At 33.3% G+C, this 113,909-nt stretch overlaps 5 protein-coding genes and 2 pseudogenes across 5 annotated transcripts; 2 read left to right on the top strand and 5 right to left on the bottom strand.

Annotated features, from left to right (window-relative positions):
- The first annotated feature begins 379 nt into the window (after window positions 1-379).
- Window positions 380-34,828, top strand: LOC114719648 (uncharacterized). The gene is given in 4 exon segments (XM_028905165.1): window positions 380-516; window positions 34,406-34,506; window positions 34,577-34,673; window positions 34,765-34,828. Coding segments are annotated over 4 exon segments (399 nt in total).
- A 2,256-nt stretch (window positions 34,829-37,084) lies between these two features.
- Window positions 37,085-45,362, bottom strand: LOC114719655 (uncharacterized). The gene is made up of 7 exons (XM_028905170.1): window positions 45,297-45,362; window positions 44,729-44,950; window positions 42,906-43,628; window positions 41,593-42,114; window positions 38,856-39,560; window positions 37,268-38,080; window positions 37,085-37,111 (listed from the first exon to the last, which is right to left on the bottom strand). Exons 1-7 carry the CDS (start codon window positions 45,360-45,362, stop codon window positions 37,085-37,087), a joined length of 3,078 nt encoding a protein of 1,025 aa, XP_028761003.1.
- Window positions 45,363-46,616: 1,254 nt separating this feature from the next.
- LOC114719654 (probable disease resistance protein At4g27220) lies at window positions 46,617-48,808 on the bottom strand. The gene is made up of 2 exons (XM_028905169.1): window positions 46,741-48,808; window positions 46,617-46,645 (listed from the first exon to the last, which is right to left on the bottom strand). The coding sequence occupies exons 1-2, from the start codon at window positions 48,806-48,808 to the stop codon at window positions 46,617-46,619; spliced, it is 2,097 nt and encodes a 698-aa protein (XP_028761002.1).
- Window positions 48,809-70,709: 21,901 nt separating this feature from the next.
- LOC114719653 (uncharacterized) lies at window positions 70,710-82,026 on the bottom strand. Its single transcript, XM_028905167.1, has 7 exons — window positions 81,719-82,026; window positions 81,537-81,604; window positions 76,639-79,101; window positions 75,276-76,025; window positions 73,492-74,190; window positions 72,223-72,924; window positions 70,710-71,525 (listed from the first exon to the last, which is right to left on the bottom strand). The coding sequence occupies exons 3-7, from the start codon at window positions 79,087-79,089 to the stop codon at window positions 70,710-70,712; spliced, it is 5,418 nt and encodes a 1,805-aa protein (XP_028761000.1). The 5' UTR covers window positions 79,090-79,101; window positions 81,537-81,604; window positions 81,719-82,026.
- An 11,409-nt stretch (window positions 82,027-93,435) lies between these two features.
- LOC114719652 (1-aminocyclopropane-1-carboxylate oxidase homolog) lies at window positions 93,436-93,897 on the top strand. Its single transcript, XM_028905166.1, has one exon. The coding sequence runs from the start codon at window positions 93,436-93,438 to the stop codon at window positions 93,895-93,897; it is 462 nt and encodes a 153-aa protein (XP_028760999.1).
- A 10,809-nt stretch (window positions 93,898-104,706) lies between these two features.
- LOC114719649 (receptor-like protein 51) lies at window positions 104,707-105,932 on the bottom strand (annotated as a pseudogene).
- A 3,286-nt stretch (window positions 105,933-109,218) lies between these two features.
- LOC114719650 (cellulose synthase A catalytic subunit 8 [UDP-forming]-like) lies at window positions 109,219-113,903 on the bottom strand (annotated as a pseudogene).
- Between the last annotated feature and the right edge of the window lie 6 nt (window positions 113,904-113,909).

The following is a 113,909-nucleotide window of genomic DNA, read 5'->3' as shown; positions in this document are numbered from 1 at the left end:
TTATAGAGTGGGTCATTAATCACTATTGCTACAGAATTTGCACTAACATAAATTAACTTTCTAGAACATGGTTTTGTACGTGATTTGCCACATGGAGAATTATCAGGATGTGTTCAACACTCTTCAGTTTTCTGAGCCATCTCATACTATGCAAGTTGATGCTATGGCCTGATCAGATGGTGTAGAAAGCACAAATTTGCAGATCTATTGGATAGATTTCTCCTACCACTGTCCAAAATTAAATACTCTGAAGACCTACAAGTAAATTCCTTTCGAATTTTAGGGTTTATTATTCTTTTTTGACTGTTTCTGTTGATTTATTTTTGCTGATATGACTCCTCTTTCGCATGTCTTCTAATTGCCACAAATAGAGGCAGATATGAGACGTCAAAGTGACAGGAAAGAGCAAGAGGAGAAGAAAGCACGGAAAGTTGAATTTGCCTCTGGGGGAGCACAACCAGGAATTGTAACTGGTGTTCCAAGGATCAATGTACCCATTGCAGGCTATAAAGCAACCTAGTTCACCTATGGTATAGCAAAGGTCATTCTTACTGTAGGGTTTCAGTCAGCTAAATGGTTGGTTTTATTTTGGTTAGAATTGTCATTACAAAATGCACCACCAAATGGCGTTATACTGGTATATCTATGAGCTTTTTTTTTTTTTTGGGGATAATTCTTAATGCATGCGAGAGAGTAGACAAGTGATGTTTTGCGTTTTTATTGGATCCAGAAAGCATGCTCTTCTCTCGCTGTTGTCAGTGTGAATGGTGCCAATGGCATAGGCAAGTAAACCGAAAGATAAAATAAAGGGCATCAAGAGTAATTTTGTTAACTGATATCAAGAAAGTAAAATATAGTGAATGTAAATGTTAGGTATTTCATTCATTCTAACTAACAGTTTAATATTTGACCTAATAAAATTTTCTTCATTATTGCTTACCATTATCTTTTGAAATTCGGACCGTAATAGATAGATTGGCATGATTTAAATCTTATTTCTAAATTGGGGTGAAAAAATAACTTATCTCTTATCTAGCCTGCTCACAGTTTAAGTCCCAATCAATTACACAACGTAAATGATAGATATAAACCTTATATTTAATTTCATTTATTGTTTTTTGTGCCAAATGAATGGTTTCAAACAATTCTCAAGAACTTCATGGTCAATTGTGACCAATCTCATTGAACTAATTAATAATCTAAATAACACAATTAAGCGCACCACACTGATGTTGAATGAAAGCTTTATAATCACAACACACCAATTTTTGAGTCTTTAGCACATTAATGAAAACAAACCACACTTTGGGCAGAGTTTTGTCATGCATCACCCAGTTGTTTATGATAAAAACAGAGTCTCATTTATCAAATGATTGAGAATTCAATAAAAGCATCACAGCACAAACATCTGTCCATATTCATCAGCTTCTAGTCAATGATTTTGTAGTCCACACCTCGGATTAGCCACCTGCATTAATCAAGCGAGGAAACGAAAAATACTATTGAGTGTATTCTACAAATATTCATGTTATCAAATATAAATCATTTTGTAGTTAATGCGTCAAAAACCCTTATTTGTTTTCTTACTTTGAAAACTGTTTTTTGTTTTTAAAATTAAAAAAAAATAACAAGGCTTGTTTTGTAATTTGTTGTTAATTAAGTGTTTTTAAAAACCAAAAAACAGATATTTGTAAAAACTCAAAAACGAAAACAACTTTTAATTATTTTCTTGTTTTTCTTTTCACATTTCCTTTTTTTTTGTTTGGAAAAATGGGAAAACCTTTTTTTTCTCTATTTAAAAACTTGAGTTCTCATTGAAACTTCACTTTCCAGTCTCAATATATTTATTTTCAAATGTAGATTCTTGAAACAATTAACCGAGCAGATTTTCCGAAACAATATTTGTTAGTGTGGGTATGTCATACCTTTACTGAGGATAGCATTTCTATTGTTTTGTTAAGGTCCCCTTTATCCTTCCATTTCATCTCATGCTCTTCTATTTTTACTCCAGACAACTCTGGTGTTTCCAATACTCCTGGACAAAACATCTTCATTTCAAGACATCCAATTAGTTCTATCACTTCCAATTTAGGGAATTCAAATGTCTGACTCTGTGAAGAGAACATCTTCAAGCTTGGCATATTAGTAAGTTTGATCTCTCGCAATTGATTGAATGTGATTCCACCTTCTACACCTTCATTGTTCTCATTCAATACAATTTCCTCCATCTTTTTGCAATCATTTATCTCCAACCCTACGAGACTCACCAAGCTTTTGGCAGTTGAACTTGTCACCAAATAGACGAGTTGATGACATCCAGATATAGACAGCTTCCACAAATTTTGAAATGAAGCAGAGGATGGTGCCAACTTGACCAAGCTATGACAACTTTCGACTTCCAGCCATTGTATTAGGTCTTGATGAATTGGTGGTAGCTGAGAATCATCCTTCCATATGCTCTTGAGTTGATCCAAATAGGCAATGTGTAATTCTTCAACTGGTGGGATTTTTCCCATAAAATCAAGAATCTCATCCTGTGAGGGGAATATCTGCTCAAAAGAACTATGTTCCACATAAAGCTCATCCAACTTCGGAAATCTTTCAAGAAAGCTATAGGGAAAAGTTACCCCTTCATCGTTGAAGCTTTCTACATAAAGAGTTCTCACTTCAGGAAAGACATCCCTTATCATTGTGATATTCTTCGCATTTAAAGCCATGCTTTCGGTTGTGGAAATTACCTGTAAAATCATAATCAGTAAAACAATTACCATAATGAGTAGGCGGTTTAGTAAATTACATCAAGATATTGTTTTCAAGAATTAAAACTTTTCAATGGATCACTCGTCTTTTGCTAATATCAAAAATTTTCATAATTTCACCATGAAATAACATCCACACCTTAAAATTTAAAAAATCCTTTAAATTAACTTCACAGCCCCTTTCCTTCATCTAAGTTAAATTGAAAAAAAAATTCCATAATTTCCTTGGAATTCACATCTAGGGCTGGCCTTTTTTTACTATGAAAATAACCTGTTCAAAGATTATTGGTAAAATTAATATTATAAGAAGGTAGTTTAATAAATCAGGTCAGAATATTTTTTAAAATAATAATTTCTTAATTTATTGTAGATAAAATCTTTCTTAATTGACTGGTTATCTTTTTCTAGTACTTATATTTTTCATCATTAATCCCCCCAAAAAAATCACGTTAAAAAAAAATTCTTTGAATCAGTTTATAGGCCCATTTCTTTCCAGTCAGAGATCTACAAATATTATCACACTATTACAGTAGTTTGCCACATCCATTAATCATCATTTGCTTATCAGATTTCGTGTGAAATCAGAGTCTTGTAATTTGATGAAAAGTTTATAATTTTTGGGTAGACGACAGAATGTCCAAACTTGAATATTTATATTGATATTTATCTGATCCTAAATTTTGTAGATGATGAGGAATTATCTAAAAAATGAAAAATAAGAATATCAGTATGTTGGACTAACCTCTTGAATAGTAAACCGGTGTTGGATGGTGGCATTAAGATCAGTCATCCAAATATCTATGTTAGATTCTCCATATTCACTCGTCACTCGAACATTTTGAAGCTGTGGGGCATGAATGGCTCCGGAACAGAATGTCGTGAGTTGAGGGCACTCTGTTATGGTTACAGATTGTAATAATGGAAACTTGAAAGTATAATTTTGGCTGCAAAATCTCTTCAATCTTGGTAATCCATGAAGTTTCAAAAGCTCCAATTTGCTGAAAATGATATCTGTGTCCTCATTGTCCTCTTCCTGTCTCGGTATAATTTCTTCAATTTGATTTTGACAGCATATGGATGGTGCCAACACATTCTTCAATTTTGGCAAACAGATTAACCTTAACTCTTTCAGTGGCACAGCCATCGATGATGACACAATCTCTTTATAATCATTTAAATCTTCAAAATAAAACACCGTCTCCAACATGCGACAAAACTTGACTTCCAGTTCTTCCAAGTTGTTTAAATATTTCAGCACATGAAGGGGCACCAATTTCACAATGTCACAACGACTCACACAAAATGTTTTCAAGTTGCCAAATGAGTTGGGTGAAGGTTTGTCATCCCATATCGGCGGAACCAGACTGTTTAAAGAGTGTAATTCTAATATCTCTAACTTTGGGAATGACACCTGTTGAAAGAAAATATAATTAAACGAAAATCTTTTAGCAAAAAATGAAAACGAAGTTACTGTTGATTTGCGAGGCTTAGTGTTCATGAAAGATTGTTTAAATGTGTAAGTTTAGATCTCGTGTACCGCAATATTCTTCAAGAGATTGATAAAAGTTCAGCTTCAAATTTCAAGTTCACCAAACAGAAATAACTAACTAAAAAACGAGAGAATTATAAAATGCTACAATAGCTAGCTTAATGCCAAAGTAAGTAATTTAAGTGAAATAATTTTTGTAGAAATATTGAGACAAGGAAAAATAGAACATATTTGTACTGAACAGAGTAAATAATTCCAGTGAAATTAATTTTCACAACGTAAGTTTGAAATTAAGAAGTTAATAAGATAAGAAAATCTTGGTAAGGAAAAAATATACAAGATAAGAAAAAAATAAATTAATTTTTTGTCCCGAAAAAACAATAATAAATTGATTAGTAAAATATTCTGGCCTCCTTTGCATTGAAAATAAGTAATTTAGTGAGTGGAAATTTGGTTAATTCTTTAAATAAATATATAATTGACTAAATAAGTTATAAATATTTCTCATTTGCTTAAAAAATTTAAAATTTAAATTTAAATAATTTCTATAATCTATCAGACTTAGATAATCTATATTATATGATGAAAAGAATATGTATTCAACATATTTTTTAGCCATTTAAAGAAACCTAAATAAATTAATTTCAATGTGCGTGACAAACAATTAAAATTATAAAATTTTATAATAGAATTAAAATTAAAACATTTTATTACATTTCAAAAAGTCTGAAAATACATGTATTAAAATTATGTTTTGTGGTATTAAAAATTATTTTTTAAAAAATGAATGTTTAAATAACTTTTACTTGAAGAAGCAGTATTTTGGTCAAAATAACAGTTTATAGGTCAAACTTAATGGTCACCTTACAGTTGGATAGATAGAAATAGAATCTCAAATCAAATATACAAAGAGAGGTTTGAACAACATATATTTTAATTTTACTGTAGTTATACATATACATATATATATAACTAATTTGACAGCCCTTATCCTTTTATCAAATTTGGAATCAGGTTCCTGTAGTCTTTTTTTAAAATTTTATTAGATCCTTGTTATTTGCTCAGTTAGTAACTAAGGTCCTTCCGTTTATAATTGCCGTTACTTTAAGTTAACAACAGTGATGTGGCATGACTAGGCACCATCTTACTTACCTCATCTGGAACACTTCCTCCCTCATTCTCTCTCTTCCTCCTCCAGTCGGTTTCCTTTTTACAGTAAAAAGCTTCATTCAGTTTCCTTCCAAACCAACACCATCATCTCTCTCTCTCAACTCATGCACTCTCTCTCTTCCCACCATCGTTTTTACTTGCTCTTGTAGAAGCTTCATCCTGTTTCGAATTCCTTCTCAGACGGCGATGCAGATCTAGGTGATGATAGTTGACTAAAAAGAGGACCACGATGTTGTGAGATTCATCGGATTCATCGTCTTCATCCTTGAAATTTTTTTTTTTGGAAAAATTAGCCCATTTGAATAGACGATTAAGTACAATAGTGAAATGTGGAAGAGGTTCTACTACTCTTTGGCCCACAAAAATAAATTAATAACCAGAGAGAGAATCTGATGATTTTGAAACAGGGAGTGAAACTTTTACAAGAAGAGATAAGGATAACGTAACGATAGTGGCAGGGAGAGAGAGAATATGAAGTGTGTGAGAGAGAGGATGACGTTAGTTTGGAAGAGAACTGAGTGGAGGCGGGGGAGAGAGAAGATGAAGGCGTAGGAGTTACAGGTGAAATGAAGAACATGATGCTAGTCAAATCTTGAACAGTGCCACGTCAGTGTTGTCATCTTAAAGTAACGGCAATCATAACGGGAGCAAAAAATAAAGATGTAATAAATAGGGAAAAAAATTATAAAGACCTGATAATTTTCCCCTTTTAAAATAAAGGAAAGATTTCTATAACTTTGATAAAACACATGGCTAGTTAGTATATTTTACTATAAATTGATTTGAACATACCTTATGATTATTTGTTGCTGGGTCTTCAATGTTGAAATCCGTTTTATGCTCTTCCGCTTTCAATCTTGGTAGACTACTGAGTTCTAATCTTCTCAACGCGCTGAATGCGACTCCACCTTCCACATTGTCATTATTCTCATTTTTTACAATTTTCTCCATCTTTTTGCAATCATCTATTTCCAACGTTTCAAGATTCACCAAACTTTTGGCTGCTGAATTTGTCATTAAATAGATGAGCCGATGACATCGGGACACCTTCAGCACTGTCAAATTATGAAGTTGTTGAATTTGATGAACAACAGGTGATGGGAATATCTCCTCGAAAGAGCTATCCTTAACACGAAGCTTAGTCAGCCGCGGAAATCTTTCAAGCATTGTATACGGAAATGTTGCCCCTTCATCATCAAATCCTTCTATGTGAAGAATTTCCACTTGAGCAAGACAGTCCGCTGGAAATTGGTCATTCCTTATCATGCTAACATCATTCTCATCTAACACCATCTCTCTTGATGCCACAAATCTCTGTAAAACAGATATTGAGTCAGAAGCACAGTAATATTAATTTATTAATTATGTCGCAACTTCTAATTGAATTAGTAATATTATTTTGTTTTTTATTGTGTCCCAAGATCAAATACGCTCACTAGAAGTGCGAAACATTTTGATTTCATTTATTTTTCATAATTAATCTTGGAAAAGAAATAATTATATCAGCCACGACAAAAAACAATAATGCCGACACATTTCACTGTGTATCGCATTAATCATTAAATTAGGACATAATTGTTTGGGATATTTTATAATTAAAGTTATGTAATTAAAAAATGATAACTGCTCCCTCCAGTTCTTTTATAAAAATTTGAAATTTGAATGGTCTTAGTTTTTTTTATAAGAGCTAACTTGGATTTGTCTGAACATTCAATGTGTTTTTATCTTTTTTGTCTCTAATTAATTTTATACATTGCATTAATTAAAAGGCTGACAACTTGCTATATTATCTTTTCTTTCATTTTTTTTCTCATTACTCTATTTTCTCTCTTATTTTCCCCTATAACTAAGGGTATATGTGGGAAAAAAATTCATTTCTTATTGAAACATTTCGCTGTGTATCCCATTAATTAATTAATTATGATGGAATTGTTTGGGATGTTTTGCAATTAAAAAATGATAACTAAAATTTTAGTAGAAACTTCAAAACCGAAACATGTATAGGTATATTTATATTAAATATCATAACAATGGAACCTTTATAGATTCATATTTTTGTAAAAGCTGGAAATAGGAAGAATGGAGCATTCTAGACGTACCTGTTGGTAGAATGTTTTGTTAAGATTGGTGTCCCAAATTTCATGATGTTCTCCATACCCATCTTGTGACAGTAGAACGCTTTTAAGAGATGGTGTGTCAATGAGTCCTGGAGAGAATACTTTGAATTTCGGACATACTGTTATGATCACCTGTTCCAATAACGGAAATCTGAAAGTGTAATTGTAGCGGCAAAATCTCTTCAATTCTGGTAACCGTTCAACTTTCAAATGCTGCAACTTGCGGAAAACGACTTCCTCATCGTCATCATCCTCTCCTTCCTGCTTCCATATAATTTCCTTTATGTTAGAGCACCAACTAATTGAGAGACTTGTGAGATGGACCAAGCTTCGAGCAACTGATGACGTCATCAAAGTGGTCAACTTATCACAAGATTTCACGTGGAGATGTGTGAGATTTGGTGAAGAAACTAAGAGTGGTGCCAAGCTCGTGATTTTGAAAATACTGGAAAGAGTCAATTTTATTGGAAGAGGAACATCATCCCCTCCAGAAGCCTTCTTAATGCGACCCCACAGTGTCAGCTCCTCTAAATTTGGGAAGCTCTTCAACAGCAATTTGTATGAAATAGTCGTTGCTTTATCATAACCAACATCTAGATGAAGCAGTTTTACTTTGGGGAAGTGGTACATTGAAAGCTGGCCACTCCCTATTATCTCAGCTCCTTTACCCTCTAATGTCAACTCCTCCAAATTATGAGTGACCTGCACAATACATAAATCATAACTGAATGTAACAACTAATCAATGCGTCAAAATCCAGCCGTGTGCATTTTTTTAGGAGGATATCTTCAAATTTAAATTTGATGCATCCACAATTTTGACGTACGTGTATTTTGTAACTACAGATAATAATTATGATACATTAAAATGAATATAAATTTCTAGACTGGAGTTTCTATCTTTGATTATGACATACAAACGTTATTTCTTCCTTCGTTAGTTTTTTAAAAAAATTATCAAATTAAAGCTAATAATGGCTTGAAAAAAGAAAAAAAAAATCCCCTCCCTTCATTCAATGACACACCTCTTTTCGGTGAAGATGTAAAGCCGAGAATTGGAGTCCCACTTTTTTTCAAAAAGAAAAAATAGAAAATTATTTAATTAATTTATAATATCTATTATTAATTAAAATAATTATTATGATCATTCTTTTTTACCTTTTTAAGTGAATCGTCAAATTAATCCTACACTACATTATATTCTAATAAATGGTTTAGCAACAGGAATAATTCACATATCTAGTATTCAAAAATGTCAAATTCATTCACCAAAAAAAAAATGTCAAATTCAAATGTGCTCTTGGACTGTGAAACAAAATATATTTCATTATTTATTTTAATGCTTAAAGTTATTTTCTGCTCTTTTATTAGATTGTTTTTAAAATAAATAACACATGAATAGCCAATTTAGAGATGTACCTTGGCATGGGACAGTAGAGGATATTTTGAGTCTAATGAGCTCCCTTCCTCATGTATTTCTAATGAACTTGAGACTTCCTTTTCAAATATCTCCAATTCATCACAACCTTTAATAGATAATCGATAAAGATGTGGCCATTCTAATGTGTGTCTCTGTGGATAGAAATTCCTCAAATTTCTAAGCGAAGAAAGCTCAAGGAAAGTCAACCTGGGAAACTCTAACAGAGGAGCAACAGATTCTGAAACTGGATCTTTTGCAACAATCACCTCTATACCACAACAACTTATTCGAAGATATTCAAGATCACGAAGCATGCCTTTGGCTATAGATGCAGGAAACAGACTAGTGAGGCTTTCACAACAGGAAACATGCACGCTCCTTAGACTTGGGAAGGAGATGTCTCCTTTATAGTGATTGCTCCACACATTCTTCAATTTTTGCAATTTATAAAGCGTTAACCTTTTCAGTGGCACAATCACTAATGATGACTCCGCCTCTTTATAATCATTCAAGTCTTCAAAATCAAACACCAACTCCAACGTGTCACACTCCCTAACTTCTAGTTCTTCCAAGTTGTTTAAAGATTTCAGCACACGAAGGGGCACCAATTTCACAAAGCCACAACTTTTCACAAACAATGTTTTCAAGTTCCTAAATGAGTTGTGTGAAAGTTGGTCCTCCCATATCAATGGAATCAAACCAATTGAATTAGATAATCGCAATATCTCTAATTTTGGAACCAACACCTACAATTCACAGAAAATATGATTAAATGAAAATCACTTTTAGTTCGTAGGCTTACTTTTCATGAAAGATTGTTTAAAAGTCTAGATAAAACTCTCAACCACCACAATATAATTCAAGAGATTGCTGAAAGTTCAATCTGAAAATTCAAGATAAAAAAATAAAGTAATTGAAAAATAAAAAAAACTGTAAAATGCTATTGCCAAAATTAAGAACAAAATAAGAAAAAAACATTTGAAAAATGCCATAATAGACTGGTAGCAAAGTAAATAATTATAGTAAAAATTACTTTTTGCAGGTAACTATGTTTGAAGTTTTGTCGAAAAGTTAAAACAAACAAAAAATAAGAATAGCTAAAACAATATGAAAATACCATATTGTTGAAAAGGGATTCCAAAGTTTTATTACAATGATTAGTTATGAAAACCACGAACCACATTCTTAGATATTTTAGTGATGGGGACAATTTTCAAAAATATCAAATTAACGTGATTTTAGGTTGACGAATAATTTGAGGTTTCATTATTTATTTTAATAGTTGGAGTTAGTTTTTCTCTTTCATTAGCTAATTTTAAGTCATTAAAAAAAAAATAGAAAACTACAACCTTTCATAATAGCCTAACAGCAAAGCAAGTAATTCTGGTGAAAATGATTTTTGCATATAAGTTTGAAGCCAAGTTTTTTAGGAAGATAAAATAAGAAAAAATGGTGAATAAAATAATCTGAACATACCTTGTTCAAAAGTGACTCAGACATTTTATTGGATTTGTTGTTTGTTGCTGCTTCATGATGTGCTGAGTTCAAAACAATGGATCGAATAGTATCGTTACTTTCAATCTGAAGATGCCTTAAATGCGGAAATGATCTTCCATCATGACCGTGTAGAAAATCTTCAAGCCCATTAGATCCATATAAACACAAATCTTCAGCTCCTTTCATCAACTTTCGGACCCCAGGGTCCAAATGGATATTACTTTCAAGCTCAAGTTTCAATACCTTTGAACTTTCATAGCTGACTGTCCACCATTCCCAGTGCTTCCCAATGAGTATTTTGTATCTCTTCAAATTCATATCTAAGAACAAAGTCTCTGGCAACATGGAGACATTAGGAATATGAACATCGAGAGAAGAGATGGGCAAATCCTTTAACTCATCAAGACTTGCATTTTCATTAGCTTCACTAGATCCTTCAATTTTCCACTGGTTAAAGCTGTTTCTCATGTACAACACTTCCAATTTTTTCAAGCTACGTAGAAGTTTCGGGGGAATCACTTTGAGCTTGGAGCAATGGGTCAAATTCAACATTTGTAAAGAAGTCAATTCTGCTAATTGAACTGGCAGCAATTCAATATTAGAGTAAGCAAAACTTAGGACTTTTAGATTCTTCAAGCTTCTAACCTCACTTATATCTTCTAACAAACATGAGTGCAAACAAAATGTTTTTAGTTTTATCAAAAAACTAAGCGATGGTAGTGACGCAAAATGCACATTTCTAAACGCCAATAGTTTCAGCTCCTTGGAAGATTTGAAAAACATGCTAGGTATGGTCAAATCATGTTTTGTGCTATGAAGCAAAAAGAATTCTAATCTTGGACAATACAACTCTTCTGGAAGTTCACTAATTTCACTTGGTCGTAAGCAAATTCCTTTATAGCCTTCTTGCATATTTTTGTCCGGCCATTCTGTCAACTTTCCATGCGTCACAATGAATGCATGTAATTCATCGGATGCAATTGATAATGCAAAATCTCGAAAGACGTCATGTATTGTAAAACAATGACTAGAAAAGCTATCAAGAAATAAGTTTGATGATTTTAGCTTGCTTACAATAGCACAGATTCCATTGTGGGCTTCCTCCATGTCTTGTGTGTGTTTAAGAAAACCTAACCCCATAGAGTGCATGAGAAGGTCTTCGATTGAGGGATCATGGGACAACATGGCACCGAGCAAGAAAATATGCTTGTACTCTGATGAGCTTAAACGATCGTAGCTCGATATCAAAATAGTATCTACCATTCTAATTCCTGTGATGTTTCTCCTTAAAGGATTATTCAATCGGGCAAGGTAATCTTTCCAGTCATCTGGATTTTTTCCTAGCAATTCTTTGGCAGCTGTAGCAATTGCTAGTGGCAAGCCTTCACACTTTTGAACAATCGCATTGGCTATAGATATCAGGTCAGGACTACTTGAGTCAACAGACAATTCAGCAATCCTCTTGAACAACTCCCATGCTTCATCCTCTGACAAAATACCCACTTTGATAGTGTTTTGACATTTCATGCAGTTTGACAGTAGCGTTTTGTTCCTTGAAGTTAGTAAAATTTTGCAGCCTTCATTCTTTTTGTTATAATTCTCAACATCAAAAAAGGGAATTCCAATTTTGCCCAAATCAAGTTCCTCCCAAAGATCATCCAATATTAGGAGCATATTCTTCTCTTGCTTCAACCTCTCACACAGACGACGAGCTCTTACTCCTTCAGATTTTTCATTAAGTTGCAAACCCAGGTTCTCTGCAATCTCACCTTGAATCTTCTCAATGTTCAATTCTTCAGAAACAGTTGGCATGATCACCTTTTCAAACATGTTTTGACTTTTTGCTACCTCTTTAACTATAGTGGTCTTGCCAACACCACCAAGCCCGCACAATCCAATCATATTAACACTTGGATTCCGTAATTCCTCTATAATTTGATTCACAATTTGCACTCTTGAACCAATCCCTGCATTGCTTTCTCTGTTGAATAATTCCGGCTTGGGCGGTGGAGGAACGCGATATGAAACCGTATTGAAGTTTCCCTTTCCACAAATTTCAACAACTTCTTGTGCCATTGCCTTTGCTCTTTTGCTTAGTTTATAGCGTAGCCATGGGTTGGGACATGAAGTTACGCTACACTCTGTTTTTGCCTGACTCTCTTCTTCATGAAAGTTTTGAATTTTCTCTGAAATCTCATCCAGTTTGCGCAACCAATGAAGAACCTTGTCTTCAATTTGTTTTGCATTGTTTGTAGCCTCATCTATTTGATGTTGTATGGAGCTTCTATCATCGATGAGTTCCACAAGTCGTTCATTGAGCTGCTTGATATTTTTGTGATAGTGAAACAGATGATGAAACTGCTCGCAAGTTGGGTCCAGCACTAGGTCCCAGAACTTGTCAACAAAACTGCTCAATGTTCCGCAAGTAATATCCATCTAATTTGTGCTCTGTTAAAAGGATATAGCCAAAACTCAATTAATCTTGTGTTGTTCATGCAGAAGTATTGGAATAAATATGTATATTTTGAACTAACAATAAACAATGTGAAATTTTGCAATCTGAATGTCTATAAACCTCCGATATACAACAGTAATAAGCTTTCCCTAGTGTTCCAATACAAAAACAACAAGTTGAGAAATCAAGAAACACAGAAGAAGTAAGGAATGCTGTGAAATTATGAAAGAAGCTAAGACAACGAGAACACATGAAAATAAAGTAGATATTAATAAAAAGTGCCAATAAAAGGAGTAATGAGTTCAGTAAAGTCATTTTTTCAAAGATTGATTTGAAGCACAAGACAGTGGCCAGTTGCTTGAGGATTTAAACACAAAGCATATCAGTAACCCGCCTCCACGAGGTTGCCTCAAACACTAGGGGTCAGGACTTCATTGTTATTCCCTTCGTTTAGCCCCCCCCCCCCCCTTTAAGGAGAAACATAGAAAAGAATGGATAAAATCACAAATTGTTGCTTCGCTACGATCTTTTTAAGATAATTCACATGGAATAAAAAGATTAGGCGAGTTGGTTACATGTAAAGAAATGCGTGCTAATTTTCTTAAAATATAATTCATTTTAATTATTTATATCTCGTACAATAATGGCATAAAAAATTATTTTAAGATACAATAAAAAAAATACTCTAGACATTGATTGCAACTTATGCTTAAGTGATCGTACTTTTTACTTGGTACTTTAGGTGGGAAAAACTGGGCCAAAAAGTTGGACGATCCAATCTATTTTCTGATCTCAAAACGTCGAGGAAGAAAAATGATAAATCTAAAAGTAGTACTAGCTACTCCTTTTAGCTAAAGCACAGGCATCCATCTATTAGAGGTAAAAATAGACACCTCTTTTAATAAGAATTTAAACATTAATTCATCACATTCTGAGGGGCTAATCTCTTTCACTCACTAGACCCAGGTTTTTTGGGTTTGAGCTTAACTATTTGTAAGCATTAAACCCCGCTTTTCTGTATCCCTTATCCTTGTCTCTCGTTATCTTAAATTTTTTTCCCCCAGTTTATCTCTTGATCTTCTTTTCCGCTCTCTCCGTTCTAATCTCTCAACTTCCCCTGCCATAACCTCAAGTCCTCATTTTAAAATTTTAAATTTTAAATTCTCTCTCTCATTTATTTCATCATTTCATCAAGTTTCATCAGAATTTCATGAAATCCATTTTACGCTCTCAATTCATATAACATTTCAAGGATTTTGTTGAAACTGTTAAAAACAATCCTGATTTAAGTTTGAGATGATGTATTTATAACTTGCAATTAATATATTGTTTTCTTAAGTCCAATTCATTATAGCGATAGCAATAAAAGTTTATTCTCAATACTTCATTTCAAATATCAGCACATGGCAATTTAATCAGACGCGAACGGGAAACAAACTTACGAAAGTATTAAAGGAAGGGTAAAATATACTTTTTTAAAAAAAATAATAATTAATTAGTCTCTGTATATATACTATCTCATATTCTAATTATAAAATGCCGTTGATAGATTATAAATGAGGAACTAAGACAGAAGGTAGTATTTAGAAGGAAACCTTATATATATCTTTTGTTGGAAAAATCCTTATATTTTACTTAAAAAAATACGAGAGGGTATCTTCGAAACCAACAGAATGTAAAGCTGAGGAAGCCACGCATATATTGAAATGAGAGCTTTAAAGAAAATATTCAAATATTAAAATAAGACAGCCAAACCTAAGTATCTGCACTATGGCTAGAATAAGTTTCTTCTTCTTCTTCTTGGTTGCTCTCTATATTCAGAAACACAAAGATATGCTGCAAAAGTTGAAACACAAACTGCACTTTGTAAGTACAGATAAACTAAACACAGACTGACTTTGGCATAAATCTATATTTTCGAACTTACAGTAGTGGCTGATGTGAAACTTTGCAATTTCAAAGCATCTAAACCTCAGATCTCCCAACAGTAATCAGCTTTCCTCAGTGTTCCAACACAGATCAAACTGTGAGAGACCTCTTTTTTATGGTGTTTTGAACAACTTCTAGACGAAGCAGATGCTTCACAAGAATTGAAGACAACTATAAAATCTGAAAGTTTTCGAAGAAAGATGATGAATGTTTGAAGCCAAACAGGAAAAACAACATCAACTAAACTAGTCTCTTTTTTTTTTTCTTTTTGGGAGATATACGACCGTCACAGGTTGAAAGAGCAGGTTTTGTTTTTTAATTATTTTTGGGATTTTTTCTTCTTGAAAATAAATAAAGTTAAAAATGATCAGAGATTGGTGAGAAAACAGAAATCAGGAATTCAAGCAACATAAAGCGCCACGTTAAAGAACAAGCTGAGAAATTAAGCAATAACAAAGAAGGAACTAGCAGGGAGTGATATGAAAAGTGAAACTATGAAAGAAGACTTGAGTGCAAGCGAAAGTTGCAAAAGCAGTAAATTCAGGATTTTTTTTTTGCTCTGTTGTTTTTTTTTTTTGGTCGGGTAAAGAGAAAGGAGAAAGGAGAAAGAAAATCAGAAAGTGGAAATATATAGCACAAAGGAAACTGCAGAGATGATGAAGTGAAAGAAGAAGCTGAGGAACCAGTAGAAATTGGTAGAAGGGAGAAAGTAGAAAATTTGTGAAACTATAGAGAAGAAGAAGCAGAGCTGAAGCTTTTAGCTGGGAGGAGGGTCTACAAAGTGGCGTCAAGTGAATGCCGTTTGGTTCAGACACTGTGCGGTTCAGAGTATTATCATTATTAGGAGGGAGGAACACGTCGTACGGTTGAGGAGAATTATTTGCGTGTCATGTTTTCTAAAGAGTGTTGAAACTGTTTTTTAAACTATTGACTTAATTAACTAATAAAAATTATTTAATTACCCGCGTTCTGGTCTGAGTAACCAATAAAATGGGCTTCTGCATTATTCAAAAAAAAATTACTATACATATTATTAGATTATGTACAATTTTATAAGCTAAAAAAATTAACTCGTTTCTGAATTACATATATATATATGTTTTCCTAATTTAATTTTTTTGGCCAGTTTTCTTGATTTAATTTTATTTCTCATATTTTAATAGTAATTGAGAAAACCGTATTGAAGGAATGAAGGTAACTATACTTTCTCTTGATTTTTAATTTAGTATCTATGTATTTTTTCCTTAATTAAATCTTTTAATTTTTTTAACAATATTAGCTTTGTGACTTTGTTCTGTTAGTATTTTTAGTCTCTATGCAAGAGTTAACGATATTAACATAGCAAAGTTAAATATTTAATTGAGAAGAAAAAAACTAAGAAACAAAAAATCAGATCGGACACTAAATCAATTAAAGTAATAGTTCAATAGTCAGTAGGTCAGACTGGTGTTAACTTGGGATCAAACCAATCATATTAAAATAATATAATTTAAATAAAAATAACAAAATATAAGAACATTAATAATTACTAATAACAAAATATAATAAAATAAAATAATAATTTGATTGTAACAATAACAAAATACAACAACATTGAGAATTTTGACATTAATGATTTCTCAATAACTAAAATTAATAATTGTTGATACCAAAATCATTATTAAAATTCATTCAAATCCATAATGACCGAGATACTATGTGCTAAATGAGAAAAAATATGACCTATAATAGTATAATCATCTAAACTAGTTCATTACTAGTTTATACCTGTTTTTACCGATTCACCATGATTTGATGGGGTTAATACTGGTTTGATTTCTGGCTGTTCAACACTCAAACAAGACCAAACCACTATCGACGGATTTAGTCTAGATTTTTTCTCTGAAAAAACATGTAAGTACCAAATTAAAAATAGAAAAAAAGATACAGGTACCTTCAAAATGATTTTCCCATAATAATTTTATAAAGTAATAAATCCAAATGATTTAAATTGAAGGGAAAATTGGTGATATATCTCTTATTAGAAAATTAACTGCAAATAGTACATGGAATGATGAGTTGCACAAAAGAAGATAAATTACATATGAGATAAGTTGAAGTGCACACAAGAAAGATGGTTTATTATTTTCGTAAATTCTTTCTCCCATGTAGGATTATGATATTTTTACTGTTCATAGCAGTTCGGTAAATTTGCCAACTAAACAGTGATATTACCTTTAGTTCTTAATATTAGATAAAGTTAACTAATTTAAACAGATTAAGAAAGTTATTAAATCACTTAATAATAGAATACCTTATGTCATCTTTCTAAAATGGTTATACGGATCATTAAATTATATATCAGTTTCTAAGTAAAGCAAACCAATTTAGAAAAAACGATAAATATAAATACTTTAAAATAAATTAGTAACTTAAATTAATTAATCGGGTTTTATATTAAGGACCGAAGGTAGTATTTTCAAGTGAATTTTAAGAAGCATTTATGATGTTTATGACTTGAAAAAATAATGAGAAAATCCTTTTACAAATACTTTTGCTTGTCTTGTTTTAATGTGATATCAATGTATTGTTCTTTTAATTAAATTATTTAATTTTATTTATTAGAATTATTAACTCCTGAAATTTGCTCTATTTGAAATGTTAGTCATGGTAACAGAATAAAGTTAAAGATTTAATTAAAAGATAAAAATACTAGGTATGAAATTAAAAATTGAATGAGAAAGAACAAGTATTTTCAAAATAATTTTCTTAAGAAACAACAAAATCACAATAAATAAATTTGACGACAATAAAAACAAACGGGACTATTTATGGAGACCACACTAGGCTATCAACTCTAAGTTACATGTCTTTCACATGATAATCTTATGGGAGAATTATAATCAAGTTTCACAAAAATAAAAAAATTAGAAAACAAGTCTCAAAAATTGTTATTCTCCATTACAGGACTTGTCATTATAGGCTGCTCAAATTGTTATTAGAACTTTTTAGTAATTATTTTTCTTTTGTGGGACTTGATTATAATTCTCCTAATCTTATCCATTATAATTTGGAGATTTTGGTTTATTGGGCCTTGCACCAACTCGAATTAACAATATTAAGATCAGCTAGAGCAAATTTATGGTAATATATACCAGTTATCATACTAAATTCCTTCCATTATTATTTTTATAGGGTTAAAGATGATTTTTGTCCGTAGAAGTATTTTTGCCGCAAAGACAAGGGGTGAAGCCTTCATTGTTCTTACAAGGTCCAAGAAAGAGGAGACGCCATTGCTTTTTATTGTTATCCCCTTTGTTTCAATTTGGCTTTTTGAGAGATATAGAAAGAATGGCTCTGTGCTTTGTGGGGTCCGAAAGTCACAAAAGGAGAGTGTGGGTCCGCCAATGCCAAACACTGGGCAAAGAACGAGAGAAGACTTCCTGTCGCCTGGCTTGGGTTTGGGAGATCATCCAATTTCCAGAAATCAAATGTCTCTGCGATAATGATTTATTTTAAGATTATTTTTTCCTAAACTGTTTTATGATTTGATTTCTGGAGTTCATGTCTCTGCTAGATAACTCGTATCACGAAAGCATTACATCCCGGTTTGAATGAAGCACCCATAAAAGCAGCGTATTGCGCAGTGGTACAAGAATGTTACTAGCTCATATATTTAATATAAAAATTAGGTAACTAATTTAAAAAGATTAAAAAAATTACTTTGTAACAAATGTGTGTTATCTTTTTTAAACTTTTCTACTTAACTATGTGCATTGATAATACGAGTATCTTTTTATTAAAACCTTTTATAACCAATCGGGATATTTTAGATAAAATATAACAAATTTATAAGACAAAATAAATTGAGATTTTATATTTAGAATTAGATCTAACATTCTAACTAATTTTTATATTAATAACTAAAAGTTGCAGTATATAATCACTTTATAAAATCCATCCCCCTGCTTATTTTCCAATTCAATCCTCACTCCTCGCCTCTTACATAAGATGTTTCTTAATTTTGATTATTTCTAAAATTGTTGCTTTAAATAAACTCATTTATTATTGAATATCTGTGTTTTCCTATCAAATTCAGGAAATATTTGGATAGAAACCAAACTATAATTTTAAAAGTATTTTTACGATTTACAAAATAAATATATAGAAGAATTTGTCTCGCCTTACATAAAAATGCTTCTACTCTTTAAGGTTGTCAAACACCCTCAGTTACACTCACATGTGAGGGATGACTGTGGTGTTCGTGATACGAGGCGTCCGTTTTGTGTTGCGTTTCATTCTGTTCCAATAGTGTGATCGAGACAGGACATCATTTAAATTTTTTGAATTGCTTAATTTAAAAAATAATTATACATCAAATATAAAAATTCATAATAAAAACTAAAAAATTGATAAAATTAGTAAAAAAAAATTAACAGTAATTAAAAGTTGGCAAACAAGAAAATATTTTTTTTAATTCTGAGAAATAAAAAATAAAAAAACTTAAATGTTCTTTGAAAAGAAATCTTGTAACCCATACAGAACAACTTTTAAACAAACAATCAAAATAACAATTAATTAAAATTATTACCATAATACTGTTGTACTGATAAATTAAATATATTCTTTGGGTTCTAAATATAAAACCTTTATACTAATGTGTATAAAAGTTTTATATTTAGAATTAAAAAAATATTTATAAAAATTAAAAAGAAAGATAATATGTTAAGACGGGATGGACACCCTTGTTTTGTGTCCAGTTTCGTCCTGAAATAATTGTCTTGTGTGGTTTTCGTGTTCTCAAAATCACGATGTATATGATGTAGACATCCATTTATTTTTTTTAATTCAAAAAATAAAGTAAAAAGATAAAGTGGTTCATAAATCATGGGAGAGTGGGGCGGTCAGGGTTGCCTTCATTTGGTCAGCGTCGTTAGTGGCAGGAGAGACGTGTGAGGAGAGCATAGCAGTCAGAGTGGGGAAGCAGTGAAGCTAAAGAGGGAAAATGGTAAAGGCGCCTCTCCATTGTCCACATTGGAGAGACGCGAGCGAGCCCCTGTGTACGTACATGCACTGTGGCGCTGATGGAGAACTTTGAATTTTCTCCCCAAGAAAATTATTTTAGTGTGCTAAAAAAAAAAGGGAATATTGAGATTGAATGAAATAAGGAACAGATTTATAACGTTGGCCAAAAAAAAAAAAAAGAACAGATTTATGGTTATTTGTTGGGCTGATCCCATTAGGTTATTTTCCCCATCCATCACCACATTTTCAAGTTGTAATTTCTTGGATGATCAGCTTCTTTGTGTTGATTATAAACAAAACTCCCATCAAACATGTACCTCGTATTTTATAAATTATTATTGAAAAAATACTTTTGAAATCTCCTGCTATCATTTCAAACAGGTTTATATGAATTAATTTTTGTGGAAGGGATCATGAATTGTCATTCATATATAAATATGTATACATATACATTGTAAAATAATTTTAATACATAAAAAAAAAAGGTCCTATAGCAAATTTTTTACAATTTCAATACTTAAAAAAAATATAAAATTTATGACTTGATAAAAAAAATAAAAAATTATGGCTTGATAATTTGATTATATGTTTTTTGATTGCATTTATAAAGTTTGAAAAAAGTATAATCTATCATAAATTTTATATTTTAACTTGATTAATTATTTTGAATGGTGATAATTTGATCAAATATAATTTTTTAATTGTAACAATTTGATTATGTTTTACATATTAATTATTTAGTTTATTTTTGTTTAAGTGTTGAAATTGTAAGAAGTTATTGTAAATGACATTAATGAAATAGTGAGACTTAGTAAACATGTTGTTAATGCCATTAATAGTGTTGATTAAAGTTATGATCAAAATAGTGAGCCAGGAACATTTTTACACCAGATTTAACAAATTATATCCATTTCATATGAAAGCATTTTTATTGAGGTAGATGTTAAAAAACTGAATGAACGTTGATACTTAGCGTGTTTGTTTCTTTCAAATGCTGCAATAAGAGTGGCAGTAGCTATATACTTAGCAATGCCTGTAGCAGTAGGGCGTTTTGCTACCAGTTCCCCACCAGGTGATACTCTTGTTCTCAGAGCATCAAGCGCTGCAGATAAAACATAATTTTATGCCTTTGCCGGCATTGCATCTTGCAACGGAAGATGAAGAGGTTTGAAGATGGTTCCGACGATATTCACGTCTGAATGTACGGAGCTAGGAATACGAGGCAGCGGGATAGAGAAGAGAAGAGGAGCAGTGCAAGGAAGAGGAGAGGGGGGGAAAAAACAGAAAAAGCTCAGGTGGGGTCACCTAAATTAATCGACGTCGTTTTTATAGAAAAGCTTTAGGTGCCCATGGTCACGGGTGCGGGTTTAGGGCTGCCTTCATTTTGTCACTGTCCTTGGTGGCAGCCCGCCACGAGAGACATGTGAGAGCAGTCAAAACTGGGAAGCAGTGAAGGTAAATAGTTATAATTCATAGATGCCAGAAGAGATGGCCTTTTTTGAGAGAGAGGGCTGAAAAAGAATGACGGATGGGGTCCGTCCAAAAGTGTCAAAAGCGGGTATGCCTTATTTCTCAATTTTGATTATTCCTCAATTTGATTCTTTAGATAAATATATCTATTATCGAATGTTTTTGTTTTTCTATCAAATTAGGATGTACTACCTTCTCTTTTTAATATAAAAACTAATTTAATTTTTAATTTATTTTTAAATAAAAGATTTTAATTTATTTTTTTCATATTTATTATTTTAAAAAATAATTCTTATAATAGTTACATATGTTAAAGTTTCTATCAAGTGATAATTCTAATTAATGGATATGATTAATAAATGTATTTTAGGAAAGATAGCTATTATTTATTACAAATAACTAATTTAACAAATATTTTTAATTTATTCAAATTAGTTAACCAACTCTTATATTAAGAACTGAAGATAATACTTTTGTTTTGGATGGACTAGATTGAGGAATGTCAATATCCTAAAAATCTAATTTAGCAGCAACAAAATTGAGAATTGCCTTATTTGTGAAGTTCCAAGCAAGGAAGGCAGTCTTTAAGGGCTAAAAATTTTGTTAGTTTGGTCCCTAAGCATGACCTCCCATGTAATCTATGGGTCAGCAAATCTTTTCAACTTTTTAACATTAGCGGCCTGAATACTTCATGTGTGATAACAACTTAATGTAGACCCCAAGATAATACGAACATAAGTATATTATGTAACGTCCGGCTTTGCAATAAATGCTAGACGCGTGATTAAAAGTTAACTAAGCGTTAATTAAATTAGCAGACATGCCAATGGAACGTTGGATAATCACCGTTCCGAGTTGGGGGGAAACATAATTTTTTATTGCTGGTTAATTATAGGAAAATCCTCAGAGAGAATAATTACCCAAATTATGTTACTTTTGATTCTAATTATAAGATTTCATTTATAGTACTAATTATAAGATTTTATTTGTAATCTACAAACGAGATTTTATAATTAGAACAGGAGATAGTGTTTGAGATATTGCTGTATGCTTTATTTCAAAACAATATTTTTCTTAAACTGTTTTATGATTGGTGATTCCTGGAGTTCATGCTTCTGCTGGTCCCTACGATAACCCAATGCATGAAAGTGCTACATCCCGTTTCAGGTGAACCACCCCATATTGGCACATTGCACACTGGTACTAGATTATTATCACCTATTATCTTTAATATAAAAAAGTTAGATAACTAATTTAATAAAATTAAAAAGTTTAACTAAATTAATTATATATAACATATGTGTTTTATTTGTCTAAACTGTTCTATTTACTCGTATGTATTGGCTTTTTCCCTTCGTTAAAACTCTGTTAGAAAAAATATTATAAATTTAAGAGATAATAAATTAAAATTTTATATTTATAGCTAAATCTAATCCTCCAAATTAACTTTTATATTGATTACTGGAGGTAGTATTACATAATCACTTTGTAAAATTCACCTCCCTGCTTATTTTACAATTCATCAGTCCTCACTCCTCACCTATCGTATAAGTTGTTTCTCAATTTTGATTATTTCTAAAATTGTTTCTTTAAATAAATCCATTTATGATCGAATATCTCTGTTTGCCTGTCAAGTTCAGTTGTACTCGCGCGGGGGATAATTATTTATGGTAGTTTTACTTGGATGGACTTGATTGCCAAATATCTGTATCTTAAAAATATAACTAAGAAGACAATATTTGTAGGTGACAAAATTTAGAATTGCCCTTAACTGCGAAAGCAACTTTCAGAAAGATCACTCGTCCTTATTATTCATTTGTCACTTATAAGAGGCTAAGAGGGGTGGTACTTTTTATTTGTCATTTGTAACTTTTTTAATGTTTTATTTTTTATTTTGTTCATATTTATTTTTTAATAAGGACAAAAATAAAAGATTTGATATATTTAATACTCTCCTTAATACGTGAGAAACTCTTCCAACTAACAAATAATTATAGCATATGTTGTATGATTTATTTAACTTATTTATATATATTATTAGATTATATATCAATTTATAAATGAGATAAATTAGTTTTAAAAATATATATAATTTAAATTAATTTACTAATTTTTTTAAATTAATTAATTAAGTTTATATCAATAACACGAAATAGTAATTCAAAAATTGATGAGGAAAGGAATGAAAGCAGTGGCGAGAATAAGGAAAGGCAGAGAAAAGGCATGATGTAAGGGGACATCAATCAAATCAAATTATCACCATCAAATCACGTTGTATATGAAGTAAAATAAAGTAAAAATGACAAAGTGGCTCATGGATCACGAGAGAGTAGGCCAGGTTTAGGGTTGGCTTTATTTGCTCGGTATCCTTAGCCTGTAAGAGCAGTGAAAGCGGAGAAGCAAAGGAACTGGCTTTTATTTCAATGTTCACAGTGGAGGGACGCGAGGGAGCTCTTCTTGTTGACGTTGTGGGCATTGTACCTAATGAATACTGACTGAAATAAGGAACAGATTTTAAGATTTATAGCAGTTGTCAACACTTTCATCATGTTTTACTACTTTATTAATTAATTTCATTTATGACAAATTTTTGCAATGTTAACACTTAAAAAATATATAACTTACGACATCATGAATGATGATAATTTGATTATTAATTATTTACTTTAATTTTTTCAAGTGCTGAAACTGGAAAAAAATTATTATAAATGACATTAATGAAATAACAAAACTCAGGTAAAAGTATTGTTAATGGTATTACTACTTTGATTAAAGTTATCGTTCAAATAGCAAGCAGGGTTGGAAATGTTTTTCTCATCAAATTTGGAAAATTATATCTATTTCATATGAAAGCATTTTTATTGGAGTAGATATTGTTAAAAAGCTAATTGAATGAGCATTGATAGCTGTTGGTCACCCCATGCGTATTGATTCAGTGACTCAAGAATGACAAGGCGGATAAACACATGACAAAAACAAAGACTTAGGAGTATTTGGTAAAACAAACCATGGTTTCAGAAATGTTTTTTTTTATAAAATAAAACAAATTCTTCTACGTATTTATTTCGTTAAACCGATAAATGCTTCTAAAATATAGGTTTGATTTTGTCAAACACTCCTTAATACTGTATCAGTTGTTTAAGTAACTTCACGTGACTTGATCGAGTACGTGCCTAGAATCTATTTTGTCTTATACGCTGGAAAATCAACCTTGGGTTTCAGGAAAATGTTACAATCAAAGGTGCCATCCCTTAAAAATCAACATTTTATTTCTTTGTTACAAAATTTTTAGCGTACCAACCCAAATCGTTACGGCCGAGAAAAATGGTAAAAGTAAAATGGCTCGCATAACGTGCTGAGTGCATCAATGAGCACTTAAAACTCACCCCTCAAAACAACATTGTTTAAATTTAAGTGACCCAATACCAATGTGAGCAATTTTTCCTTCTCCTCCTCTCCTTCTCTATTCCCCCCACCCCCGGGGGCATCTTCGGTCTTCGCTCTGCTAGTTCAGGTCCGACGACGTTGCATTCAGTTCCTAGCAATAGTATTTTTTATTATAAAGTTGGGAACGCTTCACTGTTGTCAGTCCATGACTTTTCGGATTCTTGGTTTCGCTTCCTGTTATTGCTCCGTTTTTTATGGCTTTCTTAAAACAGAGAATGAGGTCACGATTAGAGAAATGTCATCCATATCCAAAAGGACAAAGTTGCCCCCCACCTTTAAAAAAGGCACTCTTTCACTGGTTGAGTAGCTTTTGACGGGTAATGCGGCTATCATTTCATTACAACACCCTTTGGCTAGACATGATAATGGAAGAAGTATTGAGATTGAAATAAACCACAAGCTAAGCTCAGTCAGTACAATCAGGAATAGTCATTCATTTCCTCCAAGACTGACGCGGATTCAACTTAGTGTCCATTAATCAAGAGGTTGAAAACACTGCAAGAAAGAAACCAAATGAACCGTTTTTTCAGAAGAACAGAAAGTCATCAACGTACTGGGGAACCTCCACCACATTGCCTGTAGCAGTAGCACATATGGCAACCAGTTGCCCACCAGGTGATGCTCTTGTTCTAAGAGTATCAAGTTAAAAATAATTTTATGCCTTTACCCCCATTGCTTCTCGTAACGGAAGATGAAGAGGTCTGAAGATGGAGCAAGGAGTGAACAGGAGAGGGCAGGGGAGAGGAAAAAATATGCTCAAATCAAACGACGTCATTTTCAAAGATGACCTTTAGTCACTGATGGGTCTTCGGGGGTGCGGGTCTAGGGTTGTCTTTATTTTGTCAATGTCCTTAGTGGCAGCCTGGCAGGAGAGACGTGTGAGATTGAGAGTAGTCAGAGATGGAAAAGGCATAGAAAAAGCAAGGCATCCCACAGGCAACAGGATTACTTAAAGCGATTTAATTATTTAATTTGATGATTTGTGTCCGTTTGGTACCCAAAAAAATTGGAAAAAAAAAGAGGGAGAAAGAAAATTTTAATAAATTTATTTTAAAAAATTAAAAATGAGATTAAAATTTTTTAATTAATTATTATTATTTTATCTCACGTATTCTTTTTATAAAAATTTTAATTAATTTTTCTCTAGACTAAGAAAAGACCTCATGTTGCTCAACTTTGATGCACATAAGTGCGTGCCAGCTGCTTATATACTCAGATCCATCTCTTTGTTTATTTTTCAATGCAGCACCCTCACCTTATACATTAGCTATTTCTCAGTTTGGATTATTCCTCAATTTGGTTCTTTAAACAAATCCATCTATTATCAAATATTTATGTTTTTCTATCAAATTCAGATGTATTTTTGTTTTGCATGGACTTGAACGAGCAATATCAATATCCTAAAAATCTAATTTAGCGGCGACAAATTTAGGAATTGCCTTATTTGTGAAGTACCAAGAGCATTTTGATTACTGAAAATTCCTGTAGATGTCAATTGTGCAATTAATACGACTGGCATAATTAGTAGGTGATTTAGTACACGAAATCAAGTTATTATTTTAAACAAAAAATGATTGAATGAACATAACTTCTGATCCCTACACTTGTTCATGAAAGATTGTTTAAATGTCAAAAAAAATAAAAATAAAGGGCAAAGGAGCTTTCATATCCCTCAATCCAACCTTTTGAAGGAAAGATAGAAAAGAAACGCGCGTGGAGTCTGAAAGTGGAAAAAGAAGCGTGTGGGTCCACCAAACATTAGGTACAAGGTAAAGGTTTAGAAGACTTCCTGTTGCTCAGCTTGGATTCACATGAGCTTGGGCCGGCTACTTGAATTATATGCTCCGTAACTATAAAATAATTAGATAAGATGCGTTGGCATAAACTTAGAATTAGAACTAAGATTGTATGACTGAACGATATAAATATAAAGCGATGGTAAAGTTAAAATTCGGAGAAACAGAAAAATAAAACCATTTTCTTTTACAAATATATAAGCGCTGAATATTTAATACTGAACATTTAAAGTTTTACTTGCATCCTTGTTATCAGATATGGTAGCATTTTTTTTTTTTTTTGGTGTTTAGATGATTGTGCTTTGTGCTTGGTACATCAGGCAGAAAAATTTGGTTAAAAAGTTGGAGCCTTGGGGGAATCAAATCATTTTCCTCGTTGAAGTGTTGGGGAGAAAAATGAAAAACCTAAAGTAGGTAAAAACACCTTTTTATCCATGCATGCTTGCGTTTTCTCTGAGTTGGGAAAGGATCAGAACTTTTGACAAACTTATGATAAAGTAATTAGATAAAGTGAATTTGAGAGAAATAAAGCTTAAAGCACTAGCGTGATGAGAGACACACTTTATCTAACTTGTATTCTTCTTGGTTAAGTAATATATCATGAACTGAACTCTCTTTTCATATTGGGATTTGATTGGAATGTTGGCAAGTTGATAAGGCATAATTGCTTGACTTCTAATCCTCTGTTTTTACTTTTGTTCTTCTTTATTCTGTACCCTATCTCTTCTTTTACTTCTTCTCATTCTTCTTTTTTAGATTGAGTATATGATATTGTATGGTGTTTTTTATGTGTAGGTGACATTGGAGTATTTAAGCACATACAACTTGTATCAATATAATTGGTCATTCAGGGCGGCAAATGGCGCCATTCTTGAAAGGAAATATGTGAGGTAAGTTATATAGCATATACAGCAGATTACACATCTAGTTTAAGAAAAGACAAGCGTTTTAGCAAAACCTGAACATGATATGTAACCCACATGATGGACTTAGTATTCTATAAACTCATACCATCCTGCAATGCCACCAAATCATAATATTAATTTGGTAAGACTCTTAAAAAGCAATTTTGGAAGAATTAATAGAGATGACATTGGCATAAGTATAAAAACTAAATAATCAATTTTCTCTTTCATTGGTTTTTAACTAGACAACCAAAAAAAGCTGTACCTGATAAACTAGTTCATCCAAAGGTGTTTCTCAAGCCATTTGCTTCGCCTTTGCCCCACAAATGAAGAATTCAATAGCCTTTTCAACGTTGATGAAATTAAAATGGTCACTCCAGTGTTGATACCATCTCATCTTCAATGCAGTAAATAAGCAACAAGCAAAAAATTTAAATAATGCAGATCAAAGTCCTCAACAATCAGCAGAAAATATACATCATTTGTGAAATTGATGAATCGAAAGAACCACACAGAATTCAAGATGCTCTCAAGTCAGACAGGTAGAGACAACCTATGAAAGAGGCCGAATATAATGCTCTAATAATAATAATATAAAAAAACATGGTTACTTGTACCATAATCAGGACAAGGCAATGTAGTTGAATTTGATGAAACATTTAGCCCAGTCTTGCAAACATCTTCACTGAGGTTGTGTAATTAAAACAAAACAGAAGGGTGATTAGGTTTAAAATATAAAGTGATGATCAAGTAAAAATTGGGAGAAACAGATAATGAATATTTAATTTTGTACTCACATCCATTCTATTAGATACGGTGGCCAAGATCATTTTGTTGTTGATGCGTTACAAATATTATGTTTTGGTGATTGTGCTTTGTGCTCTGTACCTGTGGCAGAATATTTTGGTTAAATAGTTGGAGATATTTACCATTATTTTTATGTCACTATACTTTATTTTGGCTGTGATCACTTTGATTGAGTTAATTAGGTCTTAGTTGTGTTCAAAGGTATTTCAAAAAATTTTGTGCTTAGTTCTCATATTTTTAGGGAATTTAAATTCCGAATGATTTTAATTTCCTTGAATATATGATATTATATGGTGTTATTTTTACGTGCAGGCGGCATTGCAATATTTGGACACATACAACTGGTACCAATTGTTCACTCAGGGTTGCAAAATGGCGAAAGTATAGGATAGTGGAAATCAACCTACTAGTTGAGTCCTTATTGAAAGTCCTTCCTAGAAATATGAGCCCCTCAGCTAATTATTACTCCCTCCGTGATTTTGTCTCTATTAATTATTTATTTTAATACCTAATGTATTTATTATCTTATTTTTCAAATTATTATTTCTCTCCATCCACCTTTTTTCCATTTTATAAATAAGGATATTTTGAAGAAAATATTTATAAATTTCTATCTATTTATTATTTTTAACTAACTTTTTTATTTACATAATAGAGTATAATGTTACTTATAAAAAGAGATGAAGGGAGTAATATAATAATTGTTTTCTAACTTTACCCTTAGTAACTGGAAAGAGGAGTACAAAACATGCTTTTTCCAATGCACATTAACTTCAAAAATTTTATCAACGTAATGAATATTTAATGACAACTTTTATTCTCTAGTTAGGGAGAATTAGTTTAAAATGAATTATAATAATTATTAGAGTGGTAAGGGCTAATTTTATTAGAGGAAAGACATTATCAGTTATGGAACATGACATTTTGGGATAGTTGGCATTTTTATTTGTTTTTACTTTTATTTTATACATATGATATATTCCCCATTCCCGTGTAATTCTGTTTAATTTTTCATTTTAGTATCCACCTCATCTCTTATTTTAGGTTTTGTTATTTTATTTTTATTTCCTAATTCTCAGTTAGATCTTAGCCATCCATTGGGGAGCAATGAGATTTGAGATGATACATAAGTAATCATATCCCTCCATACAGGAGCTAATGATACTAACATAGCAAAGTTAGCCACTAAAAAATAAAAACAAAAAATTAAAGGAGAGTATACATAACAACCTCTAAAATGTGTTTTTTTTTTTTGGTTTTTTCCATCGTTGTATTCTATTTATATCAATGTTATAAATTTGGTATTAATCACCTTTAATTTTAGGACGTAAGTGGTGGTGAGATTAAATCCCACCTTCACCAATTGCTCCAAAAAATTCCTCTCGGCTCATGAACATTCCTCGTTCTGGCGGGGAGTTGTGCTGTTGATAATATTTAATCTCTAATGAGGGACTCTTGACTCTTTTCTTTCTATAAATGAGTTATTTTTAATCTTTTTACTTGAATTTTAAATCCCATTTTTGAATCGGTTCCTTGTAAGAATATATTGATTTTAAGTACTTTAGGGAGATTTAGCATGTTCAAGATTTCTTTCGAGTCATTTTCTCTAACTATTTTCTTGTTGATGTGTTAACAACATTGAGTTTGGGTGATTGCATTTTGTCCTCGGTGCATCAGGCGGAGAATATTATATTTTACCTTTATGCTTTTGTCATTTTCCTCTCGTCTTTTCCCTCACTGTTCTCCTTTCGAAGCCAATTATCATGCCACTCCCAATCATCCACTGTTTCCCGCATTAATTCTATATCCATCTGCATACATTCTATGTAACTTTTTCCCTAATTATCTGGTTATATAATATTAATTAGTTACATATATCTAATTAAGTCTTTTAGTATTTGCATTTTTTCAATAACATATTCACTCTTTTCATTTTTATATAATTTTAATTTTAATATAAAACACATGTATTTTTCAATCATTTTACATCTAATGTGCTTTTCAAATATATCCAAATAAATTTCATTTTGTCTTGCTGATTTTTGTTAACAAAAACCAGTACAGACATAAATTACATTATAATACTTGATTCTTACTCCAATTTTAATTTGTAATAAAAGTCATTTTTAGCAACATTATATTTAATAATGTTTTATCAACATTTGAAATTTAAATATCAATATTTTTTTGTTAACAGTCTTAGAGTTAAAAGACTGAAAAGAAAAAAAAGTCATAAGATTAAAAGATCAAAATCAAACCTTGTTAAAAGTTATTGGGTTGAAGATATATTTGTGTCAAAGTGATATGAGATTTTATATGAATTTTTAAAAATATTTAAATTATAGGATTAATACAATTTTTGGTCTCTCAGATTTTGTTCTTATTTTTATTTTGGTCTATAAATTTTATTTTATTTAAAATATTAATCCTTATAATTTAATAAATATTGAGGCTATTTAATGAGCAGGATCCTGTATATATTAGTGGGGTACACACTGCAATTATCTGTTTGCCTCTAATGCTGGTGGGAGATACGTGCTTTTTGCGTGAGATTATGCTTTATGGTAAAACCATTCAAGCCGTGAAAACCAGCGCTAGCTTCAATGTAATCCATATTCTCAAGTGTTGGAATACTCGCCATATGATCAATAATGCGGTCTTGGGATGGGGGCATGCGCTCGAAAGATCGAGCTGCGCTCTTTGGAAATCCTTCAAGGGGACCAAGTAGGGGGGGCTCACTTCGGCAAAGACGCCTGTTATTGATCTGACGTTCTTCACATACATTGAACGTCATGCTTTTGATTGTGGAAATTAATACAACTGGCATAATTAGTAGGTGATCTAGTGTACTAGATCAATGTATTAGTTTAAACAAAAAATAATTGTATGAAAATAACTTCTGATCCGTACACTTGTTCATGAAAAGACTGTTTAAGGCTCTATTTGGAAAACACCCCAAACCATGGTTTGGGGACCCAAACCATGGTTTGGGGAAAATGCTACCCAAACAGCCTCTCCAAAAACCAAAACCATGGTTTTGGAAAAAGCAAAATTTTTTTGCTTTTGGAGAAAAAAGGGAGAGTGTGAAGGCCTATATGATATGTATCTTGTTATTTTTTTATAAAGATATTTTTTTATAAATATATTTAATCTTATATTTTATAAATATATATAGACATTAATTATTTATTAATTATATTATCTTATGTATTATTAATTATGTTGGTAAAAAACATATTATTAACAATTTTATTTCTTCAAATTAAAATATATTATAAAATCTATTTTTTCTGTAATTATCATATTAACTTATGTCTTTTTTTTAGTAATTTGTACATATAAAAAGTGCTTCTGATAACAACTATCCAAACACTCTTATTTCTCAGAATCACTTTTTTACAAAATCTATTCTTCACAGAATCTATTTTTTCCAGAATCTATTCTCCAGAATCACTTTTTTAAACCACGGTTTGATTTCATCCAAACACACCTTAAATGGCCAAAAAAAAAAAAAAGGTTAGCTTTGACATCCCTCCACACGCCTTTTGAAAGGAAGATAAAAAAGAAAAGGGTGAGGAGTCTGAAAGTGACAAAAGAAGCGTGTGGGTCCACCAAATGTTATGTATAAAGTTTAGAAGACTTCCTGTTGCCCAATTTGGATTCACATCAGCGTGGGCAGCTACTTGTAATTATATGCTTCGTAACTATAAAATAATTGGATTGGATGAGTTGGCATGAACTTAGAATTAGAACCAGCTATACATTTTATGATTGACTGATATAAATATAAAGTGATGGCAAAGTGAAAATTCGGAGAAACAGGGAAAAAAAATCATTTTCTTTTACAAATATATGAGCGCTGAATGCTTAATAGTGAACATTTATTGTTTTACTTGCATCCTTTGACCCCAAAAAAAAATTGTTTTACTTGCATCCATGTTATTAGATACGGTGGTATGATCTTTTTTTTCCCCGTTTAAGTGATTGTACCTTGTGCTTGGTAAGATTCTGAGAAAGCAATTTTGGAAGGACTAGCAAAAATGACATTGGCATAAGTATAAATAATCAACTTTCTGTTTCGTTGGTTTTTAACTAGATAGCCCAAAAAAGATGTACCCGATGAACTAGTTGATCCAAAGGTGTTCCTCAAGACATTTACTTCGTCCTAGCCCTTCCAACGATGAAGAAATTAAAATGGTCACACCAATGTTGATACTGTCTCATCTTCAATGCAGTAAATAACAAAGCAACAAGCAAATAATGCAGCTCAAAATCCTCAACAACCAGCAGAAAATATATATCATTGGTGAAATAGATGAATCTAAGAAGCTCTTAAGTCAGACGAGTGGAGACAACCTACGAAAGAGACCGAATATAATGCTTTGTTAAAAAAAAACATGGTTACTTGTACAATAATCAGGACAAGGCAACGTAGTTGAATTTGATGAAACATTTAGCCGAGTCTTGAAAACATCTTCACTGAGGTTTGTGCTTGCTATTGATGTTACTTTTGGACGGAAAATTTGGCAGATGGATATTAACAATGGCTTTTTAAATTGAGTTCTACAAGAACGTGTCTTGATGAGGCAACCAGAGGGATTTGAGTTCAAAATTTCCTCATTATGTTTGTTTGCTGAATAAAGCATATCCTTATATCTATGTGGATGGCATTATTGTGATTGGAGATTCATCAAGGCTACTGAACTTAATCATCAACCCACTCAATACTCTGTTTGCTTTAAAAGACTTGGGACAACTACTTCATTTTTAGGTCTAAATCTTGGATCTTTCATGCTCGGTCAAAATACATAGAGCTTTGTGTTCATAAATTGAGAGAGCCAGCACTTGTTTGACCGTTTTATTCTTCTCATCCGATTTATTGGAACAATGTGCTTTTGAACAGTTTGAACTTCAAACTCTATTGTATGATGTTATTGTGTCGGCAGCATTTTGAACTTTGATGTTCTTGCTTGTTGAAATCTCATAGTCTATAAAAATTAAGCATATTGTATATTATCAAAGTTGAACAAGGAACTTAACCAGTAGTATCTGAAATTCTCATCCATTCTTAAGATCGCGGCCACACTTCTAAAGGTGCCAGGCTTGTGCTATTAACTTTAAAATCAATACAATTAAGTGAAGAGCTGACTAAGTTGTTTGAATATCAGCCTCTGCGTGCTTGTGGGCTAAGCTGATTAAGTGATTAGCATTTGTTATTTATGCTAACATGCTGTATGCAGTTGCAAGTCATGGTGTATACATTTCCATATTTGAAGGTTTGAATGGTGTTTGAATATTGGTTTTTACCTTTCCTTTCCTTTTATCAATAGACTTGCAAATGAAAATCAACTCTCTTTTCCAATTTTCCAGCACGGTATTCAATTTCTTCAACGAATCTTGAAAATAGGAAATTAGATTTTATAGAGTGGGTCGTTAATCACTATTGCTAAAGAATTTATACTTTCATATTGTTTTATTTTTTCTTTTTTGTGAATATCTTTTCAACTCTTGGTCTACTGTTTTTCCCCCCTTAAATTAACTTTCTAGAATATGGTTTTGTAGGTGATTTGCTAGATGGAGAATCATCAGGACGTGTTCAACACTCCTCAGTTTTCTGAGCCATCTCATACTATGCAAGTTGATGCTATGGCCTGATGAGATGGTGCAAAACAGGGAGAAGGAGCTCAGGAGGAGCACAAATTTGTAGATCCATTGGACCATTGGAGAGATTTCTCCTACCACCGCCCAGAATTAAATGCTCTGAAGACCTACAAGTAAATTCCTTTAGAATAGTTTTGCAATCATCAATAAATTATCGATGAATTTTAGGGTTTATTATTCTTTTTTGATTGTTTCTGTTGATTTATTTTTGCCGATATGACTCCTCTTTTGCATGTCCCCTAACTATCACAAACAGAGACAGATATGAGACATGAAAGTGACAGGAAAGAGTAGGAGGAGAAGAAAGCACAGAAGGTTGAATTTGCCTCTGGGGGAGCACATCCACAAATGTAACTTGTGTTCCAAGGATTAGTGTACCCGTTGCAGGCTATAAAGCAACCTAGTTTACCTATGGTATGGCAGAGGTCATTCTTACTGCTCATTTTCTATTTTATGTTTATTTTCTCTTTTCTCTCTTCTCTCTTCGGGTGGCTTGCCATTGATGCCTCTTGCTGCTGAGGCCACCTATCGTGATGGTAGGTTGAACAAAAAATCAAAGTAGGACAAGGTATTCATTTAAACAAATGCACCAACACATGCAACTTGCTTCAAGTTTTTATTTGTGCTCACAAGATTTTAGTAAATAATAATGGAAAAATCCTTTGTCCTTTATGGGGCAGGATTCTGTACCTACTCTCGCTGCAATTTTAGCTGTTGCTAAAGCTAGTGGTGGATACATGCGTTTTTCGTAAGATTATGAATGAATAACTTTGAGCTTTTTTATGTATTTTAGAATGAGATGTGTTCGATACTATGACCATTGTTGTAATGTTGGATAGGTGGCACAAACAACGAAAGGCAGAGGAGAGGAGGTCAACTGAAAGGAAGGAAAGAAGGTCATGAGCTCCACTCATATTGGTTTGTTAAACTAATACCTCCAACCATTTCGAAGTCCTTCAGATTGTCGTCTACAAAAATGTTTGTCTAAAGATTTGCCAAGTCACCATTCTATATATTATGAAAGGTGGAAAGGAATAGTGTTGTGGTTATCATCGCAGGATTCAGTCACCCAAATGGTTGGTTTTATTTTGGTTAACTTTTACGAGCACACTGAATCAGGATTTCAAGTAGGATTGGCATTCCAATTGCTTGTGAGAGTACAAAATGCACCACTAATTCACTTTATAGTGGTTTATGCATAAGCTTTTTTTTTTTTTGGGGCATAATTCTTAATACATGTAAGAGAGCATATAAGTAACCTTTTTTCATTGTAAATGATGTTTTGGGCTTTTATTGGATCCAGAAAGCGTGCTCTTTTGTCGCTATTGTCAGTGTGAATGGCGCCAATGGCACAATCAAGTAAACCAAAACATAAAATAAAGGGCATCGGGAGTAATTTTGTTAACTAATATCAAGAAAGTAAAATATGGTGAATTTAAATGCTAGGTATTTCAGTCATTTTAGCTCACAGTTCAATATTGACCTGATAAAGTTGTCTTCATTTTTACTTACCATTATCTTTTGGAATTTGGACCGTAATAAATAGATTGGCATGATTTAAATCTTACCTCTAAATTGGTGTAAAAAAATAACTTATCTTTTATCTAGCCTGTTCGCAGTCTAGATCAATTGCACAATGCAAATGATAGACATAAACCCTATATTTAATTTCATTTATTGTTCTTTTTTGTCTTCACAGATTATAAAAATGAATATTGTTTCATACACTAATCAAGAACTTCATGGTCAATTGTGACCAATCTCATTGAACTAATGAATAATCTTAATAACACAACTAAGCAAACCACGAAGATGTTGAATGAAAGCTTCACAATGACAACAAACCAATTTCTGAGTCTTCATACATTAATGAGACAAACCACACTTTGGGTGGAGTTATGTCATGTATCACCCAAGTGTTTATGATAAAAACAGTCTTATTTATCAAATAACTGAGAATTCAACAAAAGCATCACCGCGCAAATACCCGTCCATATTCATCACCTTGTAGTCAATGATTTTGTAGTCCACACTTTGGATTAGCCGCCTGCATTAATCAAGGAAGGAAATGAACAAGACTACAGAGTATATGCTACATATATTCATGTTATCATATATAAATCATTTTGTAGTCAATGTTTTAAAGAGCCTTGTTTGTTTTCTTATTTTGAAAACCGTTTTTTGTTTTTAAAAATTAAAAAAGCTTTTTTTGTAATTTGTTGTAAATTAAGTGTTTTTTAAAAACAAAAAAGAAATATTTTTAAAAACTAAAAAATGAAAACAACTAGTAGTTATTTTTTGTTTTTGTTTTCACATTTTCTATATTTTGTTTGGAAAAATTGGGAAATCTTTTTTTCTCACTTGATAGCTTTTTCTCCATTTAAAAACTTGAGTTCTTGTTGAAACTTCACTGTCCGGTCTTATTATGTTTATTTTCGAATGTAGTTTTTTAAAACAATTATCCAAACAGGTTTTTTTTCAAAACTTGTTTTTTTTAAAAAATTTATAAAACTATTTTGCAAAAAGAAATAAAAAAAATAGAAACAAACAACCCCTATGTTTTTATCATTCTATTTTGTAAATGTATATCATATTTAGTTGAAAAGTTAGGTTAAATAGTTGGGGGAATCAAATAACCAAAATCATCCTTTTTGAATTTCTTTTCTTCTTAATCACAGTTGATCTCTTTAAAATAAGAAAAAGTGATCCACTAACTCAACCGATACAATATAGAAAGAATATACAGAAACAAAGAAAAATTTTATAAAAAAGCTATAAAAAAAAAAACACGCACACACTCACTCAGAAAAAAGATGGCTCCTCTGTTTCATCCTTTAATGATATATATAGCAGTTGTTGTTGTTATATTAACTACTGTTGGAAAAGAAATTGAAATAAATTTCAACAAGCAGCTCATCTTTTAGTGATTGTAAAGCACAGACAAATGTAGCAAAAACATTCAAATAATTTAAAAGAAAGGAAAAATCGGCGTATAGGGAGAAAAAAAAGAGATGCAATTTTTTTTTAATGCTTTTCGCCTCATATATGAGGCTTTTATTGATATCATACTAACCACTAGGAAAAAAAAGACATAGACAATAAGCGGAAAAAAATCATAGAAGTAACGAACCTGGAAAGAATGATAACATGATGATGGACTTATCCTTCTATTATATTAACACTATCCTGCAATACCAAATCATAATATTAGCTGCCTAAAATAGAAGGTAATTTTGAAAAGAGGCGTCATTGGCATAAGCACGATACAATCAATTCTCTACTTCCCTCGTCATTAGCAACACATTTTCCGAAACAATATTTGTTAGTGTGGGTATGTCATACCTTTGCTGAGGATAGCATTTCTACTATTTTGTTAAGGTCTCTTTTATCCTTCCATTCCATCTCTTGCCCTTCTATTTTTACTCTAGATAACTTTGGTGTTTCCAACACTATGGAACAAAACATCTTCATTTCAGGACATCCAGTTATTTCTATCTTGTGCAATCCAGGGAATTCAAATGTTTGACTTTCTGAAGAGAACATCTTCAAGCTTGGCATATTAGTAAGTTTGATCCACCACAATCGGTTGAATGTGATTCCACCTTCTACACCTTCATTGTTCTCATTCAGTACAATTTCCTCCATTCTTTTGCAATTGTTTATCCACAACCACACAAGACTCACCAAGCTTTTGGCACTTGAACTTGTCACCAAGTAGACGAGTTGATGACATCCAGATACAAATAGATCCCGCAAATTTTGAAATGAAGCAAAGGATGGTACCAACTTGACCAAGCTATGACAACTTTCGACTTCCAGGCGTGTTATTAGGTCTTGGTGAGTTGGTGGTAGCTGAGAGTCATCCTTCCATATGCTCTTGAGTTGATCCAAATAGGCAATGTGTAATTCCTCAAATGGTGGGATTTTCCCCTTAAAATCGATAATCTCATCCTGTGGGGGGAATACCTCCTCAAAAGAACTATGCTCCACATAAAGCTTTTCCAACATGGGAAAGCTTTCAAGGGAGCTATGGGGAAAGGTTACCCCTTCATCCTTGAAGCTTTCTACATAAAGAGTTCTCACTTCAGGAAAGACATCCCTTATTATTGTGATATTCTTTGCATTTAAAGCCATGCTTTCGGTTGTGGAAATTACCTATAAAATCATAATTAGTAAAAAAAATTACCATAATGAGTAGGCGATTTAGTAAATTACATCAAGATATTGTTTTCAAGAATTAAAAATTTTCAATGGATCACTCATCTTTTGCTAATATCTAAAATTTTCATAATTTCACCATGAAATAACATCCACACCTTAAAATTTAAAAAATCCTTTAAATTAACTTCATAGCCCCTTTTTCGTCTAAGTTAAATTTGAAAAAAAAACCATAATTTCCTTGGAACCCATTGACATTTAAGGCTGGCCTTTTTTTACTATGAAAATAACCTGTTCAAAGATTATTGGAAATTGGTAAAATTATTATTATAAGAAGGTAGTTTAATAAATCAGGTCAGAATATTTTTTAAAATAATAATTTCTTATATTTATTGTAGATAAAATCTTTCTTAATTGACCGGTCATCTTTTTCTAATACTTATATTTTTCATCATCAACCCCCCCAAGCAAAACGTTAAAAAAATAAAATTCTTTGAATCAGTTTATAGGCCCATTTCTCTCCAGTCAGAGATCTACAAGCATTATCACACTATTTGCAGTAGTTTGCCACATCCATTAACCATCATTTGCTTATTAGATTTCGCGTGCAATCAGAGTCTTGTAATTTGATGAAAAGTTTATAATTTGTGGGTATACGACAGAATGTCCAAACTTTAATATTTATATTAGATATTTATCTGATCCTAAATTTGTAGATGATGAGGAATTATCTAAAAAATGAAAAATAAGAATATCAATATGTTGGACTAACCTCTTGAATAGTAAACCGGTGTTGGATAGTGGCATTAAGATCAGTCATCCAAATATCTATGTGAGATTCTTCATATGCTCTCTTCACTCGAACATTTTGAAGCTGCGGGGCATGAATGGCTCCAGAGCAGAATGTTGTGAGTTGAGGGCACTCTGTTATGGTTACACATTGTAATAATGGAAACTTGAAAGTATAATTTTGGCCGCAAAATCTCTTCAATCTTGGTAATTCATCAAGTTCCAAAAGCTCCAATTTGCTGAAAATGATTTCCGTGTCCTCATTGTCCTCTTCTTCCTGTCTCGCTATAATTTCTTCAATTTGATTTTGATGGCATAAGGATAGTGCCAAGTTTATTGCTCCTTGGCTATGATTATTGCTCAACACATTCTTCAATTTTGGCAAACAGATTAACCTTAGCTCTTTCAGTGGCACAGCCATCGATGATGACACAATCTCTTTATAATCATTTAAATCTTCAAAATAAAACACCGTCTCCAACATGTCACAAAACTTGACTTCCAGTTCTTCCAAGTTGTTTAAATATTTCAGCACATGAAGGGGCACCAATTTCACAATGCCACAGCGACTCACACTCAATGTTTTCAAGTTGCTAAATGAGTTGTGTGAAGGTTTGTCATCCCATATCGGCGGAACCAGACTGTTTAAAGAGTGTAATTCTAATATCTCTAACTTTGAGAATGACACCTGTTGAAAGAAAATATAATTAAACAAAAATCTTTTAGCAAAAAATGAAAACGAAGTTACTGTTGATTTGCGAGGCTTAGTGTTCATGAAAGATTGTTTAAATGTGTAAGTATAGATCTCGTGTACCACAATATTCTTCAAGAGATTGATAAAAGTTCACCTTCAAATTTCAAGTTCACCAAACAAAAATAACTAACTAAAAAACAAGAGAACCATAAAATGCTACAATAGCTAGCTTAATGCTAAAGTAAGTAATTTAAGTGAAATAATTTTTGTAGAAATATTGAGACAAGGAAAAATAGAGCATATTTGTACTGAACAGAGTAAATAATTCCAGTAAAATTAATTTTCACAACGTAAGTTTGAAATTAAGAAGTTAATAAGATAAGAAAATCTTGGTAAGGAAAAAATATACAAAATAAGAAAAAAAATAAATTAATTTTTTGTCCCGAAAAAACAATAATAAATTGATTAGTAAAATATTCTGGCCTCCTTTGCATTGAAAATAAGTAATTTAGTGAGTGGAAATTTGGTTAATTCTTTAATTCTTTAAATAAATATATAATTGACTAAATAAGTTATAAATATTTCTCATTTGCTTAAAAACTTTAAAATTTAAATTTAAATAATTTCTATAATCTATCAGACTTAGATAATCTATATTATATGATGAAAAGAATATGTATTCAACATATTTTTTAGCCATTTAAAGAAACCTAAATAAATTAATTTCAATGTGCGTGACAAACAATTAAAATTATAAAATTTTATAATAGAATTAAAATCAAAACATTTTATTACATTTTAAAAAGTCTGAAAATACATGTATTAAAATTATGTTTTGTGGTATTAAAAATTATTTTGAAAAAATGAATGTTTAAATAACTTTTACGTGAAGAAGCAGTATTTTGGTCAAAATAAAAGTTTAACGATCAAACTTAATGGTCACCTTACAGTTGGATAGATAGAAATAGAATCTCAAATCAAATATACAAGAGAGGTTTGAACAACATGTATTTTAATTTTACTCGTTATACATACATATATATATATATAAAACTAATTTGACAGCCCTTATCCTTTTATCAAATTTGGAATCAGGTTCCTGTAGTCTTTTTTTTAAAATTTTATTAGATCCTTATTATTTGCTCAGTTAGTAACCAAGGTCCTTCCGGTTATAATTGCTGTTACTTTAAGTTAATAGCAGTGATGTGGCATGACTAGGCACCATCTTACTTACCTCATCTAGAACACTTCCTCCCTCATTTTCTCTCTTCCTCCTCCAGTCGGTTTTCCTTTTAGAGTAAAAAGCTTCATTCAGTTTCCTTCCAAACCAACACCATCATCTCTCTCTCTCAACTCATGCTCTCTCTCTCTCCCCACCATCGTTTTTACTTGCTCTTGTAGAAGCTTCATCCTGTTTCGAATTCCTCCTCAGATGGCGATGGGGATCTAGGTGATGATAGTTGACTAAAAAGAGAACCACGATGTTGTGAGATTCATCGGATTCATCGTCTTCATCCTTCAAATGGGCTAATTTGAATGGACGATTAAATCCAATAGTGAAACGTGGAAGAGGTTCTACTACTCTTTGGCCCACAAAAATAAATTAATAAACAGAGAGAGAATCTGATGATTTTGAAACATGGAGTGAAACTTTTACAAGAAGAGATAAGGATAACGTAACGGTAGTGGCAGGGAGAGAGAGAATATGAAGTGTGTGAGAGAGAGGATGATGTTAGTTTGGAAGAGAACTGAGTGGAGGCGGGGGAGAGAGAAGATGAAGGCGTAGGGGTTACAAGTGAAATGAAGAACATGATACTAGTCAGATTTTGAACGGTGCCATGTTAGTGTTGTCATCTTAAAGTAACGGCAATCATAACGGGAGCAAAAAATAAGGATGTAATAAATAGAAAAAAAAATTATAAAGACCTGATAATTTTCCCTTTTTAAAATAAAGGAAAGATTTCTATAACTTAGATAAAACACAGGGCTAGTTAGTATATTTTACTGTAAATTGATTTGAACATACCTTATGATTATTTGTTACTGGGTCTTCAATGTTGAAATCCGTTTTATGCTCTTCCACTTTCAATCTTGGTAGACCACTGAGTTCTAATCTTCTCAACGCACTGAATGTGACTCCACCTTCCACATCGTCATTATTCTCATTCTTTACAATTTTCTCCATCTTTTTGCAATCATATATGCCCAGTGTTTCAAGATTCACCAAACTTTTGGCAGCTGAATTTGTCATTAAATAGATGAGCCGATGACATCGGGACACGTTCAGCATTGTCAAATTATGAAGTTGTTGAATTTGATGAACAATGTGTGATGGGAATATCTCCTCAAAAGAACTATCCTCCACATGAAGCTCAGACAGCCGCGGCAATCTTTCAAGCAATGTATACGGAAATGTTACCCCTTCATCATCAAATCCTTCTATGCCCAGAATTTCCACTTCAGGACAACTGTCCACTGGAAATTGGTCATTCTTTATCATGCTAACATCATCCTCATCTAACACCATCTCTCTTGATGCCACAAATCTCTGTAAAACAGATATGGAGTCAGAAGCATGGTAATATTAATTTATTAATTATGTCGCAACTTCTTATTGAATCAGTAATATTATTTTGTTTTTTATTGTGTCCCAAGATCAAATGCGCTCACTAGCAATGCGAAACATTTTGATCTCATTTATTTTTCATAATTAATCTTGGAAAGGAAATAATTATATCAGCCATGACAAAAAACAATAATGCGGACACATTTCACTGTGTATCACATTAATCATTAAATGAGGATGTAATTGTTTGGGATATTTTATAATTAAAGTTATGTAATTAAAAAATGATAACTGCTCCCTCCAGTTCTTTTTATAAAAATTTGAAATTTGAATGGTCTTAGTTTTTTTTATAAGAGCCAACTTGGATTTGTCTAAACATTTAATATGTTTTTATCTTTTTTGTCTCTAATTAATTTTATACATTGCATTAATTAAAAGGCTGACAACTTGCTATATTATCTTATCTTTCTTTTTTTTTCTCATTATTACTCTATTTTCTCTCTTATTTTTTCCCCCATAACTAAGGGTATATGTGGGAAAAAAATTCATTTCTTATTGAAACATTTCGCTGTGTATCCCATTAATTAATTAATTATGATGGAATTGTTTGGGATGTTTTGTAATTAAAAAATGATAACTAAAATTTTAGTAGAAACTTCAAAACCGAAACATGTATAGGCATATTTATATTAAATATCATAACAATGGAACATTTATAGATTCATATTTTTGTAAAAGCTGGAAATAGGAAGAATGGAGCATTCTAGACGTACCTGTTGGTATACTGTTTTGTTAAGATTGGTGTCCCAAATTTCATGATGTTTTACCCCCCATTCTTGTGACACTTGAACTCTTTTAAGAGATGGTGCCTCAATGAGCCCTGGAGAGAATACTTTGAATCTTGGACATTCTGTTATGATCAGCTGATCCAATAACGGAAATCTGAAAGTGTAATTGTAGCGGCAAAATCTCTTCAATTCTGGTAACCGTTCAACTTTCAAATGCTGCAACTTGCGGAAAACGACTTCCTCATCGTCATCATCCTCTCCTTCCTGCTTCCATATAATTTCCTTTATGTTAGAGCACCAACTAATTGAGAGACTTGTGAGATGGACCAAGCTTCGAGCAACTGATGACGTCATCAAAGTGGTCAACTTATGACAATATGCCACGTGGAGATGTGTGAGATTTGGTGAAGAAACTAAGAGTGGTACCAAGCTTGTGATTTTGGGAATCCTGTCGAGAGTCAATTTTATTGGAAGAGGAACATCATCCCCTCCGCCAAAAGCCTCCTTAATGTGACCTCCTAGTGTCAGCTCCTCTAAATTTGGAAAGCTCTTCCACAACAATTTGTATGAAATAGTCGTTGCTTTATCATAACCAGTATTTAGATGAAGCAGTTTTACTTTGGGGAAGCGGTACGTTGAAAGCTGGCCACTCCCTATCATCTCAGCTCCTTTACCTTGTAATGTCAGCTTCTCCAAATTATGAGTGACCTGCACAATACATAAATCATAACTAAATGTAACAACTCATCAACGCGTCAAAATCCAGCCGTGTGCATTTCTTTAGGAGGATATCTTCAAATTTAAATTTGATGCATCCACAATTTTGACGTACATGTATTTTGTAACTACAAATAATAATTATGATACATTAAAATGAACATAAATTTCTAGAGTGGAGTTTCTATCTTTGATTATGACATACAAACGTTATTTCTTCCTTCGCTTGTTTTAAAAAAAAAATTATCAAATTAAAGCTAATAATGGCTTGAAAAAAGAAAAAAAAATCCCCTCCGTTGATTCAATGACACACCTCTTTTCCGTGAAGATGGAAAGCTGAGGATTAGAGTCCCACTTTTTTAAAAAAAGAAAAAATAGAAAATTATTTAATTAATTTCTAATATCTATTATTAATTAAAATAATTATTATGAATTATTCCTTTTTAGCTTTTTAAGTGAATCATCAAATTAATCCTAAACCACATTATATTCTAATAAATGGTTTAGTAACCGGAATAATTCACATACTTGAGTACCAAAAAAATATCAAATTCAAACGTGCTCTTAGACTGTGAAACAAAATATGTTTCATTTTATTAGATTGTTTTTAAAATAAATAACCCATGAATAGCTAATTTAGAGATGTACCTTGTTATGGGACAGTAGAGGATATTTCGAGTCTAATAAGCTCCCTTCCTCGTGTATTTCTACTAAACTTGAGACTTCCTTTTCAAATATCTCCAATTCATCACAACTTTTAATAGATAATCGATAAAGACGTGGCCATTCTAATGTGTGTCTCTGTGGATAGAAATTTCTCAAATTTTTAAGTGAAGAAAGCTCAAGGAAAGTCAACCTGGGAAACTCTAACAGAGGAGCAACAGATTCTGAAACTTGATCCTTCGCAACAATCACATCTATGCCACAATACTCTATTAGAAGCTCTTCAAGATCACGAAGCAGACTAGTGAGGCTTTCACAAGAGTTTATCTCAGACTTGGGAAGGAGACGTCTCCTTTATAGTGATTGCTCCACACATTCTTCAATTTTCGCAATCCATCTAGCCTTCACTTTTTCAGTGGCACAATCACTGATGATGACTCCGCCTCTTTATAATCATTCAAGTCTTCAAAATCAAACACCAACTCCAACGTGTCACAGTACCTAACTCCTAGTTCTTCCAAGTTGTTTAAAGATTTCAGCACACGAAGGGGCACCAATTTCACAAAGCCACACTTTTTCACAAACAATGTTTTCAAGTTCCTAAATGAGTTGTGTGACAGTTGGTTCTCCCATATCAATGGAAGCAATACCTGCAGTTCACAGAAAATATGATCAAATGAAAATCACTTTTAGTTCGTAGGCTTACTTTTCATGAAAGATTGTTTAAAAGTCTAGATAAAACTCTCAACCACCACAATATTTTTCAAGAGATTGCTAAAAGTTCAATATGAAATTCCAAGTTCAAAAACAAAATAAATAAAGTAATCAAAAAATGAAAAAAAAAAAACTGTAAGATGCTACTGTAGCAAGCCTAATAGCAAAGCAAGTAATTCTCGTGAATATAATTTTTGTAGATAGGTTACAAAAAAGAAAAAAAGAAAAAGAACAAAATAAGAACAAACTAGAAAAATGCCATAGTATCCTGATAGCAATCACTGATGATGACTCCGCCGCCCCTTTATAATCATTCAAATCTTCAAAATCAAACACTATCTCCAACATGGAACAGTACTCGACTTTCAATTCTTCCAAGTTGTTTAAAGATTTCAGCACACGAAGGGGTAACAATTTCACAAAGCCACAACTTTTCACACACAATGTTTTCAAGTTCCTAAATGAGTTGTGTGAAAGTTGGTCCTCCCATATAATGGAATCAAACCGATTGAATTAGATAATCGCAATATCTCTAATTTTGGAAGCAACACCTGTAGTTTACAGAAAATATGATCAAATGAAAATCACTTTTAATTCACAAACTTGCTTTTCATGAAAGATTTTTTAAATGTCTAGATAAAACTCTCATCCACAATATTTTTCAAGAGATTGCTGAAAGTTCAATCTGAAATTCCAAGTTAAAAAAAAAAAGTAATCAAAAAATGAAAAAAAAACTGTAAAATGCTATTTTAGCAAGCTTAATACCAAATCAAGTACTTCTAGTGAATGTAATTTTTGTAGATACGTTAATTAAAAAAAGAACAAAATAAGAACAAACTTGAAAAATGCCACAATAGCCTGACAACAAAGTAAACAATTCTAGTAAAAATTAATTTTTGCAGGTAACTAAGTTTGAAGTTTTGTCAGAAAATTAAAAAAAAAAAAAGAATAATTAAAAAAACATGAAAATACCATATTGTTGAAAAGGGATTCCAAAGTTTAATTACAATGATTAGTCATCAAAACCACGAGCCACATTCTCATATATTTTAGTGACAGGGACAATTTCCAAAAATATCAAATTAAGGTGCTTTTAGGCTGACGAATAATTTGAGGCATCATTATTTATTTTAATACTTGGAGTAAGCTTTTCTCTTTTATTAGCTAATTTTAAGTCATTAAAAAAAATAGAAAGCTGCAACCTTCCATAATAGCCTAACAGCAAAACAAGTAATTCTAGTGAAAATGATTTTTGCATATAAGTTTGAAGCTAAGTTTTGTAGGAAGATAAAATAAGAAAAAATGTGAATAAAATAATCTGAACATACCTTGTTCAAAAGCGACTCAGACATTTTATTGGATATGTTATTTGTTGCTGCTTCATGATGTGCTGAGTTCCAAACAATGGACTCAACAGTATCGTTACTTTCAATCTGAAGATGCCTTAAATGCAGAAATGATCTTCCATCATAACCATGCAGAACATTTTCAAGCCCATTAGATCCATATAAACACAAATCTTCAGCTCCTTTCATCAACTTTCGAACCCCAGGCTTCAAACGGATATCACTCTCAAGCTCAAGTTTCAATACCTTTGAAGTTTTATAGCTGACCATCCGCCATTCCCAGTGCTTCCCAATGAGTATTTTGTATCTCATCAAATTCATATCTAAGAACAAATTCTCCGGCAACATCGAGACATTAGGAATATGAATATCTAGAGAACAGATTGGCAAGCCCTTCAACTCGTCAAGACTCGCGTTTTCATTAGCTTCAGTAGATCCTTCAACTTTCCACTGGTCAAAGCTATTTTCCATAAGCAAAACCCCCAATTTGTTGAAGCTAGATAGCAGTTTTGGTGGAATCACTTTGAGCTTGAAGCAGTGGGCTAAATTCAACATTTGTAAAGAAGTCAACTCTGCCAATTCGACGGGTAGTTGTTGAATTTCAGAGTAAGCAAGACTTAGCACTTCTAACTTCTTCAAGCTTCTAACCTCAATTATGTCTTCTAGAAAACAAGAGTGGAGACACAATGTTTTTAGTTTTTGCAGGAACATGAGTGATGGTAGTGACGAAATATGCACATTGGTAAATGCCAACACTTTCAGCTCCTTTGATGATTTGAAAAACATCCTAGGTATGGCCAAATCACGTTCTGTGCTGTCTAGCAGAAAGAATTCTAATCTTGGACCATGCAGCTCTTCTGGAAGGTCATTGATGTCACTCTCTTGTAAGCAAATTCCCTTGTAGTCTTCAAGCTTATCTTTGTCTGGCCATTCTTTCAAGCTTCTATGCCTCACAATGAATGCATTTAATTCATTGGGTGTGATCGATAATACAACATCTCGAAAGACATCATGTATTGTAAAGTAATGACTGGAAAAGCTATCAAGAAATAAGTTTAATGCTTTTAGATTACTTACGGCTGCAGAGACTCCAATGCGGGCATCTTCTATGTTTTCTATGCCGTCAAGAATATCTAAACCCATAGAGAACATGAGCAGGTCATCAATTGAGGGATCATGGGACAGCATGGCGGAGAGCAAGAAGATACGTTTTTTCTCCGAGCTTAGACAATCATAACTCGACTTCAATATCGCATCCACCTCTTTAATTCCTGTGATGTTTCTCCTCAAAGGATGATTCAATCGTTTACAGAAATCTTGCCACTCATCTAGATTTTTTCCCCTTAATGCCTTGGCAGCTGTTGCAATCGCTAATGTCAAGCCATGACACTTTCGAACAATCTGATTGGCCATAGATATCAAGTTGTCAGGAGTGCTTGAGTCAAGAGGAAGTTCAGAAATCCTCTTGAACAACTCTAATGCTTCATCCTCTGACAAAACATCCACTTCGATAATTTCTTGACATTTCATGTGGTTTAACAACAGCATCTTATTCCTTGAAGTTAGTAAAATTTTGCAGCCTTCATTCTTTTTGCTATAACTTCCAACATCAACAAAGGGAATTCCAACTTTGCCCAGATCAAGTTCCTCCCAAAGATCATCCAATATTAGGAGCATATTCTTTTCTAGCTTCAACCTCTCACACAAGCGACGAGCTCTTACTCCTTCAGATTTTTCATTGAGTTGGAAACCCAGGTTCTCTGCAATCTGGCCTTGAATCTTCTCAACGTTCAATTCATTAGAAACAGTTGCCATGATCACCTTTTCAAACATGTTTTGATTCTTCGCCTTCTTTGCTACCTCTTTAGCTATAGTGGTCTTGCCAACACCACCAAGCCCACACAATCCAGCAATACTAACACTAGGATTATGTAAGTGCTCCATAATCTGATTCACAATTTGCGTTCTTGAACCAATCCCTTCATTGCTTTCACTGGTGGGTAATTCTGGCATCGATACGGGAGGAACAGGATATGAAACTCTATCAAAGTTTCTCTTTCGACAGATTTCAATAACTTCTTGTGCCATTTCCTTTGCTCTTTTGCTTAGTTTATAACGTAGCCACAGGTTGGGACAGGAAGTTACGCTACACTCTGTTTTTTCTTGACTCTCTTCTTCATGAAACTTTTGAATTTGCTCTGAAATCTCATCTACTTTGCCCAACCAATGATGAACCTTGTCTTCAATTTGTTCTAAATTGTTTGTAGCCTCATCTATTTGATGTTGTATGGAGCTTCTTTCATCGATGAGTTCCACAAGTCGTTCATTGAGCTGCTTAATGTTTCTGTGATACTGAAACAGATAACGAAGCTGCTCCCAAGTTAGATCGATCACTAGATCCCGAAACTTGTCAACCAAACTACTCAATGTTCCGCAAGTGATATCCATTTAATTTGTACTCTGTCAAAAAGATATAGCCAAAACACAATTAAACTTGGGTTGTGAATTGATGCAGAAATATCGGCACCCTTCAAACAAATGTCTCACCTTTTTTTTCTGAATTAATGACGATGAAAACTTGATTTCCCCTTTTCCCTGTCTTTGCTTTTTCACCCTGTGGATATCAAAGCAAGAGTGAGGTCATTCAAATGATCACGAGTGACAATATTAATTTATTTGCAGTCAAAGTGCTTTTTTTTTTTTTTCAATTTCTGCAATATCAAAACATGATCACTAAATTTTGGCCCCTTACAAATATATATTTGAAATTCTAGAACACGTCACCATGCAGGTGAGGTAAGGTGAGAGGCAAGCTTCTCATTAAACAAGTAGGACATAAATTTAAAGTGCAGTTTTCTTTCTTCTTGAAGAAGCATAAAAAACCGGCAAAGTTAAAAATGATCACAATAAAGGAAAAGTGCCAGCAAAAAATGCAAGAGGAGAAAACTTAGGATTTTTTTATTTTTTAATATGAAAAAGAGAAAGAAAAACAAAAATTGCAGAAAAAATGTTTAAGAACAAGTTGAGAAATCAATAAACAAGAAGTAAGGAATGCTGTGTAGTTATGAAAGAAGACGACGAGAACCAACAAAAATATAGCAGAAATTAGTGAGAAGTGCCAAGAAAAGGAATAAAATTCAGAAGAAAATTTTTTTGAGACAATGCTGAAGAAGAAGCTGAGATGATGCTTTGGAAGGGACTTGAGAAATCCCATATAAACACGTTTTATGTAAGTCAAGATAAAACTTCTCTCACGTACTTGTTCCGTATTCCATAAATCACTATTAAAAAGTTACTTATAAATTACTTATAAACTGTTCTAAACAGGTTTAAAAAGTCTCTCATGAATAAAGGAGTACGTGAATGAGACCCACAGGCCACAGCAATTAAAGTAAAGGCACTTTTTTAAAGTTGATTTGAAGCCCCAGGACATTGGCTAGAGGATTTAAATTTTAAAGGTGACTAAAGAAAGGCGTGTAGTGTCTGAAAGTGACAAATGAAGCGTGTGGGTCCCCCAACTTGGGAATCCGTGCGCATATTTTTTCACAAAATTAGGTGAGCTCTTTCTATCTGTTTGAATGACATCCAAAATCATGATTTGAAAGACAAAACCATAATTTGGATAAAATATCATCCAAACAGCTTCAAATATTTTCAAACCATGGTTTTAAGTGAAACCATGGTTTCCATCAGTGAAACCATGGTTTGCTCAGAAGCAGAAAAAAGTCGCTTCTGGGAGTGAATTGGGAGAGAGAATTGGGAGTGTCAGATGAGACAACGGTCTAATTGACCAAAAACACCCTTTCTTCCTTTGCTGGCTGACACTTTCACTGCAGTGAATATAATCACTGGCCGACACTTTCAACTCGCCTCTCCACCCTTCCCTTGCCATCACCGCTCTGAAATTCTATACCGTTGAGATCGTCCTGGGCTCTCAAAAACAGGGGCTGGTCGTGTGTTTCTCAGCTCGCCAAACCAGATCAAGCGTTGGGTTGTCCGATCCATCCATCATCGGTTTCCAATCTTCGCTGTTCAGTTCGCTGGGTTAGGTCGCCATTGTCGTCGTCGTCATGCATGAGGACTGTGGAATATAGCTCAGACTTGGGTCTGGCTTTTCAAGTTCGGGTAGAGAAAGTGCCCTGATCCATTTCACAATAATGCCCAGCGAATGAAATAGTTGGCTACAGCTGGAGTTGGCGTTGAGTTATAACGTATCCGAAAAACTAGACGGGGGATGATTTTTTTTCCTTTGGGCTAGAACTAGAGCGGATTACAATTAGAATTAGAAAGTAGAAATAAATATGAATTGCACCACCAACGAGAGTTGGTTCAAGTGGTAAGCGGTTTGGTACTGCTTAAGTAAGGTCTCGAGTTCGAGCCTCAGCGTATGCAAAAATCCTCATTGGGAAACTCACCCACCACAGCCAGGTGCGCGACGCGGGTCGGATCCAGATGTAATCGGAACAAAGCTTCGGTGAACTGGATGGGCAACCAAAAAAAAAAAATGAATTGCACCCAAAAACAATTTAAAAAAGTATACTTAATAAAATGAATATGAATTATACCCAAAAAAAATATAAATATGAATTCCTATTTGAGTAATACAATTTTTTTGTCTATCAAGTTTACTTTTAATTTAGTTTCAATCCTTTAAATTTAAAATCATAGATTTTAGCCCCTCAAATTTTATTTTATTTAAAATATTGATTTCTATATTTTAATAAAAAAAGTAATCATTTTTCTATAAACACATTTAATCTTATAATTTATAAATATATATACACATATTAATTATTTATTAATTATATTATCTTATATATTATTAATTATGTTAGTAAAAATTATTTCATTAACAATTTTATTTCTTCAAATCAAAATATATTATAAAATCTATCACTCATATAATTATCATATTAACTTATGCCATTTTTAGTAATTTGTACATGTAAAAAGTGTTTCTAGTAACAACTATCTAAACACTCTCACTTTTCAGAATCATTTTTTCATAAAACCCATTCTTCACAAAATCTATTCTCCTCAAAATCTATTCTCCAGAAGCCATTCTCCAAACTATGGTTTGGTTTCATCCAAACACTCCGTATGTAAGAAAACATGAGCTAGTTTTTCTAAAATATTTCTCATTCTAATTATTTACATTGAAGTAAAATAGTAAATGACAAAATAGCATGTACATCATCCAATAATCGTGTTATGAAAATACCTTTTTCAAGGGAAAGGCAAGAACAAGGCACAACAAAAATGTTTTGAAAATTGTACAAAACAAACTTTCCTTATATATTTTAAATATTTTATTTTCATATACCAAAATATTAATTTGTGGTTAAATTGCACGTGTTGAGCCAAAATATCTCTCCCCAAAAAAAATGACGTTTAAAATTAATTCAAAAAGATATTAAATTTAAATGTCTAATTCATGTTAACTCTTTTTTTTAAAACTCAAGCGACTAATTAATTAATGATTCGAATAGCAAACGCTGCAACAACCAAGTTACAATTAGTCAAAATTTCAACAAAATTAATATTTAATGGATTGAGTTTTACAGAGTTAAAGTTTAATCAATAATCAAGTTAAAATTATGAGACCAAAATGATTAATTTTTCCTTAAAAAAAAAACTATGATTTTGGGAAATTAGAAGGAAACTCATCTATTTTACCCAAAAGAAGAAAAATACCAGAGGGTATCTTTAGACATAATGTAAAACTAGGGAAGCCACACCTTAATAAGTAACTTGCCTTCAATATATGGTTGGAAGTTGGAACAAGTTTCTTCTTCTTTGGGTTGGTTGCCGTCTATTTTGAGAAACACAAGAATATGCTGCAAAAGTTGAAAAACAAATTGAACTTAGGAAATATGGATCAATTAAACACAAACTGACTTTGGCATAAATCTATAATTTCAAACCTAGAGTAGTGGCCGATGTGAAACTTTGCAATTTCAAGGCGTATGTAAACCTAAATCTCCCAATAGTAATCAGCTTTCCTCAGTGTTCCAACACAAATCAAGCATGAGAGACCTCTTTTTTTATGGTGTTTTGAACAACTTTTAGAAACAAACGCTTCACAACAATAGAAGACAACTATAAAACGAGAAAGTTCACGAAAAAAAGATGATGAACTCATGAAATTAAATAGGAAAAACAACAACAACTAAACAACAAAATATCAAAAATGTGATTGAAAAAGCAGTTTTTTAAAAAATTATTTTTAGGATTTTTTTTCCTTGAAGAAATATGACAAAACTAGAAAAATATAGTTGAAAATGACCACAACAGAGAAGAGCCACAAAAAAAATGCAAAAGGAGCAAATTCAGGATTTCCTTAAGAAAAGTGGGCCCCATGTATCCAAGCGGTTCCTAATTTTTCGCGTCCAGATGAGTTATCTCAGGTCCAGGTCATATTGCATCGAGGAAAGCTTGACAAAGAAGCAAACGGGACGGCCTCGAGGTTGGTTGCCGCAACAAATTAGAAAGGGCATCTTTGGTGTTGTTATTAAAAAAATTCGAAGTTTCGATCCGTTGGTTTTGGCCGGGAATTCTCCAGAAACTTATAGAAGAAAACCATGAGATTTAAAAAAAAAAATTTTGGACCTTGATATGAGATTTAAATTAAAACAAAGAATTTTAAATAGAATTATGGTATAATGAAATATTATCCCGATCCTTAATATAAAAACTTGTTTAATTTTTATTTTAGTTTTAAATATAAAATTTCAATATATTTTATCTCTTATATTTATTTATTTATTTCTCATAGTAGTACTAATCAATACACTTGATTAAAAAAGATATTTTAAGAAAGACAACACTTATTTATTACAAATAATTAACTTAATTAATGTTTTTAATTTACTCAAGTCAACCAGTTTTTATACCAAGGACCAGAGCTACTAAGACATTTGTGGGTGGTTTTATGTTTTATGATGTAAAATGTTTAGGGAAAAAATAATGATTTATTACTGGATTTATTCCAAAAATATCCGTCATCAGTTAATTGTAAATTAATTAGATAGAAACGAAATAAAAGGAAAGTTGCTACAAGTGATCATAATTGCAAGAAGAAAATATTTTTGGAATAAAAACTCTTTTATTAGGTTTTTTTAATCCTAATCCTAATCATAATTTTTATTTTTTATTTTTAATGTTTCCTACTAAATACGATACAAGGATATAAAGATCAAAAACATATCGGGTTAATTGTCGAAATCAATGTATGCGCCGAATCCCTTCGCTTCAAGATTATCCAGGGCCTGTATGGCCATTCAAGTTGGTTTGCAGGTGGTCTTGGTACTTCGCATGCGGTTGCCTCACTCACGGGAGCGGCTTTTCTCTCCTATCTTACCATCCCCTTTTCCTCCTCCATACAAAACTATACTGTTTTGAAGCATATTTCTTTTAGTGATATTTAATATCTTAAAATAATTTTTAATGCACCTGACATTTAAAAATATTTTTCAGCAGTTCTTAGTACTTAGCAAGCTGTATTCTGAACTATTTTTTCAGTAGCACTTAGTATCCTAAATTAATTTCCAGTGTATTCAATAGTCTATATTATTTTCTTGTAATAACACTCAATATCCTAAAATTAGTTTAGAACACCATATGTTATTGAAAAAATACTGTATGTCCAACTTGCTAGATATTTAATAATACATAAGATAATATAATTAATAAATAATTAATGTCTATATATATTTATAAAATATAAGATTAAATATATTTATAAAAAAAATATGTTTATAAAAAAATAACAAGATACATATCATATAGGCCCTCACACTCTCCCTTTTTTTTCCAAAAGCAAAAAAATTTTGCTTTTTCCAAACCATGGTTTTGACCCAAAACCATGTTTTGGTTTTGGAGAGGCTGTTTTGGGTAGCATTTTCCCCAAACCATGGTTTGGGTCCCCAAACCATGGTTTGGGGTGCTATCCAACAGAGCCTTAATATGGGAGAGACAGAGAAAAACAGAGATCAGGAAATACAAGCAAAACCAGAGTGCCCAAAAGACGTTAAGGAAAGAAAGAATTAGCAAGGAGCGATGCGAATAGTGAAACCATGAAAGAAGATTTAAGAGCCAACAAAAGTTGTCAAAAGCAGTAAATCAGAAAGTAAGGAAAAAGAAACAAGAAAGTGGAAACTGCAAGGATGATGAAGTAAAAGAAAAAACTGAGAAAGCAGTAGAAATTAGCAGAAGGGAGAAAGTAGTGGAGACTTGTGAATGGAGGAGGAGGAGGAGGAGAAGAAAAAGATCTAAAGCTTTAGTTAGAAGGAGTGGCTACAAAGTCTCTGGTTGAGATTTTTTTATTTTCTGTTTTCTTTTTCATGTTTTTGGTTGGTAAACATATAACACAAAGGAAACTGCAGAGATGATAGAGTAAAACGAGAAGTTGAGAAGCAGTAGAAATTAGCAGAAGGCAGAAACTAGGAGATTTGTGAAACTATGAAGGAGAAGAAGAAGAAACAGATCTGAAGCTTTAGTTCGGAGGAGTGGCTACAAAGTGGAGTCAAGTCAATGTAGAATGGTTCGGACACTGCGGTTCATATTATTATTATTATTAGGGGGAAAACCCGTTGTACGGTTTAGGAGAATTATTTGCGTGTCTTTTCTTCTAAAGAGTGTTGATACTCCTTTTGAACTTAACTAATTTTTTAAAAAATAAAAAACAAATTTATTTAATTATGACATATATTACATTATCTTTTTAAAAATATTTATGAATATTATTAGATTATATATCAGTCTATAAATTAGACAAATTAATCTAAAAAAATAACAAAATAAATTTTTAAAATAATTTATTTAATTTTTTTAATCCCTCTGACTTAGTAATTGAATGTTATGTTAAGGATGGACCTATTTCAATAGCAAAAGGGCACTGGCGGGAATCGGACGCGATCCTGAAGCAGGGGGCCTTCACTTCGGGGGTTCTTTATGGTGGAAGAGCTGGGTAATTGCAAGAAAAATAAGTTGTGATTATTTCAACTTTCCATTAGAATTTTAAGAAGCATTTGTGATGTTTTTGGCTCCAATAGTTTTATTTTTCTTAAATTTTTAATTTAGTAGCTATGTATTTTTTTAATTAAATTATTTAATTTTATTCTATTAGAATTATCAACTCCTGAAATTTGCTCCCTTTGCGCTGTCAGCTACTATTAACAATGCTAACCAAATAAAATTAAATATTTAATTAAGAGAGAAAACTATTAAATATTAAATTCAAAATTGAATGAGAAAATAATTTTCTAAAAAACAAAAAAATTACAGAAATAAATTTGACAATGATCAAAACAAACAAGACTACTCATACGATCACACTAAGTTACAAGTCCGTCATATGATAATCTTATCCATTATAATTTGGAGAAATTAAAAAATTAGTAAATTTCTTAATTATAACATGAACAACATGATCCCTCTAAAATATTTATGCATATTATTAGATTATATATCAATTTATAAATGAAGCAAATTAGTTTTAAAAAATTAATAAATATAAATAATTTAAATTAATTTATTAATTTTTTTGATATTTTCAAATTAGTCAATTAAGTTTTATATTAAACATAGAAAATAGTAATTCAAAAATTTAAAAATTGAGAAGCAAAAACTGAGGAGGAAAGGAGTGAAAGGAACAGTGAGAATAAGGAAATGGAATAGAAAAGGCATCATATACGGGGATATCAATATCATATGTTCATATCACGTCGTGTATAATGTAGACGTCCCTTTACTTTTCTTTAATTCAAAAAACAAAGTAAAAATAATAAAGCGGTTCGTGAATCATGAGAGAGCGAGGCAGATTTAGGGTTGACTTTATGTGGTCAGTGTCCCTAGCGGCAGGAGAGACATGTCACATGTGAGAGCAGTGAGAGTGGAGAAGCAGAGGAATTGAGTTTTATTTCAATCTACGTGAGGGAGCTGTTGTTGTTGACGTTGTGGGGTATTGTACGTAAGGAATATTGAATGAAATAAGGAACTGATTTATAACAGCCGTCCTTGTGTTTGAGTATTAACAAAACTCAGTAAAAGAATTGTTAATGCCATTAATAGTGTTGATAGCATTAACAATAGAGAATTGAAGTGCCAGCAAAAAACATGCCAAAAGCTTTAAATTCAGGATTTTTCTTCCTTTTTTTTTGGTCGAGAAAAGACAAAGGAAAAAGGAAAACACAAAGGAATCAGCAGAGATGATGAAATGAAGAAGAAGCTGAGAAAAGAGTAGAAATTCACAGAAGGGAGAAAGTAAGAGATTTGTGAAACTATGAAGAAGAAGATGCAGATCTGAAGCTTTAGTTAGGAGGAGTGACAACAAAGTGGAGCCACGCAAATGAGATCAGAAAATATTCAAATATTAAAATGAGGGAGCCAAACCTAAGTATCTGCACTATAGCTGGAATACGTTTCTTCTTCTTTTTCTCGGTTGCTCTCTATATTCAGAAACACAAGAATATGCTGCAAAAGTTGAAACACAAATTGAACTTTGTAAGACAGATAAATTAAACACAAACTGACTTTGGCATAAATCTATATTGTCTAACTTACAGCAGCCGATGTGAAACTTCGCAATTTCAAGGCATATAAGCCTCAGATCTCTCAGCAGTATTCAGCTTTCCTCAGTGTTTCAGCGCAGATCAAATCATGAGAGACCTCTTTTTGATGGGTTTTGAACAACTTTTACAAGCAGGTGCCTCACGGGAATCGAAGACAACTATAAAATCTAAAAGTTTTGGAAGAAAGACGATGAACTTGCGAAATCAAACAAGGAAAACAACATCAACTAAACTAGCCTTTTTTTTTTTTTGAACAACTTTTACAAGCAGATGCTTCACAGGAATTGAAGAAAACGATAAAATCTAAAAGTTTTTGAAGAAAGATGATGAACTTGCAAAATCAAACAGGGAAAACAACATCAACTAAACTAGTCTTCTTCTTTTTTTTAAGAGATATATGAGCAGTCACAAATTGAAGGAGCCTGTTTTTTAATTAGTTTTTAGGATTTTTTCTTCTTGAAAAAAAAATAAAGTTAAAAATGATCACAACAACATAGAAGTGCCAGCAAAAAATGCAAAACAAGGAAATTCAGATTTTTTTCTAAAATAATTCTTTAAATGTTGGTGAGAAAACAGAAATAAGGAAATTCGAGCAAAACAAAGTGCCAAAAAGACGTTACAGAGCAAGCTGAGAAATTAAGTAATAATAAAGAAGGAACTAGCAGGGAATGATATGAAAAGTGAAACTATGGAAGAAGACTCAAGTGCAAGCTAAAGTTGGAAAAGCAGTAAATTCAGGATTTTTTTTTCCTTTTTTTGGTCCAGAAAAGAGAAGGAAAAGGAATCAGAAAGTGGAAAATATAACACAATGAAAATTGCAAGGAAAAGAAGTAGCTGAGAAAGTAGTAGAAATTAGCAGAAGGGAGTAGGAGATTTGTGAAACTATGGAGAAGAAGAAGAAGCAGATCTGAAGCTTTACTTGGGAGGAGTCGCTGCAAAGTCTCTAGTTTAGATGACATTCAAGTCAATGCAGTTCGGTTCAGACACCGTGCGCCTCCTAGTAGTAGTAGTATTATTATTAGGAAGGAAAAACACGTTGTACGGTTTAGGAGAATTATTTGCGTGTCATTTTTTCTAAAGAGTGTTGAAACTCTTTTTTAAACTGCTGCCTTAATTAACTAATTTAAGAAACCAAAAAATTAAAAATTATTTAATTACCCACGTTCCGTTCTGAGTAAGCAATAAAATGGGCTTCTGCATTATTTACCAAAAAAAAAATTATTGTACATATTATTAGATTATACTACCTTCGATCCTAATTATTAGGCCTTATTTGTAGACTATAAATGACGTCTTATAATTAGAACCGAAGGTAGTATATCAGTTTATAAACTAGACATATTAATTTTTAAAAAAACAATAATATAACATTTTAAAATAATTTATTTAGTTTTTTAAATCTCTTTAAATTAATAACTGAATTTCATATTAAGAATAATAACAAAATGGCGTCGACAGATGATCAGGCGAGACACGGGCTAAGGATGTTAGTTTTTGTTGGTGTCGTCTTTCTTGATTCGGGTCTTGGGTTTCCCTACTATCACCAAAATACAAAAGAAACAAAACAAAAGGCATCGATGGAAATCGCACGCGCTCCTGGAGCAAGTGAGTTCCGCTCGGGGGGCGCTCCAAGGTGGAATCGCTGAGCGATTACTTGAAAATAAACGGGGCCAATATACGGGGATGCTATGAACAGTAAAATGAATTATCACAACTCTATATGAAAGAAAGAATTTATCAAAATACTACACTTTAAAATCCTTCACCGTATATGTGAGCTTAAAATTCTGAAGAACTCGTTATTTATCAAACTCGTTTCTGCATTATATACATATGTTTTCTTAATTTAATTTTTTTTGGTCAGTTTAACTCAGTTTTCTTAACTTAATTTTATTTCTCATATTTAAATAATAATGGGGAAAACTATATTAGAAGTATTTATACTTTCTCTCAATTTTTAATTTCATACCTATATATTTTTTCTCTTAATTAAATCTTTTAATTTTATTTTTTTAGTAATAGTAGCTCTTATAACTTTGTTCTATTAGCATTTTTAGTTTTTATGCAAGAGTTAACAATATTAATATAGCAAAATTAAAGATTTATTAAGAGAAAAAAAATCAAAGGACAAAAAACCGAACTAGACACTAACAAGTTGAAACAATGGTTCAATGGTCAATGGGTCAACTCGGGGTCAACTCAGAATCAAACCGTCATATTAAGATAATATACTTTAAATAAAAATAATAAATATAACAATATTAATAATCATTAATAACAAAATATAAGAAAATGCAATAATAGTTTGATTGTAATAATAATAAGGTATATCAATATTAAAAATTTTGATATTTACCATTCATCAATAACTAAAATTAATATTTCTAATTTCTTTCAATTATTATTTTTGCAGGGTTAAGGATGATTTTTGTATATGGTAGTCTTTTTGCCACAAAGACAGGAGGCGAAGACTTCATTGTTTTTACAAGGTCCAAGAAAGAGAAGACTCCATTGTCTTTCGTTGTTATTACTTGTTCCCTTCGTTTCAATTTGGCTTTTTGAGAGAGAGATGGAAAGACTGGCTTTGTGGGGTCTGAAAGTGACAAAAGGGCCGTGTGAATCCGCTGAGCATTAGTGGAAGACCGAGAAAAGACTTCCTGTATGCTTTATTGCAACACTATATTTTTCTTTTAAACTGTGTTATGATTGGTGATTCCGGGAGTTCATGCTTTTGCTGGTTCCTACGATAGCTCATTGCATGAAAGCGCTGCCTCCCTTTTGAAGGGAACCACCCCAGAAAGTGAGAAACAACCGTATTGCGCACTGGTCCGAGATTATTATCACCTATTCCCCTTAATATAAGAACTACATAATTAATTTGAAGGGATTAAAAAATTAAGTTTAATTAGTTATAATATATGTGTTTTTTTTTCTAAACTGTTCTATTTACTCATGTGCATTGGGATTACCTTTTTGTTAAAACCTTGTTAGAGAAAATATTATAATTTAGGAGATAATAAATTAAAATCTTATATTTCTAACCCTCCAATTAACTTTTATATTGATAACTGGGGGTAGTATTATATAATCACTTTGTAAAATCCATCTCCCTGCTTATTTTACAATTCATCAGTCCTCACTCCTCACCTCCTACATAAGTTGTTCCTCAATTTTGATTATTTCTAAAATTGTTTCCTTAAATAAATCCATTTGTTATCGAATATCTCGTTTTCCTATCAAATTCAGTTGTACACATATGTGAGGGACCATTATTTATGATAGTTTTACTTAAAGGACTTGATTGGGAAATATCTGTATCTTAAAAGTATAACTAAGAAGACAACGTTTATAAGTGACAAAATATAAGCGACAAAATTTAGAATTGCCCTTAGCTACGAGGGCAATTTTCAGAAAGACCATATTGAGAAATGCCACTCTAGTCCTTATTATTAATTTGTCACTTATAAGAGAAGTGGTCCTTTTTATTTGTTATTTGTAATCTTTTTAATATTTTATTTTCAATTTTGCTCATACTAGTTATTTAATAAGGACAAAAGCAAAAGATTTTATGTATTTAAGTGAGAAACTCCTCCAAATGACAATAAAAATGATCAAAATGGTACTTATTAATCTATAATCCCTCGTTCTTTCTTCATTCAAAACAAAGCATTTTGATTCTAGGATCCATCATGTGAATCTTCCTCCAAGTAAGTGAAAAGCTGTCATATATCATAAAATCACTCCTACCAAATTACTACATTTTATCTTAAATATAAGATCTAGTTGATTAATTTAAAAAAATAAGAAAATTACTAAATTGTTTAATTATAGTATATTTAACATGATCTCTCTAAAATATTTGTGTGTATTATTATATTTTAATCAATTTATAAGTGAAACAAATTAGTTTAAAAGAAAATAATAAATATAAATACTTTAAATTAATTTATTAACTTTCTTAATATTTTAAAACCAGTTAATTAAATTTAATATTAAAAACTGAAAGTAGTAATTCAAAAATTCAAAAATTGAGGAGGAAAGGAGTGAATGGAACGCTGAGAATAGGGAAAAGGAGTATAAAAGGCATAGTGTATGGGGATATCAATATCATATATTCATATCACGTCGTATATAATCTAGACATCCATTTATTCTTAAAAAAATTAAAAAAATACTATTAAATTTTAAAATTTTAAATTAGTATTAATTACTAATATTCATAAATAAAATAATTATAATTAAAAAAATAAATAATATATATTTTGTAATAATTTTAAATTTTAAATTTCAACTGTTTTTTTTTAGATTTTCTTTAATTCAAATAAAGTAAAAATGATAAGGTAGCTGGTGAACCATGATTGAGTGGGGCAGGTTTAGGGTTGCCTTTATTTGGCCAGTGTCCTTAGTGGCAGGAGAGACATGTCAGTATGTCGCATGTGAGGGCGGTGAGGGTGGGGGAAGCAGAGGAAACGGCTTTTATTTCAATGTTCACACTAGGGGTGTTCACGGGACGGGACGGAACCGGGACAGGCTCGTCCCGGTGAACAGGGACGGGACAGGATTTTAGTCCCGTGTCCCGTCCTGTTCCACTCCCCCTTTTTTTTTTTAAAAAAAAACTATAATTTTTTATATGAAATTTTTTATGTTATAATGCTTATTTTTTGTTAGGCTTCTAAAGATAAAAACATTATAAAAAATATTATGTAGAAAACTCAATTATATAGTATAAAAAAGGTGTAAAACATACTGTAAAAAAAATACGATAAAAGAAACATTATATAATGGATTTATGAATTATTTTATTGAGGAAGGAGATATTGTTGAGATAATATTACAACTTAAGAGTTAAAAATCACTATAAAAATAATTATTATTATTAATAAGTAAATTGAATAATCTAATAATAATTATTAATAAATAATATTTTTTTTAAAAAATATCCCGGGACGGGACGGGACGGGACAACCCCGTCCCATGTCCCGTCCCGTGCCGGTCACTGTCCCGTCCCGTCCCGTACTTGTCCCGTCCCGAAATTTTTTTTGTCCCGTCCCGTCCCGTCCCGTCCCGAACTCACCGGAACCGGGACGGGACGACCGGAACGGGACAAATTGAACACCTCTATTTCACACTGGGGACTGGGAGACGTGAGGGAGCTTTTGTTGTTGCTGTTGTGGGCCATTGTACGCAAGGGATATTGAATAAATAAGGAACAGATTTATAACAACCGTTCTGTGTTTAATTATCATAAATTGTAAATTTTACATTGATTAATTATTTTGAATGGTGATAATTTGATCAAATCTAATTTTTTTTTAGTTGTAATAATTTGATTATATTTTACATATTAATTATTTACTTTGATTTTTTTCAAGTGTCGAAACTGTAAAAAAAATATTGTAAATGACATTAATGGAATAATGAAACTCGGTAAAAGCATTGTTAATGTCATTAATAATGCTGATTAAAGTTATGGTCGAAATAATTGTTAAAAAGCTGATTTAATGAGTATTGATACTTGTTGGTCAATCCGTGTGCATTGGTTTAATGACGTAACAGTGACAAAATGGATAAACATATGGTAAAACCAAATACTCAACACTGGCTTACAGTTTGTTTGAATGGACTTATAAATAGTTTTTCAAATATTATTTACGGAATACAATGTAAATATATGAAAAAAGTTTTATTTCGACTTTCGTAAACTTATTTGAAAATTCGTTTTCAACAAAGCTCCAAACAAGTCCTTAATTATTCAAATAACTCTGTGATTTGATGGATGACGCACTTAGAATCTATTTTGCCTTATGCGCTAGAAAATCGACCTTAGCTGAAAATTGGGTTTCCGGAAAATGTTACAATCAAAGGTGTCATCCGTGCAAATTCAACATTTTATTTCTTTGTTACAAAATTTTTAGCCCACCAAACTCAAATGATTATGGCGGAAAAAAATGGTAAAGATAAAATGGTTCATGAATCATGAGAGAGGATAGGAACCTGCTCAGGGCATTAATGAGCACTTAAAACTCATCCCTCAAATCGACGTTGTTTGAATTTAAGTGGGCCAATACCAATCTGAGCAATTTTTCCTTCTCTGCCCTCCTCTCTTTCTCCCTTTGCCCCTCACTTGCACCAATTGCTGCAGATAAAACACAATTTTATGCCTTTGCCAGCATTGCTTCTTGTAACGGAAGACGAAGGGGTTTGAAGATGGCTCCAAGGATAGTCAGGTACTCAGGTCTGAACATACGGAGTGAGGCACACGAGGGAGGAGGAAAGAGAGAAGAGCGGGAGTGCAAAGAAGGGGGAAAAATATGCTCGGATTAAACTGCGTGGTTTTCAAAGGAGTTGATGGGTCCTCCTGGGTGCAGGTTTTGGTTGTCCTTATTTTGTCAGTGTCCTTAGTGGCAGCCTGGCACGAGAGGCATGTGAGACTGAGAGTAGTCAGAAAAGGAAAAAGCAAGAAAAAGCAGGGCATCCAACGGGCAAAAGGATTACTCAAGGCGATTTCAGTCCAAATTCTTTCATTTTGGGTCTGTTTGATAAGAGAAAAATTGAGGGAAGAGAAAAAAATTTAATAAGTTTAATTTAAAAAATTAAAAATATGAAGTTAAAAGTTTTTTATTATTTTTTATTACTCCTTTTATTTTACTTTTTTAAATAAAAATTTTAATTAATTTTCCTCTAGGGTAAGAAAAGACCTCATGTTGCTCAGTTTGGATTCACACGAGTGTGTGCCAGCTACTTGCACGCTCAGATTCATCTTTGTTTATTTTCAATTCAGCACCCTCACCTCATAGGCTCATACATTAGTTATTTCCCTTTTTGTGAAGTACCAAGCGACGAAGGCAATTTTTGCAAAGATTAAATTGAGAAATACCTCATTTACTCTGTAATCCCTCGTCTTTCCATCCAGAAAGAGAGTTTTTTTTTAAAATCATAAGTATTCTCTTATTAAAAATAATCTTATTCGAAATACTATCAGACATTAAATGTGACTACCTCTTTCAAGAAAAATTTAAATATTAGTTTCTCACGTTACGTAAAACTAACGTTAGACTTAATTCTTATAGGTAGAAAGAGAGCATTTTGATTACTGAGAAGTCATCCCGTAAATCTTGCTCCAAAGTCAGTCAAAAGCTATTATATATATATCTCAAAAAAAAAAAAAAGCATCCAACTTCATTGTTTTTTTTTTGACCGGACAACTTCATTGTTACCTGCTTACCTTTTTTTTTTTTTTTAACCGGAACTTCATAGTTACCCTGGATTGTCAGGTGGGGGTCTAAGTCATGGCTCACTTCACCAGATGCTGTTGCCACATGATTTTAACAGAAGGATCAAAGCCTCAATTAGAAATAAATCTGAGGAAAATTGGCAATCATGACAATTCCCTCATTTAACAGTGACAATAAAAATTTATAGAATTCTAGCTTCCATTATTTAGCGTGGGTACTTCTGCAAGAATTGATATCTACCGCTTCCATTTTTAAACGCAAGGACAGTTTGGTCTTTCATACATTACTTGATTTCATAAACAAGGCCATTTCCCTTCGTAATGATTCTACATATTTGAGATCTTTAAGGACTAAAAAATTTGTTAATTTGGTCCTTAAACATAACGTTCTCTGTAATCAATAGGTCAGCAAAACTTTTCAACTTCTAAGATTAGTGGCGTGAACACTTCATATGTGATAAGAACTTAATTTTGGCATATGGGTAATTTAATATAGACCCTACAATAATACTATCTCCGATCCTTAATATAATAATATGTTTTCACGCAGAGATGGGTGAGAAATATAATACAAAGCAATAGTAGTGCAATTATTTCCAAAACAATAATTTTTAATTTGATTTTAAATATAAAACCCCAAATTCATTTTATTTTTTATATTTATTTATTTTTTATAAAGTAGTTTTATAGTAGTTATACATGTTAAAATTTTTATCAAATGATAGTTCTAACTAATAGGTACGATTAGTAAGGTTATTCTAGGAAAGATAACATCTATTTATTACAAATAACTAACTTTTAACTAGTTTTCTTAATCTCTCTAAATTAATTAACTAGATCTTATATTAAGTATCATACATAGTGCAAACCTAAGTACTTTTTATAATATTCGGCCTTGCAATAAATGCTAGACGCATGATTAAAAGTTAACTACGGGTTAAATAAAATAGCGGACATGTCAAAGGAGGATTGCATAATTACCGTTCCGACTCGAGGGAAAACAATTTTTGATTGCTGGTTAATTATAGGAAAATCCTCGGAGAGAATAAATACCCATATTATATTTGAGATTTAATTAAAGTATAAATGGAAAAATATCTCAAAATGGATTTTTTAAATAATCATTGAATTTTGGCTAAATAAAGTACAATTAGCCAAATTTAAATATGAAAAATACCTGGAAGTCCCAAATAACTGGGCAAAAATAGGAAAAAATTATTTTAAGATCAATGCGAATTTATACCAAGAAAGAAAGGGAGGATTTATTTTAAATAATATTTTAAGTGAATTTTACCGAGAATAAGGCATTTTCTTCAAAAATGTGAGGAAAAAAATATTTAGAGATCAAATTTAAATCTGAGAAATATAGGGGAATTATTCCGAATAAATGTGAGTTTTTGATGGTCTTATCTTGGTCAAATGGTAAAGAAATCTTCAAAAAGTATTTACTAGAGATTAACATCATATTATTGGAAAATTGAGAGTTTATAGCAAGGTAAGGTAGCTTTCGCAAAAGGAAATTTTTTGTCTCCATCAAATGCAACGCTGGCGTGGTCTGCAGCAAGGAAAGAATGTAATGCTCTGCTTAAAATGTAAAAGCCAAAACATGGTTGTCACCAAAAAAAAAAAACAAACAAACAACAAAAAAGGAAACAAAACAGGGTTAATTGTACCATATACAGCCCCAGGTCTGATCTGTAGAGGCAGTTCTTGCCAAAGCGCCATACTACGATATCTCAGCCCATCAGCCCATATTTTACTCTTCCTGGGACTTTGCAACTAGAAGTAAACATTATCAACTAGATATGTTAGTTGAGATAGTAAATAGTTTTATAAAAAGAAAAATATAAGCTCGAATATTGAAAACATACTTGTTGAGAGGGCTTTAGTCTTAACATTCTCAACTTAACAAAATTAGTCTCAAGTCTAAAATGATTTGAGAATATACTAAGTTATACCCAAAAAAAAAACAAAAAAACTAGACGTAAACATTCATATGGATTATATTAAAAAAAAACTGCATATATATATTTCGTTGGGCAAAATATATTTATTTGATGTTTATAATACTAGAAATGGGAATTCAACCAATGCAAGAGAACGCTGTATAATTCGGTTCTGCGTAGCTTATCTTCCCGTCATAACAGAGAACAATCGCCAACTTCATTTCTACAGACTAAATCACTTTCTATTTATATGCTAATTCTTTCTGATTTTACTGATCATGATAAATTAATCTTTGACAATTCGAGACCAACATCTTCTCAAAATCATCCCTTTTGAATTTAATGTGTTGATCATTTTCTAAACACCAGCTCTAGTCTAGTTGATAAGATTCTGAAAAAGTGATTTTGGAACGAAGAAGAATTAATAAAGCTGAGAATGGCATAAGTATAAAATTAAATAATCAATTTTCTGTTTAGTTGGTTCTTAACTAAACAACCAAAAAAAGCTGCACCTGATGAACTAGTTCATCCAAAGGTGTGTCTAGCTCAAACCAATTATTTCGTCTTTGCATCTCGAACGAAGAATTCAATATAGCCCTTTGAACGATGAAGGATTCCACATGGTCACTCCACTGTTGATACTGTCTCATCGTCAACACAGAAAATAACAGAGCAGCAAGCATAAGATTGAAATAAGCAAACATACATTAATTACTTTGTGCTGGTGCAGCTATGGTAATAGATGAATCCAAGGAACCGCGCAGGATCGAAGAAGCTCTCAAGTCAGAACAGTGGAGACAACCTACGAAAGAGGCCAAATATAGCGATCTGATTAAAAAAACAGAACATGGTTAACTGTACCTTACACAGGGCAAGGCAACGTGCTTGATTGTAAAAGGGTGTTTAGGCTTAAAGGAGAAGCCAGATGGCTCTCAAAATAAAGCACAAAGCCAGACGAGGTGCGAAAGGCTTTCAACAAAATCCAGGGATTGAATTTGATGAAACATTTAGCCCAGTCTTAAAAACATCTTCACTGAGGTTTGTGCTTGCTATTGGCATTAATAATGCCTTCTTAAATGGAGTTCTACAAGAAAATGTTGATGTCCCTGCTTGTTGAGATCTTATACTCTATGAAAATTAAGCATATTATGTATTATCAAAGTTAATTAAGGAACTTAATCAGCAGTATCTGAAATTCTCATCCCTTCTTAAACATAATCTAAAGGCTCCGGGCTTGTGCTGTGGACTTTAAAATCAATGCAGTAAAGAGCTGGCTAAGTTGTTTCAATATCAGCTGGCTCTGGATTAGAGTCTATAAAACCTCCGATGCCAAAAAACAAAAAGTTGTACAAAACCTCCAAGTCCATGACCCACTTCTGTGTTCTTGTGGGCTAAGCTGATTTAGTGATTAGCATTTGTTCTCGATGCTAACATTCTGTATGTAGTTGCAAGTCATGGTGTATAGATTTCCATATTTGAAAGTTTGAAGGTTGTTTGAATATTTGGTTTTACTTTTTACCTTTTCTTTTCTTTTATCAATAGACTTGCAAACCAACTTCCTTTTTCCATTTTCTAGCACAGTATTCGATTTCTTCGACAAAATCTTCAGAATAGGAAATCAGATTTTCCAGAGTGGCTCATTAACCATTATTGCAGAAGAATTTGAACTTTCATATTGTTTTGTTTTTCTTCTTGTGATTATCTTGTTAACTCTTGGTCCGCTGCTTTTTCCCCTAAAAAAAACTTTCTAATATGTGGTTTTGTAGGTGATTTGCTAGATGGAGCATCATCATGATCTATTTAGGTTTTGACACCTAGCAGTCAACACTCCTCAATTTTCTGAGCCATTCATACTATGCAAGTTGATGTTGTGGCTGGATCAGATGGTGTAGAACAAGGAGTAACAGCCCAGGAAGAGCAGAGTTGTAGATCCATTGGATAGATTTCTCCTACCACCAAAACCCAAAGTTAAATGCTTTGAAGACCTACAAGTAAATTCTTTTAGAATAATTTTTCAATCATCAATAAATTACTCTCCATAAATTTTAGACATGAGCTAATTTACTGAATTGAATTGGTGTGCTTTGGTCATCTTGCCCTAATAGAAAATACAGCTTTTGTGTGCTTGAATAGTTTGATGTCTTTTTCCCTTTCTGCTTTTAGCCACACTGGAGCTCCGCTTTTAATTTGCTAGAGCCCTCTGAATTCTGAAGCTTCTTCTTCTCATCCATTAATTTTGTTATTTTCATATTATAGTTATTGAATATAATTTGGCCATGCTTTGGAGGAGGTGTAACGTAATATTACATTCTAACCTCTTATGACTGCCCGTCCTGTTGGGTGATTGTGCATCCTATGTAACCTACATATACATACATAATTCGAAGGTCCAGTAGAAGCATTTGGATATACTGATCTAAGTTTAGAACTTTGGCATTGAAATTTTGAAAAAGATTTAGCGTTTAGTGTGGGAATCTACCAATCCAAAATGAATTTAAGGTGCAAGAGTGTAGAACTCGCCGGGCTTGTGGGGTTTTATTCAGTCAATTCAGCAGCCGCTTGTTTAATTACCAAGTGGTGATATACGGTTTGATTCATTAACATGTTCCCTTTAACATGTATTCAAGATTTTATCTAGTTTTTTGGCCACTATACTCATTGATCAAGCCATATTTTCTTATTTGTTCATATTTTTCAAGTACTTGACATTGATTTTGTTGATTTATTTTTGCTGATATGACTCCTGTTTTGCATGTCCCCTAACTGTCACAACCAACAATTGTAACCAGGAATTGCAGGTTATAAAGCAACATAGTTTACCTATGGTATGGCAACGGTCATTCTTACTGCTTATTTTCTGTTTTGTGTTGATTCTCTCTCCTCTCTCTTTAGGCGGTTTGGCTTTGACTGAACGAAAAATCAAAGTGGCACAAGGTATTCATTTAAACAAATGCACCATCATGTGCAACTCGCTTGAAATTTTTATCTATGCTCACAAGATTTTAGTGAATAATAATCCTGTTTAGGTGGATAATGATCGGAAAAATCCTCTGACCTTTGTGGGGCAGGATATATGCTTTTTGCGTAAGATTATGAAGAACCTTAAGCTTCTTTATGTATTCTAAATAATGAGATATGCTTGATACTATGATCATCATTGTAATGTTGGACACTGAATCAGGATTTCAATTAGGAATGGCATTCCAGTTGCTTGTGGCAGTGCAAAATGCACTACTAATTTGCTATATAATGGTCTGTGCATAGGCTTTTATTTATTTATTTATTTTTGATAATTCTTAATACATATGAGAGAGCATATTTCTTTATGATAGACAATTTTCGTATATAATCCACTCAACATGATAATAAGCGACATCTTCATTGGAAATGATGTCTCTGAAGAAAATTAGTACAAAATGAACACAATCACGGCACACCAATTTCTGAGTCTTCCATCCCTTAGAGTCATAATATACAATGAAACAAACCACACTTTAAGGGTAGAGTTTTGACCTGCAGAGCCAAGTCATTCATCACCCAGTTTATTGGTATGAATATTGTTTATGATAAAAACAGAGTCTCATTTATCAAATAACAGAGAATTCAACAAAAGCATCAACGCACAAACACTTGTCCACATTCATCATCACGTGTCAACATCATCACCAAAGGTACCTGCATTAATCAAGCAAGGAAAATTAAAAGAATATTGAGGTTATATATGTTTATATTCCACATATATCCATGTTATCAGATATAAATCATTTTGTAGTCAATGCATAAAAAATTATGTTTTTTATGATTCTATTTTGTAAATTTATATCATTTTTAGTGGGAAAATTGGGTTAAAATAGCTGGGGGAATCAAATTATCAAAATCATCTTTTTCCCCCCCTAAATATGCCAGTTGTTTCTTTTCTCCTTAATCACTGTCAATCTCTTTAAAATAAGCGAAGTTATTGTCTAAATCAACCGATACAATAGAGAGGGAATGTGCACAAACAAATGGAAATTGGCATGTATAAAAAAATTTAAAAAAAACACACACACACACAGACACAGAGATGGATCCTCTGGTTCGTCCCTTAATTAATGTACGTAGCAGTTGTTGATGTAATTATAGTAATTACTATTGGAAAAAATATTGAAATAAATTTTAACAAGCAACTCTGTTTTTTAGTGATAGGAAAGCACAGACAAATGTAGCAAAAAAGATGCAAATAATTTAAGAAAAGAAAAATTGGCGTATAGGAGCAAAAATAGATGCAAGTTTTTTTTTAATGCTTCATCCCTTCATATAAGAGGCTTCTATTGATATCATAATAACTACTAGAGAAAATCATAGACAATAAGCAGGAAAAATCATAAAACTAACTAACCTGAAAATGATAACATGGATGATGGACTTATCCCTCCATTAATTAACGCTACCCTGCAATACCATGTCATAGTATTAGTTTGCCTAAAAAATTTTAATTTTATCACCGAAAAAAATAAAAAAAAATGTAATTGGCATAAGTACGACATAAATCAATTTCCTATTTGCGGTTGGTCATTAACTATGCATGTTTGGAAACAATATTTGTTGGTGTGTATATATCATACCTTTGCTGAGGATAGCATTTCTATTGTTTTGTTAAGGTCCCCTTCATTTGCCCATTCCACATCACATCCTTCTATTTTCACTTTAGATAACTTTGGTGTTTTCAACGCTCCTAGACCAAACTTCTTCATTTGAGGGCATCCAGTTATTAGTATGTCTTCTAATTTTGGGAATTCGAAGGTGCAACTTTGTGAAGAAAACATCTTCAAGCTTAGCATATCAATAAGTCTGATCCTATGCAACTGGTTGAATGTGATTCCACCTTCTACATCTTCGTTGGTCTCATTCTTTACAATTTCCTCCATCTTTTTGCAATCATTTATCTTCAACCATTCAAGTCCCACCAAGCTTTTGGCAGTTGAACTTGTCACTAAATGGATGAGTTGATGACATCCTGATACGGATAAGCTTCTCAACTTTTCAAATGAAGCAGATGATGGTGTTAACTTGACCAAGTTACAGCAACTATTGACACTGAGGGATTTCAGACTTTGATGAATTGGTGGTAGTTGAGAATCATCCTTCCATATACTCTTGAGTTTATCCAAATTAGAAATGTCTAATCTCTTAAATGGAAGGATTTTTCCCATAAAATTAATAATCTGGTCCTGTGAAGGGAATATCTCCTCAAAGGAACTATGCCGCACACAAAGCCAATTCAACTTAGGAAATCTTTCAAGGGAGCTATAGGGAAAGGTCATCCATTCATCTTGGAAGCTTTCTACATCAAGAACTCTTACTTTAGGAAAGACATCCTTTATCATTGTGATATTTTCCGCATTTAACACCATGCATTGGGTTGTGGAAGCTACCTATAAGATTAAAATTAATAAAACAGTTACCATAATTAATATGCAATATAGTAAATTAGATCAAGATATTGTTCAGACTAATTTGTATATTTTTCAACATTTGCCCCAAAAATCACATCCATGCATTAAAATTAGAGAAAAAGGTAAATTAATTTTATTATCCGCTTTTTTACTCTAAATTAAATTAGGACAAAAAATATCATTTCCTTCGAATTCACATTTATCTTTAGGCTTTTGGCGGTGAAAACGACATATGAAACGCTTATTGATAAAAATTATTACTATAAGACGGCAGTTTAATAAATTAGGTCAAGATATTTTTTAAAATAATAATTTTTTATTTTAGAAAAAATTTCTTCAACAATTGGTCAATTTTTTCTAATAGTTATATTAAGGCTTGTTGTTGTTGATTTTCCCTCTAAAATCACATCCATATTTTAAAATAAAAAAAAATTCTTTTGAACCATTTTATAGCTCCCTTTTAGTAAAAAACGTACCAAACAATGCGACACTATTTGTAGCCGACCACATTAATTCATTTATCCTCATTTGCTAGAGTCTTGTAACATGAAAAGTGTATAATTTATGGGAGACGACAGAACGACTTCAATATTTGGATTAAATAGCCCTAAATTTTGTAGATGATAAGGAATTATTTAAAAAGTAGAAAATAAGAATGTTAGAATGTTGGACTTACCTCTTGAGTCATAAACTGATGTTGGATGGTATTGTTAAGATCGGTCATCCAAATATGTTTATGGCGGTCATATCTTTGTACTCGAATGCTTTGAAGCTGCGGGGCATGAATGGCTCCTGGACTGAACATTATGAGCCGAGGACAATCTGCTACAGTTACACATTTTAATAATGGAAACCTGAAAGTACAACTGCGGCCACTAAATCTCTTCAATCTTGGTAAATAGTGAAGTTCCAAAAGCTTCAGTTTGCTAAAATAGATTTCCTTGTCCTTGTCATCTTCTCCATCCTGCTTCGTTACAATTTCTTCCATCTCACGGCAGTTACTTATCTCCAATGTTTCAAGATTCACCAAGCTTTTGGCGGTTGAGTTTCTCATTAAATAGACGAGCCGATTACATCGGGACACCTTGAGCACCGTCAAATTGGCAAGGCAGAGTTCCCTGAACGGTGGAATTTGATCAACAATAATGTGTGCATTATGTGATGGGAATATCTCCTCAAATAAACTATCCTTCACACCAAGTTCACTCAGTTTCGGAAATCTTCCAAGCAATGTGTATGGAAATGTTACCCCTTCACCAACAAATCTTTCTATGCCAAGAATTTCCACGTGGGAAAAATGGTCCGCTGGAAATTGGTCATTCCTTATCATGCTGACATCATCCTCATCTAACACCAGCTTTCTTGTACCGACAAATCGCTGTAAAACGATTATTGGCAAAGGTATATTATTCAATTATAACTACATAATTTAATATTTTGTACTGAGAAATGTTTATAAATAATAATGTCCTATTTTTATGTCACGTAACTTCATATTGAATCAGTAGCGTAGCAATAATAATTTATTTTTTATTGAGTCCCAAAGTCAAATACGCTCACTAGCTAGAAGAAAGAAAACTATGAATAATTTTGTTGCCCATTATCTTCCGAGTCAAACAAAGTGTCACATATTTTAAGTTCATTAATTTTTATAATTAATATTGGAAAAGAAATGACGATATCAACGACGACAAAAAGAGAATAATAATACTAAAACATTCTGCTATATATTCCATTAATTGATTATGACGAAACTTTTTGTGGTGTTTAATTTGTAATTAAACTGATGCAACAAGATTATACTTACAAGTTTAGCAGAATCTTTGATTAAACCAAAATATGCGCAGGGAGATTTATATTAAATATCATAAAAATGGAACTTTTATAGATGAGTACTTTTGTAAAATATGGAAATAGAAAGAATTAAGCATGCTGGTGGACGCACCTGTTGGTGGATTGTTTTGTTAAGGTTGGTGTCCCAAATTTCATGACGTTTTCCCTCATCGTCTGACAACTGAATGCTTTGAAGAGATGGTGCATCAATGAGTCCTGGAGAGAATATTTCCAATTTTCGACATCCACTTATGATTAGAGTATCCAATAATGGAAACCTGAAAGTATAATCGTGGCCGCAAAATCTCTTCAGTCTTGGTAGGTCACAAAGTTGCAAGTACTGCAATTTGTTGAAAAAGATTTCCTTATCCTCATCATCCTCTCCTTCCTGCTTCGATATGATTTCCCCTATTCGATCGCAGTGACCAATTGAGAGACGTGTGAGATGGACCAAGCTTCGAACAGTTGATGACGTCATCAAAGTGGTCCGCCCATAAGAAAATCTCACTGTAAGATGTGTGAGATTTGGTAAAGAAACCAAAGATGGCATCTTGTAAAGATTCTGAAGAGTCAATTTTATTGGAAAGGGAACTTCATCCCCTCCAACAGCCTCCTTAATGTCACCACCCAACTCTAACTCCTCTAATTTTGGAAAGCTCTTCAACAATGATTTGTACGATATAGTTGTGGCTTTCTCTACTGATAGATGAAGCAGTTTTACTTTGGGGAAGGGGTACGCTGGAAACTGGCCACTCCCTATCATCTCAGCCCCTTTACCCTCCAATCTCAACTCCTCCAAATTACGAATATCCTGCACAATACATAAATAATAACTAACTGTACCAATTAATTAGTACGTCAAAAGCCATATGCGATTTTCATGAGGGTAACTGATCTTCAGATTAAAATTTGATGCATCCACAATTTTGACGTACGTATATTTCGTGCACTTCAAATATCAGTTATGATAGATTCAAATGAACACAAATTTTTAGTCTAGAATTTCCATCTTTGCAAGGTTGTGACACGCAAACATTCTTTTTTTAAAAAAAAATAAATTAAAGCTTATAATGTGTAGAAGAAAAAAAAAAGAAGGGGAAAAAAAGACAGAAACCCCGTCCCCTCCCTTGATTCAACAGCAAACCTTTTCACGTGCAGGTGGAAGCTGAGGATTGGAGCCCCTCTTTTAAAAAGAATAGAACATTATTTATAAAATATGTTAATTAAAATAATTGTTATGAATTATTCTTTTTTAGTTTTTTAAAAGCAATCATCAAATCCTAAACTAATTTTTTATGAATCACAATTTGATGCATCCACAATTTTGACAAACGTATACTTCACGAATTTCAATTATTAATTATGATCAATTAAATAAATTTTTAGTTGGGAGTTTCAATATTTGATTATGACCCACAAACGCTATTCCTGCTTTTTAAAAGACAAAATATTAAATTTCAGCATATAGTGTCTCGAATTTTTTGGGGGGGGGGGGGAGAAAAAGGGGGGAAACACCTGTCCCCTTTCTTAATTGAACAACACACCTTTTTTGTGCGAGAAGATGCAAGCTAAGGATTGGGGTCATTCTTTTAAAAAGAAAGAACAGAGAATTATTTATAAAATCTATTAATTAAAATAATTGTGATGAATTATTGTTTTTTTATTTTTTAAAGACAATCATCCCTAAATTATATTATACCCTAATAAATATTTTAGTAATAATAGGAATAATTCACATATTTGAATGCACATAAATATCAAATTCAAATGCTTTTAGGTTGTAAAACAAAATAATTTGATGTTTCATTATTTATTTTAATGCTTCAAGTTATGTTTGCTTTTTCATTAGCTTATTTTAAAATAAATAACACATTAATAGCTAATTGAGAAACGTACCTTGTCATGGGACAGTAGAGGATATTTTGAGTCTAATGTGCGCTTTTCCTCATGAATTTCTAGTGAACTTGAGACTTCCTTTTCAAATATCTCTATTTCATCACAATATCTAATAGATAATCGCTGAAGTTGTGGCCATTCTAATGTGTGTTTCTGTGGATAGAAGTTCTTCAAATTTTGAAGGAAAGAAAGGTCAAGGGAAGTCAGCGTGGGAAACTCAAGTGTAGAAGCAATAGATTCTGAAACTTGATCTTTTGCAACAATTACATCTATACCACAATGAGATATATGAAGCCGTTCAAGATTACGAAGCATGCCTTTGACTATAGATGCAGGAAACATACTTGTGAGGCTTTCACAATCGTAAGCAGATACATTCGTTAGACTTGGGAAGGAGACATTTCCCTGGTAGTGATTGCTCCACACATTCTTCAATTTTGGCAATCCATCTAGCGTTAACTTCTTCAACGGCACAACCTTAAGTGATGATGACGTCTTCTCTTTATATTCATTCGAATCTTCAAAATCAAACACCATCTCCAACACGTGACAATCCCTGACTTCTAATGCTTCCAAATTGTTTAAAGACTTTAGCACATGAAGAGGCACCAATTTCACAAAGCCACAATTTTCCACAATCAATGTTTTCAAATTGCTAAATGAGGTGTGTGAAAGTTGGTCATCCCATATCAATGGAATCAAACTGATTGAATTGGACAATTCCAACCCCTCTAATTTTGGGAATAACACCTGTTGAAACAAAATATGATTAATTCGTAGGCTTACTTTTAATGAAAGATTGTTTAAATATCTAAATAAAAATCTTATCTACCACAATATTTTTCAAGCAGGTGCTGAAAGTTCAACTCGAAATTTCACGGTCACAAGATACAAAATCAAGTAATTAAAAAAGTGAAAGAACTGCAATGCTACAGTAACTAGCCTAATACCAAGGTAAGTAATTCCAGTGAATGTAATTTTTGTAGATTTCATTTTTAAAAAAAATTAGATCAAAATAAGAAAAACAATCCGGCAAACACACGAGCAAAGCAGATAGTTCTAGCAAGCCTGTCCAACAAGGTCGTTATTCAGAGCATCTAAAATGCTCATAAATACTATTTCAGTAACAGAAACAATTCACATTTAAAATACTCAAAAATATCAAGTTGACGTGTTTTTAGGATGTAAAACAAATAATTTGAGGCTTCATTATTTATTTTAATGCTTGAAGTTAGCTTTTCTCTTCTATTAGCTGATTGCAAACTTCCATAATTGCCTAATAGAAAAGCAAGTAATTCAGGTCAAAATGATTTTTGCATATAATTTTGAAGTTTTGTAAGAAGATAAAATAATCTGAACATACCTGGTTGAGAAGTAACTTCGACATTTTATTAGATACGTTATTTTTTGCAGCTTCATGATGTGCCGAGTTCAAAACAATGTATCTAATAGTATCATTACTTTCAATCTGAAGATGCCTTAAATGTGGAAATGCTCTTCCATCATGACCACGAAGAACATTTTCAAGCCCATTAGATCCATATAAATACAAATCTTCAGCTCCCCTCATTAACTTTCGAACCCCAGTGTTCAAATGGATGCTACTCTCAAGCTCAATTTTCAATATCTTTGAACTTTCATAATTGCCTTGCCATTCCCAATGCTGTCCAATAAGTATTCTGTATCTCTTCAAATGCATATCTAAGAACAAGTTCTCCGGCAACATAGAGACGTTAGGAATATGAACATCTAGTGAAGAGATCGGCAAATCCTTTAACTCTTCAAGACTTGCATTTTCAATAGCTTCACTAGATCCTTCAACTTTCCATCGATTAAAGCTATTTCCCATGTACAAAACTTCCAATTTTTTCAAGCTAGATAGGAGCTTTGGGGGAATCACTTTGAGTTCAGAGCAGTGGGCCAAATTCAGCATCTGTAAAGAAGTCAGTTGTGCCAATTCAGCTGGTAGTCGTTGAATTTCAGAGTAGGCAAGACTCAGGACTTTTAAATTCTTCAAGCTTCTAACCTCAGCTATATCTTCCAGTAAGCAAGAGTGTAAACACAATGTTTTTAGTTTTTGTAAGAAACTAAGTGATGGTAGTGATGAAAAATGCACATTGGTAAAAGCCAACACTTTCATCTCCCTTGAAGATTTGAACAACATGTTGGATATGATCAAATCACGCTTTGTGCTGTCTAGTAGAAAAAATTCTAATCTTGGACCATGCAGCTCTTCTGGAAGCTCACTGATGTCACTATCTTGTAAGCAAATTCCCTTGTAGCCTTCTAGCTTATTTTTGTCTGGCCATTCTTTCAAGCTTCTATGCCTCACAATGAAAACATTTAATTCATTGGAAGCAATTGATAATGCAACATCTCGAAAGACGTCATGTATCGTAACACGACGACCAGAAAAGCTATCAAGAAATAAGTTTAATGATTTTAGCTTACTTACAATAGCACATATTCCAACGTGGGCTTCTTCTATATTTTCTATGCCTTCAAGAATATCTAATCCCAGAGAGTACATGAGCAGGTCATCAATTGAGGGATCATGGGACAACATGGCAGAGAGCAAGAAAATAGTTTTATTCTCCAAGCTTAGAGGATCGTAGCTCAACTTCAAAGAAGAATCCACCTCTTTAATTCCTGTGTTGTTTCTCCTTAAATGATTTTTCCATCGTGCAAGGTAATCTTTCCACTCATCCAAATTTTTTCCCCTCAATGCCTTAGCAGCTGTAGCAATCGCTAGCGGCAAGCGTCCACACTTTTGAACAATCTCAGAGGCTATAGATATCAGCTCAAGATTGCTTGAATCAGCAGAAAGTTCAGCAATCCTCTTGAACAACTCCAATGCTTCATTCTTTAACAAAACACCTATTTTGATAAGTTTTTGACATTTCATGCGGTGTGACAGTAGCGTTTCATTCCTTGAAGTTAGTAAAATTTTGCAACCTCCGTCCTTTTTGCTATAATTTTCAACATCAACAAAGGGAATTCCAACGCTTCCCAAATCAAGTTCCTCCCAAAGATCGTCCAATATGAGGAGCATATTCTTCTCTAGCTTTAACCTCTCACAGAGACGACAAGCTCTTACTTCTTCAGTTTTTTCATTGAGTTGCATACCCAGCTTCTCAGCAATCTGGCCTTGAATCTTCTCAACGTACAACTCATCAGAAACAGTCACCATGATCACCTTTGAAAACATCTTTTGGCTCTTTGCTACCTCTTTAGCTATAGTGGTCTTGCCAACACCACCAGGCCCACACAATCCGATCATATTAACACTTGGATTCCGTAATTCCTCCATAATTCGATTCACAAGCTGCACTCTTGAACCAATTCCTTCATCGCTTTCTCTGTTGACTAATTCTGGCATGGACCGTGGAAGAACGCGATATGAAACTGTATTGAAATTTCCCTTTCTACAAATTTCAACAACTTCTTGTGACATTGCCTTTGCTCTTTTGCTTAATTTATAGCGCAGCCACGGGTTGGGACATGAAGTTACGCTACACTCTGTTATTGTTTGACTCTCTTCTTCATGAAACTTTTGAATTTGCTCTGAAATCTCATCTACTTTGCGCAACCAATGAAGAACCTTGTCTTCAATTTGTTCTGCATTGTTTGTAGCCTCATCTATTTGATGTTGTACGGAGCTTCTTTCATCGACGAGTTCCACAAGTCGTTCATTGAGCTGCTTAATGTTTCTGTGATAGTGAAACAGATGATGAAACTGCTCGCAAGTTGGGTCCAGCACTAGGTCCCAGAACTTGTCAACAAAACTGCTCAATGTTCCGCAAGTAATATCCATTTAATTTGTGCTCTGTTAAAAAGATATAGCCAAAACTCAATTAATCTTGTGTTGTTCATGCAGAAGTATTGCAATAAATATGTGTATTTTGAACTAACAATAACCAATGTGAAATTTTGCAATCTGAATGTCTATAAACCTCCGATATCCCAACAGTAAGAAGCTTTCCCTAGTGTTCCAACACAAAATAACAAGTTGAGAAATCAAAACACAGAAGAAGCAAGGAATGCTGTGAAATTATGAAAGAAGCTAAGACAACGAGAACAAATGAAAATAAAGCAGATATTAATAAAAAGTGCCAATAAAAGGAGTAATAAGTTCAGTAAAGGCATTTTTTCAAAGATTGACTTGAGGCACAAGACAGTGGCCAGACGCTCGAGGATTTGGGCACAAGCATATCAGTAACCCACAGGGTCAGGACTACATCGTTTTTAAGATGATTCGCATGGATTAAAAGAAGTAGGTGAGTCGGTTACATATGCTAACTTTCCTAAAATGTGATTCATTTTAATTATTTATGCTGAAAAAAATTACAACATAGCTTATATCTTGTACAATAATTGTATTAAAAAAATTACTTTAAGATACATGTTAGTACAAAAATAGTTTAATCAGGTAATCTCCCCTCATTTTTTCCCCTTTTTTTCTCCCCCCCTCTCCATCCAAACCAAGTTTAGGAATAAAATTACACTAAAAATTGCCTTGAGGTGTTGAGTGCTATTAAGAAAATATTTTAATAGTCAAATTGCATAAAAAATTATTTTAAGATACAATAGGAAAAAAGGAGAATTATAATCAAGTCCCACAGAAGAGAAATAATTATCAAAAAGTCCTAATAACAAATTCAACAGCTTATAATGATAAATATTATAGTGAGAGTAACAACCTCTGAGACTTATTTTTTAATTGTTTTCCTAGAAAAAATACTCTAGACACTGATTGCAACTTATGCGTTAGTGATCGTACTTTTTACTTGGTGCTTCAGGTCGAAAAATTGGGCTAAAAAGTTGGAGGAATCAATCTTTTTTCTGATCTCAAAGTGTTGGGGAATAAAAATGAGAAATCCAAAAGTATAATCACTAGCTGCTCTTTTTTGCTAAAACTATATATTTTGTAAAACAGCATTGCAATTTTAGGAACCCATGAAATTATTGGCCAAAGAAAAAACAGACAGAAGGTTATATGAAATTTTTTAAAATATTAAAATCTCTGTAAGCATTAAACCCCGCTTTTCGTTAGCCCAAAAAAATAAAAATAAAGCGCTTTTCCGTATCTCTTATCTTTCTCTCTCATTATCTTAATTATATTCTTTGTTTTTCTTCTTTTTTTTTTTCCAATTTATCTCTTGATCTTCTTTTCCCGTTTTCCGTTACCTCTCTTTTCTAATCTCTCGACTTCCCCTGGCATGTCCTCAAGTTCTCATCTTCAAAATTTAAATTTTGAATTCTCGTTCTCATCTATTTCATAATTTCATCTACATTTTTCATCAGAATTTCATGAAATCCATTTTACGCTCTCAATTCATATAACATTTCAAGGATTTTGTTGAAACTGTTAAAATAAATCCTGATTTGAGTACGAGATGATGTGTTTATAACTTGCAATTAATATATTGTTTTCTTAAGACCAATTCATTAAGCGAACACGAAACAAACTTACGAAAGTATTTAAAGGAAAAATAAAATGTAATGACGTCCCATTTATTTTACATTTAATTAGAAAGAATTGTTTTTTTAAACAATTTATAAACTTATAAAATTAAAATTTGTGCAAAACAAACCGTCTTTATATTTTTAAGATTACATTTTCGCACACCACAATATTAATTACACATTTTGGACCAAAATATTTCTCTTTAATGAAAACCACCGAATTTTTATGGAAATATTTTTAATAGTGTTAAAAATGGAACCAAGAAGTAAAATGATACTTTTTACGAAAAATTAATTATTTAGTCCTAATGTATATTTTTAGTCATTTTACTTTACATAATTTTTCATTTTGGTCTGTTAACTTTAAAAAGTGAATTTCTAGTCCTCTAACATTAAAATTAGTAACAAAAAATAATGATATTGAGCTCTTAAATATTGATAAAATATTACTAAATATTAATATATTAAGTTTAATTTTTAAAACCATCATGAGTGTTAAAAATATCATCATTTAAAATTAACAATTTTAGGATTAAACAACTAAAAGTATACTTTTTAAGTCAAAGGACCAAAATAAAACCTTACATGAAGTTAAAGGATCAAATATATACTTTAGCCTATATATGTATTTAGAAGGAAAGCCTTATATATTTTTGGTTGGAAAGCCCCTTATATTTTACTTAAACAAAGCACACAATAGAGTATCTTCAACATGTAAACCTGAGGGAGCCACACCTATATTAAATGAGAACTTTGAAAAAATTTTTTTTAAATATTCAAATGAGGGAGCCACACCTTAGGTATCTTTACTATGGCTGGAACACGTTTCTTGTTCTTCTTGCTCTTCTTCTTGCTGCTACTCCCTGTATTTAGAAATGCATAAATATGCCGCAAAAGTTGAAATACAATTGAACTTTGCAAACACAGATCAATTAAACAGAGACTGATTTAGCATAAATCCATATTTTCAAACTTACAGTAGTGGCCGATGTGAAACTTTGCAGTTTCAAGCTATATAATCCTTAGATTTCCCAACAGTAATCAGCTTCCCCCAGTGTTCCAATATGGAGATCAAGCATGAGAGATTTCTCTGTTTTTTTTAACGGTGTTTTGGACAACTTTAAGAAACTGATGCTTCACAAAATCCAAGACAACTATAAAATCTGAAAGTTTTCCAAGAAAGACGATGAATTTGTGAAATCAAACAGGAAAAACAACATTAACTAAGCAATAAAAATACAGGAAAAAGTCAAACTCACCAAAAATAAAATCATCAGGAATAACGAGTTTTTTTTTGGGGAGATATGAGCCGTCACAAATTAAAAGAACACTTTTTAAAAAAAATTATTTTTGGGACTTTTTGTCCTTGAAGAAAGATCACAAAACTAGCAAAATAAAGTTAAAAATATCACAACAGCTGAGAATTGAAGTGCCAGCACAAAAAATGCAAAAAGCAGAAAATTTAGGATTTTTTTTTGTTTTTTCGAGAAAAGACAAAGGAAAAAGGGAATCAGAAAGCCGAATATATAACACAGAGGAAACTGCAGGGATGATGAAGTGAAAAAAAAAACTGGGAAAGCAGTAGAAATTAGCAGAAGGGAGAAAGTAGGAGATATGTGAAACTATGGGGAAGAAGAAAAAAAGCAGACCTGAAGCTTTAGTTGGGAGGAGTGGCTGCAAAGTCGCTGGTTTAGATAGGATTCAAGTCTATGTAATTGGGTCAATGCTGTGGGGTTTCCATTATTGGGATAATGCATGACAATTTATGACCTTATACAACAAGTTGCTATGGCTACTCAAATTTTCAAACTCCTCATGTTTAGATTCCTCATATTTAGTACTTTTTTGTTTTTAAAAAAATCCCATTTTAACATTAACTTTTTATGAACTGTTGCCATTCTATATGGTGACCTCTTGATATACTTATCAAGGGAAAAATGAGAAGCAACTAACTTAGTACGTCTACTTTGTAAAATTATATATAACGGACAAGGTTCTGATAAATTAAAGAAAACTAAGAATGCCTTTATGAGATCAGGAACATAATTTAATGATAGAAAATCAGAAAACTTGTAAAATTTAAAAAATCAGTTAAAGGCAAAAAAAAAAAAAAAAGCTTGAGGCCCTACTTTGTTGTACGGTTTCCACGCAACTTCAGACCCTCCTGAGGGAATTGCAGATATTTTTAAGTATGAAGGACCACAACGAGCCGCGTGTTAATCATATAATAATAATAATAATAATAATATAATTCTTATTGATCCAATTCGCTGTGCGGGGGACCAACTTTGAATTGTAGCCGAAGAGAATTATTGAAGTGGGCCAAAAAATTACAATATTGATTGAAAAAGGAGCAGGATGAAGATCACGACCCTTGTTTTCACTGTCATCCCATTGTCAATTAATTATATATGAATTCATTTGGTCGTAGATTTTTATTTATGGGGCCCCACCAAGTAATTAATGATATTAACATATGCTAACCCAAGTTTATGGCAACATATATGGGTTGATAAATGTGTGCATTTAGTTTTTTAATCTTAAAATTTTTAGGCTTAAATGATGTGTTTCATTAACAATCATGATTGTTTTAAAAATTAAACTTAATACAATATCGAAGATTATTTTAATTGTTATTATTTTTATGTTAACAATTTTAGAATTAAAAAACTAAAAGTATAATTTTCAAAGTTAAGAGATCATACTTAAATTTATATAAAGTTGAAGGATTAACAACATAGTTTCTCATAAGATTATGTTTTAATAATTCTGAAATAATAAATATTATTAAGATTGAATATATTTTTATCCTGAAGCCACTTTTACCCCAAAGACTCTAGAGCTTGAGGTTAAGACTTCATTCTTTTTTATTGTCATTCCCTCCATTCAGTTTGGCTTTTCTGAGAGAAGAAGTAAAGAATGGCGCGTGGACTATGGAGACTGAAAGTGACAAAAGTAGCGTGTAGGTTAGCCAAACGTTAGGGATAAGGTTTAGGAGAAGACTTCCCATTGCACAACTTGGACTCACATTAGCATGGGCCAGCTACTTATATGCTTTGTAACTATAATCAGAATTTAGTTATCTAACGTTTAAACCTTCAATCCGTTGTAGTCCAGCTGATTAGGATACTTGGCTCTCACCCAAGAGACTTTGATTCTCGGCAGTGGAAAGTTTTTGTTTTCTGTATTTCACACTTTCAACTATCAATAGGGATGTTCACCGGATAGGATGAAATTGAGACGATCTCAACCGTGTCTCGTTTGTATTTCACACTTTCAGCTATCAATAGGGATGCTCACGGGATAGGACGGCATCAGGACAATCCCCTCCCATGTCTCATCTTATCCCAAAGCCGTCCAGGTTCTAATCAAGATGGAATAGGACCAAAATGTCTCGCGAGATTTTTTTTTTAATTTTCAATGAAAAAATCGTATTGTCATTTTGACTTTAATTTTTTATGTGACTTCTATTTACTTTTTTATGCTTAATATTTGTTTTTTGTTGTTGTTAGAATAGATAAACAAAAATAATCTATAACAAAATTTTTAAAAAAAATGAATGTATGTCCCAGGACGGAACAAGGCTATCTTACATCTTGTCCTATCCCGATATGAATAGCCTTAGGAACAAACATAAAACGGGGGCATTATAGTCTTTTTGCGAGATTCACGGCACTCCGCCATATCACTTTCGATTTCAACCTTCCTTATGTTCATATGTGCTTTCCTCTGCGTCATCGTTGTGATGGTACACTTCTCTTGTAAATCGAGTGATTTGTGAATATGGTTATATGAATGTTTATGTGGGCTTTGGAAAAGAAGTGTTTGAACCCAATAAGGGGAAGCAAATTCTAAAAACTCGCCCTCAACATCTCTGTTGGTGAAAGTAGTGAACTTCTTAGCAATGATTTAAAACCCGGACCGGACCGGCCGGTCAGACCGTCAGCCGGTGCTCACTGCGGCTCGTCCCAATTGGTTAGCTCGTTCTACCGTTTGGGCCGCTTCAAGCCGCTTCCAGCTGCCCTTTAGACCGGAAGCCGGTATTAACCGGAGAGCCGGGACGGTTTTGGAAAAACCGAACAGCCAAACTCTGTCTCACCATGAACGCTGGAAAAAACAAATCGTACATAGTCTCACTCACACACCAACTCAAGATCTGTTCCTGAAATACGAAGAAGAAAAGAAAAGGGAGAATATTGAAGAAGAGAACAGGACATACTTGCTGGAAGAAGAAGATGATGAAAGAAGAAGAAAAAAGCTCGTCACTTTTGTTCTGTAAATCGAGGGGTTGAAACCACCGTGCATAAATACACTGTAAAAAGTAGAAGCCATCTGGTCTTACTCCTATTGCTGCACCATCAAAAATTTAAAAGAAAGACTGACAGAAAAGACATCACTTTTATGGCCCCAGTTGGAAAATAAAGAAGTAAAAACTGAAAAGAAACGACATCCTTGCTTGTGAGGATAAAAAAAGCCATTTGACATGTATTAATTGTAGTGAAAGAGTTGGCCCAAAAAAAGGAGTGAAATGATTAAAAAAAAAAACTATGCTGAAAAGGAAATTAAAAATAGTACTCTTCCGGTCCTTATTATAAGACTCAATTTAACTTTTTATTTGGTCCTAATTATAAGACCCAATCCATTTTCTCTCTTATATTTATGCATTTTTTTCAAGATAATCCTTCTAATAATGATAGTTTTAGCCAATATACTTAATTAGCAAGGATATTTTAGGAATAACAACACTTATTTATTATAAATAACCAACTTAACTTACTTCCTTAATCTCTTCAAATAAGTCAATTGGGTCTTATAATTAGGACCGGAGGAGTACTATTATAATATCATATTCAAACTGTACAATGCTAAAAAAATTTTATTTCAATAGTTTTATCGTGTTGGGAGTTAAGAATTAGGATATATATTATTATATGTGAGTTTGTTTATTTTTATTCTCAAGTCATACAATAATTTCTATATCTATTTTTATATTTATATTATTATATAAATATATAATATTATTTTTAATTTAATTATTACGTCACCGGTCCGACCGAACGGTCTGACCGATCAGACCGTTTGAACCGTGACCCGCTAGGTTTTCCGGTTCAATATCCGGTCCGGCTTTGAAAACATTGCTTCTTAGTGGTGTTAGCTGCTAAGATTGGCTCTGTACCCACTTCCTATTTCTGGTTGGGTTCAAATGAATATTGGGTTTTTAGAAATCATAATGCTTCTACAGGTTCATGTCTCCTCTAGTTCCTACGATAAATGAAGCAAGTTACTGTCCAATGGTACAGGATTACTGCTATTATATATTCACCATGTAATATCCATCTCCCTGTTTATTTTCAATTCAGTCCTCATCTCATGCATAATGTGTTTCTCAATTCTGATTATTTCTCAATTTAGTTTCTTTAAGTAAATCTATTAATTTGTCATCGAATATCTGTTTTTTCTATCAATTTCAGATGTACACATTATGTGATGGACTATTATTTATATTTCTATTTGGGAGTCGCTCATTTTTTCAATATTATGCTTAGGTGCTAAAGCAACTAATTGGACGAACCCAGTATCCTCGAAACGTAAGCTTACTAAGATCCTTATGATCGATCTAGTTTAGTTTGGCATTAAACTAATTTGTTTATACATAATAGTGAGATCATTTGGAGTTAGGCGTAATGAAAAAGATTTCTTGCCATGTCACCTTCGGGGGTGACAGGCGATGCAACTTCTAGAGAGTGGGTTGAAGGTGAATGGGCATGAATTACTGAGAAGAAACTTCCGTGAAACTGGATGTTTCAGGTTTGGTCTTTAGTGTAAGAGATATTCATATAAACAAGTAATTGATCTAGATGATAACAATGTGAACCCTCTTATAAGAATGCAACGGGAAACTTCATAAATACTTCTAGCCATAACCTTGATTTAAGTTATCTCGGGATCTGAGATATGAGATAAGATATGCAAAATAGAACAAGAGTCAAAAGAAAGTAATTGTTCAAGTCTCTTCTTCTGACTGGCAAAAGGTACAATGACTGCAACTGAGATTAGCTATTACCAATCAAGGCAAATGAGTAAATAGGGTTTTTCTTCTTACTGAATGCTTTCAATTGTCAGAAACTTAATTGTGTTTCTCACTATCAGAGAAATTATAATTTACAGACTGAAATTAATTACCCTGTAACTATAGGTCACGACCAGGATATTCTATTAATTTTCTAATTAAGTATCTACAAAATAATAATAATAATAATAATAATAATAATAATAATAATAATAAAAATAAAGAAATAAAGAAATAAATATCTCACATATTGATCGTGGAATCAAGGACGTTATAATTATCTGGGTCTAAGTAACAAATAATGAATTTTGAAAAATATATCCCGCGTTATGATTGGGAAACTAAATTCACTTTAAGTATATATCTTCACGCCATCAGGCGAAATGGTGGACCAATTTTGATGTCTTGTGTATTGCATCGTTACTTTATCAGGAAAATCGATATTTGTTTCTGGTTTTTTGATTGGTTTATATATTTTGCTACTTTTTTTTTTTAATTTTGTGATGCATTTGTAATAAATAAATAATGTTTTTTCAAAAATATTCTTGCTAATCAAATGTATTGTTCATAACTATTAATATTACATTAAATACCTTAAAAAAAAGATAAATATGATATAAAAAGTAAATTAAGGTCTTATATTTAAAATAAAAATAAAAATAAAATGAGTTCTTATACTAAGTTTTAGAATTAGTACTTCCAATTCATTTTGAGATTCTGGTTAAACTCCGCATAAATTCTCAGCACAAACTACTCAAACTAGAATTACTTTCCACGGCACATACTTTCTGAGTCTCACGAATCAGAAAGATCAAAGCGCCAACGATGGGTCTCAAAATATTTTAAATTATTGGGATGACTTGGATTTATATGTGTTGAATGCCGATTAGTCAGGAAACTAAGTTATTGCCATGCGTATAAATCTAAAATAAAGATTACCTTTTTTTAATAAATTAAAATAAAGATTGCCACGTACGCTTAATTACTACTGACTTGGACTACCTTCTCTTTTCCTTTTTTTTTTTTTTTAAAGAGACTTTCCTTTGTATTTATTTTTTTTTCTTTGGAAGGAAGAATATATTAATCAATCAAGAAACTTTACAAAAGTAACAGGTAACTACCAAAAAACATCACTTGTCCTCTAATAATAAATCCAAAATATTCCTAGCTGTAAGTGTGTGTTCAGTATGTTAACCGAATGAGCTAAAGAGTCTGAGTAGATGGAGCAATCCTGGACTACCTTATTTTAAACATAATAATGGGAAGCAACTTTCTCGTACCGTTTGTGTTTCTGGAAGATTAATATTTTAATCTTCGTAGTTTACATCGATTTTTCATTTGGTCCCCATACTTCTTATTTTGTAGCTACAAACGCAAGAATACTTCCATTCATAACAAGTTTCTTATCAGCGATCATCGTCTCTAGGAAGTTACCTACTCTGCTCTTCTCTGTTTTTCCGTTCAGAAACAGAGCAATTTGATTACTAAGAATTCATCTGGTGAATCTTGCTCCCAAGTAAGTGAAAAGTTGTTATATATATATATGTGTGTGTGTGTGTGTATGTATGTTTCTCCTTGCTCTCTCTTGTAAAGGATTCACAGGGAGTAATCGGAGGAGAGGGCAACGGGTCATGCTTCACACTTCATCAGATTCTAACGCTATTACAGAAATAACTTATGGCGTCTGTCATAAAGGAACAGATGCCATAAGTCACAACTTACGGCTTCTATTCCTCAATGCAACAGTCGCCATAAGTAGTCATTTTTTGAAAAAAAAAAAATTAATAATAAAACACACAAATCCAGTGATTGCCAATTATTTATGAACCAATACATACAAGCATCTTTGTAAATATCCAATGTCAAAAGGACTAAAAATGGCCAAGCCAACCTAAATTTCAGCAATTACATAAATTTATAATAACACATAAATATAAAAGCCAGATGCTCTGTCTAATTTGGTTGACGGGCTATTCAAGCTGAAGTTATTGTTGCAGGAATGAGAGAAACCCAAAGACAAATCCTCCACTAAGGACATTATTTCATACGAGATGTTACTTTTGAAAAATAAAACTGACAAATAATTTTAAAAAATAACCTTGAAATCCGGAACTGATAAAAGGTGTAAACGTAGTTGGACTTATCCAAATAAAAGATCCAATAACAAGCACTAGGACTCAAATATGCCATCTTTTCAATCCATTATGAATATGGAACTGTATAATAAATAAAGTTTTGGGGATGTACAGATCATTATTAAATCCGAGGTAGAGCATAACATGTATAAAGCTTCCTAAAAATGCTCAAAAGGGTAGTAAATATGAAGCAACCCATTCCCTCCACTATATCTTCTTGTCTAACGTGGACATAACATTCTTCGTCTAACTCAATATCTTTACTTTTCCATAGATTATTCTCACTGACTTTATCTGAAGAATTACCTTCTTCTGTCAGAACCTAAAAAACTTTCAAAGCATTTTAGGACTTAAACATAAAAAATGAAAGGCTTTTGTACAACTCAAAAATATGAATGTCTTGAATCTCAACATGGAAAGTAAGTTGCTTTGTAATGTAATAAGCAACAAGTTTTAAAGATAGGAGTATGTTTGGACATTTACCAGTTGTATCTGTGAATTTGATGCCTGAGCACATTGAAGCTTTTTAAGAAAAGTATTACTAGAGCTATTCACTATTAATCATCCATAATAGATAGGAGATAATATCGTATTGCACATCATGATCAAGCAGAAGGGTGTCAATAAGGAGCAAAAACTCCACTCATAAAATACTTTACAAAACAAATATAAAATAGTATAGTCATACCTTCTGAGGACCATTGATTCAAGTTAATAACCATTGCATTCATGTAGAAACTACGGCCCACGTTATTCTATATGAGAGAAACAAATAAATGAATAAATAATCTGCTTACTCAACAACTTGATCATTTCCATAACAGCTACAGATGCATTGCCTCACGGCAAGGAGAAGTAAACATCAAAGCCAATCCCCTAACCATTCCAATTATATCTAGCAAGAAAGGCCCCAAATAGCAGCTACAATTTAATAAACAAATTTCATGATCAAAAGTTTTAACAACTTAATCTTAGAAAGCATATAAAATAAAACATTTCGGCAATGGAAAAAGCCCATGAAAAAAAAAAAGGAATGCCACTTAAAGTTAAGGAACTTGGTTAGTTTAAGAGGATTGAAAAAAATTTCAAGAATTTGAGCTAGGAAGAGCTTTAGATAATGCAGAAGAAAATGGCCACAAAATGCACCCTCAGGAAAAGGCAACAAAAATGTTTTCAGTTTTCCTTGATATCTCAAAGTAAATGATAAGTATATATATTATATTGGAGTTGTTTCTATGCATTTCTAATTTTCAATGAGAACAAAATTTTTAGAAACTTGCGAAATTGGTGGGTTTCTCTCAAATGTAACCCAAGGTGCTTTCAACAGTTCTAACACATAAGTCAATGCATTTTTCATTATGCAATCCACCCAAGCAAATTAAATGATGACTTAGAAACCTAGGGCACAACACAAACAATGGATCATTCCCTCTGTCTTTATAAAGCAAAACTTTCAGTTCATTTTTTAAAATGTTTTTTTTAAGCTATGGCCTATTAGTGTTTATTGATAAAATATTACTAGTTAATTAGTAATGTTCTTGATTAGAAATTCTGAACTCCGTTTCTATGAGGAATCAAGATACTTGTATACGTACTTAGCATCTAACATTCAACAAAGTTTAACACAAGCTACTATATCTACACTAAATGCATACAGCACATGTTCCACATCGTTGATAATTCATCATCAGCACCATTATCAATATCTCCACCATGTAGAATATCTATTAAATAAAATAATCCTAGTATTTTAAATATCATATCGATGTCAAGTACAATCCAGTTATACGGCAAACTTCAGCAACAGACTTCACCAAGAAAAACAAAGAAAAAAAATAGATTTCATTGCTTTGATTATACAATAACCCAATTGTTTCCTTGTAATCAAAATCTAACTTTGGAAATTAAATGAATTTTTGCATAAGGATATTACCCAAAACATCTGACAACGAAAACATTAGTTATTTCCTTGTAATCATAGTGAATTATCTTGTTCATAAAAATCTGTTGCAGTTCCGACTTTGGTGTTCAGAATTTTAAAAACAGATTCACATAAACTGGTAACATATGATTTTTTTTCCTAAACATCAAATAGAAATAAACTCTGAAGAAAATATCATTAGATCCTCAACGCCACCTAAACATTTAAAAAAAAAAAAAAGAACCATGACCGGCAACTTTGTTTCAATAGTATTCAAAAGTTGTGCAATATGAATTATATAATTTACATACCACAATCGTCAAGCCATATGATATTTCAATAAGTTATTTTTACAAAAATCAACACCAGGTTAAACAACAAACAGAGAATAACAAAGAACAAGAATACAAATATCATCTTGACACACAATAAAAAAAATCAACACTTGGCTCAAAAAATAACAAAGAAAAGAATAAAATGAACCCAAATGAAAGAGAATCCAGAATGGGAAGCAAAATCGAGAAACTTACCAAGAGCTACGCTTGCAACTAGTTGTTGTGAACACAATGAAAAGGAGCAACCAGAGACAGAATGGGTTACCAGAATGAAAAAGAGAACAACCATGAATAGAACGAAAGTGTAAAGGAGTGCAAGAGGCGACACTCATGGCGAACTGAAGAAAACCCCTTATGAGAGCCAAGCTAGGCGAGACCCACAGACAAAGCCGAAGACGAAGGCAAGAGAAGAAGAAAGTAAAGCGAGCGCGAGACTCATAGGGTACTGAAGAAAATCGCTGGTGAGACCCAACAAAGATCCCAGATAAAGACGAAGATAGAACAACAGCAAGGCAAAAAGTGATCGAGCGGAGTGGATAGGCGACAGCAGGAAGTAAGGCTTTGTTTGGTTCAATGGAGGGGAGGGGTGGGGAGGGAAGGTGAGGTGAGGTGAGGTGAGTTAGGCAAGGGAGGGGAGGAGAAGGAAGGTTATGAGTTTTGTTTGGCTAGAGAAAAAGAGAGTGGAAAGGAGATTTCTTATTTGATTTAAGAGAAAAAGGGATGGGAGCAAATTATAAGTTAAAAAATATGTCATTGTCTCTTTATGATATTTATATTATAATTATTATTTTGTAATTTGTGAATATAAAAAAAACCAGATATCTTGAGACATAAGAAAGAGATTATAAATAATCATATGTCAAAATAAATGTCAATCAAAATATATATTATAATCTTTAGCATCTTATATAAATTATAAATAAATTTATGCCACAAGTTTTGAATTATTCCATCCTTAATTACATAATGTGTGCAACCTCACATGCTTAATTACATAATATACAGAGTTTTGTGTGAAAAAAATAAAATTGAATTAAAATAGATATATATGGACACACATATCAATGAATTTGGTGTTGATAATATCATTTTAATAGATCTCAACTACTTCAACTCATATAAACCAATAAAGAATAACTTTATGCAGAATAAATGAATAAAAAATACTGATAAGATGAATGAGGTAGAGATCAGGCAACATGAAAAGATGGGGAAGATTAATGGCAAAGAGCATGGGAAATGATGAAATCAGAGGAAGAAAATATGCAGGAAAAAAAAAAGAACATCTAAAGAGTAGAAAAAATCCGTGGACGAATAATAGTGGCTGAAAAGAAAAAAAAAGTATAAAAAAGGTAAAGAGTAAAAAAAAAGTTTTTACTGAAAAGGATAAACTTATAATATTCAAAAACTAACATGAGTAATTTAATCAGGATGAGACATAATATTTCTCTCTTCTCAAAAAACCTCAAATTTGGAGAGGAGTAAAAAGAAGAGAGGAAAGCACTAAAAGACAAAAAAAATTTCCTTCTCTCCGCTCCATTTTGTTGAACAAACACAACTCTTCTCTGCTCCCCTTCCTCCAAATACCTTCCAACCAAACATAACGGCTATGCCATCATCAATGCCATGGTTGTGATCATAAATTCAATAATTTCTTTTAATAATAATTTATAATATTTAAAATATAAATAATAAGACATTTTTATAAGGAAAAACTAAGGGAAAATTGTAAAAAAAAAAAAGACCTTACAATTGCAAAAGCGCAGATAGGGACCCTTAACAACTTCACTTTAGGTTTTGATAACTTCATGACATATTATTATTATCGAAAGCTATAATGAAGTTGTCAAAGGTCCTTATCTGTATTTTTACAATTTCAAGGTCTTTTTTTTATAGTTTTTCTAAAAACTAATATGACAATCCTTATAATTTTATCTCATTTTAAATCAGGTCCCTCAAGTTTTTTCTTCTTTTTATGAAATCCTTATAATTTATTATGTTAAATAAGTAAGTCCTTTCGTTAAAAATACTCCCAACGCCGTTAATGCTGTGCGGCATGGCATTGAAAATGCTGCATGGACTGGCTTTCTCTTCTTCCTAGTAAAAGGCTAAAAGCTTGTGACTCTCTTTCTAATCAATAAAGGGCCAGCCACATAAAACTAACTAAAATTATAAAATGACAGAACGATATTGAACTCTTGTAATCATCAATCAACCGACGATTGTTTGCAATATGGATAGCTCCAACGCCTACGATCGTTTGCAAGAAATGAAGGCCTTCGACAAATCTAAATCCGGTGTTAAAGGCCTGGTTGAATCAGGAATCACGAAATTTCCTCGAATTTTCATACGGCCACCGGAGGAGATCGCCGACGACGAAGGTCTCCGGAGTGAAAGAGGTCAGACCCAGTTCAAGATTTCGGTGATAGATCTCAAAGACATGGTCGCCACTGGAGGGGATGGTGTTGATGATTATGTGGTCGGCAAAGTCGGGTATGATGCCGAGACAGTGGGGCTTTTTCAGGTGGTGAATCATAGGATAACCACAAAGCTGCTGGAGGAGACGCTAGCGGCGGCGCGTGAGTTCCACAAGGTGCCAAAAGAGGTGAAGATGGAGTACTACGGCAGGGGGGAGAAGAGGAACGTAAAATTGAGCCCAAACGTGGTAACTTGCAAATGGAAATCTACTCTATGACGAATTTCGTTATGTACAGCTGCATATTCTTTTTTAAAATCTTAACAAAAAACTACCTTATTTTATTATTTAAAAAAATTTGCTTAACGTATATAATACACCATTTCTTAAAAGCTTTCGATAATCACGAGCCTGTCATATTGCCATTGGGGTATTTAATTCAGATTCATGCTTAGCGCCAAAATAAGGCCCTTGAAACAATGGCAAGCCGATATACATATCTGTGTGTGTGTATATATGTAAACAAATTCATACAGTACAATGATATTAAAGGCATTTTAACCACGTAGATATGAAGCCGAACAGCAGCACATTAAATATGGAAATGGTTTCAACTTCTTCAATGATCTGATTTCAAATGTTATCAAGCGTTTCTAACGGAAGCAACAAATTATGGTGCAAACTCTGTTGCCACTGCTGAAAAAGAAGCAAGGAACGCGACTGGAAGCTCTGATTGCCATTATCATTCCAGAGTGCCGAATCCCAATATTCGTGCGACTTCATCCAGAATCCCCAGCAACACAGAAGCAGTGCGTGTGAATACAGTTTTCGAAGGAGCTTTTCTTCTTGATCGACTGGTGTGGTTGGCCCTTGATTGATTAAAGAGAGAGCCACAAGCTTTTAGGGAAGAAAGAGAAAGAGAGTGAAAGCTCATCACCGGCGTTAGAAAGAAAAAGAAAGCAGGCCTTTTCAATGCCATGTGTAACGCACCGCTCCTGTTTTGCCCAAAATACACAAAGGCTCGCTGCCCAGAACTGTCTAAAGGTGTCCACAAAAGTCTTGGGTAAGTCTGGAACTCTCTAGAAATGTGTGGAACTTGTTGGGGAAGCTTGGAAGGTTCCAGAATACTATAGATAGTTGTAGAGACACCTAACCCCTTTGTAAATATCTAGATATTTATGTAGAGTATTCTAGATACGACATTGTAACCGTTGGATCAAATAGATCTTAGCCGTCCATTGAGGAGGTGGAGAACTATAAATACCCCTCCCCCCCATTCATTTCTCACACTCAAGAAAGTGAGAGTGTTGTAAGTACTTCAAGAGATCAATACAAAGTTCTTTCTTTGAGTCTCTTGTTCCTTCGTGTTCCTTCGTGAGTTAGGCTGACTAGCAACTTAAGGCAAGAAGTTTGCTAGGCCGCACGGTTCGTTGGAATTACGACCAAGTCCGTGACAGTTGGTATCAGAGCCAAGGTTTGAAGATCGTTGGAACATAGAGGTAGATGGAAAGCGGAAGCGAGACTATCAATATGTCCGAGGGAGTCAAGAAGAAATCTAAATCTCAGAGATCTAGTTCAAGGGAAACCATGGAGGGTTTTGAGACACGGCTAGCCAAGGTGGAGCTTGCAATAGCCGATGGGGAGGAGAAGTTCGAGGAGATGGGGCAAAGCATGGACCAGTTCCGTGAGGAGATGCAAGCCGCCATGAACAAAGTCCTTGCCCAATGTCTCGACAACATGAAGGCCATGGAAGAGTCTCATAGGGATGAGGTTTCTTCGATCCGTGAAGAACTCGGGAGGGTCTCGCGTAAGTTGGAGAGTGCCGAAGAGGAGCTCATCTTGTGCAAGAAGGCTCTTGCACAAGAAAGTCCGTCAACGTCTGATGTAAGGACTACATCCTCTAAAGTAGATGTTCCACGACCTAAGGCTTTCAAAGGGACAAGAAATGCGAAGGAACTAGATAATTTTCTATGGAGTATGGAGCAATACTTCCGAGCGAACGTCGTTACCGACGATGCACTTAAGGTTAGCATGGCATGTCTCTACCTCGAGGACACCGCTATGGTATGGTGGAGGAGGAGACAAGGGGACGTAGAGAAAGGCACTTGCACCATAGACACTTGGGCTGAATTCAAGGGTGAGCTCAAGAAACAATTTTATCCTAGTAATGTTGAAGAAGAGGCCAGGGGTAGATTAAGGCTTCTTCAACACAAGGGAAGCATTCGTGAGTATGTGAAGGAATTCACCGAGGTACTGCTTGAGATCCCTGACTATCCTAATAAAGAAGCTTTCTTTGCCTTTATGGATGGATTGCAACAGTGGGCTAAACTTGAGATCCAGAGACGTGGTGCTCAAGACTTGACCACCGCTATCTCCATTGCTGAGTCCCTTATTGAGTTCAAGAAACCCGAGAAGCCAAAGCCGAAAGACAAGGGCGGCAAGGGAAAGAGTGGGGGAGAGCATCACCGAGGCAAGGAGACCACGGACAAGTCGAAGGGTCCCAAGGAGTACAAAGCTGGAGAAAGGCCATCACTTAAATGCTTCTTTTGTGAAGGACCACATAAAGCAAGGGATTGCCCAAAGAAGGCTAAACTTTCGGCATTGATCGAGGAAAGGGAGGAAAGGGAACGAGAAGAGGAGAGAGTAGGATCCCTACAACTCCTCAATGCAATTAAGGCAAAGGTGGAGATGCCCAAGTCCGGAAGGAAGGGACGGTTATTTGTCGAAACCGAGATTGGAGGACACACTGTCAAAGCACTTGTGGACACGGGAGCTTCCAACAACTTCCTTAGAGTGGAAGAGGCTAAAAAGTTGGGCATTCACTACCAAGGAGAACGTGGTTGGCTCAAGGCAGTCAATTCAGGACCAAGGGCTACCTTTGGAGTTGCTCGCGATGTCAAGGTAAGCCTGGGCGATTGGAACGGCCTCGTAGACTTCTCCATTGTCACCATGGATGACTATCCAATTGTCTTGGGTATGGAATTCATGGACAAGGTTAAGGCCGTGCCAATCCCCTTTGCCAACACGATGTGCATCTTGGAAGAAGGTAACACCCGACTAGTATCTCTTGAACGGGAAACCCAACTCCGAGAGAAGCAGATTTCGGCCATGCAACTCTCCAAAGGCATAAAGAAGGAGCAGCCCACATATCTAGTAGCTTTGAAAGAAGAAGCAGTAGCCTCGCGAACTAAAAAGCTCCCGAGGTGTATTGAGCATGTCCTAGAAGAATTCAAGGACATGATGCCACTCGAGTTGCCCAAGAGGTTGCCACCAAAGAGAGAGGTGGACCACAAGATAGAGTTGGTGCCTGGTGCCACACCACCTGCGGCAGTGCCTTACCGTATGGCGCCTCTGGAGCTTGAGGAACTTAGGAGGCAATTGAAGGAGTTGGTGGACATGGGATATATCCGTCCATCAAAAGCACCTTATGGAGCCCCAGTATTGTTCCAGAAGAAGCATGATGGGTCACTTCGGTTATGCATCGACTACCGGGCGCTTAACAAGATCACGGTGAAGAACAAGTACCCAATCCCACTTATTGCCGATCTCTTTGATCAACTTGGCCAGGCTCGTTGGTTTACCAAGTTAGATCTAAGGTCGGGATATTATCAAGTACGAATAGCCGAGGGAGACGAACCAAAGACAACATGTGTCACGAGGTATGGTTCGTATGAATTTCTTGTGATGCCTTTCAGACTCACAAATGCACCAACAACATTTTGCACCCTCATGAACCGAGTCCTACAACCGTTCTTGGACAAGTTCGTGGTGGTATACTTGGATGACATTGTCATTTATAGCAAGACGTTGGAGGAGCACGTGAAGCATCTTAGGCAAGTCTTCCAAGTCCTCAGGGTGAACGAGTTGTATGTCAAGAAGGAGAAATGTGCCTTTGCTCAACAGGAAGTAACTTTCCTAGGGCACATTGTCGGAGGGGGCAAACTACGGATGGATGAGTCCAAGGTGCGTGCTATACGGGAATGGGAGCCGCCAAGGAAGGTACCCGAACTTCGTTCTTTCCTTGGATTGGCCAACTATTATCGAAAATTCATCAAAGGCTACTCTGCGATAGCCGCCCCCCTCACTGATCTTTTAAAGAAAAACCGAGTATGGGATTGGGATGATAAGTGTCAAGCCGCTTTTGAGGAGCTGAAAGCAGCCGTGATCAAGGAACCGGTGTTGGCCTTGCCTGACCACACCAAACCATACGAGGTACAAACGGATGCTTCAGACTTTGCCTTAGGAGGAGTCCTAATGCAAGAAGGTCATCCGGTGGCTTACGAGAGTCGTAAGCTCAATGATGCAGAACGGCGTTACACAGTCCAAGAGAAAGAGATGACGGCCGTGGTGCATTGCCTGAGAACGTGGAGACATTATTTGCTGGGTACCAAGTTCATTGTAAAAACCGATAATGTCGCCACAAGTTACTTCCTTAAGCAGAAGAAGCTTACACCGAAGCAGGTAAGGTGGCAAGCCTTCTTAGCAGAGTTCGACTTTGTGATGGAGTACAAGCCAGGAAAAGGGAATGTCGTGGCCGACGCATTGAGTAGAAAGGCCGAACTTGCCTCCATCACTAGCCCGAGTTTCCCTTTGGTTGATCGAGTCAAGGAGGGACTAAAGCAAGACCCACAAGCCAAAAGTTTGATGGAATTGGCAAGTCAAGGGAAGACACGCCGGTTTTGGCTTGAGGATGGGGTGCTCATAACTAAAGGAAACCGAGTGTACGTGCCAAAATGGCAAGGCTTAAGGAAGGAGATCATTAAGGAGTGCCATGACTCGAGGTGGGCTGGACATCCCGGAGTTTGACGCACGATGGCACTCATTGAGCGAGCATACTTTTGGCCCCAGATGCGAGATGATGTTGAGCTCTATGTAAAGACTTGCCTTGTGTGTCAGCAAGACAAGGTGGAACAGCGCCCCGTTTCTGGCTTACTAGAGCCACTTCCGATTCCCGAGAGACCATGGGAAAGTATTTCCATGGACTTCATCACTTGTTTGCCAAAGACAGAAGGATGCAGCAACATTATGGTGGTGGTGGACCGGTTTAGCAAGTATGGAGTGTTCATACCAGTCCAAACCAAATTCACTGCAGAAGATGCTGCGAAGTTATTCTTCAAGTTCGTGGTAAAATATTGGGGCATACCAAAGACTATTGTGAGCGATCGGGACACTCGCTTCACAGGAAGATTTTGGATGGAGCTCTTCAAAATCATGGGGTCCGAACTTAACTTTTCCACAAGCTTTCACCCGCAGACCGATGGCCAAACGGAGAGGGTGAACGCTTTACTTGAGCTATACTTGAGGCACTACGTAAGTGCCAACCAGAAGGACTGGGTTAAGCTCTTGGACATTGCCCAGTTTTCATACAACTTGCAGAAAAGTGAATCAACTGGGTCAAGTCCGTTCGAGTTAGCCACGGGGCAACAACCGATGACTCCGCACACTTTAGCTGTTGGCTACAAAGGCCCGAGTCCTTCAGCTTTCAAGTTTGCCAAGGGGTGGCATGAAAAATCAGACATGGCAAGGGCGTACTTAGCTAAGGCCGCGAAAAAGATGAAGAAGTGGGCCGACGCTAAGAGGAGGCACTTAGAGTTTGAGGAAGGTGACTTAGTCATGGTGAAGCTCCTTCCTCATCAAAGCCGAAGGTTCGCCAAGGTTCATAAAGGGCTAGTGAGGCGCTATGAAGGACCGTTTCCTATAGAGAAACGCATCGGTAAGCTAGCCTATCGCTTGACTCTACCTTCACACTTGGAGATGCATCCTGTTTTTCACGTAAGTCTACTGAAGCCATACAACAAAGACAAGGATGAACCAAGTAGAGGTGAGTCTAGAAGAGCCCCTACAGCAATTACTACGGTGCCAGAACGGGAAGTTGAGGAAATCCTCGCGCACCGAGTAATACCGAGACGTGGGAGTCATCCGAGCTACATTGAATACTTTGTTAAATGGAAAGGATCTCCCGATAGTGAAGCAAGCTGGGAACACGAGCTGGCTTTATGGGACTATAAGGAGAAGATTGAGGCATACAAGAGGGATGCGCCGAGGACGTCGCCACATTAAGTGGGGGAGAATGTAACGCACCGCTCTGTTTTGCCCAAAATACACAAAGGCTCGCTGCCCAGAACTGTCCAAAGGTGTCCACAAAAGTCTTGGGTAAGTCTGGAACTCTCTAGAAATGTGTGGAACTTGTTGGGGAAGCTTGGAAGGTTCCAGAATACTATAGATAGTTGTAGAGACACCTAACCCCTTTGTAAATATCTAGATATTTTGTAGAGTATTCTAGATACGACATTGTAACCGTTGGATCAAATAGATCTTAGCCGTCCATTGAGGAGGTGGAGAACTATAAATACCCCTCCCCCCCATTCATTTCTCACACTCAAGAAAGTGAGAGTGTTGTAAGTACTTCAAGAGATCAATACAAAGTTCTTTCTTTGAGTCTCTTGTTCCTTCGTGTTCCTTCGTGAGTTAGGCTGACTAGCAACTTAAGGCAAGAAGTTTGCTAGGCCGCACGGTTCGTTGGAATTACGACCAAGTCCGTGACACATGTCATGCAGCATTAACAGCGTTGGGAATATTTTTAACAGAAGGACTTGCTCCTTTAATGTAATAAATTATAAAGATTTTATTAAAAAAAAAAATTAGAAGGACCTAATTCAAAATCAGGTAAAATTATAAGGACAGCGAGATTCGTTTTCTCATTTTATAATTATCGTAAGCTCTTGCCCGTTTGTCCGCGGCTCCATTGTAAGCTCTCGCCACCTTGTCCGCCGCCGCTCCTGATATTCAAACCATCGTCATTAATCAGTGTCCTCAGCAAACTGTCACTATTCTAAGCTCTCGCCCCCTTGTTCTCCCAGATTCACATCTTCACTCTGAATCTAGTTTCGCATCTCTCCTAGATTTATATATTGCTTGAAGCTCTCTTTGCCTCTACCAGATTTGAGTGGCAAGTGAACCTCACTAGAATATGGCGTCGTCATGCAATGGAAGGAAGTTTGAAGATCCAAACAGCAAAATTAACGTCTTGTTTTTCTTATTTTTTGAAGGCAGTTTTTCTTTTTAGAACAAAAAAAATTTAAAAAACTTGCTTGGTAATTTGTTTTTAGTTAAGTGTTTTTTTAAAAAAAAAACGGAAATCTGATTTTAAAAAGAACTAAAAAAAATTTTAGTTGTTTCTTGTTTTTATTTTTACGTTGTTTATTTCTGTTTAGAAAAATTGAGAAACCCTTTCTTCTCAATGGGTTGGCTTTCTTTCCCCCTATTTGAAGACTTGTTTTCTCATCAAAATTTCACCATCTGGTCTTAACATGTTCATTTTCAAATGTAATTTTTAGAATAATTATCCAAACAGATTTTTTTGTGTTTTGTTTCCAAAAATTGTTTTAAAAAATTTATAAAATTATTTTGAGAAAAAACAAAATATATAAATAAAAGGCCCTAAACTTTCCTTTATTTTGAGATTATAAAGTCATGGCGTTTGGTTTCTATGCTTCTGCGATGAAGATGACTCTATTATATTTGGTTTCTAGAAATTTGTCGGCCTTTTTGTGGAAAATTTTGGGAGAAGGAAGATGAAGAAGATGATGGTGTCACCCTCCTTTTGTATTTCAAGGCTTCAATTCGACATAAACTAAAACACTCATAATATAATTATTAAGTGGCGACGGACCTCCACCGCGGATTGAAAGTGGAGTTTGTCTCTTGGATAGACTAAATCAAGGAGCTGTGTTAGAACCTAATTAAAAATTAAATGAAATTATAAAGATTGAGATGTTAGTCGTGACGTGATTAAATATATATATATTGTTATCATGTACAAAGAAAAATTTAAAAACCAACAATTCTCATATATCATAAGCAATGCAATTTATTGTTTAAAATCTGTATAACGCATAAGATATACTACTTACTTCTGGTCTTTAATATAAGATTTCGTTTGATTTTTGTTTTGATCCTAAATATAAGACCTCAATCCACTCTGTCACTCATATTTATTTTTTTTAAGAAAGTCCACACTTGATTAGTAAGGATATTTTTTTTTAAAAAATATTTATTACAAATAATTAACTTAACTTACTTCTTTAATTCTATTAAATTAGTCAACCAGTTCTTATAATTAGGAGCGAAGATAATACATTGGTTTTGATAAAAATATGTGACAAATGGTAATGGGTTTGGTAAATTTAGGACTGCTTGGTTAACACGTTGTAGTTTAGTTTCCCGGCAATGGAATTTTTTAATTTTTAAGTTAAATAAAAAGCGGGGGTATTGTCTTTTTGCAAGATTCGCTGTGGTACACTGGCATCTGGTATATACTCCTCTGTTATCGCTTGATCGAGGTTTCTCACTGATAAATCGATTTTCCTTTTATCCATTGGCAAGTTGTGATTTTGTTTAATACGAATGCTTATGTAGGCTTCGGAAAAGAAGTCTTCCAACCCAATGAGGAAAATCAAAGTCCAGAAGCTCGGGGTTACTAGAAATGCTAAGGTTGGCTCTGTACCCATTTTCTAATTTCTGCTAGGTTTTAGAAGAATATTGGATTTCGAGAGATCAGAATGTTTCTGCGAAGCATTTGTACTACATATGATGCTTTACTGTGTTATCTGGAATTCCTGATTAAAAGAGACGATGAAAAAATTAGACCTTTCTTAAACGTTTAATATTTTGTCGAGTTCATTTTGCTGTCTGTTCCTGAAGATAAGCTCGCAAAATGGATGCACTATAGACGTTAATCCCCCCCCCCCCAATTTATTTTGCAATTCAGTCCTTACCTCATAGATGACGTATTTCTCAATTTGGTTCTTGAAATAAATCTATTCACCTGTTCATTATCGAATATCCATATCTTTCTATCAAATTCAGATATACTCATATGTGAGGGACCATTATTTATAACAGTTTTATTTGGGAGCCACTTACCTTGAGAAGTATCTATCTCTTAAAAACCTAATGAAGGAGGCAAATTTATAAGTGACGAAAATTGAGAATTGTCTTGTTTGTTAACGACCAAATGAGGAAGGCAACTTTTTTGCTGGGATCAAAACAAAATCACCTCATTTACCCTGTAAGCACTTTTTTTTTAGTGGCATGCTTAAATGTTGGAACAATTAAGTGGACAAGCCCTGGTATTCAGTGCTGTTAGATGTTTTGGATTTGGTATTCAGGAGCATATTGATCTTGGAATCAAGTATGTTATAAGTATCATGGTTACCAAATAAAGAATTATGAAAAATATATCCCATGTTATGATTATGAAACTAATTAACTTCACTTTAATTGTCTATCTTCCATCAGGCAAAATGGTGGAGAAATTTTAATGTCCTGTGCATCACCACACTGTTACATTACTGGAAAATTGATTTTGCTTCTGTCTTTCTGATTGTGATTTCTGGTCCAGATATTCTTCCAGAATTTTATGACTCAGTTAAGTGGTCAGAGCTTTGTTATTAAGGACGAAAGGCTCTTATGCTATTATCAGTCATGGTTGAAGTTGGTAGAAACAATGTTTAAAGAACCCTGTCTTGATACTTGTATTGGAGTCTATTCCGTTATGGCTGAACTTCCTCAAGTCTTTGGCATCGGTTCAATCAAACTTCTCTTAATAATGATGCATTTTGGTCAAAACCATAACAATTTGTGTGGGCCTTGCGACAGGAACTACTGTGTGTCCATCAAACGATGCTTGTTCTCGATAGATTTTATTTCTTCATGTTAACTTGTGACTGTTTTTCATTTTGTGATCCATTTTTTCTGGCAGGGGCCATCAATAAACATGATCCATTTATTATTGTTTGCTTGACAATTTTTATTAGCAGCATTCATGTATGTAAATTTGACTAACTGGTTAATATAATGTTGTTCTACCTTAGGGTATAATCCTTCAGCTGAGATCTATGGGATGGATTTCTTTGTTATAATGCCCCGGTTTTCGTGCTGGTCGACCCCAAAAATGAAAGTCTCGAATCGGAAGGGGTGACTAAAGAAGAGGCAATGAAGTGGTTTCAAGTGTGCAGGTGTAATTCTTAACAAGTCCCAAGAAGTTGTATCCTAGAGCACTATACATGAAGCTTGTGGTTTTGGTTTTAGAATTTTGGTATGATATTAACCAAGTTTAGCTCTTGAGTTTTGTTATGAAGAAATTATTTCGTATTTACCAATAGTTTGTTACCTTTTGGATTCTTACATGTATTTACTTGGTTTTTTTTTTTTTTTAACAAAGGATCACTGCCGTTTTCTGTTTGACTTTCAAGTAGTAGATAAATCTTCTCTAAAAGTAAAATTCAATTAAAATGGGTGAGAAAGAGAAGAAAGTGAGGTTCACCCATGTCTTTCTTGGTGCTCTCTACATTTCCCTCTTCACTTGATTAATTAAACCAAAGTGAATACAGATGGATGAAATTTTGTTGAGCTGTGGGAAATAGAGGGCAGGTGAAATAACAGTGTTTTCTTTTGTTTTGTTTGAGGCTATAAATAGAATGTGGTTGCATAAGATTCTAACATCTGAGAAAGAAAGATAATGTCATGTTGCATGCATATGGAGATAGCAGTTACGTATGGATTGCAAGGGGTTATGGGAAAAGAATATTATACATCTGTTGTCCAATTATTGTACACTAAATATTACTTTCAATTTTTAATATAAGAACTAATTAGATATTTAGATTTGGTTTTACATATAAGACCTTAATTTATTTTGTCTTTTATATTTATCATTTTTTTAAACTAATTTACTTAACTTATGGATTGATATATAGTTTAATGTTATATAAGGATATTTTAGGTGGGCTGCAAGGGTTATGGGAAAAAGAATATCATGCACCAAATCATTAATCAACATTTGTTGACCATTTTCTCTCTCCTTTTGCTATTCATATAACCGGAGAAAAAAATACAACAATTTATAATATTTTTCTCTCTCATGGCCGTCGTCGTTTTTTTTTTTTTTTTCCCTCCCCGGTTCTTCTCCCCTCTTTCACACCTACGAAGTCACGTTCTTCAATATATTTGAGGTTCTGCAACTTACAATAAATAATTACAAACCCAACTAAATTTGTCAATATTCCTAAGCTAATCTCTTTTTCTTCAGTGACAACGTTTCAAACAGAGGAATAAGAAAATACCCAGAATCCCAATAGAAGAAAGCGCTACTGACACACCAAGAACAACCTTTTAGGCCAATGACGACGTTCCTTAGCATCATCCTCTTCATAGTCATCATAATCTGAATCACTTGGATCATCCCAAGAAAGATCCTTCCCTCGTGGAGGCAAAATGGGCATTCCATGCTTATTACAGGGAGCAATACCAAGTTTCAGTTTTGATGACAGAATCGAATGATTATAGCACAAATTAATGTTCCCACTTACTCTGAACACTTCCAATCTCTCTATGAAACTCAAATTGAAAGGCAAAACCCCATGAAGATCATTGTTCGCCAGATTCAAATGCTTGAGATTCTTCATCTGCGAGAGGAACCTGGGAATCGAACCATTTAGTTTGTTTGAGCTCAGATCCATGTGAACCAAGCCAGGAATGGCAGAAACCGAATCTGGTATGGGTCCAGAAATCGAATTCGAAGCCAAAGAGAGGTTTTTGAGGGATATTAAGTCCCCAATGGAAGTGGGTATTTCACCATCCAGCGAGTTATACGATAGACTCATGAATTCCAAACTGTCCAACCTCGTATATGAAGTGGGTATACTTCCTTTCAGCTGATTACCAGAGAAATCGATGTGGGTGACGTTAGAATCTATAAAGTTTGGAAGAAAACCAGTGAGATTGGCGTAAGAAATGGCGATGTACTTGAGTTTCTTCATACGTCCAATTATCACAAGAAGACCAGAAGCATTAACAGGCACATTGGACACAGTGAGGTCTGTGAGATTCTCAAGGCGTGAGAGCCAGACGCCAGTAAGCTTACGGAAACTGTTAATGCAGACGAAGGATCTGAGAGAAGCAATGAGCTCGGAAGGGAAGGCGATGGGAGCGATAGGACAGTTTTGGAAGTGAAGAGATTGAAGAGTTGAGAGAGACTTCAACGCAGTGAAGGTGAGGGTGAGATAAGAGGAACAATTAGAGAGCGAAAGAGAAAGAAGATGACGAAAGGGTGCCGCAGAGTCACAGAAAGTTACATTGTGGAAGGAAGGTTCAGAACATGGATCAGTTGAGGTGGGGATGTTGAGGGATTCAAGTGCTTTCGTCTGGTTCGGGTCGAGAGACGATTTTGGAGAAGAAGAAGTGGGTGTGCTCATGGAGGGAGAAGTAATGAAGAGAATGAGAAGACATGAAAGTGAAAGTGGTGAACTCATTTCGGCTCAGTGGTGACAGAGAGGAACAGAGAGAAACAGGGGAGAAGGAGGAGGAGGAAGAAGAATGAGAAAAGGATTTGGAACATGTTCATTTTTAATTTTGAAGGGAGATTGCTAAAATGATACAAAGTATGTAAAGTCTGTCATTTTAAGCAAGTTTTACACATTTGAATGCAAATGTGAATAATAATTTAGATTTCAGATAAATGTGAATAATAATTTAGATTTCAGATAAATGCTCTCTTTCATTTTACCGAAGTAGCGAAACTCAACATTTGATCAATGTCTCAGATAATTTTATGTGTTTGACAAATACTTACTTAACTCATAATTTAAATCCGTACTATACATAAGACTATAAAAGTTAAACTTCTTGTCTTGAAATCTTGCAAATATTAGAACTAGATAAGAGGTTTACTTTAGTCTTAAGCATAAAATCTCAATTTATTTTGCCTTTCAAATTTATAATTGTTTCCCAAAAAACCTATTGATTGCATATATTAATAATATTTTCAATAATGATACCAATATACATAATTAAAGAGCGTATTTTAGAAAAACCAACATACATTTATTACAAATAACTAAGTTAACAAATATTTTTAATATTTATAAATTAATTATTTAACTTTTATTTTAAGCACAGTAGGTAGTATATTTGTTTAATGTACAAGAAATTGTGTGTAGTTTTTTCTCCACATAATGCTCATTAAATTAAAAAGAGAAATGTGTGTTAAACCGTTTTCTTTTCTTTTATTTCTTTTCCCTTTCTTACCCATGTCTTTCTAATACATATAAGAGCTAGATGGTTAATTTATAAAAATTAAGAAAATAGTTAACTTAGTTAATCATAATAAATAGTTGCCAAAAAAAGTTAGTTATAATAAATAAGTATTGTCTTTTCTAAAATATTCTTATTAATAATATACATTAGAGTTACCTTTTGATAAAAATCTCTTACCATGTGCAATCACTCTAGGGATTGCTTGTGAAAAAATTGATAAATATTATAGACAAATTGAATTGAAGTGTTATATTTAGGATCAAATTAAATCTTAAACTAGCTGTTATATTAAGGATTGTAGTAGTACGTTAGTAAATAATAATGAAGTTGGCAAAAATATTAGTAAATAATAACAAAATGTGTTCATTATTCTGCAATAAAATTCACAGTATGATGACTCGTATCAAAAGAAAAGAGTTATGATATATATGTTATTTACATAAATATAATTCATGAAATGAAAAGATATCTAGTTTTTTTTTTACCACAAGATATCTAGTTAATTAGTACGTTAGTAAATAATAATGAAGTTGGCAAAAATATTAGTAAATAATAACAAAATGTGTTCATTATTCTGCAATAAATTCACAGTATGATGACTCGTATCAAAGAAAAGAGTTATGATATATATGTTATTTACATAAATATAATTCATGAAATGAAAAGATATCTAGTTTTTTTTTTTTACCACAAGATATCTAGTTAATTAGTACGTTAGTAAATAATAATGAAGTTGGCAAAAATATTAGTAAATAATAACACAATGTGTTCATTATTCTGCAATAAAATTCACAGTATGATGACTCGTATCAAAAGAAAAGAGTTATGATATATATGTTATTTACATAAATATAATTCATGAAATGAAAAGATATCTAGTTTTTTTTTTTACCAGAAGATATCTAGTTAATTAGATCAATAGAATAGTTTGATTATAAATATCAATTTGACTTCATTATTTTTATTAAAAAAATCTAAGATTTATTGATTTTAAAAGCATAATTCAATAATATTTCAAAACTTTTTAAAATTAAAATTAATTTAATTAAAAATATAATTTTGAAGTCGTGTTTTTATTATCATGGCATGATACATTAAGTTACGTTGGAATGGACGTTTGTGTCTTTTGCATACAAATTACAAGAGTAAACTGGAAAAGTTGTCTGAAATAAACTATGCATAATATACGCCACTTATTCAAAACTAAAGACTGAAACACTTTTTCATGGTATTTTTATTTCATTACTCATTTGCAAGAAATGGTTTAATTTGTCCGTTCCTTTGGGAATTTCTTTGAATTTTGGTTACGTAACGTAAGGGGCTCTTTTCGAATAGTAATTATTGGAAAACATAAAACAGTATATGCAGTTTCAGGCAGCTATTGTTATTCTTAATCACAGAGATTTTTAATGTAACATAAAACAGTTTTACTTCTGATTCTATTAATAAGTGAGAGGGATTTTTTTCCTTTTATTTATAAGTTATATTGTTAAAACTTTAACATAAATGTACAACTTTGTCCTTCATGTTATTTCTAAAATTGTATAATAAATAACGATAGAGTTAAAAAGTTTTTAAAATTTTAAGATAGTATTAATGAGTTTTAAGATTTTTCTTAATTACTGTGGAATATGTTGAAAATAACTTATAAATAAAATCATAAGAGTATATAATGTCTTTAATTTTTTTATCAAAAAATCATCACTGTATGAAGTTGATATATGGCTGGAATTGACATTTCTGTCTTTTACATTCAAATTACAAAGAGTAGAAGGAGTCAGAAATAAATGGTGGAGTATGTCGCTTACTCAAAACTAAAGACTAAACCAATTTTTCATGGCATTTTTTGTTTATTTCATTACTTATTTGCACCAAGTGGTTTGTCTATTCTTTTGGGGATTTCTCAAAAAAGATTGATAAGTGAGGTACAGAACTCTTAAGTTCTTTTTTTGGGCAAAATAATTACTCAAAACATAAAAACGTATGCAGCTTCCAGCACCCTCCAACAATTGTTGTTTTAGAGGATTCCCTTATGAGGGAAGATGAGAGATTGACACCAAATTAAAACATGAAAGTTATGAAGTAATAATGAAGAACTACACATTAAAAAGAAATGAACTAATCAAAGAAAGTTGGTTTTGAAATTTGTATGGCACCGTTTGATTCCTTTCCTATATTGCATGAGTTTTGGAGAGTTGTTGTTTTACAGTTTTAGCCATGCTTGAGATTCGTTTGTAGCTTTTATTCTTTAATTAATTGGTAATTATTTGTGGATTATAAGGGTTTATGGGTTGAGTCACAGTAAACCACAAGAGCACTCTCACACTGACTATGCTTTTAATTTTCCATCTTACTCCTGGGCACAAGCTACTTAGTAATTACAATTAAAAAATGATGGAAAATTTGGAGGAAAAAAAAAGAAGTAAGCTTTACTCATATAGCTGAACAAAATCCGTTTTAGTTTAATAGGTACCCTCATTAATTTCTTAATTAGATTCCAAGTTAAGAAAAAGAACAACGTCCTGCATGTCAATCATTTTAATATGTAATTGGAAATACAATCATTGTTACATAGAGACACTGAAACCTGATCTTTTCACAAGATGACACAGGATTTTCTCCAATGTTAAAAAAAAAAAAAATACAAAATACAAATTTTCAACCTTATTGTCAAACTACAGAAGAGTTCAAAAAAGAAGTAATATCTATGACTTAATTGGAACTCATAATCAAAACAGTCCAAATATTTGGCACAATCCTTTTATTGGCTTCAGCAGTCTATAGCAATACACTCCTGAGAGATGGTTGTGCTGTCCACTTTGCTCACAAATGGATTTATCTTGACCCATATAAGAGAGAAGACAGAGGCAAGAAGAACTGACCAAAGGACGACAATGGTTGGAGTCCTATTTTGTCGTCCCATGAGACCTTTAAGGAACGGGTAGAGATGAAAAATGACCCAAAAGGCAAAGAACACCTTCCCAAATAGTGGACCCCAGGATTCATATCCTCCATTAAGTGCATCAGAAAACCCAGCAACAACACCAACTATGTTAACCACAATAAGGGTTGTTGGGGGGATTAAGAGTGTTGTCCACTTGATCATATATAATTCACCAAACTCAGTGTCATCAGCAGCCTTGGCAGTGACAGTAAAGTTGGTATCCACACCAGCTAACATCTTCAGAAATCCTTGGAAGACAGCAAAAAGATGGGCTGAAACACCTCCAATCACCCAAAATTGCTCATTACGCCACAAATCTTCGATACCGACCCCACTCCAACGCAGCTCAAGCACACTGGTCACTATGATGGAGAGGAAAAGCCCAAGAAAGAGGACACTCGCAAGGTTGGAAAGCTGCATCAGATAAAATATGATGTAAGGGATTTGGGACATCTGGGTGTAGTGTCTTAATTTGGTTCACAATTTATGCACCATGTCCAAAGTATGCTACATTAACTTCTAACGGGTGCTTAAGCAGAATGGGGAATCCTACCCTAAACTAATTGTTGAGGCAAGAGAACCAACCTACTTAAATAATCCCCTTGAGCATCCCATGTTACTCAATTACCACCAATTCTCCATCAACTTCTGACCATATTTATTAGCTATACATTGTTTTCTTTACTTCCTTAGCTGAGGGTATCTTATATGTAATATGGAACTTGGTTGAAATACTTATAAGGGACCAATGAATGAATAAGGACAAATATATCTTAGTAGCTTTTCATGTTAGATGGAAGAATAAAGATCAGAAGTTACCGTTGGTATGATAAACTTTCCAGTGAGAAGGCAGATTGCTGGCAAACAACAATAAGCAATGAGAGGAAGGGACGTGAATGGGTAGACAATGGTATTGATATAAGCCAGTCTTTGCAACCATTTAAGGCGGCCACCTCCATAACCATACCAAAGGGGACAATGTCTACTAAGGAAAATCTCAACTGATCCAAGTGCCCATCGCAAAACTTGGTGCAATCGATCAGACAGATTGATGGGTGCTGACCCTTTAAATGCAGGCCTCGTTGGCACACAGTAAATTGATCTCCAGCCTCGACATTGCATCTTGAACCCCGTCAAGATATCCTCAGTGACTGAACCATAAATCCAGCCAATCTGAAAAAAAAGAAGTCAAATAATCAGTTAAAGAAACAAGAGAATTCCAAATTCCAATATAATTTCCAGGTATCTGTTATCACATTACTAGTTCTTTTAAGAGTATTCCTTCATATGTTATGCTTTTATTAGAAAATTTAAAGCAAACACCTAAGAAACTTTATCCAAGTTTAGTCCTTAAGTATCCTATATCTCCAACTTGCTATATCTGGTAGGCTTGCTTCTGCACTGCATTTTGTACAAGACCAAGAGTATTTTAAGCCTAACCTCTTTTCCCCATTCAGTCTTCTCTTCGTACCCACAGCTAATCACATGAATGGCCCTTTCAGGGTTGAGGGATTGACAGATTCAGGAACCCCTCCGTTCTCCATTAGAGATAGTTATCAAAAAACAGATGACAAGCGAATTGTTTTCTCAAAGCTCCTCTCGAAATCAACATTGATCTTTCATGCTCATCATAATCTGCATGGAAAGGAAAGGAGAATATAAGATATTAAAATTCAGCGATATCCTTAACTAAATCTGATTGACCAAATTAACTAAGCTTACTGTCAATCTCTTTGAGATTAAAAATGGCAGCATCGAGTTCCTCCCGCTTTGCATCTCTAAACAACTCTGAGGCGTCTTTGGTGGACTTCTTGGAGGGACAGCAGCAGCAGGATGAAGAAGATCTTGGTAAGTTGGGCATGGAAGGGGGGAAGGGGACTATAGCCATAAAGAGCCTGCCTTGAAACACATCCAGTTCCCACGTATACTGGTCCTTGAATCCCATCAAGTCCTTTCATGTTAACCTGAAATGTGAAATAATAAACTCTTTAGAAACTCTTGATATATTCATATAATTAAGTGGCTGAAGGCTACTAAAATAACATTGTGATATATCCCTATTTTAGTCCATTATTGTAATGAATAAGGTGCAAAGCCATATTATGAACAAGAAAATTTGATTAAATTCACCTAAAATCCGGAAGAAAGGGACTTTCTTTTTTTTTGGCCAAAAAAACAATGGGACTTTTGTTATAGCAGAAAAAGAACATGGAGATGACCAACCCTCTTATATACTCCCTCTTATCACTATAAGACATGAGAAACAAAATTGAAATTGTCGAAATTGTTTTTTTTGCCAACAGGGACTGTCCAAATTTTAAGCCATCCATCAAATTTTGTTCCAATAATACCCCTCACTAACAATTCTGCTATAATTTCAGATTTCAAAAATAAGGGAAAGAAACTGTTCAACTCAAGGATGACGCTAAGTTAATATTAGTATTTAATCATTAAATGAGGGGCATTTTTTGGAAAACAATATTAATCTGTGACAAATTTAATGAGCTCAACTGTGCTAGATATTTTTCTTAATCTTAGTGAAATGGATAACGTGACCTATATTTGTGATCAGAGGGAGAGTATTTACTTTGCTTCATACTTACATCAAAGAAAACTATATTGCGATTGGCATATCGATCACTGCGATCAACATCAAATCTCTGGGAAACTGTACATAGCACACATCTCTGCCAACTTGTGGATCCATCAAAAACACATTGCTTCTCGAACGGCCTTGCTATTGTTAACATAATGGTCACAGTCAAGATTGAGAATGAAAGGAGCATTTGTTAGAACGCAGATACCCTCACCTGTATCAAAAGAAGTAAACGTCAAGCATCACAAAATCTTAAAGCACTTATATGAAATATTGATACTACAATTTGGTCCATACCAATGCATTTTCAGCACCAGCTTTTCTTGTGGTGTTGGTAGCCTGGCCTTTTCTCTCTGGAAACATAGACCAGCCGGGGAAGCTCATTTCCTCCTATGTCATAGGCACCACTGCGTCCAAGGAAAACCTGAAATGGAAATTTCTCTAGAAAATTCAGTTTTGCGAAAAGCAAGGGAGCCAATGAAAAGACATTAGGATGTTTGCATGCACATCATCTGTATTCTGAAACAGAAAGATAAGGTATCTAGACAGAATTGCTCAAATAGTTCTTTTTACTTCGTAATGGGAACTAAGAGATTTTTAAACGATTCAAATGACACAAATCTAATTTGCTTATCTAAAGGTTTAAAAGGAGAAATAAGATTTTTATCCAAAAAACAAGAAACACAAAGCACAAGGAGATTGGTGGAGAAGAAAGACCGCCAATTGAATTTTTGTCATATTGCAAATAAGTTATCGGAGAATATGTTGCCAATTCTATGCTATCATCTAGGAATTAGATTTTTTGTTATGAATCTCTCGTAAAAGAGGTACCTGAATCATGCCGGGATGATCTCTAGTCTTATTTCCTGGCCACGGTGTTCCATCTTGCATAGTCCATCCTTCTTCTGGTGTTTTCTGAGCCTTTGATACCAAAGCATTAACCCGTACTTTGAACTCTTCATAGTCCCTCTGTGACAGAATGAAATGTATTTGTGAAAGCTGCTCTTCTTTTGTGAGCATTTGGACGAGATCACACAGAGGGAAAGAGAAGGAAGGTTTCATTGAAACATTTTCTTTGTTTGGAAGCCAGTAAAAAGGAGGGTAGAGTATGAAAAAATTTTCCACTAGTCTTCCTAAATTCTCCCCACTACTTCTCTCTCCTTTTATATTATAAGTTTCCTCTGCAACGAGGAGGGCTGTCATTTAACCATCCTTTCCCTTCCTTCTCACCCTTTACATTTTCTATGGATTTCTCCTTGTTTTTTTCCTCTCCAACTCTCAGACGCCAACATCAACAAGAAGTTTTTTCTCACTAGGTAGAGTTTTGCTAAATGCTCAACTTACCCTTAACTTCCCCGGTGGGGTTGGGGGCTTTGAAGGAGAAACCACCCATTATGTATTATATTGATAATTTTTTCAAATTCCAAACCAATAGGTTAGCTCCTAGTACATTTCATAGAATCTAGAGAACAAGCCACACACTTCTTGTGAATAATACGACTTTCTTGATCTATTATATATTTTATATTGATTGTCATCTATGATTCCTTCAAATCCCTCCACATAACACCCAAGGACCCTAAGATACTTGAAAGATGTAAGGACACGTAGGATCTAGATGCTTACTTTCATTGCTCTACGTTCTTTGACGAA

Source organism: Neltuma alba, unplaced genomic scaffold (genome assembly GCF_004799145.2).
Source record: "Neltuma alba isolate B1F8T4 unplaced genomic scaffold, ASM479914v2 tig00011931_pilon, whole genome shotgun sequence".
NCBI classification, from domain to species: domain Eukaryota; kingdom Viridiplantae; phylum Streptophyta; class Magnoliopsida; order Fabales; family Fabaceae; genus Neltuma; species Neltuma alba.
Note: the sequence above shows the minus strand (reverse complement) of the source record. Positions and strands in the feature narration are given on the sequence as shown.

What these genes read in the sequence shown, in the direction of transcription:
- LOC114719655 (XM_028905170.1), bottom strand. Translation starts at nt 45,362, where the DNA reads ATGTTGGAGATAGTGTTTGATTTTGAAGATTTGAATGATTATAAAGGG. An exon ending in AAGAGGCGGAGTCATCATCA is followed by an intron (nt 43,629 to 44,728) that starts GTGATTGTGCCA and finishes TGTATTGTGCAG; the next exon opens with GTCACTCATAATTTGGAGAA. An exon ending in ACCGGTTTACTATTCAAGAG is followed by an intron (nt 38,081 to 38,855) that starts GTTAGTCCAACA and finishes ATGATTTTATAG; the next exon opens with GTAATTTCCACAACCGAAAG.
- LOC114719654 (XM_028905169.1), bottom strand. Translation starts at nt 48,808, where the DNA reads ATGGATATCACTTGCGGAACATTGAGTAGTTTGGTTGACAAGTTTCGG. An exon ending in GTTGAAGGGCTTGCCAATCT is followed by an intron (nt 46,646 to 46,740) that starts GTTCTCTAGATA and finishes CTCATTGGGAAG; the next exon opens with CACTGGGAATGGCGGATGGT.
- LOC114719653 (XM_028905167.1), bottom strand. Translation starts at nt 79,089, where the DNA reads ATGGATATTACTTGCGGAACATTGAGCAGTTTTGTTGACAAGTTCTGG. An exon ending in CGAAGTTACTTCTCAACCAG is followed by an intron (nt 76,026 to 76,638) that starts GTATGTTCAGAT and finishes TTGTTTCAACAG; the next exon opens with GTGTTATTCCCAAAATTAGA. An exon ending in CTCTACTGTCCCATGACAAG is followed by an intron (nt 74,191 to 75,275) that starts GTACGTTTCTCA and finishes TGTATTGTGCAG; the next exon opens with GATATTCGTAATTTGGAGGA.
- LOC114719652 (XM_028905166.1), top strand. Translation starts at nt 93,436, where the DNA reads ATGGATAGCTCCAACGCCTACGATCGTTTGCAAGAAATGAAGGCCTTC.